Source organism: Aotus nancymaae, unplaced genomic scaffold, assembly GCF_030222135.1.
Source record: "Aotus nancymaae isolate 86718 unplaced genomic scaffold, 86718_ANA_hifiasm-v0.15.2.pri h1tg000006l, whole genome shotgun sequence".
Lineage (NCBI taxonomy): Eukaryota > Metazoa > Chordata > Mammalia > Primates > Aotidae > Aotus > Aotus nancymaae.
This window is the reverse complement of record NW_026988417.1, coordinates 70,058,008-70,202,186: the sequence shown is the minus strand read 5'-3', so window position 1 is coordinate 70,202,186 and position 144,179 is coordinate 70,058,008. Positions and strand designations below refer to the sequence as shown.

Genomic DNA, 144,179 nt, shown 5'->3' with positions numbered 1-144,179 from the left:
GTCACAAATAATCTAGCATATAGAGAAAGCACAGTGAGGGGAAGAGCACAGGAGCTTCCAAGGTAATGCCCCTAGTTAACTCTGGGCCTCAAGTGGGTTCATGAACAAGTTCATGTTCTGGTATTTTTGTCAACTGCCCCCAAGGGAAGTACCTGCTTCTGCAGGCCCGAAAGTCAGTGAGAATCTTCATCTACAAGTCATACAATAAAAATAAATAAAGCTTAACAAATAAGACAAACCCACTCCCCACATGCTTATCCCAGTGTTTTCTCAGTTGACTTCCTGGACACAAAGCTCAAATACCTGACAGTCCAGTTCAAAACTAGACACATAACAATCCTCATTGTAGAGAAGCCAGGAAACATTCCACAGTTAGTCATCATTCTTCAAGGCCAGTGGATGGGGCCCTGGACCGTGCCTGAGGCTGTGATCTTCAGGCTCCCACTGTTCCCCAACCTAAGTAGCTGGCAAACACAAAAGTGGAGGCCCAGCTTAGACTCCTAATTTGGCCATCCCATCTCTAATTTATGGCCCAAATATTAGAAGTTACCACCCTTTGGCTAGGCACAGTGGCCCATGCCTATAATCCCAGCACTTTGGGAGGTCCAGGTAGGTAGATCACTTGAAGTCAGGAGTTTGAGACCAGCTTGGCCAACATGGTGAAACCCCATCTCTATTAAAAATACAAAAATTAGTCAGGCATGATGGCACATACCTGTTAATGCCAGCTACTCGGGAAGATGAGGCAGGAGAATTGCTTGGACCCGGTAGGCGGAGGTTGCAGTGAGCCGAGATCAAGCCATTGCACTACAGCCTGGATAACAAGAGCGAAACTCCGTCTCAAAAAATAAAAATAAAAAGGAAGAAAAAAGAAGTTACCACTTTTTGCCTACTCCGAGCCAGGTACTCTACATACTTTGGCTTACTTAATTCCCCATTTACTTCTATGGGATAGCTATTAATTATCCCGTATTATGAATGAGAAAACTCACCTACAGGGGGATGAAGCAACTTTCCCCAAGATACGCAGCTGGCAAGAGGAATAGTCAGAGTCAAGATTTAAACCCAGGTTGTTTGGATTCCAAGGCTCTGCTCTTGAGCGACAAGTGCTATAGCTAGGAGGGTCCGAAAAGTGAGTTTAGAGGGATGTATTGGGCTGGTAGGATTCTCACGACAATCCTGTTATTGGCCTTCATGTTCCACGTGAGGAATCTGAGCCACAGGAGGATCAAAAATTAGGGCCACTCACTGTGGCCCTATTATCCTTTCTTTCCAGTGACACATCCCTGAAACCCACCAGAGAAGAAATATAAAATGCTCCTCCTGCCACATGAGCTCTCCTTAGGGGTGGAGGCACAGAGAGAAGAGATGTGGTGAAAACACTCCAATTTTTCTTTTCAACAGCTTTATTTCAATTACATCACTTCTGAGCCAAGACAAACTGCTTCTGAATCCGAATCCACCCATCCCTTTTCTTTTCCGTCTCTTGATTCCCCCCAACCACAACCTGAGTCTGTGGAGGTGGACACAGGAAGGGGTAATGAGGTTTGTGCAAAGCACAATTCTAGTTCCGGTTTCCTGAACTCATATTCTGAGCTGGATTAATTCCAGTAGGTTATTTGCCAAAACTATCAGCCACAATGGCTGCATTGTGAAGCCTGCCTGGATCCTTGGTCTCCCAGCACAGAAGAACAAAAGCATCCAGGGGAACAGGTGGTGAAAGGTGGCCACCGTCTGTGCCAGCACAGCAGGAAGAACCCTCTGTGTTGGTGCTCTGCCCTTGGAATGTGGGATTTGTTACTGTCTAACTCATTATTTGCATGGAGCTGGTGGTACTGCGTAGACAGGCATATAATAGTATTTATTCAATCTTTTACTACATTGATATTGAACTCCAAGATGTACAAGCCTAATTTAGAATATATACAGAGCTAGAACTTTCCAATTCCCTGCCACGGCTATATTTATATATGCCCAGTTTAAAATGAGAAAGCAGCTGCAAATACTGTGGGAAAAAGGCTACCCACGTAGACCTTCTCCCAGGTTCTCCCTCATCAGCATCCGCCCTGCAGCAACCCTAGCTTAAGCCCTCGTTTCTCGCCTACTGCCTTGCTCTGCCCTCCCAACTGTTTTCACTACCTGCAGAGCCCACTCTAGATCCTTCTGCACACTACATCCAGAGAGATGTTTCTAAAACACAAAAGCCTTCCCTGGCTCCCCATCATGTTCAGGGTAAAGACAAATTTCCTGCAAAAAGAGTAGAGAAAAAGGCCATGTACTGCCAGAGCCAGTCTTCTACCAGTCTTCAAATTCCATCCCTGCTCGGACCCCCAGTTGTTCCACCTCCTAGTATGTTTCCAGTGCTATTCCCGCTTTTAGTACACTCTCATCTCTGTCATCCTCCCCACCCTGGCTAATTCCCACTTTTCCACTTTGACTTCCAAAGGTCAAAGCAAAAGCAAAGTTTTTGTTGTTGTTTTTTTGGAGACAGGGTCTCACTCCATAGCCCAGATGGGAGTGCAGTGGCACAATCACAGCTCACTGCAGCCTTCACCTACTGGGCTCAAGTGAGCCTTCTGAATTAGCTACCAGAGTAGCTAGGACCACAGGCATTCACCACCACACCTGGCTAATTCAAAAAAAAATTTTTTTTCATACAAATGGGGTTTCATCACGTTGCCCAGGCTCGTTTGAAACTCCTGGCCTCAGGAAATCTTCCCACCTCAGCCTCCCAAAATGCTGGAATTACAGGTGTGAACCACTGCACCCAGCCAAGTTTTTTTCTTCTTCAGAAAGCATTTCTCTGCTAGATCCCTGTCTTAGTCCATTCTGACTGCTATAACAAAATAACATAGATAGGATAGCTTATAAATGATACTGTCTTATAAATTTCTGTCTCACAGTTCTGGAAGCTGAGAAGTCCAAGATCATTGTGACAATTCAGTATCTGGAGAGGGCCCACTTTCTGGTTCATAGACGACACCTTCCTGCTGTGTGCTCACATGGTAAAAGGAGCGGGTGAGGTCTCTGGCCCTTAATCACATTCAGGAGGGCTTCCCGCAGTGACCTAATCACCCCCGAAAGACACACCTCCTAATACCATCACCTTGGGGGTAACGACTTCAACATGTGAATTTGGGGGCTGGGTCGGGGCACAAACATTCAGACCATAGCTAGCCCTTAAAGAGAATTAAGGACCTCCCTCATGTCCTTTCACAGCAAAAATGCTAACACCGCTCTTATTACAGCTCCATTGTCACCATCTGTTCATTCGTCTGTGTCCTTCGCCAGCATTGAGCTCATGGAAAATAGAATGTATTATCCAGCTTTGTATCCCCAGTACCCACAATAGTTTCTGGCTAGAAATGGTAACTCAATCATGGTTTTTAAAGGAATGAAGAGTTAAATAAATGGCTAAGTTGCTGTAACTAGAAATAGACAGTACACTTAAATGGTGTAATTGAGGAGAGTTTAATAAAGGGACTATTTATGAAGGTGCAGACAAGTAAGGAAAACACGTAAGAAGTAATGTAGCATCCCTGGGGCCAGCTACGGCAGGAGCTATGACCACCTCTAGGCCCGAAAGTACAAGGAGAAAGAGTCACTCTTAGAACGAGAGAGGGTAACTTCAGGGGAGGACCCACTGACAGGAGATGTGGCCTTAGGTAGAGGATGTGTCCAACCTGCAGGGACCTGGCAAGATGGGATCTGAGGTGATAAATATCCTGAACTCACTCTCCCATCCTCCAGTCTCCTGCTACTGACACTTACCAGCCAAACCAACCAGAAACCAAAAGGCAAGGAGCCAATGATGCAGTTAGCATGGGTCATCCTCCCTGGGTACGCAGCAGGGTGAGGATGAGAGTGGGGTGAGAGGAGGGGGTCAGATCTGGAAGAGCAAATGGAAAATATCCAACACAGTTTCTCTCCAAGAAAAGAAGAATTGCATTCTAAAGATTAAAGAGTTTAAGAATGTGATCAGAAAAAACAAAAAAAAAATCTTCTTAGCAGCTGATCAGAGACAGGAGAAATACTTTGATCAGCTAGTTGTGATTAAAAAAAAAAAAAAAAGGCCAGGCGCGGTGGCTCACGCCTGTAATCCCAACACTTTGGGAGGCTGAGGTGGGTGGATCACAAGGTCAAGAGATTGAGAGCATCCTGGCCAACATGGTGAAATCCCGTCTCTTCTAAAAATACAAAAAATTAGCTGGGCGTGGTGGTGCACATCTGTAGTTCTAGCTACTCAGGAGGCTGAGGCAGGAGAATTGCTTGAACCAGGGAGGCGGAGGTTGCAGTGAATCAAAATCCCGTCACTGCACTCCAGCCTGGTGACAGAACGAGACTGCCTCAAAAACAAACAAACAAAAAAACAGACCAATAGGCTGGCACCCAGTTTTCTTATGGTAGAAGCACACTTCTCAGGATAATAAAGGAAGGACACGGAAGGAAATTGGGATTGGATGCATTCTTGGGGTAAGTTTAAGAGTAGGAGGAAGACGGTGGCTGAGGGCCAGGAAGAAAGACTTAAAAGAGATAAATCTAGTAGAGAATTTTCAAGTAAACATGTGGGCACTCTGTGTGATGCGATATCTCCCTATGATCATATGAACCCACAGTAAGGATTTAAAAAAGCCTTGATATGCTCAATGTGAACAGATTTCTTATGGAAGTTAATGAAGGAATTGAGTTTCTATCAAGATTTTAATGGTACAGGGCTGCTGAAGGCAAGGGTCCAAGAAGAAAGACGTATTACTTAAATAAACAGAGGAGGAACTGGGGTTTGGAGAGGTAAAGTAGCCGACCAAAGGGCACAATGCCAGGAGAGAGAGCAAGCTCAAAATCGGGTTGGTCTGACTGTAACTTCTGGGCATTTTCACTGTCAGCCTGCCTCCTTCCGTTGTATCTCTAACACAGAAGCAGAGAGGTAGGCACGTACAAATATTTATGCCTTTCTGAATATAGAAACTATAGCTCTATAATTTTAATAGCTCATAGATACATACTAATATAAAGGCTAGAATTTATGGAGTGCATACTGTGTGCCAAGGGCTTTAAATGGGTTATCCTGTCTAATTAAAGAAACTCAAGAAAGCTTCTATTACCATCCCATTTTACAGATGAAGAAACATTCCAAAAGATAAAGCAACATTCCTAAGGTTGCATAGTTAGTAAGTTTGAATTCATAATTCAAATTTAGGCAATCTGTATTTCTAGATAATCTCAGCAGCTGTCCTGAATACATTTATTCCATTTAAACACTTAAAAAGAGAGAGTTTATACCTTTTTGAATGAAGACCTGCAAATTAAGCTGTTTTTTGAAGCTGGGTTGCTTCCAGCTCCAAAGTACTGTGGATCTATTATCACAAGTCTCTTGATTTTTAGTCCCAATTCCTGCCGTCTTGCATACCACAATAGCTGCTGCCACTGGATTTTCACATTTTGCTCTTTGAAATGAGACTACCAGTGGCAGCGTTGGGAGCCCACAGCACTTCCTCGGGACCTCATATTTTAGAAGAGGTCCCCTACGATGATGTCAGCAGCAGCTCGTCTCTGCACTTAATTCTCTCTGCAGGTCTGCTTCAGGTCCAGGAGCTTAGAAATGGAGGAAATCTTTTAATAAAGGAAAAGAAGAGAAAGCATTGTTATTCTCTGTAGCTCAGTTCCTAACAGGAATTTCTCCAGGCACTTAGACTTTGGCAGCATTTAATCTCATGTTACATCCAACAGGAGTGGTGTTCTGCCTTTATCTGGAATGTCCTTGATGAGGACTGTGGTCCAAAATGCTGGTTTGACATCTTAGACTTTTCCTTAAAACATTGTATCCATGGATATCAAAGCGTTTCTTAACATTGTTATTATATTTCACATTATCTGTGAGTTTTGAGAAGGTATTATTCCATTTTATAGACAGTAACAAAATGTCACAGAGAAAATAAGTGACTTACCTAAGTTATAAGTCAGTGACAAAACTGGGACCAATAGCTGTGTTCCTGATTCCAGGTAAAATAAATTCATCTCCTAGAAATACTGTTTTTTCTTCTCCATATGTACAAAGCCATCCTTTCCTACAGGATAAACTACCAGGCTTTTAGTGCTACATGTTAAGGCAAGAAGCCAGCACCAGCCTTCCATTATAACTTTATAACCCAGTACACAAAAGCATTTGCTTTGGAGTTCAAAGAAGCCAAGTGTGAATACTAGCTCCATCACCTACTGGCTGTGAATTCTTGGGTCAGTTCCTTCACATATATGAGTCTTAGTTTTCTGTAAGAGAGGAAACACTGCTAATTGCCTGCCCAATATCTACTTCCATTTCTGTCTTCTACCAGAAACCCAATTTGGTTCAGGGCATCACTGCACCCAGGTAGAAACGTCTATTTCTCCAGTCTCGCTCTCAGCTCAGGGTGCCCAACTACCATGTGACCCAGTTCTGGGCAGTGAATCATAAGCTGAGGTTTCTGGAGAGCTTTGCTTCCCTCACTCAATAAGTGCCTACTCCACCTCCTCTGCTGCTTCCTGCTTGGTCCGCTTTCCTTCCCCCACACCTCCCAACACTTAAATACTCATTTCCCAATATATTTCCATTACATTATTTCTTGGATGAAATAACTAGTTAACTGGTTGAAATGAGAACTCTTCTTCCTTCAATACCAGCCAAAGGTACATTTTCAAACACCCTCCTCAGCACCTCCTGGGAGAGCTCACTATATCCAAATCTTACTTGAAAGCCTGCAGTTATGATTTATTATGTTTTCACAATCTCTCAAATTCGTAGGAACAAATATCATCATCTGCAGATGTTTCAGGCTTAGTTTCCTTCTCTCTCTTTCTGGTTTTAGTCCTAGAGCTGTCCAGCACCATCTCTGCAAAAGGATAAACAAGGGATTGGACAGTGTCTTCTCTTTGTCCTTCAGACCCACTCTATGCTCTTCTCCATTGTGCTTTCCACCAGGGAAACTGAGTTCATGAGCGACACCAGCAGGCTCTTGTGCTCGCTGCCTTCTAGTTGAGCCAATGGGGAGCCCTGGCAGAGATTGGAGGGAGGGAGGAGTATGGGTCAGTATATTTAGTCCCCTGGCTTTCAGGCAAGCTGTGTCCTCTCAACGAAGGTCATAGATCTTCTCAGGTCATCTTTTCTATGCAACTCTTCCTTTTGGGTTCCAGCAGCCATCTATCCTCCTTTTATCACTTTGGGCCTAATTTGGTTATAGCTTTTCTGTTTCAAGACCTGACTTCACTATCCTCGTGGTTTCCCTCCACCCCTCTTTCACCTTTGAAATTTTTCCTTTTATTAAACACTCTTTGAATTATCCTAATTTCAGCACGTCATCTGTTTCCTTGACAACACTGACTGATACAGATGAGAACATCAAAATGGACCATTTTTGCATCTGAATAGTGCTCCTCAGATTTCCCAGTGTCTGGGGTCCTCACACTAAAGAAACAGGTGCCCATAATTCCCACTAGTACAGCCCAGCAACTTGGTATTCCCCACTCTGCCACTATTGTCCTCACCCCATGCTTTCTTCAACCATGTTTAAAACTGACCTATTCTGTGTCCTTTTTCATGATTCTGCCTTCCAACATGACAATGATTGAATTTGCTTATGGGTGCTAGTACATCAATGGAAGAAAGTCAGCACAGTGTGTATTGGTCTTCAATAAACAAATTGCATCTTTCTAGACAATGCCCATTGGTCCTCATAGTCTATATATGCCATTGCTGTCCCTTGGCCTATAATTAATCAAACAGGGCAGAGTCACCTAAAAAGTACAGGCACTGCTTCATTACTTCACTGCAGAATTTAAAAAAAAAAACGGTGACAAGTTTCAGGCTTTTGATATTTAAAAATTATTGCCAACTGGGATGTATAGCCATAGTCTGTCCTGGGGCTTGAATAAATGCAAATCCTCTTGCTAAGATTAGAAAGTGCTGGCTCAGGAAGGACGCTGAGTGAATGCACAGTGTCACCCTTTTCCAGCCTCCGCCTTTCTCTGGCTTTTCAGGTCTTAAAACTTTTCGGAGAATGCTCTTTGAATATTGATTTCACAAGGACCGGCTCACTCTAACCAAAGTATTAGGAAATTCATATGTAAAGCAGAATGACAACTTATTCACTTATAATGAGACCTATTACATGGGAATTTGCTTGTGGGCAAATTATATATATTCTTTAAGTACATAAATACTTTAAGTTACTTCAATCAGGCAATAAATGTATTATCAGTTAGCTGCAGGTAACAAAAACCAAAACAATAGATTAAACCATAAGAACATTTGTTAATAACGTATTATTTATTTACCAAGAAGACAGCAGTCTCATCAATGTCATCAAGGAACTATATCCTTTAGCACATTTGCTTATGGCCTCTTGGCTGCAAGGTGTCTACCCCTCCAGGTATCAAGACTACACTCAAAATTAGAAAACAAGTAGCTGGTGTGTGTACGTGTGTGTGTGCTTTCTTTGCATAAGGCTTTGTCTTTTTATCCAGTTAGCTTCTCAGAAGCCCCACTAGCCAGAACTGTGTCACGGTCATTCCAATTGTCAGGGAGGCTAAGAAAGCAGGTATCAAACTCTCCAGCCACTATTCTATAGTGAGAGCCAGCATGGAATAAGAGATTTGGATGGCGTGGCAGCTGAGGAGGTGTGTGAAAATCTCTCTTTCAGAAAGAACTCACTGTTGAGCGGCAAGGAGCATAGTTGGCCAACAGCCTCCAGCTACAGCATCTTCAAGATATGCCATGTGTTTGAGCTGAGGCCCATCTCTTCCTGGGTAGTCCCCAGCCAATACCATACAAGCTGGGAGTGCTCAGGTGTGGCCCTGTTTGCCCAGCATGGAACTCCTCTAATGGGTAGTCTTTGTTCCAGAGTCCCTATTGCATTGGCAGAGACTTATGCAAATCCAAATCATAGTCTGACACTCCCCCTGCCCAATTCTGCTCCTCTCCCTTTCCTTTCAGAGGTGTCTATCTGCATAGAGGTGTGAAGGCTTTCATTGCCCAATCCTGTTTCCTCTCCCTTCTTCTGTCATGGCCATTAGCCCCCAATAAATTTCTTGTACTCTTAATTCCATCTCAGCATCTGCTTCCTAGAGGAGCTGAACTGACAGTAAAAGGAAACATCAACATGTTAGTTACCTATAACACAGAAATCAAACAATGCCCGTGCTAAGAGATATAGGATCAGACAGTCAGGTGCAGGCCTTCTGATCCTATATTCTCTTAGCAAGAGCATTGTTTAATTACAAGCTCATGCTTGTAATCCCAGCACAAACTGGGATTTAGGAGGCAGAGGTGGGGGGATCACTTGAATCCAGGAGTGTGAGACCATCCTGGACAAAATAATGAGATCCTATATCTACAAAATGTCACTAAGAAAGGGCTGAGTGTGGTGGCTCACACCTGTAATCACAGCACTTTGGGAGGCCCAGGCAGGAGGATCACAAGGTTAAGCGATCGAGACCATCCTGGCCAACATGGTGAAACCCTGTCTCTACTTAAAATACAAAAAATTAGCTGGGTGTGGTGGCATGCACCTACAGTCCCAGCTACTTGGGAGGCTGAGGCAGGAGAATCTCTTGAACCTGGGAGGCGGAGGTTGCAGTGAGCCGAGATGGTGCCACTGTACTCCAGCCTGGCGACCAAGCAAGACTCTGTCTCAAAAAAAAAAAAAAGCTAAAAAAGAAAAATTAGCCAGTCATGGTAGCACCCCAAGCCTGTAGTCCCAGCTACTTGGGAGGCTGAGGCAGGAGGGTCACTTTAGCCCAGGAGGTGGAGGCTGCAGCAGTGAACTGTGATTGCGCCACTGCACTCCTGCCTGGGCAACAGAGCAAGATCCTGTCTCTCACACACACACACACACACACACACACACACACACATACACACACACACACGAATATAGAATCAAAACAAGTGAGAATAAGTAATCCGGTCTTACCATAAGGGTGTCCTAATTTGGTCTCTCTTCTCTCTTACTTCAGAAAAGACGTGCATGCCCCCAGCCTCACACTTGTGCACACTGGCAAAGTTGGTCTTGGATTCTCTGACTCATTTTTCTGTTTCTGGTCAAATCATCCCAGTTCTGTCGGCCTGTGCCTTCTTAGCCATGTTCATTCCACAGAGTACACTACAATCAAACCCTGTTTTTCCCACCTTGGGCCCAGAAGACATTCTGTTTCCTTTTTTGGTCAGTTGTTTGCTTGTTTTGTTTTGCTTTAAGGAGAATACTCCAAATATCTGCTTTCTTCCATTGTGTGTTGACTTTATAATTTCAATTCTCAGAATTCTAATGGAGCATCACTGCCACCCCTTTCCATTCTAGACTGTCCTTTAAAATAGCATCTGTTCTAGAGCATAACTTCCTCTGGGGAACCCTTGGGTAGCTTCATGTGTTTGTTATTTCAAACTTTATTTATTGAGCATCTATCTGTGACAAGCTCTTTACTAGGAGCTGGCCATAACAACAATGAACGAGACATAGGCACTCTCCTAAGAACCTCACAGCTGTTTTTAAGTTAAACAAAACTATCATGAAAAGGCAGAAGAGGCCGGGCACGGTGGCTCATGCCTATAATCCCAGCACTTTGGGAGGCCGAGATGAGCGGATCGCTTGAGGTCAGGAGTTTGAGACCAGCTTGGCCAACATGATGAACCCTGGTTTAAAAATACAAATTAGCTGGGCCTGGTGGTGCGTGCCTATAATCCCATAATCCCAGCTACCCAGAGGCTGAGGCAGAACTGCTTGAACCCGGGAGGCGGAGGTTGCAGTGAGCCAAGATATTGCCATTGCACTCATGGCTGGGCAACAAGAGTGAAACTCCGTCTCAAAAAAAAAAAAAAAAGGCAGAAGAGGTGAGATTCAAGCCAAAGAAGTGTATCACTCATCACCAAAAGAGAAGTGCATCACTCATCAGACCCTTTCTCTAACCTAAATATTTTAAGCTTTCCATCCTCCAAGAGACAAAACTGCAGAGATGTCAGAACAGCGTAGACTCTCTACAGGCATGCACTGGACATTAAATATGGGTGTGGCTTACTGTCTGCCAATTTATGCTGCTTGTCACTGTCTGGTGCCACCCTCAGATCCCTACTGCTGATTGCTGCCTGCCTAAGATGGCCTCTCTCTCACCAGGCTTGAAAAATGGTAGAGTTGCCCAAATGGTGGTTCTTTCTCCACTCGCTATACTTGCCACACATTCCCAGGTACATTCGCCTTGAGGTCTTTATCTTTGTCTTGGTTTCAGAATGTATTTATGCTGAATGTGCTCATTCCCATTAATTAATGCCCATTATTTCATTTTGCCACCATAATTATTTATACAATCATTCATCAGTTCTCTCCTTCTAAAGTAAAAATTAACACAGCTGAAGACAGACTTGACTGGATCACAGCCTGGATGAAATCTAAAACATTGAACCTAGAAATAATGACAGCCCTCTAGTCTGGGAATTCAGTCTAGTCCGGTCTTTCCTAAAAGACAACAGTCTTGGGTGCTTCGGCAAAGCTACAGTGCACCTCAGAAAGTCACCTAACCCAAACCCCTCATTTCATAAAGAACAAAACTGGGGCCGAGCGTGGTGGCTTACCCTGTAATCCCAGCACTTTGGAAGGCCAAGGTGGGCAAATCACCTGAGATCAGGAATTCAAGACCAGCCTGACCAACATGGTGAAACTCCATCTCTACTAAAAATACAAAAATTAGCTGGGCTTGGTGGTGCGTGCCTGTAATCCCAACTGCTCTGGAGGCTGAGGCACGAGAATCACTTGAACCTGGAGGGTGGAAGTTGCAGTGAGCTGAGATGGGGCCACTGTGCTCCAGCCTGGGCAACAGAGCCAGAGTCAATTAAAAAGAAAAGAAAAAAAGAGCAGAATTAACCCCAGATCAGTTAAGTTACTTGCCTAGGTCAGATAGCTATGGACAAATCTGGGACTAAAACCCAAGAGCCTTCCTCCTGCCCAGGCTCTTTCCAACAGCTGTCCTACATAGAACTCGCCTGGACTCTGGACTCACCGGCTCCCACAGCTAATTCTCCTTCCATGTTTTCATCCCCATTGTGTTCTCTTTCTTTCTTCTCATGTCACCCGCAGCTTCCTTTCTTTCCTTCTTCCTTCTCCTGCCGCAGGATTTTTTACATTCCTGTCAGTCCTGTGTTGCTCCCTCTATGTAGAGTCTGTGTTTTCTCTCTGTGCTACTAGTTACTAGTAGCAAAACTAAAAGAAGAAAACCAGTATGCATGTCTATCTTTGTATCTTCTACATTCAGTGCTTAAAAAAAAAAAAAACCTTGATATCTATGAAAATTCTGAACTATCTTTAAAGTTATAATTCTACACATACACTATAAAGTCTGCTGGAAAAATACTACTACCCAATTCCCAATACTAAATACTTAATACTAAAGCACTTCTGGTATAGCAGAGTCATTTTTTGAATGATTGCATTAGGAGCTCTCAGGATCAAGAAAAGATATAAAGTTTTTATACAGGAATTATAGTCTCATATAATGTAATCAAGTCAGAATTTAAAGAATGATATTAACTCTCTGTAGAAGCAATAGAAAGGAATGACTGAGAGAGTGAAAAATAAGCAACAAAAACACCACCACTTCATGACCTTAACTAGGAAAGCTGTTTGGGGACAATAATGCACTGTATTTTATCAGGTCTGGAAGGGACAATGCTCAGAGTCAAACCCACTGTTCTGTGGCCATGCTGCCCCCCAAGCACGGACCTTCTGATTACCATTCAATTTCCCACGTATTCTGCCAACAGAAAGAGCATGTTTTTGATGGCAGGCATTAATATTCTAGATCCAAGGAAGGAAAATCCTCAGTATAAATTAACTACTTGGTATCCCCATTCTCTTTCACTAACAGGCTGTTCCACTCCATGTGATAGACTCTAGCTCTGGGTTGGCAAAGCTGAGGTTCTGACTTTGAATTCTGGTGACCCCACAAAGGTGCTGTTACCATGAGCTCTGCCTCATGTCCAGCCAGCCTCCCTCTTGAGCATTTTAGGTCCCTCTCTAGCTTCTTCAAGTTGATAAAATGATGCATATCTATTGAGCACAATTGCAGGCCTTGAATACAGTAGGTTACTTGCTCTCTAAGAGTAGACAATCTTGTTGGCTTCAATAAACCAGGAGTATGGGTATTAAAGATTTTAATACGTGAATAACTAGGTCTGCCTCTCTGTGCCATTGTTTTTCTAACAGCATCAAGAAAGGGAAGAAAAGCAGTGTTGAGAGCCTGCTGGGGCTGGCCCTGGGTGAGCAAACGCAGTTCTCTCTGTGTGCCTCAGACAAAGGAGAAGCGCCTCTTGTAGGCTCATTTCATTCTTGCTTGAGCAGCCCTGTGTGTGGTCTCAGAACTCAGGGTCCTGGAAACTGCTTAAAGGAGTCAAATCATTCAACCCCAAAGAGGGCTCTTGCCCTAAGTCCAGACAACAGCTGTGAAGCAGCTGCACCATTGTGCTCTAAAGTTGCTTAGTGTATGATGCAAAGGAAAAAAGAACTAGCCCTTGGAAGCTATGTGAAAATTACAACCCCCTGCAACAACAGCTGGCAGGTAACATATATCATGAAGACATTTGTGGCATTAGAATGGATACATAAAAGATGAGAATTCGAACAGTATTTTAAGGGTTTTTTTCCCCATGAAAGTTAATGCACTCAAATCTTTTCAATTTAAGAAAATTAATAAGAAAAAAATGGAAAGAGAAGAACTACAGCAGCTGATACAACACAAACATGAAGGCAGGTACAATATGACTCTGTGCCATCTTCACCTTTTTTCCATGCTCCAATGCCCCACCCAAAAATAGCATGAAATGTTTCCCTGGAGCAACCAAAGATGAATGCCTGCTCCCCGAGCCAGGCTCCAAGTTCAGGCACAGCACCACTTCTTAGAGCTGGCACCTTTACTAGCCTTTGATCATTCCTTTGTGGGACACATCAACCTTGCTCCCTTTCATGTGCAAGACAAGGCAAGAGCTGAGGCCAGGCAGGTATAGCTGCAGGCAGGGCTTTCTCCAATGCTGTGCAGAAAGGCTTTTGCCTGCCCAGGCCTGAGGGGAGCCATTGCAGTCGCTTACCTCCCACATCCTATGGAAAGGAGTCCCCATGTTCTGGTGGCTTTGGATGTGCGTTGCCCAGTGGTGGGCGAGCTAGAACCTGGGACCAAAAGGAAGTCAGGCACTGGCTACTTTCTGAGCCCAGCTTCCGGGGTGTGTACTTTTTCCTCCCATCCCTTTTAGTGACACCTTCCTCTAAACTCTTTAGAAACCAAATTGACCCTATTTGCTTTTCTGACCCTCCTCCCCTTTCCCCATCAAAATTATCTGTCATGGAAGTAAGGAAACTATCACTGACACACATTATTGATGGGAATATAAATCCATATCCCCTTTCAGGGGCGCAGGTCAACATGGTATAAATTTTAAATGTGTATTCTCTTGGACCCAAGATTTTCACTTCTAGAAATGCACCCTAAAGAAATTATTACCCAGGTAGGCAAAAATGTATGTGCAAGAATGTTTACTGCTGCTTTGACTTAAAATACTGAACAACTGTCAATAACATAGGCTCCATCAGAAAAGGATCAGTTAAATAAATTATCACAGAAGCATCCATTGAAACACTCTTCAGTCTTTAAAAATAAGGAAGTAGGTTTATATCTATTGACACTGATGTATGTCCCTAATACATTGTTAAATGAGGAAAGTGGGTTATACAAGCGTACTTAGAGTAGGATCCCTCTTACATATTTTTTTTAAGTTTCTGTGCTTATACTTGCGTAAAAAGAATGAAATTATAAATGTCATTCTGATGACAATAGCATCTCTGAGGAATAGCATTAGAGACATTATCTACTTGCTCTATATTGCTTACATTTTTACAAAGGAGATATATTAACAGAAAAATATTTTGATGTATCTTTTTAAAACCTTCTCTAAGAACAATATATGCAAAGCCTTCACATTGATAACTACTTGCATTTGCAAAGAGATTTGCAGTTTTATTTTCCTCATTAACTTATTCAGTCTTCACAGCCCTGTGAGGTAAGGAAGATAGATCTTAGTATTTATTGTCAACGATAAACAAACATCCGTTAACGCAGTGAAAACAGATTTTATTCAGTAACTGCTGAGAGTAAGAGAAGGACTAGAGCTTGATTCTGATTTTTGCAGAGCTGACTGGGCATTTTAAAGGGGAAGATGGAGGAGGAGGGAAGAGGAGCCAGTGGGACTCCGGTGAAGCCTTATAAAGGGTTGGTGGGGGTCACCATGATTAGACCAGCTGCATCTGCTACCTGGCAATTAACACCTGCTAGGAGCCAGGGCCCTATCCTTCCTGATAATTACATCTCAAAGGAATGGCTTTCAGGTCCTTGAGAGAGACTCTCTTGACTTGCCAGAGATACACATACATCTCAAAGAGACGGAGAAAGGATTCACAATTGTAAGCTCTGTTTGGTAAATGCTCTAGGTAAGGAGGCTGGAACAAACAGCAAATTCTTTTCACAGCCCTGAGCTTTTCCAGACAAGAACTTACAACGAGGCTGGGTTGTCCCAGGGACACAACCTTAGGCTGCTAGAAGCCATGTTAAGGTTTGGTCAAGTCTGTTAGTGCAGAGGTTTGAAAGAAGTGTTTGTGCTGAAAGTTTTTGGCGTTCTCAGTATCCTTTTTTCAGGCTAAAAAACTAGTTCTCAGCCGGGCACGGTGGCTCATGCCTGTAATGCCAGCACTTTGAGAGGCCAAGGCAGGTGGATCACCTGAGGTCAGAAGTTCGAGACCAGCCTGGCCAACATGGTGAAACCCCATCTCTACCAAAAATACAAAAATTAGCCAGGCATGGTGGTGTGCATCTGTGGTCCCAGCTATTCAGGAGGCTGAGGCAGGAGAATTGCTTGAACCCAGGAGACGGAGGTTGCAGTAAGCTGAGATCACACCATTGTACTCCACTCTGGGCAACAGAGCAAGACTCCATCTCAAAAACAAACAAACAAAAAGACAAACAAAAAACTAGCTCCCAGAGAATTTACATGGTGTGTCAGCAGATCTCCCTTCCAGAAACATCTTACCATTCCACTGCCAGGAGGGCAGCAGCTCCCAGCCTCCAGTTGAAGCATCATCAAACCCCACCTCAGCATTTGAGCCAAAGCCAAGCTCTTCCTGGGTAGTCCTCAGCCTACAATCCCTAGTGCCGAGTGCTAGGAAGTATGCAGTCAGGCCATTTCTGCCCAGCATGGGGCTCTTCTAGTGGGCAACTTCTGCTCCAAAGTCCTTAGGTTAGTTGTGTCTTTGTCAGATCTGCAATACAGTTTCAGGATCTCCTTGTCCAACTGTTATATGTAAATTTTCGGTGCCGCAAAAGAAGTAGGACTTAAATATAAATTTCATCAGCAAGGCAATTTACTTCTATAAAAGGATGCAGCTCACAGATGGAAAAATGGCAAGCGTACACCTGGACAAGTTGGGGGAAGGGGTTCTTATTCCTGATGCAGGTATCCTATACTGCTGTGTCGTTCCCCATTGGCTAGGGTTAGATCACACAGTCTAGACTAATTCCGATTGGCTATTTTAAAGGGAGCAGGGGTACAACCCAGAGTGGCGGGGTAGGTAGTTTGGCGGGAAGGAAGGTTATGGGACAGGACAGAGCAGGTAGCCAGGGGTGACCTAGGTCAAAGCAGGTGACTGGAGCAGTTGACTGGGGCAGGTGACTGAGATGAGTCAGGACAGAGCAGGGGACCACAGGAACAGATGTGAACTACTGATTAGAACTGGTAGAAAGGTTTTTTACTGAAACTACAAGGAAGTTAAACTTTAAAATGGGGAATTAAAGAATAAGAGAGCTGAACATACTGACATACTGATTCTTTGAAGAGAAACTTGGAGTTCACTATATCTAACACAACCCTCTTGCCTCCTTCCTTCCCTTTTACAAGCATCCCCCCAAGAAACCTCCTGATACTCCTGGCTTCATCTCAGTATCTGCTTCATGGGGTACCTGAGCTAAAACATGTGGCTTGCCCAAAACTACATTCATAGCTAGCAGATGCTCAAACCAGTTTCTGAATCCCATTAAAATGTAAGCCCTGTTAGAGATACTTGCATTTTAACCACACTCAAAGTGTTTAGCTAAAATTCTAAAAGCGGGAATGGCAGAATGAGCTGAAGGGTAACAAGGATGTGAGGGGAACTGGGGAGAAGCCAGAGCCCTCAGGGCCTCCTTTCTGGAATGACTGGAATCACACTACATGGCCTTTTACCTTCATTCAGAAGATTAGGAATACAAGCAAAGGCAAGGCCAGAATGCTAACACAGCACTGTAGACAAATTTCTATTCCTGCGTTTCTTACATTACATGGTAATTGATATGTCTGCCTCTCTCACCAGATTATGAGTTCCTTGAGGGTAAGAGCTGTGCTTTAATTCCTTTTGCCATTCTCGGTGCCTAGGACATGAGTCTGTCCATCATACTAGTTCAGTAATAGTTGAATAAACAATTGAGTCTTAGCAGAAAGAGAGTAGAGACAAAAATGGGATGATAATTGTTATAGCCAGTATTTACTGAGAGCATATCAGCCACTGTTCCAAATGCTTTATCGTATATCATCATATTTAAATACACAGTAACCCCATGAGGCAGTGCAGCAGGTGGTGGTGTCCAGAAGCAGACTCTGAAACTAAGTTTAGGATACACGGTGTTTTTGTGTTTATTAGGGAATACACTTAGGATCAATACCCACAAAAAGAGAGAGTAAAGAAGTGAGGTTGGTCCAAGTGCGGTGGCTCATGCATCTAATCCCAGCACATTGGGTGGCTGTGGCCAGAGGATCACTTGAGCACAGGAGTTCAAGACCAGCCTAGGCAAGATAGAGAGACCTCATTCCTACAAAAAATTAAAAAATTCGCAGGCATAGTGGCACATGCCTATGGTCCCAGCACTCAGAAGACTGAGGTGGGAGGATCATTTGAGCCTGTGAGGTCAAGGATACAGCGAGCCGTGATCATACCACTGCACTCTGTCACCAGGTGACAGAGTGAGACCCTGTCTCAAAAAAAAAAAAAAAAAAAAAAAAGAAGTGAGATTGGACAGATTCATCTAGGTTGTCCTGTGTGGGCACCAAAGTGACCAGGACTTTATACCTCCTCCCACTCAGTCATTAGATGTGAGCCCTCCTCAGGCGAGTCAGTGCTCTACCAGTGAGGCAGTCCCCCGAGGGGCTGTCCACAGAAGGCTGCCTGCCAAGGGCACTCCCAGCAGCTGGGGCATCCACAGCATACTTCTGTGTTCCTCACAAGTAGCCGTTATTAGCTCCTTTATGCAGATGAAGAAACTGAGGCACAAACACTTTAGTTAACACCTCGCCAAGTCAAACAGTGAGTGGCCAAACCAGGACTCAAACCCTGGTTGTCTGATGCAGAGCCCATGCCCATCACTACATCTTACTCTCGATAGGTACAGGTAATTTTAGCAATGGGCTATGGCCTCCCACAAGCCCTGTTAAAGATCTGAAATCCTAACTTTGGAGAGCATAAATTTGTCCTCACATGTGTGTTTACCTTTACAAACTATGACTCACTGCAACCAAGAATGGAAAAAAACATTGTCAGGTGTGATCCATGTAGAAAAATGTTGGCACACATTTTTACCCAGCATTATGCTGGGCATCGAAGGATATAAAGGAAGGAGAATGTATGGTCTTGTCTCACGAGAAGCTCAGCGCTTAGACAAGGGGATAAGCCACAGACATGAGAAATATTTATTGGACGAATCTCAGAGCAGCAAATGAGTAAGTGTGAGATGATTGCTACGTTGAATAATAGTAGAACAGCAAAGGACAAGCAAGCCTTTAACAAAACGGTTGTCTGGGGTTGCAAGTTCCACCCCCATTAACAGTGAATGACTGTGAGTATTGGAACCTAGAATAATGATCAAGCACAAACTGTCACCACAGTGTAAAAAGAACTAGACATACAGGGGCTGGGAAGACCCACAGGCTTGAGTACCCAGAGGTCCAGGGCAAATTAAAATTTCCAGCCCTTGAGGAATACCTATCTTCTCTGCCACTATACTGCCTTAGATTTTTACATGTCTGTTCTATTTTGGCTTCTGAGAAAAGATATTTTAACTCTAAAGCTTAGCCACTTTTCCTTTCTATGGGTGAGAGCACTTAAGCATTGAACAAAAGAATATTGTGATTTATTTTACTGGTATTATGTGACTTTTCTTCATAAGAATTATTATTTAATTCATTCAACAACTGTTTGGTAGTATCATCATCTTTTGGGTAATAACTTAGCATTGTGGTTAGCAGGATAGTGTTTGGCAGAGATTTGGTTTTAATTAGGGCCCTGCTACTTGTTAGAGACCTGTGTCAAGGTACTTATCTTCTCTAATCCTTAGTTTCTTCATATGTGAAATGGGACTAACGATAGTTCCTGTCTAATACCAGTGTGGTGAGGATTAAATCATTCATGTAAGGTGCCCGAAACATATTAAGTGGCCAGCAAAGTTTCTTGTTACCAGTAATAGCAGCAGCAGCATGAGGAATATGGGCCAGATAATGTGTTGGGTGCTAGGCATTCAACAAAGAACAAAAGAGACAAAAGGCCCAGTCCCAGAGTGAACAGGTAAGGTTAGAGGATAAGTAGAACAGACAAGCAAGATATTAACTTCTAGGATAAGAAAAAATGTAGGATTTTATCGAAACGTAATACTGACAAGGAGAGGAAAGTCAGGGAGTTCCCAAAAGATTTCTTGGAAGAAGAAATTATCACAACCTTTAAATAGTTTACTTATTTATTTATTTGGTGGTGGGGTTTTCTGAGATGGAGTTGCACTCTGTCACCCAGGCTGGAGTGCAGTGGTGCCACCTTGGCTCACTCCAACTTCCTCCTCCTGGGTTGAAGTGATTTTCCCGCCTCAGCCTCCTGAGTAGCTGGGATTACAGGCATGTGCCACCACACCCAGCTAATTTTTGTATTTTTCGTAGAGACAGGGTTTCGACATGTTGGCCAGGCTGGTCTCAAACTCCTGATCTCAGGTGATCCACCCACCTTTGCCTCCTAAAGTGCTAAGATTACAGGTGTGAGCCACCACGCCCAGCCTGAACATTTTATTATTTGCCATGAATTTTTAGGTTCTGCTACTAGACCATAAGTTCTTTGAGAGCAGGGATAGGGTTTGCTGTGTTTGGCATTCCATAGCAACATAGTGTGGTGCCTGACACACAAGGCATTCAAATAACTGATGGGTGAATGAGTAAGTCAATGAAAGGATTCCTAGGTTAATACATAGGTTTGCCAGATGAGGGTGACAAGGTGTTCTTGCCAGAGGAAACTGCACCAAGACACTGAAGTGAGCAAAAGCATGGTGAGTGGGGGTGTTGTCAAACCGAACTGGGGTCCACCCACCCGGCCCAGTAAGACCAGATAGGCACATCAAGGTTCGCAGCAGCAGAAAGGAAAGCATTTCTTTGCAGGGCACCAAGAAAGAAGATCAGCCAGCTAACACTTAAATCGCAATTTCCCAGATGGCTTACACGTAAGGGTTTTTAAAGGCAGAAAGCCAAAGGTTACAGGCAAACTCAGAAATCAATACATAGACACCATACACTGGTTTGACCTAAAAAGGCAAGGCATCTCGAAGTGGGGGAGGATTTAAAGATTTTCAAATGTGAGATTGGGTGAGTTTTGTCTAAAAATTTGGTATCTACAGAAAAAAAAAATGTTATCTCAGCCAAGCATGGTGGCTAACACCTGTAATCCCAGCACTTTGGGAGGGTAAGGCTGGTGGATCACAAGGTCGGGAGTTCAAGATCAGCCTGACCAACATGGTGAAACCCCGTATCTACTAAAAATACAAAAATTAGCTGGGTGTGATGGCACATGCTTGTCGTCCCAGCTACTCAGGAGGCTGAGACAGGAGAATCACTTGAACCCAGGAGGTGGAGGTTGCAGTGAACCAAGATTGTGCCACTGCACTCCAGCCTGGGTGACAGAGTGAGATTCTGTCTCAAAAAAAAAAAAAAAAGTAATCTCTGGCTCATGGGCATGACCTCCTCCAGGATCCTCAGGAAGAAATTTAGAACAAAGAACGGTGATCAGAGTTCAATCCTCAGCTCCCCCTTGCTTAAGGTCTATGTACCAGTGCATCCATTTGCTAGGGGTTCAGATTTCTGGAAAACAACTCAAGGATATATATTAAGATGTTATCTATAGTTTCTATAGGGAAACCAAACATCTCATGATTCTAACTTCCTTGGCTACTGTTTTAAGCCGCTATCTCTTGCTTGTCATATTTCTCTTTTACTTCTCAGGGCTAGCCAGATGCCTGGAATTTCTCTTGGAAGAACTCAAGATTTTATTTCCATGTTTGGGGGTAGGGGACAGGTCCTTAAGAGGGGTCTCTGTCTCATCTCTCATCTCAGGAGAGATGTGGATATGGATGCCATGAGACAAGGCTGAAAAGGGGGCTGGGAACAAATCAAGTTGGGTCTCATAAGCCACAGTACGAAGTTTGAATTTTATGCAAAGAGGTGGTGAGAGCCATCAAGGATTTTAATTGGAGGAAGCATGTAACCAGTGTGTGTTTTAAAGTTCACTCTTTATTCTGTTAATACACTAACAATTCAAATCAATTTTAAGAAAAATATAAACTACAGATAGGCATAACTTTTGAAAAAATCAGCTGTAATCTTACTAGAGATAATCACCATCTGTCTCACTTATCTATTACTTTTAACAACCCTCCCCCAAAACCTAGTGGCTTAAAACAATAATTTGTTATTTCTCATGAGTCTGTGGGTTGAATGGGATAAACTGAATGGTACCTCTATTTTCTGTGGTGTAGCTGAGGATACACCCACATTCAGCTGGGAGCTTAACTAAGGCTGGAACATCCAAGATAATCTCTCATCCTCAAGAGTCTCTCTCCCCATGGCCTCCCATCTTCCAATAATCCTGCTGAACTTCTTTGCAGCATGGTGGCTGGCTTTCAAGAAGGATAAAAGGAAAGCTGGCAGTCTCTTAAAGCCTAGGCTTGGACGTATACTGAACATCTCCTGCTGTACTTCAGTAGGCAAAGCCATTCACAAGGCCAGCCAAAACTCAAGAGAAATAGACTCCACTTGTTGATGGGAAGAGCAGCATGTAGGCACAGGGATGGGAAGACTGACTGGCCACCATACTGGGAAATTACCACACAATTTGATTTGCTAAACACAAATAAGTTGTTGACCATTTCTGGTAATAAATAATGAGGAAAACTGAATTCCAGTAACAAATGCAAAGTACCTTGTCCTTGTCCATATATGAATCTAAGTGGGTTGTTTAAATAAGCCGACAATTTGCATTTGTGATGAGGGAGGTGGGAGGTAGCGGGAACACCATATTGGAACCTAGTGTTGAAATGAAAGAAATTGTAAAAAAGAAAAAGGCAGACTCTAGACAAAGAAAATGTTTAAAATGTTCATGAGGAGTGTTCTGCAGCCAATGCCTCTATAGTTAACCTGAGTACATATTAATTATGAGTGTGACAGGTAATTAAAACACACCATTTGTCTCATCACACTTCCTGGGAGGAGGAAACAGCAGACCCAGGACCTAGGCACAATACTTCAGCAGGCACAACAGCAAAGTGCGAACACCACATCCTAGGAAATGACAGGATGAAAACCTGAAATGTCAAATCTGTTGCCAAGTCAAAGGGGGTAAGGATGAGGCCAAAATGGTAGCTTTCTCCTCACCCTCTGCTCTGAAAAGGACAGGGGCTTGAGTCTCAATTTTATTCATCAGTCAGGGGAAAGCTACCTGGTTGAATGGGGCACAGGAAGGCATAACCAGGCTCCTGGACTTGTCTGTGAGCCTCCTAATAACGCCCAAAGAGAAAGGATAGTGCTTCTCAATTTTCACCTCTCTTCCTCATCCACACTTCACTGCCTTAGTTCAGTCCTGACTGGTCTCCATGTTACTCCTCTATATTGCTCCAGTTCATCTTCTGTATGGCTATCAAAGTTCTCTTTTTTAATACACATTTTTTTAAGGTCTAGGAAATGGCAAGAAAAAAAGGCCAGAGACAGGTGCAGTGTTCAGATTAGACAGAGACATGTATGCCATGATACAGATTTTTTTCCTGTTGTTAGTGACCTACTGAACAATTTTTCAGGAGAGAGTGTTAACATTTTATTTTAAAAGGATATGCAGGCAGCAAGCAGAGACCAGGAGTAAGCCTGAAGCTGAGAGATCACAAATATATTACAGTACCTCTGCTGATAAAAGAGTACAGGGCTAAACCATGACGCAGAGAGAGAGTGGAAAGAGTAGAGATACAAACAGTGTAAATGAAATCATACAAATGATAGAGGCTGGTGACTTCCATAAACAGGAAAAGGAGATGAGCATATCACCTAAGTTTCTATAGATGGAATTATTTGCTGAGAAAGACATAAAGAAACAGCAGGTTTGGAAGTAATCAGAAACCGCCAAGTGGCATGGCCTGCTGTGAATAAACAGGCTGGAAGCTTGGTAGAGAGGTCTAGACTAAATACACTGAAAACTGGAGGGGGAAGAGATGAAGTCACGAAGGTACCTACCCAGAAAGAACATCCAGTAAGAAAAGCAATACAACCCTGCAGGAACTGAAGAGTGTCTTGAGATTTGGTAAGCCACAAATAAAAATCTCAATAAATCAAAATCTGAAAGCAGAATATATTGCCCACTATTTACTATTATTTAGTAAAAGAGGAAAGGTCACCCTCAAGTAGAGATTCTCCATCAGGAGGGTAGGAAAACATACCCCCATCTCCAGAGAAGTGTTACATGAAAACCATATTCAGCATATCTGATTTTCTAACCAACCAGAGAGAACAAAGGTCTAAAAATCAAACTAGATGGATGGCGAACCTATTGAGGGGGAGAAAAAAAAGGACCACCATTTCCAAAACAACCTGATACTTTGAGGTCCACAAGAGCCAGAAGCTGGAGGGGCCCTATCACAGCGAATACCTCATACTTATTAACCAAACAACTTTCTGATTAAAACTTGGTTTGTCTCCTGAAAGATCGTTCTAATCTGCCAAACTGAGCATTCTGGTTTACTTAATACCTGTTGCCTCTCACTGTAAATTAATAAGCATTCTGGTAATATACCAGACTCTAAGAACATACTTAATGAGTCCATCCCAGAAAGAGGTCAATTCTCAAATAACAGATTCTCTTTCAGTATCTCCAAGGCAAAGGGCCAAACCTAGAGAACTTCTGCTAGCCAGTTAGAAGGCTCACTCTGGAATCACTGCAGCCTCACCTAAAGTCTTCTCATTAAAATACATCAAGCACTTTTACCAACAGATTAAAAATTAAGATGTGATCCCAAACAAGGAGAATTCATTAATAATTTTATTTTGAATTATAATCTACTATCACTTCAAAAAGAGCCACTTCAGAAAACATCCAAGGGATGCTGACTTACCAGTAAAATTGTAAGTCATCAATGTATGATTTATACTACAGAATACATAATAAATTATGTTTACATGCAATGACTAGACTATCACACACAAGGTAAAAAAATACGGTATTTTATGTACATTTTTAAAGATTTACATGTTCATATACAATTTATAAAGTTAAAAATTCTCTGTACAAAATCTTACATGTACAGAGTTTATATAAGCCCCATTCTTATGGCTGTATCACCACACAGATTTGCTTCAAACTGTAATACTACAAACACTCAGGTTCTTTTTACTTCATATTCAATCTTGGCACCCATATAGCAATACATTATTTTGAAATGTAAATCACAAACGAAATAAAATGTAATCATGCAGACATTTTTTTAATACAAGAAAATCAGATAAAAGGTACTACCAGATCAACATTTATCAATTCCATAGATACTGAGTTTTCAATCTACTGCACTGTTTTCATACAAGTACATGCAAAACTAGCAGATTATGGATTTTTAAAGTAATGTTAAAATAATACTATAGCTTGACAATACTTGGGCAATAGGAATGCAACTAACAGCTCTAGCCTGATTATTTCTGCCTTAGCAGAAATCTCAATTAAGACATTACATAATATTAAAAAAATCACAGAAATAGCAATATTATAATTCCCAAATTTATAAGATCTGCATCACATCAAATACACACTGATCATTTAAAAAACAACACAACAACAAAAATGTGTTTGACATTTAAGAGCATATTCACTCTTCTGAGAAGGGGGGAGGGGAAAAATCTATGGAAAACCATTATAGGATTATCCACCGTCCCTGCTAGGAAGCACTTGCATACTTCCACTCTGCATAAATAAAGACATCTAAAGGCTTTATAAAATGTTCAGGATAAGCTACACTAGTTATCTTTAAAAATCTTGAAAAGTAACAAATTGAAGGTATCAGCACCTTTCCTCCTCCCCAAAGTAGCTAAAGATCAATGAGAAAAATAAAGTGCCAATGTCTAAAGTACTGCTAATGGTTTAAGAGGCACTACCCCAATTGATGGCTTAGGATAAATATGAAAATAGGTCAGATCTGATCTGAGTAACAAAGAGAAGGTAGGTATTCCAGTATATGTAATTCCTGATTAGATGGGGGCTAAACCAAAAAACTACCTATTCCCCCATTTATTGCTTTGAAACCTGTTCATATAAACTGACACAGAACAATCAGATTTCTAAGATGGAAAGCACAGTGTCTGTGCCACTTTGAAGCTGAAAAAGAAGGTGCACTCTTGATCACTGGGAGGAGAGCTGCTGAGACTCTCCTCTCCACAACTCATATCTTCACAAGAGTCCTCACTAAAGAGAAAAAGAGACAAAAACGAGGACACCATTACTTAAAACATACTGAAATGTTTCATAAGCAAAATAAAGCTGCTCTATGAGTATCTCTAGTGAGGATTTTTATACTCAAAATTTATGCTTTACAGAGAAAATTTATAAGGACTTCCTAAATGAAGTCTATAGTAATCTCATTAGAAAATATTGATTTTTTTTTGGCTGGGTGCAGTGGCTCATCCCTGTAATCCCAGCACTTTGGGAGGCCAAAGTGTGCAGATCGCTTAATCCCAGAGTTCGAGACCAGCCTGGGCAACATGGCAAAATCCCATCTCTACAAAAAATATTAATACAAAAATTAGCCGGGCATGGCGGCACATACCAAAAAGAAAAGAAAATATAGATTTTTTAAAGAAGTTTAAACAACTTAGTATTTGCCAAACTATTATTCTTATACCAATTAATAACTCTATCAGCAACTAACTGTAGAATTCTAAGTATTTTAAATCCAATAATGAAGACTAAAGACAACATATCTCCTAGCACATGGTCTATTTAGATGTCTTTCTTGCATCAGTGATTTCTTACATCACTGACAGTCTCCAATATCAAAGTAAACTAACAAGCTAAGAAAATAAAACTTCTGACCCTTTATTTCTACAGCATAAAACAAATTTAGTAAAATTATTCACTTTACAAACAAAATAATCAAATTCTGAGTAAGATGACACCATCTGACAAACCTTTGAGAGCATCTATAGAAGTCTTCCCCATTAGTGGTAGATTCCCTTTATTTTCCAGGCATCTTCCCCTCAATCTCTTCCCCACAGCATGATATTAGGAATTCATGCTAACATTAAAAAACCCAGAATTCTTTTTCAGTTTTGGTTTGGGTTTTTTTTTTTAGCTGTGTTTCAAGAGCAAGGGAGATAAGAGAAAGATGGAAAACCACCAGTTTAAAAAGGGAAAAGAGGCGAAATACAGTGGTTCACACTTGTAATTTCAGCCCTTTGGGAGGCTGAGGCAGGAGGATCACTTGAGCCTAGGAGTGTGTAAGACCAGCCCTGGGCAATATTGGAAGATCCCATCTCTACTCAAAAAAATATAAAAAAGAAAAAACTAAAAAAATAAAAAGGGAGAGGACCTTATAAATCATTACATATTTTAACAAAACTCCTTCTGGTTAATTTGCTTACCCGAAGAGTGGGGGCTTTAATTCTTAGCTCTTAGCGTAGGGGCTTTCTCTGATGTCTTATACTATTCCACAGTTCTGAGTATAAACTCACTAATATTTAGTCTAGGGAAGTTTAATTATTCAAGGAACCCGCCTACCTTTCACTTTCATCAAAACAACCCCCCTCAGGTATTGTTGGCAGCTCAGGAACACTATAGTAGCTGTTGTGGAGGTTCTGGGCTGTGCGCCTTGAAACAATCCAAACCAACTTCTTAAGATCAGGTTTGCAACATTCAGGAGAAGAATATTCGACTAGGCATTTAGAAACTAACTCCCTCCAGTAAAAGAACTCGGTGTCATTAATCTGAAAAAGAAAAAATATATTTTAATGAAGAGGTTATGGCAGTGTCTCCCAAACCTTGCTGCACCTTGGAATCACTAGATGAGCTATGAAAATATGGGTAGGTGGGTGGGTGGGTAAATGGATGGATGGATGGATGCCTGGGTGGCTGGCTGGCTGGATACCTGGCTCCCGCCACTCTCCTCCGCCCCTGGTATTCTGATTTAATTGACAAGGGGTGCAACATGGGCATCAAGAGTTTTCTAGGTTCTCCAGGGATTATAATGTGCAGCCAATCTTTCAAAATTTGGGAACCACTGGTTTAGCGGAGGAGCATCCTAAATATAAAATTATATAGGATTCAATACACAGAAAGCTTTGCCTATTCTAAGAAAACACAGGGGCTGGGAGCGGTGGCTCACGCCTGTAATCCCAGCACTTTGGGAGGCCAAGGCGGGCAGATCACGAGGTCAAGAGATCAAGACCATCCTGGCAAACGTAATGAAACCTATCTCTACTAAAATATAAAAAATTAGCTGGGCGTGGTGGCACACATCTGTAGTCCCAGCTACTCGGAAGGCTGAGGCAAGAGAACTGCTTGAACCCGGGAGGCGGAGGTTGCAGTGAGCTGAGATCGTGCCACTGCACTCCAGCCTGGCGACAGTGAGACTGCCTAAAAAAAAAAAAAACAACAGACCTAAAAACACTCTATGTTTGACAATAAATCAACTATCAAGTATAATCCTTAACAGTCACAATATAAAGGAATTTAACATTCCTTTTGTTACAGAAACCAATTTAGATTTCTGTAACAAGGCACTGTTTGGATTGCTGACAATACACACTTATAACACCAGATACAAAACTAAAGAAGTTAGCAATATGAGAAAAGAGGAATTTCCAAAAAATGACATAGTTCCTCCACCACTGGGGAGTGCTCCAGTTTATTTCTTTTTTGTTTTTCTTTTCATTTATTTTTCCTTCCTCCTTTAGAATGCCTTCAGTTTATTTCAATGAATCAATTTTCAATGAAGATGTTTCCAGCTATCACTATCAATAAGAAGTTTGGATAAAAACTAATAAAATCATGATTAAAACACAATCAAAAAGTTATGTTACAAACAAAATGCTTCATATTGCATGTACTTTCACCAGAAAACAGAAGATAAATATTTTTTCTTGGCCTCCCGTTTTCACCTAATCTAGCTACATCTTAACCCACTTGTAACCTGGTTTCTACTACTTCCTTCTCACTGCTCTACTGACGTCCTCCAACACATCCGATGACCTTCAACTTTCATTATAGTGGATCTCATAAAAAGTCAATGCTCTTGACCACCTCCTTCTTAAAAACCTCTTTCCAGTCCGACAGTGCTCTTACTTGTGGTGATGATGTACCTTTCTTAGCTTGGCTCCTAATGTTGGAGGAAAAAGACAATGCTGAAAACCCCAGAGCTTCAACTGACCCCTATAAAAAGGATTCCACAAGCTTCTTATGGTCTCAACTATTGCTTCTTCATGAGAAAATTCCAAATTTCAATCTCCAACTACAGTTTTCTTATTCCAAAATGCCAAACACATATTAGATGCCTACCTACCTGTGTACACAAGTATCTAAAATCATACTTCTCTCATCACAAATTAACTTATCCCAAATTTCCTGCCAATGATACTAATATTGTCTCCACCATTAGGTACAAATCTTCATCATTCATGACTCCTTGCCTCATTTCCATGCCTGGCTTCCAAAACCACTGTTTGAGTTAGATAGCCTTACTCCTGCTTGTGACTATCACCTAGACACTGTACCTGCAAGTCTACCCTAAAATGACTTTTAAGTCTGTCTAGTCCACCAAGTTTCTTGGCCATAAGCCTTTGCTGTCCAAACTTTCACTGTCAAAGATTCTTTTGCTCCAAACAGGCTCCCAGTTACAGTGCTTCTCCTGGTCTGCCCTATTTCTTTGCTTAAAAAAACCCAAGTAGGCTAGGCACGGTGGCTCATGCCTATAATCCCAGCAATTTGGGAAGCTGAGGCAGGTGGGATCACTTGAGGTCAGGAGGTCGAGACCGGCCTGTCTAACATGGCAAAACCCCATCTCTACCAAAAATTAAAAAATTAGCCAGGTACAGTGGTGTGCGCCTGTAGTTCCAGCTACTCAGGAGGCTGACACAGGAGAATCACTTGAACCTGGGAGGCTGAGGTTGCAGTGAGCTGAGATCATGCCACAGCACTCCAGCTTGTGCAACAAAGCAAGACTCTGTCTCAAAAACAAAACAAAACAAAACACCAAAGTACTCTCTATATTCACTATTACCTGGCACCAAGGCACAATAACAAATGACAGAACACACCATTTCATGTTGTTCCTTATTTCCCCAACTAGACTAAAAGGATTGGGCTTTTGTTTTACACCTCTTTGTGACTGTAAGACTTACTGAGCTGGCCTAAAGGATTTGAAAAGACATTGGGGTTTAAAACAACAATGCTGATGTTATCTGATGCTGCTGCTAATGAGATGAAAGTTCAGCCCTAAAGTTGTGAAGAGATCCCATGCTATCCCATTAGTGTTTGTTCTGAGTCTACTTCATAGTATGCATTTTAGAACAATGCATATGTGGCAATGTAACAACTATGCTACCATATGGCATGATTACTACAGAAGGGGCACCTGTATGCAGAAAGAAGCTGGGCTAAGTGACCAAGTTCCCTTCTGGATTAATATTTTCTGGGTCAAAGTTGCATTTTGAGAACTTTAACATTAGAGATACAAGAAAAAATGAGCGCAAAAGTTAAGAGTCCCATAAAGTATTATTTAATGTTTAAGTCACCATAGAAAAAATGAAACATTAGGAAAGAAATTTGCTTTAAAAAATAAAGACTATAATTACCTTGGTATGTTTTTTAACTAGCAAGAGAATTTCCAGTAATTCAACAGATTTCAAGGTTTCTACTTCCAAATTGAGAAGGCACAAAGCTAATACAGATGGCTGTAAGAAAAAAATATATATATATTTTAAAAATTCAAAATAGAAACTGTGAGATAGACATGTATGCAGGGAATTGACTTACTTTTGCTTTTGAAAAGACAAGTCTGCAGTTGCAAGCTTTCAGCTGAGCTTCTAGTTTATCAAGGCTCAGTATTTCTTTCCTATATAATGCAAAGAACAAAGATTTATTAACTTCCAAAGATTTAAATGATTTTAAAGATTTGCCATGGCTGGGCGCAGGGGCTCATGCCTGTAATCCCAACACTTTGGGAGGCTCAGTTAGGCAGATCACCTGAGGTCAGGAGTTCAAGACCAGACTGACCAACATAGAGAAACCCTGTCTCTACTAAAAATACAAAATGAGCCAAGCGTGGTGGCACATGTTAATCCCAGCTATTCGAGAGGCTGAGGCAGTGGAATTGCTTGAACCCGGGAGGCAGAGGTTGCAGTGAGCCAAGATCGTGCCATTGCACTCCAGCCTGAGCAGTAAGAGTGAAATTCCATCTCAAAACAAACAAACAAAAAAGATTTGCCACTAAAAGTCCAAGTTGAAAGTCTGAAGAAGGTAAAAATACAAATTTAATTGGCATTCCAATTATTTACTGTTAGCTATAGCAATGCTCAGAAGTACAAAATTTATCTTTAATCCCACTGACCTTTCTGAAGTATGACAAAGTATAATAGTATGGTATAAGTGCAAAAAGTTTAAGGCAGTAGTAGCTTCCAATTCATAGTGCAATTTTTCTGAAATTATTTTTTCCATCCGTTTTATGTCAGAAGCAGTACATTTACATTGACTAATCCGGATCACATCATGAGTGGATGGAATATTGCAGTCTTCTTCAACTATTCTAGCAGCCAGCAAAAAAGAACAGACTCCAATGCAAGACAAATGTTTAGGTTTCACCTGAGAAAGAACAAGAGGCTTCTTTCAACAATTGTCACTTTGACTTAGCAAAGCAGATACTTAGAATATTGTAATGATGCTCCTATTCATAAGACAGAACACAATCAAGCAGCTTCTCTTATATGTACTGGCCCTTTACTCACAATTATATACATTTTCACATTTTAGACCTTCTCAACCTCCCCCCCGCAAAAAAAGCAGCCAGGAATGGTGACTCATGCCTGTAATCCCAGCAGTTTAGGAGGCTGAGGTGAGAGGACTGCTTGAGGCCAAGAGTTTGAGAACACACTGACCAACAAAGCAAGGCTCCATTTCTAATTAAAAAAAAAAAAAGGCTTTTTGAACCTTTAAATTATGTAAATTCAAATGCAGGTACAAAAACGTCCATGCAGGTTCAAAAGCCAGAGTTCTAGCACTGAAGTACAATTTGTATTTCAGACTTAACGAAATTCATAATAGAATCTCCCACAAAATAAAGCTTTTTAACCCCAAAAAAAATGTACTGGGATACTTAAGTATTTTATACACATCTTTTTACATAAAAATCTTTAAGAATCATTCCATACTTCAATGTAATTTTGCCCAAGAGAAATATCATGTCAGTTGTGCAGAGTGGGACATATGTAAAAGCTGCCATGGACAGATGGCTGCCCTTTTCTTTTCAATGCCCTGAAAACTGACCCGGCAGCTGACAGCAATCCTATTGGCAGAAGATTCACCATATTTTTCTAGCCATTGCTGGTGACTCTTAATAAAACTGTGGCTCCCTGCTTTGAAGAGACTTACAGAGAAGGCAGCCAGTCATATTTAATAAACTGTTATACTTCATTTGTCATGTTTCAGTATTTTAAAAATCTAGGCTTCAAGAGAAGCATGATAACAGACAAAAATCTTATTTTGAGGACTGTATAAATATATGGCAAATACCTAAAAAACAGTAGTCTCCCTTTTGTCACATCTTCAAAGAGAAAGTACTTAAGAGGTACAGAAAAAGCTAAGATACAACAATTAAACTGGCAGTCTTATTCTGGCACTAACAATAATTATTATAAATTTTTAAAAAATTTTTTTTTTATAGAGACGGGGTTTCACCATGTTGGCGAGGCTGGTCTTGAACTCCTGACCTCAAGCAATCTACCCACTTCGGCCTCCCAAAGTGCTGGGATTACAGGCATGAGCCGCCGCGCCCGGCCTATTATAAATTTTTATGTACAGTGGACATTACACCCATTCAACAAATATTTCTTGAACCCTGTGTGCTAGGCATAGAAAAAGAAAGACATATTTATAAAAACGATGAAATACCTTCATAAGGGCCAAGAATCTGTCCAAAATATTGACAGCCAGGACAAAAGTTTCAGTGCAAGATCCAAAAAAGTTGGCTAAACTCCTTAAATCTTCAACTTTGGCATTTCTCAATCCTGGACACAAAGTGTTATCATTCTGCAATAAAAACCAAGAACCAAGGTTTACGATTTTCTTAGAACCAGATGAAAAACACATATAAGCCAAAGAATAAGGTTAATTTTTTTCCCAAGAATAAGGTAAATTTTTTTCCCTCAATCTTCAAGAATATGGGTGGAAAGAGTGGTATCACTTAACTAAAGCCTATGCACTTTATCATCTATAAGATGTAAATCACTCCTTCTTAAAAATACACATCATAAAAGAGCTTCAGCAGTTCAATATAAGGTGAACTGTTGAAAGATTTCAGAAGGTTATAGCAAATACAATTCAATTCCCTTGGAATGCAGAGAAAGCGTTCTTTTGTTTGCTTTTGTTTTTCTAAAGTCATTTAAGATCCTACTATAAATACGTATTTCACAGGCAAAAGGTGTTTCCACAAATTAACTGCTCAATTCACTGGAGTCTTCCATCCTGAAGCTGCAGGCTGGAGAGGAGGGAGTGGGGGAAGGCGGGGAGGGTGCCACATTTAAAAAAAAAAAAAAAAAAAAAAACACTTCTCTAAAGTATCACTTTCATTCTTGCTAAGAAAAAGCATGACCCTATAATAAGGTTTATCTTGGTACTCCAGAAAGAACTTTGATCTTAAGAAATTTTGCAGGCTTTAGTCATGATTCAACGGGGAAGGGGGGTTGTTATCTCCTCCACCCCCATCAGCTGCTTGAGCAAGTTATCTTTTCTGCCAACTTACCTCCGGGGTAGCCTCAATCAAACTCAGTCCTTTTTCTCGAGGTTGGAATCTCTGTTCTTGTTCCAGGTAGAGGTTCAACAATCCGAGGAGCTGGACCCCTTCACGACCTGCCAAGTGCTCTGCCCCCAAATCCTTCATCTGCAGCAAAGACACCACATAGATAATGTAACCTAGGGGTAAGAGGGGTGGAGAAGCGGGATAGAAAGGGCTGAGGCCAGTACCTCCAGCAAGAGTAGCCCCAGTACACCCCGACGAGGAGCAGGTGAGGGGACTGGTCACGTCCGCCAGAGCCCCAGGGCAATCCCCACCACCACCGGGGAGGTGTGGCAGGAGGAGGAGCCGTGGTGAGGTCCGCCGGCCAGCGCTGGGTCAGACCGGCCAGCCCTGGCCTCTCGGCGATTCATAAACAGGAAACCGTCCGAGGGCGGCGGCGTCCCCACGGTCTGCCCCACCTGAAGTCGCGCCAGGGAGGGCCTTCTACCCAGGGGACTGCAGCGTGGCCAGCGACTGCAGCGGGTCCCGGGGATGGGGCGTTGCACAATAGGGGGGAGGGGAGGGAAAGTCTCGCGACTGAACAAAGAAGCGGAAGGAGGAGACTCCCGAGCCCCGCCCGCCCGGGGCGTCCAGCTGCAGAAGCCCCTCTAGTAGAGACCAGCCCCCGGCTTTTCCCATCCGCTGCGGCAGAACTGATTTCGGACGTACCAGCGGCGGACACCTCTGTCCCAGAGAGCCGTGGGGTGGCGCGGCACACCCGGCTGCAGTCCGAGGGCAGAAGTCCAGCCCGCCCGGCGCCCCGACAACGCCCGTCCACCCACTGATGCCGGGGCCCCGCAACTCTGCGGGGCTCCGGAGCTGTCAATCCGAGAAGCACCACCCCAGCGAGCCCCCGTGACTACACGAGTGGGGGCGGGGGCACCGAGGCGGAGACTGCCCTTAGCCTTATCGCCCCCTCCGTTCACCCCACCAGCATCTATCTGTCCATCGTGGACGCCCGTTCCCCACAGGGCTAGGGCTGAGGGCAGCACCCTGGTCGCTCCAGCGGATGAGGGGCAGGCAGCACCGAGGCGCTCTGATACCATCCTCCCCGCAGCCGGCAGTCCCCACCACGAACAAAGAAACTCACGGCGCCCCCGGGCGGGCCCACTCACCGTGCCGGAGACGCGCCTCCACCCGCCCGCGGCCTCGCAGTCCGCAGGGACAGGGCGCGACGGGGGCGTCCGAGCCTGTCTTGTAGGTCGGGGACCCACCTCCTCAGCGGCGCCCCCGACCCGGCATCCGACCCTTCCTCCCAGCCACCGCCGACACTGCCTTACAGCTCCGGCTCCATCCTGCCCCCGCGCGCCCACCCTCCGCCGGGCGCAGCGCCGGCCGCCGGAGACCAGCCCTACACCACACCGCCGCCGCTTCAGCGGAGGCCCCCGCGAGCCCCTTGTTTTTGTTATGAGTGTTCGACGCCCCCAAGGGGGCGGGGCACGTGATTCCCCGCGGAGGGATCCTGCACTTCCGCCCCAGACTTTGAAAAAGAGTCCCGCCCCTAAGCCTTCTCTAGCCTCTCTCGCGGCCTCCCTAGCTCTCCTAGCCTTTGCCGAGCCAGTCCTCCCGCCCGGCGCCAGGGCGGTGGGTGGAATCTGGGCGTCGGGCTTGTCCCGCGATTGATCCAGGTTGGGAGACGGGGGAATGACTGAGGAGCGGAAGGAGACTGTTTCTGGTCTCGTTACGCCTTTTAAAGGTCCCCGATTTGTTTTGTTTTCTCTGTTTTGAAAAGTCCGCCCAAAGTAGCCGGCCCTCTGATTGGATGCAGGAGGGGCGAACGGAAAGCTGAGGTCTTGATCCATCCTCGAATCTGGATTAGCTAACTCAATAGTCTTGGAGCCCTCTGATTGGCTTTCTCCGTATCCTGAGCCTCTCTCTGCCTTGGGGCCTTAGCAACTCCGGGGTCTGGATTGCGCACGCCTGGGTGGGCAGAGGGGAGGGCATTCCGTTACCTGCCCTACGGAGCCTTGCCTTCGCTCCCGGTTACCTCCGCCCGTCCCGAGGAAATTCCATGCTCGCGGAGTATCTCCAAAGAGCTAACCTTTGTGACAACCCCTTCAGCCATGGGAGAGTTTTCTCAATTCCTTCTTTGTCTTGCGGTTCCGTTTTGCAGTAACCCATCACATTATTATAACATTGTCGGGGCGTTTACTAAAATATTCAATAAATGCTACATGTTTGGGTATTTGTTTTATAAATCTCCAAGCCAAGAGAAAAAAAGGAGGAGAGAGATGAAACAAGATAGGCAAAAAAGTTGAGGGTCGAAGCTGAATGATGGGTACATGAGGCTTCATTACACTATTCTTTCTACTTGTGTGTCTTGGAATTTTTCCATAATTAAAAACAATTCAGGAGGGATTTCTTAATAAAAACTTGGCACGCTGATGAGGGTACATAAACATCTAATAATTATAGCGTACCTCCAGAGGTTGTAGTTGCGCTGTTGTTTTAATGAAGACTCCCAGAGCTGCGTGGTCCTTAGTAACCCATAAATTATCATTTATTGTTCATTATAATTAGCGTGGTTGTTATTATAAGCGACACCTCTCCCGGGACGGGACAAAAAGCAAACCAACCAGGTGCCTTAGGCCAGAGAAACTTTCACACAGAGTATCACTGGGAGATGTGGTTTACTCCCCTGGAACTTGTATAGTTTGTTTACTTTCTCACTCCTAAATTAGTAAATACCACATTCGTGAGTTCTAATCTACATAATCAGCCCCTGGAAACAGATTTCTCTTTTCTGCTCTTCTGTATGTTTTCTGTGAATTATTTTGTTACTTGTGAAATATAGGAAGGCATACAATATAGCTTTGGCAGCGTTCTTCTTTGCAAAGCAGCTAAGGAATTTTAGAAATAGGTTCTTTTGCATATGAGCTCGGACCAAACACAGGCATCTGTTTGGAGCACAGAGCGACTGGGGGAAGGGAGCCCAAAAAGCTAGCACTTATTTCACAGTGGTGTGACCTTGGTGAGAGTTTTGGAAAATAAGATAAAATTAGCATATTACTTTTAAATTATTTACAGGCTATATAATTTTACCCAATGCTGATTTGATCTTTTAAACGTTATTTAAGTGATAACTTTTATTTGACATAATCATCTTGCTGGAAATCTATGCTGATAAACATAATAGGAACATGAAACTCACTTGGAGAATAGAACTAAGATTAAAATTACAGAGATTAACAGCTCATTGTACAGTGTCGAAAGGCTGAGTGGACAGAGCCCACGGACAGAAAGCAGCTTGACCAACTCTCCACCACCAGAGAAATGAGAGTTTGTGACCAAAGCATGAAGGAGACTGGGGATATTTTTTTCAAGTAAGAAGGCAAAGGTAAAAAATGAACATATGTTATTTTATAAGTGATGTGAAAGAGGAAATGCAAATTTATGTGGTAGAAGACTTTAAAAATAACAGACTATGAAACAAAAAGGAAAAGATTTAGAAATTGTCCTTTGCTTAGGCTACATAATTTTATCCCATGCCATAAATAAGTGATAACTATTACTTGACATGTATTTTATATGTCTTTTTTGCAGACAGCCTCTTGAATGATGTGAACAGAGTGATGGCTTTCTCTGAGATTAAGACAAGAAAGCTTTGTAAATGGTGTTGAATTTCCTGCTCTTGGCAGGCCCTGCTCAGCACAGAAGAAAAGACTGATCAGGTTGTCCAAGATGGAGTCCTTTATCCACTTTAGTCCACTTATCTCTTTAAAATTAAAGGAAAGCAGTCATTAAAAATATTGGTCCAGTAGTTATTAATATAGCATCCTCTTTTTTAAACACCTCATTTTAAGGATGAAGATATTCTTGGGAAATGGGCTGGGGAATTATGCAGGTTTTCTCTGTTTACTTTGCAGAATTTTTTGTTTGTTAATATATCTTTTAAAAAAAAAACTCCTCATTCTATTTGTCCTTATCATCTTGGCTTACCTTGCTGGAGCTGAAAGTGTATTTATGAAAAAAGACATTATTTCCCTTAGGCTAATCAGGCTTTACCCATTAGTCTTTCCTGAGCTTTCTAGAGGGCAGATTTTCTGTATCATGCATGCACATGTACAAAATAAGGAAATCAGAAACCTGGCACCCACCCCAAGAACTTTCAGACAATTTAAGATACTTGATCTTCCACAGTACATGACAGGGGTGCAGTGGGGTTGGGAGATACTGTCACCAATAACCCCATAAAGGCCTCATGTGCAGCCCATTGTCCTCAGTGACATGTGAGACTGAAACTAGAAGGTGCTCACAGAATGCATAATAAGCAGGGAGTGCCAACACAGAAACAATGCCTACATTCAGTGAATCCCTGACTCCTGACAAGTGTCCTGCAAACCTACTCACACTTAAGCTTCTACCTTGAATATAGGGCACTCCCATGGGACAGCTGCAGTGCTTCCCTAAATGACTTAGACTTCATAAGGCATCAAAATTGCTACAACTTTCCAAACATCATCTTTAGCCTCACAGATGTGGTTTTTTTTTTTTTTTTTTTTTTTGAGACGGAGTTTCGCTCTTGTTACCCAGGCTGGAGTGCAATGGCGTGATCTCGGCTCACCGCAACCTCTGCCTCCTGGGTTCAGGCAATTCTCCTGCCTCAGCCTCCTGAGTAGCTGGGATTACAGGCACGCGCCACCATGCCCAGCTAATTTTTTTGTATTAGTAGAGACGGGGTTTCACCATGTTGACCAGGATGGTCTCGATCTCTTGACCTCGTGATCCACCCGCCTCGGCCTCCCAAAGTGCTGGGATTACAGGCTTGAGCCACCGCGACAGATGTGGTTTTTGACAACAAATCCTAGCTTTTTATTCAATCGAAATTTAATGACTAAGCATTGAGTGCCAGGCATGCTACTCAGCACCAGGGATACAAAAATACACAAATAAAACAAGTCCCCAGAATATACCCTGGTATGTCTGAGGTGTAGGGCAAAAGCACTGGCCATGGATCAAAATGGCTTTGTGTCCCAGCTTTCCTACTCATTAGAGATGGTGCCTTGAATACCTTGAATAATTCCCATTGTCTTGAGCCTCAGCTTTTTTTTTTTTTAGAGACAGGGTTTTACCATCTTGGCCAGGCTGAGTCTTGAACTGCTAACCTCGTGATCCACCCGCTCAGCCTCCCAAAGTGCTAGAATTACAGGCATGAGCCACCTCGCCCGGCCAAGCCTCAGCTTTCTAACCCAGGAAAACAAAACACCAGAGGTAGTTGTGTCTGCTTCATATGTGATAAATGAATACAAACATCTGTGAAAGCAATTAGCTATTTATTTCTAGACTGTTGGAATTTTTCACCAGGTTGTAACTTCATGAACGGAAAGGAAGGGATCATCCTAACTTCATCCAAGAAGTCTGGTGGAAAGCAGCCCCAACAGGAAAGAACCTGAGGATAAGGATATGTAAAGCTGACATGAGGCCATACTCCTCCTCCCTATCTAGTCACTATTGCTGGCTCCCTGCCTGGGCTGTTTTCTGTCATTAAGCTGAGCACGGTGGTTCACATCTGGAATCCCAGCACTTTGGGAGACTGAGGTGGGAGGATCACTTGAGCCCAGGAGTTCAAGACCAGCCTGGGCAACATAGCCAGACTTGAGCCCAGGTCAAGTTTGCAGTGAGCCATGTTCATGCCACTGCACTCTAGCCTGGGTGACAGAGAAAGACTCTGTCTCAAAAAAAAATAAAGAAAGAAGAGGTGGAAGATGCAAGATGGCCAGTTAGGAGCAGCTCAGGATTGCAGCTCCCAGTGAAAGTGCAGAGGGACTGCAGGGAAGTTCACATGGCAGCTGGGCAGAGCCCACAGCAGCTCAGCGAAGCCTCTGCAGGCAGAGAGTGACTAGGCTGCCTCCTTGTCAGGCAGGGCGGCCCTGAAGAAAAAAAAGGCAGCAGCACAGCAGAAACTCATAAATAAAGCCCTAACTCCCTGGGACAGAACACCCGGGGAAAAAAGGGGTTTATGAGTTCTGCTGCAGCAGACTTAAACTTACCTGCCCAGCAGCTCTGAATGAACAACAGAGCTCACAGCTCAGCACTTGAGCTACTATAAAGGACAGACTGTTTCCTCAAGCAGCTCCCTGACCCCCTTATATCCAAAGAGTCACCTCATAGAGGTGAGCTCAGACTGACATTTGGCAGGTATCCTTCTGGGACAAAGCAGAAGAAGAAACTGGTAGCAACCCTTACTGTTCGGCAGCTGCTGCAGGTGATCCCCAGGCAGCAGGGCCTGGAGTGGACCTCAGCAGTCCTACAGCAGAGGGGCCAGACAGTTAAAAGGAAAACTAAGAAACAAACAGAAATAACTTCATCATCAACAAACAGGATGTCCACTCAGAGACCCAATCAGAAAGTCAGCAACTACAAAGTTGACAGGTGGATAAATCCACAAAGATGGGAAGAAACCAGCACAAAAAGGATGAAAACACCCAAAACCAGAACACCTCTCCTCCTACAAGGGATCACAACTTCTCACCAGTAAGGGAACAAGACTGGATGGAGAATGAGTGTGATGAAACGACAGAATCAGGTTTCAGAAGGTGGGTAATAAGAAACTTCCGTGAGCTAAAAGAACATGTTCTAACCCAATGCAAAGAAACTAAGAACCTTGAAAAAAGATTTGAGGAAATGCCAACGAGAATGGACAACGTAGAGAGGAATATAAGTGAATTGATGGAGCTGAAAAACACAACACGAGAACTTCGTGAAGCATGCACAAGTTTCAACAGCTGAATTGACCAAGCAGAAGAAAGGATATCAGAGGTCGAAGATCAACTCAATGAAATAAAAACGAGAAGGCAAGATTAGAGAAAACAGGGTAAAAAGGAATGAACAAAGTCAACAAGAAATATGGGACTATGTGAAAAGACCTAATCAATGTTGGCTAGGTGTACCTGAATGTGACGAAGAGAGTGAATCCAAGCTGGAAAATACTCTTCAGGATATTATCCAGGAAAACTTCCCCAACCCAGCAAGGCAGGCCAATATTCAAGTCCAGGAAATACAGAGAACACCACAAAGATATTCCACTAGAAGAGCAACCCCAAGGCACATAATCATCAGATTCACCAGGGTTGAAATGAAGGAGAAAATGCTAAGGGCACCCAGAGAGAAAGGTCGGGTTACCCGCAAAGGGAAGCCCATCAGACTCACAGAAGATGTCTCAGCAGAAACCCTACAAGCCAGAAGACAGTGGGGGCCAATATTCAACATCCTTAAAGAAAATAATTTTCAACCCAGAATTTCATATCCAGCCAAACTAAGCTTCATAAGTGAAGGAAAAATAAAATCCTTTGTGAATAAGCAAGTACTCAGAGATTTCATCACCACCAGACCGGCTTTACAAGAGCTCCTGAAAGAGGCACTACACATAGAAAAGAACAACCAGTACCAGCCACTCCAAAAACATACCAAATGGCAAAGAGCATCAACACAATGAAGAATCTGCGTCAACTAACAGGCAAAACAGCCAGCTAGCATCAAAATGGCAGTATCAAATTCACACATAACAATATTAACCCTAAATGTAAATGGACTAAATGCCCCAATCAAAAGACACAGATTGGCAAATTGGATAAAAAGCCAAAACCCATCGGTGTGCTGTATCCAGGAAACCCATCTCACATGCAAGGATACACAAAGGCTCAAAATAAAGGGATGGAGGAAGATTTACCAAGCAAATGGAGAGCAAAAAAAAAGCAGGAGTTGCAGTTCTCATCTCTGATAAAATAGACTTTAAAGCAACAAAGATCAAAAGAGACAAAGAAGGACATTACATAATGGTAAGAGGATCAATGCAACAAGAAGAGCTAACAATCCTAAATATATACGCACCTAATACAGGAGCACCCAGATACATAAGGCAAGTTCTTAATGACTTACAAAGAGACTTAGACTCCCACACAATAATAGTGGGAGACTTTAACACCCCATTGTCAATATTAGACAGATCAACAAGACAGAAAATTAACAAGGATATCCAGGACTTCAACTCAGACCTGGAACAAGCAAACCTAATAAACATTTACAGAACTCTCCACCCCAAATCCACAGAATATACATTCTTCTCAGCACCACATCACACCTACTCTAAAATTGACCACATAATTGGAAGTAAATCACTCCTCAGCAAATGCAAAAGAACGGAAACCATAACAAACAGTCTCTCAGACCACTGTGCAATCAAGTTAGAACTCAGAATTCAGAAACCAACCCAGAACCGCACATCTTCATGGAAACTGAACAACTTTCTCTTGAATATTGACTGGATAAACAATGAAATGAAGGCAGAAATAAAGATGTTCTTTGAAACCAACGAGAACGAAGACACCACACACCAGAATCTCTGGGACACATTTAAAGCAGTCTCTAGAGGAAAATATATAGCAATAAGTGCCAACATGAGAAGCAAGGAAAGATCTAAAATTGACACCCTATCGTCAAAATTGAAAGAGCTAGAGGAGCAAGATCAAAAAAACTCAAAACCTAGCAGAAGACAAGAAATAACTAAGATAAGAGCAGAACTGAAGGAGATAGAGACACAAAAAACCCTTCAAATAATCAATAAATCCAGGAGCTGGTTTTTTGAAAAGATCAACAAAATAGACAGACTACTAGCTAGATTAATAAAAAAGAAAAGAGAGAATAACCAAATAGATGCAATAAAAAATGATAAAGGGGATATCACCACAGATTCCACAGAAATTCAAACCATCATCAGAGATTATTACAAACAACTCTATGCACATAAACTAGAAAACCTGGAAGAAATGGATAAATTCCTGGACAGTTGCCTCCTCCCAAGCCTAAACCAAGAAGAAGTCGAAACCCAGAATAGACCAATTACAAGGTCTGAAGTCGAGGCAGCAATCAAGAGCCTACCACCCAAAAAAAGCCCAGGTCCAGATGGGTTCACAGCCGAATTCCAGCAGACATACAAAGAGGATCTGGTACCATTCCTTCTGAAACTATTCCAAATAATCCAAAAAGAGGGAATCCTTCCCAAATCTTTTTATGAGACCAACATTATCCTGATACCAAAATCCGGCAGAGAATCAACAAGAAAAGAAAACTACAGGCCAATATCCATGATGAACATAGACACAAAAATCTTCAATAAAATACTGGCAAGCCGATTGTAACAGCACATTAAAAAGCTTATCCACCATGATCAAGTAGGATTCATCCCGGGGATGCAAGGCTGGTTCAACATACGCAAGTCTATAAATGTAATTCACCACATAAACAGAACCAAAGACAAAAACCACATGATTATCTCAATTGATGCAGAGAAGGCCTTCGACAAAATTCAACAGCCCTTTATGCTAAAAACCCTCAATAAACAGGTATTGATGGAACGTATCTCAAAATAATAAAAGCTATTTATGACAAACCAACAGCCAATATCATACTGAATGGGCAAAAACTGGAAGCATTCCCTTTGAAATCTGGCACTAGACAAGGATGCCCTCTCTCACCACTCCTATTTAATATAGTACTGGAAGTTCTAGCCAGAGCAATCAGGCAAGAAAAAGAAATAAAGGGTATTCAGTTAGGAAAGGAGGCAGTCAAGTTGTCTCTATTTGCAGATGACATGATTGTATATCTAGAAGACCCCATCGTCTCAGCCCAAAATCTCCTGAAACTGATAAGCAACTTCAGTAAAGTCTCAGGATACAAAATCAATATGCAAAAATCACAAGCATTCCTATACACCAATAACAGACTTAAAGAGAGCCAAATCAAGAACTAACTGCCATTCACAATTGCTACAAAGAGAATAAAATACCTAGGAATACAACTAACAAGGAATGTAAAGGACCTCTTCAAGGAGAACTACAAACCACTGCTCAACAAAATAAGAGAGGACACAAACAGATGGAGAAATATTCCATGTTCATGGTTAGGAAGAATCGATATCGTGAAAATGGCCATACTGCCCAAAGTAATTTACAGATTCAACGCTATCCCCATCAAGCTACCAATGACCTTCTTCACAGAGCTGGAAAAAACCACCTTAAACTTCATATGGAACCAAAAGAGAGCCCGCATAGCCAAGTCAATTCTAAGCAAAAAGAACAAAGCAGGAGGCATCACATTACCGGACATCAAACTATACTACAAGGCTACAGTAATCAAAACAGCATGGTACTGGTACCAAAACAGAGATATAGACCAATGGAACAGAACAGAGGCCTCGGAGGCAACACAACATATCTACAACCATCCGATCTTTGACAAACCTGACAAAAACAAGCAATGGGGAAAGGAATCCCTGTTTAATAAATGGTGTTGGGAAAACTGGCTAGCCATATGCAGAAAGCAGAAACTGGACACCTTCCTGACACCTTACACTAAAATTAACTCCAGATGGATTAAAGACTTAAACATAAGACCTAACACCATAAAAACCCTAGAAGAAAATCTAGGCAAAACTATTCAGGACATAGGCATAGGCAAGGACTTCATGACCAAAACACCAAAAGCATTGGCAACAAAAGCCAAAATAGACAAATGGGACCTAATCAAACTCCACAGCTTCTGCACAGCAAAAGAAACAGTCATTAGAGTGAATCAGCAACCAACAGAATGAGAAAAAAATTTTGCAGCTTACCCATCTGACAAAGGGCTGATATCCAGAATTTACAACAAACTAAAACAGATTTACAAGAAAAAAACAAACAAGCCCATTCAAAAGTGGGCGAAGGATATGAACAGACACTTTACAAAAGAAGACATACAAGAGGCCAACAAACATATGAAAAAATGCTCATCATCATTGGTCATTAGAGAAATGCAAATCAAAACTACATTGAGATACCATCTCACTCCAGTTAGAATGGCGATCATTAAAAAATCTGGAGACAACAGATGCTGGAGAGGATGTGGAGAAATAGGAACACTTTTACACTGTTGGTGGGAGTGTAAATTAGTTCAACCATTGTGGAAGACAGTGTGGCAATTCCTCAAGGACCTAGAAATAGAAATTCCATTTGACCCAGCAATCCCATTACTGGGTATATATCCAAAGGATTATAAATCTTTTTATTATAAGGACACATGCACACGAATGTTCATTGCAGCACAGTTTACAATAGCAAAGACCTGGAACCAACCCAAATGCCCATCAATCATAGACTGGACAGGGAAAATGTGGCACATATACACCATGGAATATTATGCAGCCATCAAAAATGATGAGTTCGCATCCTTTGTAGGGACATGGATGAACCTGGAAACCATCATACTCAGCAAACTGACACTAGAACACAAAATCAAACACCGCATGTTCTCACTCATAGGCGGGTGTTTATCAATGAGAACACATGGACACAGGGAGGGGAGCACTATACACTGGGGTCTGTTGCGGGGAAATAGGGGAGGGACAGCAGCGGATGGGGAGTTGGGGAGAGATAGCATGGGAAGAAACGCCACATATAGGTGAAGGGGAGGAAGGCAGCAAATCACACTGCCACATATGCACCTATGCAACAATCTTGCATGTTCTTCACATGTACCCCAAAACCTAAAATGCAATTAAAAAGAAAAAAAGAAAGAAGAAGAAGAAGACAAACAGTCAGCAGATTTGCAACCTTAATTCCGTCTTGCTATATTACATAACATATTCACAGGTGGTGAGGAATAAGATGTGGACTTTTTTTTTTTTTTCTTGAGACAGTCTTACTCTGTCACCCAGGCTGGAGTGCAGGGGCACCAACTTGGCTCACTGCAACCTCCGCCCCCTGGGTTCAACTGATTCTCCTGCCTCAGCTTCCTGAGTAGCTGGGATTACAGGCTCACACTATCACGCCTGGCTAATCTTTGTATTTTTAGTAGAGATGGAGTTTCACTCCTGGCCTCAAGTGATCCACCCACCTCAGCCTCCCAAAGTGCTGGGACTACAGGCATGAGCCACTCCACCCAGCCGGTTGTGGACATTTTTGAGGGACCTTTATTCTGTCAACTACAACATCCTTTCAGCCACAGTCACATCTGCTCAGGTTTAAAGAGAGGGAACATAGATTCCACCTCTCAATGAGAGATGTGTCAATCACCTTGTAACAAGAGCATGTGGGATAGGAGATGCTGTGATGACCATTTCTGGAAAATAAAAAGTATTCTATATTCACAAACATGAAAAATCTGGAAAATGTCATAATTTTTTTTATTAATAAACTGCCTGACATATATGGCTATATAACTTTTTGCCAATAATTTTGGCTGTATACTCTCTGATCACCTCTTCATATGATAATAATATAGTATAATTTTCTAGGGAGAACTTTTTTTAAATTTAGGTTTTTTTCTAACATGGCTAATTAAATTTCGTTTTTAAAAAATTGTTGCTGTTTTAAAATGTTTATTTCAGTTTTTTAATTCACTATTAATACCATAGTATATTTTATGATTGATATTGGATTTGGGAAAATCTTTACCAAGCTTTTTCTGTGTATCAGCTATAAAAATTTCAGGATACCAGTGAAAACTGACAGACTCATTATTTAGTTTGTCATCTGTTTCCTTATTGTAGAAGCATATTTTGAGTTTTATGTCATCTTTGTCAACATCAGTATTTGTATCAAATCAGCAAGAAATTTCCATATTTTTATATGATTTTATGATTCCTTCCTCTTATTAGAGTATCAAACAATCCAAGATTTTATCCATTACTTCTACTAAAAATTTCTCTTTTCCCCCTAAGGATGTACTGGTTTTGGAATGATCTGGAAAAAAGTGTTACACATAGTTTGCTTCTTGGTATCTGAACAAGAAGCAAATATTGATTTCATCATGCATTTTTATAACTTTTATTTCATATCCCATTAACTTTTTATGTAAATTTTCTTAGTTCTTTAATAAAAGCACTTATAGATAACCAAACAGAGCACCTTTCTTTTATATTCAAAATAGGTTTTTATAATTTCTCAGTTGTTCTATTGGAACAATCCAAAATGTGTTTTTAAATTTTATTTAAATGATATGTTCTCAACTCAACTTCCCCTTAGTCAGATCCCCAAAATGCTGGTAGACACTCAAGCACCTCTAAATTAAAGGGAAAATGATACAGTGAAATTTGACGTAGAGAGAGATAGCAGCCTTAACTGATTGTAATTAAAATCACTTACTTCACAAAACTCAAAAAAATATATATGTGAACTATATCAGTCAGTGTTCCCCAGAGAAACAAAACCAATAGGATATATATAGATAGAGCAATGAACAGCAAAATGATGTTTCAATCAATAACACACCATATCTACAACAGTGTTTCCATGATATTATAATATTGTATTTTACTGTAACTTTTATCTGTTTAGATATGTTTAAATACACAAATATTTACCATCGTGTTAGAGTTATCTACAGCATTTGGTACAGTACATGCTGCACAGATTTGTAGCCTAGGAACAATAGGTTATACCATATAGCTTAGATGTGTAGTAAGCAATACTACCAAAATTTGTGTAAGTATACTCTATGATGTTTACACAATGATAAAATTGCCTAATGATGCATTTCTAAAGACTTAGCTTCATCATTAAGCAACGATAGTATATAGAAGGAGATTTATAATGAGAGATTGGCTTATGCAATTATGGAGGCTGAGAAATCCCACAATCTGCTGTCTGCAGGCTGGAGGCCCATGAAAACAGGTGGTGTCATTCTAGTCCAAGTCCAAAGGCCTGAGAATCAGGAGCACTGATATCCAAGGCAGGAGAAGATGAATGTCCCAGCTCAAGCAGCAAGGGCAAATTCACCCTTCTCTTCTGCCATTTTGTTCTATTCAAGCCTTCAGCATAGTGGATAATGCCCTCCCACATTGGTGAAGTGGTCTTCTTTACTAGTCTACTGATCCAAATGCCCTTCTCTTCTGGAAATGCTTTCACCGACACACCCCCAAATAATGGTCTTCTTTACTAGTCTACTGATCCAAATACCCTTCTATTCTGGATTGGGTATTTTATTATAAAGTTTAATCACTGATCACCTGCATGTGTGTGTGTGTGTGTGTGTGTGTGTGTGTGTGTTTCCTTTTAATTTTTTAACAGACACACCCCAAATAATGTGTTTTACCAGCTACCTCGGCATCACTTAGTTCAGTCAAGTTGACATAAAATTAACCATCACATGAACACTCTGCTAGGGCCCCTCCTGAGAACTTGGAGAGGGTGTGTGCAAGTGAGGGCTCCTGAAGCTACATTTCATTAGCTTTATAATAATCTACATGTAGTAACCAATAATGAAGTGTCAAGCACCGTATTCAGTGATTTATATGTCCTGACATAATTCTAATGCCTGTAACACACACAAGTGGTAAGTACCATCACACAAACACAGAAATAGAGCCCCAGAGAGTTTACATAACTTGATCCCACAGCTAGACAGTGGTGGAATCAGTGTTCAAACCTAGATTCCAATCTGACTCTAGCATCCACACTCTTAACCACTGTTTTACATAGTGACATAGTGACTATGTTACATAGATCAAGCCTATATCCAAGTTGTTTTATTTTCCTTCTTCTCGAATACCAGGAAGAAGATCTGTTTGGCTGTGTTTCCTATTAAGTTCACTCAAAATAGCTGCATCAGTAGTTTAGGTTAGTTTAAGCACAGGCAATTTGGATTGGGTATTTTATTATAAAATTTAATCACTGATCACCTGTGTGTGTGTGTGTGTGTGTGTGTGTGTGTGTGTGTGTGTGTTTCCTTTTTCTTTTTTTTCTTTGATAGAAAGCAAATATACTTTTGAGAAATCTTATCTCTGCCAAACTAATCTGAAACGAAATTGTAAGGACAGATCAGTCCTACCAAAATTGACTACCCGGACCCTAGAGTTTTGGATTACCATGTTTCTTAAAAAAAAGTCAGCCAATTGTTTCAACACAGTCCCACCACTCAAATCTCAGGAAAGCCAGCAGGGGAAGAAAAATGAGGCTCTCTTTTCTGCCTGGGGGAGATGTCTAAAGATTTGAGACATCATGTGACTGTGTCGTATCAGTAGTTTGCAAATGTATCAAGGCCAGAAAGAAATTGTGCTGTGTTCCTATTTTTCCTGATAGGGACTATTTTGCAGACATGTGGGCTCTTTTCCACCTTATGACAAGGAAGTGTTTTTAAAGTCTTTATAACAGAAGATGGCAATCAGCAAATACTCTGACAACTCTACCATGATTAGCCCTGCTGCTATAGTCTCAGAAGCTGCATACCACCATTCTAACAGGAAGTCAAGGTCCTCTGATAACTCACTGTTAAAAATAGCAGGTTTGAGGTTTACAGCCTGTACTGGATTATAGGAGGTAGAGATGGTAAGGGGTGGACAAAAAGAGTACATAGAAAAGAAACTTCTTTTGAAATGTGCCAGAAGTTACCAATTTATTATGCTTATTGTGTTGTGCAATGTTTGTTAAGTTTTTATGATGGACATAAATAATATACTATCTCAAGATCTTATATTTAAACAGGACAGAAACATTGACTCATTCTGCATCAAGTTTAGCTTCCAAGAATATTCAGGTTTCTGTAGCCATGTGTCTTACAAATGAAGCATTTAAAAATCCTTGTTGCTTCTTCAGTTCAGTTTAATAAAAGTTGTCTGGGCAGCTAGTCTATTCCAGGCACAGTGGAGGAAACAGGTGATACAAAAAGACTATGGCTTTAGATCCTACCCTCAGAGAGCTCAAAGTCTAATGGGAGAAAACAGAGTTGACAAATCACAATACAGTTATGCAATTTGTGCAACAATAGCAGTGTGTAGAAAGGACAGCAGCAAAGCCGGGAGAGAATAGTTATCTCAGGAGGGAGAGAGAGATTAGGCAAATCGTTACCGTGGAGGAGATTGCTTCCACTGTGTGACTGTCTTCTTTCAACTCGGAATGTTACATACATTTTTAAGAATGAGCAGCTCTGCACAAGAACAGAGTAACAACATCTGGGCAATTCAAGAGTACATGTGGGTAGAACTTCCACCTTAGGATGTCCTTTTGACACTGGTGCTTCCGGTGTGAAACCCATTATCTGAACTAAAACTACTTCAAGTTATACTTTTGACTTATTTAGGCTGAGTGAGAATATTGCCATTTTCCTATAAGGACCACTTAGTTTGCTTTATTTATTTATTTAGAGAAAGATCTTTGCTCGTCGCCCAGGCTGGAGTGCAATGGCGCGATCTCAGCTCACTGCAACCTCTGTCTCCTAGGTTCAGGTGATTCTCTATCTTCAGCCTTCTGAGTGGCTGGGATTACAGGTGCCCACCACCATGTCCAGCTAGTTTTTGTATTTTTAGTAGAGACAGGGTTTCACCTTGTTGGCCAGGCTGATCTCGAATGTTTGACCTCAAGTGATCTGCCCGCCTCGCCTCCCAAAGTGCTGGGATTACCAGGTGTGAGCTACTATGCCTGGCCAGGGTACTTATTTTAATCATAAAAGTAATAAAAGCACATTACAGAAAATGTGGAAAAAGAAAAACAAAATCATGTGTAACCAAACAATCTAATACAACTAATGTTAATGTGGTAATGTAAATTCTTCTGGTCTCTTTTCTGATATATATATTTTTTAAATTGTATTATAAAATACACAAACAAGAGAGTATACATATGTTCAAGGTGAAGACCATCAGTAAAGGCTGGGCATGGTGGCTCATGCCTGTAATCCCAGTACTTTGGGAGGCCGAGGAGGGAGGATTACTTGAGGCCAGGAGTTCAAGACCAGCCTGAGCAACATATAGAGCCTTCACCTCTACAAAGTTTTTTAAAATTTGCCAGGCATGGTGGTGCATGCCTGTAATCCTAGCTACTCAGGAGGCTGAGGCAGGAGTTGAAAGCTGTAGTAAGCTATGTTCAAGCCACTGCACTCTGGCCTGGGCAACAAAGCAGGACCCTCTCTCTAAAAATATAAATAAATACCATTGATAAAACAAGTAATTGTGTACACACTACCCAAGTTAATAAACAGACTATAATCTGAAACCTCTAGATGCTCTTCTTGGATCATATCCCCTACTCTTTCTCTCTGAAAGTAACCCTAGTACCAAATATTCAGTTAATCATTTCCTTCCTTTTAAAAATAGATTATATGTATCCCTAAATAGTATATTGTTTAGTTTTTAAACTTTATATAAGTGAAATCACACTTAGTATATTTTCCTGTGACTTTTTTTTTCCAACTTTGTTTTTGAGCTTCATCCATGTTTGCCTATAGCCATAGCAAATTTTATTGCCATATAATTCCATTGTATAAAAATACTATGGTCTTGTCAGTTGCAATGACTCATGGCCGTAATTCCAGCCCTTTGGAAGTCTGAGGCAGGAGGATCGCTTGGGGCCAGGAGTTCAAGACCAGCCTAGGCAAAATAGTGAGACCCCCATCTCTAAAAAACTTGTTTTTAACATTCTATATGCTTCACTGGCAACATTTTATTCATATTCTGAATGTCTTTTTTAAAAAATAGCTCACATTTATTTTAATGTTTAATATTAGAAGCGCTTGAGATCTTTATTTAGAAGTTTGGTGATGTTTTTATGACAAGAAATATGCCATAGAAACTTAACTCTTGTTTATATCAATTCGCCTATGGTAAAACTCATTTTATTTTACATCATTTCCCTTAAAGTTGAAGTTTCCGAGAATCTATCAATGACATTAAATAAGAACTTATCATATAGATAAAATATAAACATTAAAACAGAAAAAAGAAAATGCATTCCATGTAATTTTAATCAGTTAACTATACAAGATCTACAGCAGGTAAAAATATGAAGTTATTTTTCATTTCTTGTGTCTTTTTAACATTTGTATAAATATATGAGATACAAGTGTAATTTTGTTACATGCATAGATTGTGTAATGATGAAATCAGGGCTTTTGGGGTATCCATCACCTGAGTAGTATACATTGTGCCCATTAAATAATTTCTCATTATTCACCCCCTCCCACCCACTCCCCCTCTCCAGTTATGTTGTTAATTTCATTAAACAAAACGGAAGTGGCTGCACCCTATAAAGCCTAAAGCCTGAATAATCTGGATAATTATGAAATCTACAGTTCATTTTGTACTACAGACTTTAACTTCACAATAAATACACATATCCCAGACCTCAGCTGTCTAATAGTTAAAAGAGCTTGAAACCTGGAATCAGCACACTTGGCTTTTTGTAGTGTCCCTGACATCTGCTAGCTGAGTGACTTCTGAAAGCCCCCCTCCCACATTTGTAAAAATAAGATTATAACTACTGACTATCTCACAAAACTGTCTGGGAAGATTAAGTAAAAGAATGTATGTAAACACAATTAGTAACCCATAAAATGCTAAGCAAATATCAATTATCCTGGGTTCAAATTTCAGCTTTACTCTTTCATATCTATATGGCAAGCTACTTAATTTTTCAAAGCCCATTTCCTTACCTGAAAATGACAGTTTCATAAGGATTAAATGAGACAATATAGAGAGAGAGCTTAAGTGCAATATAGGTTGTGATAAGGGTTTGGTAAGGGTAACTAGTACTTCTTATTGTCACTTGTTTGCTTACCTGTATTAAGAGAAAACATTGCTTTGAGTTGTTCTTCCAATAATTGTAATAGCTTATTCCAAACTATTCACATAATCAATAACCCGTGCTTGGAAGATACCCGAATTGGATAGCATGCAAGTTACAGCAAAGGAGCAGAGCTTTTCTCTGTACAGAGCCAACTGGCCAATATGAAAACTGAACCTTGTCCTTATTAGGTAACTGGATGAACCAACCTGGACCAAAACTATATAAACAAATTTCACATGCCAAGAATGTTGTTGCCAAGCCCAAGGATCAGCATCAATAAAATCTGATGAATAGTACATTCATACAATGTTTGGATAAGAATTAATATTGCCTGTTTATTTCTTACAAGGGTGTTTCAGTAATGACCTATTTCTTTCTCTTTGCTTTTTTTTTTTTTTTTAGTTTTGTTTTGTTTTGATTTTTGGTTTTGGTTTTTTTTTGAGATGGAGTCTCGTTCTGCCTCCAGGCTGGAGTGCAGTGGCGTGATCTCGGCTCACTGCAACCTCCACCTCCTGGGTTCAAGCTGTTCTTGTGCTTCAGTCTCCCAAGTAGCTGGGATTACAGGCATGTGCCCCTACACCCAGCTCATTTTTATATTTTTAGTGGAACAGGATTTCACCATGTTGGCCAAGATGGTCTCGATCTCCAGGACCTTGTTACCCCCCCACCTCAGCCTGCCAAAGCGCTAGGATTACAGGTGTGAGCCACTGCGCCTGGCCTGCTTTTGTTTTTATGTCACCCTGTCCTTGCAAATCTGTACTCTGTGCCCATTTCTACAACCAGATGGCTTTGGCCATTGCCACCCAGCTGTCTTTTCCCTTTTTGTCCTGAGAGGTGAACAAAGTGGGTCACCATGAAGGAAAGCTATGTGCTACCTCTCACAGGCTTAATTCCAGTTCCCCTACAGCCTTTGAGGTCAGAAATCTCCAAGCTGTTTATGACCCAAATTCAAATCTGAAAACCTGACAGCTGTGTGGGGCAATTCTGGCTCCAAATTATTCTAACCTTCCTGTGATTCCATTTAAAACAAAGTGAAACAAAACAAAAACCTCCAGTGATACTCAACTGAAAAGTATGAAAAATTTTTGGTGAATTGTGTGTAGCATATTGAGGAATAATAATGTAAACCAAGCAGTTATTGTTTTATTTCCTTATACGTGTATAGTGCTGTATGTTCTCAGAAGCCACTGAATCATGGTAACTTCTGATCTTATCCCAACCAGTTGCACGAGTACTGGGTATCAAACACCTGTTTATTTGTTAATGCAACTGAAGGAACTTGATCATTAGGTTTTAATGACTCTAAAATATACACACATATTCTATTTCAGACCAAATAATCAATTTCCCATTTAAAAGAAACAGTATGATTCATATACTTTGCTTACTGGGTTTTTTTGTGTTTGTGTGTGTGTGTGTGTGTGTGTGTGTGTGTGTGTGTGTGTGTGTTTGAGACAGGGTTTCACTTTGTCACCTAGGCTGGAGCGCCGTGGCATGGTCTCAGTTCACTGCAACCTCCACCTCCTGGGTTCAAGCAATTCTCCTGCCTCAGCCTCCTGCATAGCTGGGACTACAGGTGCCTGCCACTACGCCCAGCTAATTTTTTGTATATTTAGGAGAGATGGGGTTTCGCCTTGTTGGCCAGGCTGGTGTCAAGCTCCTGACCTCAGGTGATCCACCTGCATCACCCTCCCAAAGTGCTGATTACAGGCATGAGCTACTGTGCCCGGCCTACTTTGCCTTACTGTTGATAATTCATTGTTTTTATTCTCAGGAAACAATGTAAACTCTGTATGAATACTATCAGTCAATTTTTGAGTTTTAGGAATTCCATATGGTGTCAATAAATGACTCAGCATTCTTTTGGGGTGCAAGACAATCAATTAAATGCATGTACATTGCATCATATCCTAAGCTAGGACATATAATATTAGCATACACAGTATACATTAATTATAGACTCCAACCACTCCAACTTTCCCTGGGGAGAGTATTTTCCCCACTGCCCAAAGGTACCTGGATTTGCTGTGCACAGGGCCAGTGTCCAAATGCAGCTCATGCTCTCTTGGTTATATATCAGCTGCTACTATATCATTTCTGGAAGAGTTTCTAAAACAGCACAAGAATATTGGTGAGGAGAAAAACATTCACTTCACTTAATGAGCAACTATTGTGTGCCAGGTCCCAGAATGGGCACTTCAAAAAAAAAAAGATACTGCCCCTTTCCATTCTGGTCAAAAGGCAAGCACATAAATAGGTCATTCAAGAAAAGCACAGTAAATGCTATGACAGAGCTAAGCACAGAGCCATGGAAATATAGAGGAAGAGCTAGAACCCTCTTTCCTCAATTTCAGACTCACTAATCCAACAGCCTACTAGATGTCATTAACTTCTCAACATGTTAAAAGTAGAACTCAGAAACAGCCCCATCCAAATAACTGTACCAGATGCTGCAGGTACCCTGCTCAGTTTCTCTCTGGCTTCCAGAGTATATTCCTCCTGTATGTGAGGACAGCCCTCAGCTAGTAACTGAGTGGGTGGATACATAACGCAGCTCTCTCCTTACTCATGTGGGATAACTCAGAGGTAGAAGAATTCTGTTATATGTTCTGCAATGGTCCCATTGAATCTTTACCCATTAAGGACCATTATGGTAAAAATGGGCCAAGTGGAAGCCCCTGCAAATTCCTGCCCTTATCAAGATTGGAAACCAAAAGTCATACCCGTCCCTGATGGAACTTCAGAGATTAGCTTCACCATTAAAGATGTGACAAAAAGCAAGGGTAGTGATACCTATCACACCCCCATTCAATTTGCCTGTTCGGCCTGTACAGAGGTTGGAGAATAATCACATTATCATAAACTTAATTAGGTGACTCCATTGCAGTTGATATTTAGACATCAACTCATTTCTGGAACAAATCAAGACCCCCTGGCACTTAGTATGCTGTTATTGACTTAAAAATATTTCTATTTCCATACTAATCTGCAAGGACCACCAGAAACAGTTTGTTTTTACTTGAAGTACCCTAAGAACTACGCCAACTCTCCTGTGTTCTGCCATAATATAATCTGCAGAGATTGTGATAATCTTGACAGTCCATATAAAATCACACTAGTCCACTGCATTGATGCCATTATGTTAATTGGATCTGATTAGGACCTGAACAGGAAGTGGCAAATATTTTAGATGATTTAATAAGACCCTTGTGAACTAGAGAATAAGAAATAAAGCCCCATGAAAATTCAGAAGCCCATTACCTAGGTGAAATTCCTGGGGGTCACATGGTATGGAACATCTCAAGATATTGCCACCAAAGTGAAAGATAAGTTGCTGCACCTTACACAGTCCCCCACTAAAGAAAAAACACTAGGTAGACCCATTTGGATTTTAGAGGTAATATATCCTACATTCGAGTGAGCTACTTCGATTCCCATTAAGAAGTAACCTTATTAAATCAATAAAGCCACCAGTTCTCAGGGGGACCAGAGCAAATATAGACTGAAGTGTAAACTGCTCTTCTTTATAACCTAGTAGACACAATGATACTTAGCATGTCTGTGGCAAATAGGATGCTGCATGAAGTCTCTGCCAAACAACAATTGGAGAATCATAATTCAGAACTCAGGGTTTTGAAGCCAATCTATGCCTCTTCTGAGGATAACCATTCTCCCTTTGAGAAACAGCTCTGGCTCAATACTGGTACGAAATGCCTTACATGTAGCTTGAGTTTTCCATTATGAACTGCATGCCCTTCCTAGCCATAAAGTTGAGTGTGCACAGAAGCAATCTACCACCAAGTGGAAATAGTATAAAAGAGAGCTCACACACATCCAGAAGACCCAACTATGTTACCTAAGTACATGGGCTTTACTCCTTCAACATCAACTCCTGGCCCTTCTCCTTCAATCCATACCTATGGCCTCATTAGGAAGTGTCTTATTACCAGTTGAATGAGGACGAAGTTCAGGCTGTATTTACAGATGGTAAGACAGTATTCTGGGGCAAACTGGAGTGGACAGTGCAGTAGCACCGTTCCACTCAGGAGCGTCTCTGGATGGTGGTAATGTAAAATACACCTAAGCCCAGAACTTCAAATAATACACTTGGTTACCCACTTTGTCTGAACTCAGAAATAGCTGTAAGTATGGATTTACTCTGATTCATGAGCAGTTTCTTAGAGTTCTGCTGGATGTTCAGGGACTTGATAAGAATAGGATTTGAATACTGGTAAGAAGAGGTCTGGGAAAGAAGTGTGTGGATACATCTCTCATGATGGGCACTGTGTGAAGACACTTATATTTCATGTGAATGCCCTCCCAAAAGCATCTGCTGCAGAGGAAGCTCTCAATAATAAGGTAGAAAGAAGTGTCATATTCTTATATATCAACTCCAGCTTCTTTCACCAGCCATCATACAGCTTGCTTAAAGGGTCCGTGTAAAGTGGTCACAGTGTCAAGAATGGAGCTCATTCACAGGCTTAACAACACAGGCTGACCTGGCTACTGTTACTGATGAGTGCTTAAAGGGCCAACAGCAGAGAATAACAACACTGAGCCCCCAGTATAGCACTATGCCCTAGAAGAACAGCCAGCTACCATGCACAGACTGATGACAGTGGATCCCTGTATTATAGAGGAGGCAGAGATTTGTCCCTACTAGAATAGGCCTGTGTTTTGGATATAAATTTGCTTACCTTGTTTGTGGTGCTTTTGCAAATACAACCATTTGCAGACTTTCACAATGCTTTATTTACCATCATGGCATTCCAGCATTGCTCCCAATCAAATAATTCATTTCACAGCCAAAGAAGTGCAGCAAATAGGCTCATTCCCATGGAATATATTGATCTTATTGTAGACCCCCACCACCCAGAAGCAGTTAGCTTAATTGAATGGTGGAATTTCCTCTTGAACTCTCTTGCAATGCCAGTTGAGGAATGGAGTTCTATTAGATTGAAATATGCTTTGAATCAGCAACCAATAGATGATGCTGTCTCTTCTATAACCAAAATACAATGGTTCAAGAATCAAGGGGGTATAGATATCTTCAAATATTCCACCTCGTGACCACTCACAGAAGTTTTGCCTCACATACTTACAACTTTCATTTCTGCTGGTTTTTTGGAGGTCTTGGTTCCCAATGGCAGAATATTTTTGCCAGGAAACACAACAATGTCTGCACTGAATTGAAAGTTGAGACTGATACCCTTTTAAGCATTTTTTTTTTTTTTTTTTTTTTTTTTTTTTTTTGTGGAAACAGAGTCTTGCTCTGTTGCCAGGCACCAGGCTGGAGTGCAGTGGTGCGATCTCAGCTCACTGCAACCTCCACCTCCCAGTTCAAGCAATTCTCCTGCCTCAGCCTCCCGGTAACTGGGACTACAGGCATGCGCCACCATGCCCAGCTAATTTTTGTATTTTTTAGTAGAGATGGGGTTTCACCATGTTGACCAGGATGGTCTCAATCTCTTGACCTTGTGATCCACCCACCTCAGCCTCCCAAAGTGCTGGGATTACAGGCGTGAGCCACTGCGCCTGGCCTTAAGCTTTTTTTACCATTAGCTAGGCTGATTGCCTCCAAATTACTGAGGAAGAATTGAGTTGCTGCTACACAATGAGGGTACAGAGGACTATGCCTGGGACCAGGGAGAAACTATGTCTGGGATTTTCTGAGGAACCTCTTAGTATTTCCATGTACAATAATGAAATTTAATGTAAAACTACAGCAATTTAAAAATGTTAGGGACACTGAATATTCATATGCTCCAGTATTGCAAGTTTGGATCACACTACTAAGCAAAGAATTCTAATAAGCTGAGGTGCTACCTGAGGACAAATGAATCACAGAAATTATAAATATCAACTACAGTCTTGCGGTCAATTATTAAAAAAAACTTTGTACATTTTCATCCTTGCTTACTATGTATGTATTTGTGTGTGTGTGTGTGTGTGTGTGTGTGTATCTAGAAAGAGAAAGAAAGAGAAACTATTTCCCTCTCTCTCCTTCTTTCCCTTATTATTTTATACAAGTTTGTCTAAAGGTTAACTGTTCAAATTAGTCTTTAGTAGAAGAACATTCAGGTGAGACCGTGACTGAATTTGAGGAGTAACTGACACGCTACAGAGATGGGTGGTATGACTGTATCCCAGAAATTGATTCAATGAATATTAGCACTTTGTGTCTTTTCATTTGGGGAGAAGGTAAAAATGTCTTCATTCATATATAGGATAGTTGAATCTTGGGTGGAAATGTGGAGTTCTGATTGTTGGTGGTTAGAAGATTGAATATATACAGTTGGGTAAATATGGATGCTGAGTAGCCAAGAGGTAGACTGTGTCAGTTACCAAGCCATTATCTTTCAGCTGCAAATGTACCCTTCTGAACTCTGCTTAATATGCTGGTTCAGGAACCCTTCAAACCACATTTCTGCTTTGCCAGCTGGCTTCCTGTTAAACTCTGCTATTAGAGTGTTCTAGAAGAATACTGAAGCTAGGGAGGAGGTTGAAAAGACTAGCAAGTTTTTTTCTCTCTCTGCTTTTTATGCCTGTGAGCCTTTCCCTAGCATTATTTCTCCACACTAGTAGACACATGATTTTCTCTCATAGCAGCAGCTTAACTCAGTTTGCAGTTTTTCCTGTACTTGTAGAACCATCCTCATTTTGTCCCACCTCAGAGACAACAGTGCCAGTTGAGCAGTGTCTCATCTTCTGATACCTGAATTTCAGCTCCATGGGACTGTACTCAAGCTTCTGAGTTTCAGTATTCCAACATCTTTATTCCATCAGCCTCAGAGTGGCAGTTGCTTCCTGCAGTTGCTACTTCCAATAATAACTTAGAGTGTTATCCTTTTGTAATTTTGGTTACCTAGTTAACAACTTTATACCTGGTTAACAATTTCTTCTTTTAAATTCTCTTAGTGTGATTTCTGCCTCCTGATTGGATGCTAACTGATACAGACACCCTCCTAGGATTCCCTCATCGGTCCCCATGCCCTGGTCTAGGCTGGAAATTTCTCTCCTGTTATACTACCATTGACAACTTCTAGCACAACGATTATCACACATCCCTGCTAAACAAAGAACTCTATAATGACAAATACATTCCTAAATTATTCATCTTGTCATCTCCATTTCCCAGCATAATGCCTAGAAAATAGAGACATTCAATGAATATTTATTGAAAAAATAAAAGAATGATTCAAGAAGATTCCCATGGGTAGGGGACAGAGGAGAGAAATAGAGGTAGGCAATAGACCACTGTTTCACCAACATTTTGGTTTCAGGATTCTTTTGCAGAATGACATACTGGTCTATGTTTAATAAACCATGTTTTAAAAAGCTCTGAGTCATAGCATTTGCTATTTTCTGTTTTGTCAATACATCCCTGTGGCCAATTTCAAGGCACCAATATGACGTCATTGAATGCAGAGTTGGAAAGAGATGCACATGACTGGCTCTTGTGAGCGGGGCCAGCCAGCTCCAGCACACCACTGCCTCCCCTCTTAAATACCATTGAGGACCTCAAAGAACTTATAGATTATATAAATTATATACTTACAGTGTTTAAAATCAGAGCTGAGAAATTCTTAAAAATTTTAAAATTAGTTTTATTAAAATAATAATAACCCCACTACTTGTTAACATAAATAACTTTTTTTATAAAACATAACTGTATTTTCCAAGACAAAAAAAATTAGATGAAAAACATTGTTTTACGCTTTGGTAAATCGCTTTAATATCTGGATTAACATAACGCAACTGGGCTAGGCGGGTGTCTCGTCCAGTGCTTTGGGAGGCCAAGGTGGGAGGACTTGAGGCCAGGAGCTCAAGATCAGCCTGGGCAACACAGTGATATCCCTATGTCTACAAAAAATTTATTTTTAATTAGCCAGGCATGGTGGCGTGCACCTGTAGTCCCAACTACTCAGGAGGCTGATGTAGCCCAGGAGGATAAGGCTTGAGCCCAGGAGGATAGCTTGATAGCTTGAGCCCAGGAGGTTAAGGCTGCAGTGAGCCATGTTCACACCACTGCCCTCCAGCCCAGGTGACAGAGTGAGGCCTTGTCTCAAAAAATGAAAAAATATAACTGGATTCTCATATCCACTTCTGCATTTATACTGTTGTGATATGTGTTTTTATTTCAATATATGAAGAAAATCTGGCCCCATACAGATAATGTTAGAAAATGGTGGAGTGGCCCTTTTCACAAGATGTTGCTGAAGGTGAAAAAGGAAGCTCCTGCCCCTCCTAAAGCCAAAGCCAAAGCAAAGGTTTTGAAGGCCAAGACAGCAGTTCTGGGAGGCGTCCACAACCACAAAAAAGAAGATGCGCACATCACCCTCCTTCTGACAGCCCAAGTCACCGCAGCTTCAGAGGCAGCCCGAATATCCTTGGCAGGGCACCCTCAGGAGAAACAAGCTTGACCACTCTGCCATCATCAAGCTCCCACTGACCACTGAGTCCGCCCTGAGGAAGCTAGGGGACAACAACACACTTGTGTTCATTGTGAAAGCCCACAAGCACCACCTCAAATAGGCTGCGAAGAAGCTCTATGACACTGAGGTGGCCAAAGTCAATACCCTGATCATGCCTGATGTCAGGAAGAAGGCATGTATTCAGCTGGCTCCTGACTGCAGTGCAATCGGATAATTTAGTGGATAATTGTGGAAATTTTTCTTTCACAAATTAAAACTCAAAAAGTGGTAGTTACTTAAAGGTGAGTTATAATGTGGAATCTGAAATGATACATTGAACTTTTATAACCCTGTTACAATGCGATCTACTGGTCTATCTTGCATTGCATTTTGAGTGGACCTTTTACTCATGCATTGTTTTACAACATGACTTTACAAAGTCATCTTCCATATGTTGGTTCACTGAGCTGTACAGATCTTCCAAATGTTGGCATACTTCATTAGATAATATCAAAAATTATATCCACTAGTATCACCACTGATCTCAACAATGTTAAAAGTGTTGACAAACTATCAAGCTCATAGTGGTGGGTACAAGTTTTCCAAAATTCTAATTTTCACTCAAATGTTAACATTGGCAATAAATACCGTATTATTTCAGGTTTTTCTCCTTGAAGTGACAGGCTCACTTCATGTACTTTTGAGATGATGTCTGCCAAATACTCAAGTCTCAACAGCCAGTTTTTCTGTCAGCCATTCTCCCAAATAAAAATAATATTCCATGAAAGCAGCAGCTAGTTCAGTTTGTGTCTCAAACAATTGCAAAAGCGCTTTTCCTTGAGACAACTATTGCATGACTGTATGCAGCAGAGGTGCGTTTTGTAGACTTCCCTTTTTTTTTTTTGAGACTGAGTTTTGCTCTTGTTGCCCAGGCTGGAGTCTAGTGATGTGATCTCAGCTCACTGCAACCTCCCTCCACCTCCTGGGTTCAAGCAATTTTCCTGCCTCAGCCTCCTGAGTAGCTGGGATTACAGATGCATGCCACCATGCCCAACTAGTTTTTTGTATTTTTAGTAGAGATTGGGCTTCATCATACTGGCCAGGTTGGTCTCGAACTCCTGACCTCAGGTAATCCATCCACCTCAGCCTCCCCAGACTTCCCATTTTTTTTACATCGAATATTTTTAAATGTGTAACGAAGGTCAAGATTTATCAAAGCAATAATTTTATGACTCAATCATGGATATTGTCTTTTTTTTCTTTCTACTTAAAAAATCATTTTTTGCCTTAGGTGAGCAGATTGCCTGAGGTCAGGAGTTTGAGACCAGCCTGGACAACATGTTGAAATCCTGTCTCTACCAAAACTACAAAAATTAGCCCGGCATGGTAGTGCATGCCTGTAATCCTAGCTACTCGGGAGGCTGAGGCAGGAGAATCACTTGAACCTGGGAGGCGGAGGTTGCAATGAGTTGAGATCACACTGTACTCCAGCCTGGGTGACAGAGCCAGACTCTGTCTAAAAAAAAAAAAGGTTTTCTTTGGCTTACATTTTTTATTTTTTTATTTGCTCTTCTTATAGGACCTTTCTTCTGCTTAGAAATCAAGGATGTTCAGCCAGGCCTGGTGGCTCACACCTGTAATCCTAGCACTTTGGGAGGCCAAGGCAAGCAGATCACAAGGTCAGGAGATGGGGACCATCCTGGCCAACATAGTGAAACCCCGTCTCTACTAAAAATACAAAAATTAGCTGGGCATGGTGGTGCATGCCTGTAATTTCAGCTACTCGGGAGGCTGAGGCAGGAGAATTGCTTGAACCAGGGAGTAGGAGGTTGCAGTGAGCCGAGATTGTGCCACTGCACTCCAGCCTGGTGACAGAGGGAGACTCCATCTCAAAAAAACAAAGAAATCAAGGACATTCTTCTTATGTGTGTGAAACGGAGTCCTACTCAGTTATCTAGGTTGGAGTGCAGTGGTGCGATCTCAGCTGACTGCGACCTCCGCCTCCTGTTCAAGCAATTCTCATGCCTCAGCCTCCTAAGTAGCTGGGATTACAGGTGCAAGCCACCACACTCAGCTAATTTTTGTTTTTTAGTAGAGACAGGGTTTCACCACGTCAGTCAGGCTGGTCTCAAACTCTTTACCCCAGGTGATCTGCCTACCTCAGCCTCCCAAAGTGCTGGAATTACAGACGTGAGTCACTGCGCCTTGCCAAGGACATTTTAAAACTTTGTTTTTACTGCTACTGCACTAGTGACAAAACACAGTGGCTTTTAGTATGGTCTGGTACCACTTCCTTGAGTTGTACTCAGATGCCAGCAATTTTTTCTTTCTTTTTAAGAGACAGGGTTGGTCTCACTGTCTTGAACAGGCTGATCCCAAACTACTGGCCTCCAGTAATCCTCCCACCTTGGCCTCCCAAAGTGCTGGGATTACAGGTGTGTGTCACGATGCCTGGCCAATGCCAGCAATTTTAACCACCATTTCTTTACACCATTAGTACAAATGTCAATGAAGTCAAACAGTGAAAGATCATACCATCTTAGTATTATAGTAAAAATAATTTTGACCTCACAGACTCCAGAAGCGATCTCCCCAGACTCTCATAGACCACTCAAAACTGCTGCACATGACAAATGAAAAAATACCAGGCCACAGTGGTCTTCTGAAAAGTTTGCATGTGAGTCAGGACCACGTAAATGTGAAAGATTGGACCTTTCTCTCCTCTTCTAGAAAGAGATTTCCCCAGATCACTATGCTGGATACAAAAAGGGAAATAAGAAAGGAAGGGAAGGAAGAAAGGAGGATTAGTTGAACATTATATTAAACAAGACAGTCATGTCGATGGTCCCTGTTGGGGAGGCAGCACCCAGCTGCCACGGTCTACCATGAGACCACATGGACCCTCCATAACACCCACCATCCTCATCATCACCTAGCCATGACTTTGGACTGAAGACATCCAATATAATGGCTCATAGAAACCAGGATATTATGATGACATTAATGCAAGAGCTCTTCTAAAACAGACATTATCTAGAGAAATCAGACTCTTTCTCTTCAAAATTTAAAGAGCAAATATTAAAAAGAACCAGCTAGATGCAGATGACACACAAGCTGAGAGGGGAGAAAAACACTTAGAGAGAGAAAATGAGGGTAGTCAGAGCTATGACGGGTCGTGAGCACACAAAAGTTATAATAAGATGAAACTATAAGAAGGAGACATGGCTGGGCACAGTAGTTCATGTCTGTAATCCCTGGCAATTTGGAAGACTGAGATAATGGCCTGAGCCCAGAAGTCTTCAAGACCAGTCTGGGCAACATGGCAAAACCTTGTCTCACTAAAAACAACAACAACAACAACAACAACAAAACAGAAAGAGAGAGACACACAGTGATTAAGAAAGGAAAAACAATGAGGTAGAGAAAAGAGACTGAACAGAGGGTGGACAGATGGGCAGAAGCAATAGAGGTGGAGACAAAGAGGAACCAACATACTGTAATTGTGGAGGGTCAGCAAATTTTGCTACTGAATGGCTGACTAAAAAATTCAGGGCTTACAGGCTGGGTGCCATGGCTCACATCTGTAATCCCAGTGCTTTGGGAGGCCAAGGCAGGAGGATGGCTTTAAGTTGAAATCAGGAGTTTGAGACCAGCTTTTATATATATATATATATATATATATATATATATATATACACACACACACACACACACATGCATATACATATATACATATACATATACATTGAGCTGGGCATAGTGGCATGCACCTGTAGTCCCAGCTACTGAAGAAGCTGAGGTAGGAGGATTGCTTGAGCCCAGGATTGGAGGCTGCATTGAGCTATGATTGGGCCACCGCACTCCAGCCTGGGTGACCTTTTCTCAAACAAACAAACAAACAAAAAATTAGGGCTTAGAAGTGCAATGCCGGGCCTTAGCTTGTAAGGCTATGGTACATAACACATTTTGCTTGAGTGAAAGGAAAGGAACATTTCCTTTCACATTTTGTCTATGTATATCTTCCTAAAAACCCACTATTAAGAAAACAAACAACAACACAACAAAAAACTTGAGTGAGCCTCTGTTCCTGTATCCAATGGCAGCTAAATCATATTTAGTGGGAAAGGCAACCTGCCAGATGTTTTCACATCACTATCTCAGTTTGAAACTGTTATTTTTCAATTTAGGCATATGTACCGATAATGGCTGCAAACATCAGGCTCGATGGGAGATAACAAAGTTGACATGGTTTTTATGTTCCACAATCCATACGGAGGCCACAAGCCCAAGGGAACTGTGTAGCTGGAGAATTTGTCGATTTTTCCTCCTCTTTCAAAAAGAGAAAAGCAATCGAACTGCGTAGCATTAGGGTGATAAAAGGGAGAAAAGGGCATACCTAGTTTGTGACTACATGGTAAAGAACATCAATGCAAATTTTCTTACTGGTGGTTCCTCCTCCTGGCCATTCTCTTCACTCTCGCAGGCTGGTCTCTTTCCATGCTATCATATTTTCCCCTTTAACTCTCTGTTTTAGCTAAGGCATAAATATTCAATTTCATCTTAAATGTATCAGATTAAATGATTAGAGACAAAATCAAAATATTAGAGCCATCTCCTAAATATGCCTTTCCTCTCAAACTGCAAGAGAGATGATTGCTTATTTAAAGTTGAAGACAGGGCAGTAATTAAGAATTAATGGAGGTTACAAGTTAGCAGAATAATAACTAACCCTTAGTATGGTCAGCTGCTATTTTAAGAGCTTTGCCATATTGTTTAATGTTCACAGTAACCATATGAATAACGAATATTATCAACCTCCTGTTACAGATGAGGAAACTGAGGCACAAAGTGCTTAAGCACCTTTTCCAAAGTCTCCCAACTATTGACTGAAGGATTTAAACCTAGGAAGTCTGGTTACAGAGTCCATAGCCTAACCACTAAGACATACTACCTTTTTGTGTGGGAAATAAGACTCAAAACTTAAGATCTTCTGAGTATAAATTTTATAGCTGACAGAGTGAGCTGGAGGGTCTGACAAAATGATTTGTAATCTCATCTTAGTTACTGTACTATAATTACAGACAGAATTTTAGATTAAGTAGGTCAGTTTCTAGGATTATTTGCAACCTCTTCAATGAAAAGGGAGTTGAAAGTATGGGTAATACATAGTAAAGCACATGTAAATACCAATGTTTCCTTTTAAAAAAGCAGTTCTTACTGGGTGTTTGTACATTTGCCTCTTAAGAGAACACAAACAGCAAATTTTAGAAAACTCTCATCTTTGAAAGTTCCCAGAGAGCTTGTTAAAAATTGAATTTGTTCATTGCCTAGAGTATTGGAAGGTGTTGCAAAAATGCAGACTCTTCATTGATGTTCTTTACCATATAGTCACAAACTCATTTGTTGAGATGTATGAATAAGGAACACAATAACTGAATCACACAACATATTTTTAGAGCTTTACTAAGTACGATTGCCTATACTATAAGGCTACCAGTTTCCTTCTATATAGTTTTTTTTTTTCTTTTCCTTTTTCTCTTTTTTTTTTTGAGAGGGTATCTCGCTCTGTTGCCCAGGCTGTAGTCCAATGGCACAATCTTGGCTCACTGCAAGCTTTGCCTCCAGGGTTCAGGTGATTCTCCTGCCTCAGCCTCCTGAGTAGCTGGGATTATAGGAGCCCACCACCAAACCCAACTAATTTTTGTATTTTTAGTAGAGAACAAGTTTCACCAGGTTGGCCAGGCTGGTCTAGAACTCCTGACCTCAAGTGACCCACCCGCCTTGGCCTCCCAAAGTGCTGGGATTCCACCTGTATATAGTTTTTATTCTATAAATTTGTAGGGACCATGGGGAGATGTTTTTTTGACTAAAACGGCTTTCAATGACCACACAATTGTGGGAAAGTGTAATCACACAATCATTCATGTAATTACATATATATTTACCATCTGTTCTGTATCCATTCCTCTAAGAAATATTAACTAAAAGGTCACACTGCAAAACTAGATTGTTCAAGTACTGGAAGTCCTAGCTAAAGCAACCAGTCAAGAAAAAGAAATAAACGGTATCCAAATTGAAAAGGAAGAAATCAAATTACCTTTGTTTGCAGAGGATTGATCTTACATTAGGAAAAACCTAGAGACTCCACCAAAAAATTATTAGAACTGATAAGTTCAGTAAAGATGCAGGATACAAAATCAACATATAAAAAGCAATAGCATTTTTATATGCCAACAATGAACAATCTGAAAAAGAAATGAAAAAAGTAATCCAATTTATAATAGCCACACATAAAATTCAATACTTAGGAGTTAAGCAAACCAAATAAGTGAAAGGTCTCTATAATGAAAACTATAAAATGCTGATGAAATAAATGGAAGAGGACACCACAAAAATGGAAAGATATTCCATTTTCATGGATTAAGAGAATCAATGGTGTTAAAATGTTCATAGTAGCCAAAGGAATATATAGAGTGAATGTAGTCCCCATCAAAATTCCAATGACATTCTTCATAGAAAAAGGAAAAATAATCCTACGGTTTATATGGAATCACAAAAATCCCAAAATAGCCAAAGCTATCCTGAGCAAAAAGAGTAAAACTGGAGGAATCACATTACCTGACTTCAAATTATACCACAGAGCAATAGTAACCAAAATGCATGGTACTGGCATAAAAACAGACGCATAGACCAATGGAACAGAATAGAGAACCCAGAAACAAATCCATACACCTACAGTGTACTCATTTTCCACAAAGGTACAAAGAACATAGATTAGGGAAAGGAGAGTCTCTTCAATAAATGGCGCTGGGGAAACTGGATACCTATATGCAGAAGAATGAAACAAGACCCCTATCTCTTGCCATATACAAAATCCAAATCAAAATAGATTAAAGACTTAAATCTAGGACCTTAAACCATAAAACTACTAAGAGAAAACATCGTGGAAACTCCAATACATTGGTCTGGGCAAATAGTTCTTGAATAGTATCCCATAAGCATAGGCAACCGAAGCAAAAATGGAAAAATTGTATCACATCAAGTTAAAAAGCTTCTGCACAGAAGTGGAAACAATCAACAAAGTGAAGAGAAAACGAGCAGAATGGAAGAAAATATCTGCAAATGACCCATCTGACAAAAGATTAATAACCAGAATATATAAGGAGCTCAAACAACTCTATAGGAAAAAAACAACCTAATAATGTTATTTGAAAATGAGCAAAGGATCTGAACAGACATCTCTTGAAAGAAGACATACAAATGGCAAACAGGTATGTGAAAAGGTGCTCAACATCACTGATCATCAGATAAAAGGGCTTATATACAAAAGACAGACAATAACAAATGCTAGAGAAGACGTGGAGAAAAGGGAACAAACCCTTGTACACTCTTGGTGGGAATGTTAATTAGTACAGTCACTATGCAGTGTGGAGGTTTCTCAAAAAACTAAAAATAGAGCTACCCTATTATCCAGTAATCTCACTGCTAGGTATATACCCAAAAGAAAGGAAGTCAGGATATCGAAGAGATATCTGTACTTTCATGTTTAGTGCAGCACTGTTCACCATAGCCAAGATTTGGAAGCAACCTAAGTGTCCATCAACAGACAAATGAATAAAGAAAATGTGGTACATATACACAATGGAGTACTATTCAGCCATGAAAAATAATGAGATCCTGTCATTTGTAGCAACATGGACGGAACTGGAGGTCATTATATTAAGTGAAATAAGCCAGGCACAGAAAGACAAATTTTGCATATTCTCACTTATTTGTGAGAGCTAAAAATTATAACAATTGAACTCATGGAGCTAGACAGTAGAACAGTTTCCAGAGGTGGCGAAGGCTTAGTGGGGGGTGGTGGTGGGGAAGTGGGGATGGTTAATGAGTACAAAAAAATAGTTAGAAAGAATGACTAAGACCTAGTATTTGATAGCAGAACACAGTGACTATAGTCAATAATAATTTAATTGTACAGTTTAAAATAACTAAAAGTATAACTGGATTGTTTGCAATACAAAGTATAAGCGCTTGAGGGTATGGATACCCCATTTACCATGATGCGATTATGCTGCATTGCATGCCTGTATCAAAGTATCTCATGTACCCCATAAATATATAAACCTACTCTATACACACAAAAAAGTAAAAAAAAGTTTTAAAAACTAGATTGCTCAGTCTTTAGAAGATAAGATAGAGAAGATGTGAGATAGTTCAATCATGTTAAATGTCCTTTAGGTAGTAGTGATACAGAACGGCTGAGCTCCTGGCTAAACCCCACCCTCAAGCCTGGAACCTCTACCCTAAGTGAAAACAGCTGACCCTGACACAGAAGGACTGGGCTCCCAGCTAAACTCCACCCTCAAGCCTGGAACCTCTGCCCTAAGTGAAAACAGCTGATCCCATTTCTCCACCCAAATGATCGCCTTTTCAGCCCACCCCATCCCCTACCCTGTGCCCATAATACTAGACCAGCTGGCAGGAATAAAAGAAGAAAAGAGCAACACAAGTGGCTGACCAGCAGGGATACAAGCTGCTGCCAGGTGAGCAGAGAAGCAGCAACTGAGTGTTGGAGACTGTAGATAAATGCAACTAGCTTCAGATGGTGTGATTTCAGAGGAGAACCCAGCCAGAGACAGCTGGGCTTCAGCAAAAGATAACCTTCTTCCCGCACCATCCCCATTCCAGCTCCTCTTCCACTGAGAGCCACTTCCACTGCTTGGTGAAGTCTTCTGCATTCATTATCCTTCAAACAGTTCATGTGGCCTGATTCTTCCTGGACACCGAACAAGAGCTCAGGTGTCAAAAAAGACAGGTGCAGGAGGCTGTCACCCTGACCCTTCACTGAGCTGTTAACACTTGGATGTTCATCGACTGCAAGCTGAATGAAACAAGCCACTCCAGTTCCTGCCCACAAAGGGGGTCAAGGAGATCAAGGAAATATCCTGTCTCAATAGGAAATGTTAGGGTATATTAAAACTTTTACAGACCTGTTACAGATCCTTCCCTAGGCAATATGTCTAGGAGACTTCTCTGTGACTTACAGCAACACTTCTTGGGTTTTGTAGAAGCAGAGCCTGAGGAAGGGGTTCTAGTGTTTGTACTTTGAGCAAACACTCTTTAGAAGAAAATCTGTAAGGAAAGGGAAGAGCAAGATAAAAAAGAGCTGAGCAAGAATATGGTTCCAGGAAAAGTCTAGGGTGGGAGGGAAGAGTGTGGGAGAGTAAAAACAAGTTGGTCCTTGGTCACCCTTGGAGAGGAGAGGGGTGTAATGTCTAGGAGTCTCCAGCGAGGTGGGTCCATTCAGCCAAAGTCAAGCCTCTGGAGAGTCACAACCATAAGCTGTTAGCTCAGGCACTTGAGCAGCTGAAGGACGAATGGCTCAGGCTATAAAGAGTATCTGGGTTGGGCAACAATAACGTCTACCACACTGTTGTTCATTCTTCTTCTTCTTCTTCTTCTTTTTGTTTTTTTAAGACAGGGTTTCACCATGTTGGTCTGGCTGGTCTTGAACTCCCGACCTCAGGTGATCCACCCACCTTGGCCTCCAAAGCACTTAGATTACAGGCGTGAGCCACCAAGCCTGGCCTCATTGTTCTTCTTTTTAATACATGATAGTAGGAACTTCATTTTGCACATTCTTTGTATTCCCAGTACTTATCACAGTGCCTAACATATGGTAGTTTGTAATAAATTGTTTCATTTAAATTACACATTGAGAGGTACCTATCAAATCTACAAAACAATTTCTTAAGAGTCATGTAAATTCAGATTGTATTTTGTACACTTGCTAAATAATATTGTGATGTTTTCCATCATCCCCTGTGTTACCACCCCAGCTGCTTCTATAATACATTCTTTTCTGCATACCAGTTGTAAAAGAGGAAGAAAGTGTGATCTTGTGGTCAAAAGAGTAGCTTGAGAACCCCGAGATCCTAGCCTTACACCTCTCTTATTGGATGCCCAAGTGAAGTCACTGGACCTCTTAAAGGTCCTACAGTGTTGGGAAAGGGGAATAATAAATCCTTACGTGATCTGTTTTACTTCAGAGTAACTACATCTTTTATACTTTTTATGTTAAATGTTTTTGGCTGGACCAGGTGGCTCACGCCTGTAATCCCAGCATTTTGGGAGGTCAAGGTGGGTAGATCACCTGAGGTCATGAGTTCTAGACCAGCCTGGCCAACATGGTGAAACCCCATCTCTACTAAAAACACCAAAGTAGCCAGCCATGGTGGTGAACACCTGTAGTCCCAGCTATTTGGGAGGCTGAGGCAGGAGAATTGCTTGAACCCTGGAAGTAGAGGTTGCAGTGAGCTGAGATTACACCACCGCACTCCAGCCTGGGTGACAGAGTAAGACTCTGTCTCAAAAAAAAAAAAAAGAAAGAAAGAAAGAAAGAAAATAAAAGAAAAAACTTCATTAAAGCCTTTACTCTCCTGGGCTGAAGAAATCCTCCTGCCTCAGCTTCCTGAGTAGCTAGGAATACAGGCATATGCCACAACACCCAGCTAATTAAAAAAAAAAATTTTTTTTTTTTTTGGCTGGGCACTATGGCTCATGACTGTAATCCCAGCACTTTAGGAGGCCAAGGCCAGTGGATCACCTGAGGTCAGGAGTTCAGGACCAGTCTGACAAACATGGTGAAACCCCATCTCTACTAAAAATACCAAAATTAGCCAGGTGTGGTGGCACATGCCTGTAATCCCAGCTACTTGGCAGGCTGAGGCAGGAGAATTGCTTGAACCCAGGAGGCGGAGAACATTCCTGTTGGAGATAGAAGTCTGGAAGTTCTGATGTTTATAGAACACATTTCTGAATCTTAGAATACTAAGTTGTTGGGCTTGGCACACTCTGCTGTGGATAGGGAAGAGGAGCTAAGAGGAGCTCATTCTTGCATATCCGCCTTAATGCACACGAACAAATTGGCCTCATCCTGTATAGATATACACAGAGGAAAGACAGAAGGGAACTGAGGTTGGAGTCTCATAAGATTATTACCAAAGTAACCATATTTGCTTCAGTGAGAAAGCACGAAGCCCTCTGAATGGCTAAAAACTGTGGGTTTCATCAAACTTTCTCCTAGACCTAGAGAAACTATGTGGAACCACTTTCTCTCTGTCTATGATCATCAGGGAATCATGCATGTCCACAGAGTGGGGAGCTGTATTATGTCCAAGGAGCCCTATTTTTTGGAGGGAGAGGAATAGGTTGCTCAAAATATTATGGTATACTCAAGGTATGAAATCAGAAAATTGGGGAATAGAGACCAATGAGAAAAGCACAAAGGTCTTTTCGCATAGGATATATAAACCCAAACACTCTTAATGAAATTAATAGCCTAACTAAAACATTTGCTCATCAATTACATACAAATTCAGCTTTGAATTAATGCTTTCATAACCTGGAATTATACCAGGTGTTTACCTCATGAATAATCATCTGGCTCCATCAGAACTGAAGAAGTCTGGATTTGATGGAAGAAGTAAAACAATTTAGAAAGTGAGTTTCTGAAGTTGACTCCGCATGTGTGTTTGTATTTGCACTCTGAATGTAAATAACTACATATGTGATGTGGGAGAAAAAACTGGGGTGGGGGAGGTGGAGATAAATAGGTATGAGATACTCTAGAAGCAAGAAAACAGAATATTCATAGATCTCTAAAGATAAATCTTCCCTGTTTCCAAAAATTTCCTACATTGTTGTTTATTCTCTCAGGGACTAGCTAGAAATCAAATTCCCCTCTTTAGCTATTAAGGCTCAAAAGATAACATTTATTGGCAAGGATGTGGAGAAAAGGGAACCCTTGAACACTGTTGGCAGGAATGTAAATCAGTACAGCTATTATAGACTCTGGAGGTTCCTCAAGAAACTGAAATGTGACTACCATATGACTGAGCAGTTCTACTTCTGGGTATATATGCCAAAAAAATGAAATCACTATCTTGAAGAGATACCAGCAATCCCATGTTCACTGAAGCATTATTCATAATAGCCAAAACATGGAGTCAACCTAAGCGTCCATCAACAGATGAATGAATATATATATTTATATATGAATGCAAATGAATACATATTGGAATACACACTAGTAGAGTATTTTCCAGCCTTAGAAGAGAAGGGAATCCTGCCATTTGCAGCAGCATTAATGAACCTAGAGGACATTCTGCTGAGTGAAGCAAGCAAGTCACAAAAAGATAAATGTCGCATGATATCACTGTGAACCCAAAAGTATCTAAGACCCGCTCAATCACATTTTGCCAAGGTTCAGGACACACCTGTGACACAGCCTCAGGAGGTCCTGGGAACAGAAGTCCAAAGTGGTCTGGGTACAGCTTTTTATACATTTTAGGGAGACATGAGACATCAATCAATATGTGTAAGATGTATATTGGTTCAGTCGGGAAAGGTGGGGCAACTTGAAGGTGGGAGGGGTTCTAAGTCATAGGTTGATAAGAAACAAACTGTTGCGTTCTTTTGGGGTTTTGATCAGCCTTTCAGTGAATACACAATTTATATATGAGAGGGGGTAGAGGAATTGTTACTGAAGTCTTGGTCTGGCTCAGTGAATCTGCATTTTTACATAAACAGAGGAGGCAAATCAGATATGCATTTATCTCAGGTGAGCAGAGGGATGCCTTTGAGTTCTGTCCTTTCTCTTGCACCTTGTAAATTGAAGATAAGCTATCAATTTACATTGCCAAGGTGAAATTCAACAGAACTGCTTTAGGGTAAAGATCTTGTGGCCCACAGATAATTTCCTTGTGGGCAAATAGTGAGGGAAGTATTTTGCTTTTTATCTTTGAAGCTATCTTACTTAGTAATAAAATGGGAAGTAGGTTTGTTTGATACACTTCCCAGCTTGACTTTTCCCTCTGGCTTAGTGATAAGTCTGAGATTTATTTTCCTTTCACATCACTTACACGTGGAAGCTAAAAAGTTGAATTTATTGAAATAGAGAGTAGATGAGTGGTTACCAGGGGCTGAGGGGTTGGGGAAACAGGTAAGTGTTGGTCAAAGGGTACAAAGTTTCAGTTGTGCAGGATGAGTAAGTTCTAGAGACCTAATGTACAGCATGATGACTATAGTTAATAGTAATACCTTATATACTTGAATTTGCTGAGAATCAATCTTGCATCCTCAGCCCTAAAATAAAAAAGTAATTATGTAAGCTTATGGATATGTCAATTACTTTGTGGTAACTATTTCACAACATGTATGCATATCAAATTATTACACTGTATGTCTTAAATATCTATACAATTTTGTCAGTTATACCTCAGCAAAGTTTGGGGGGAATAAAAGAAATTGATGCTCATGATCGAGAACTGCTCCACCATCCTTATTACACAGTGGCAGGGCCAGTTGGGGCGCTCTACTACCCACTGTAAGTGTCCACTGCCCACTGCCTAGACAGAGCCAATATATCAAGACAGGGGAATTGCAATGGTAAAAAAGTAATTCACGCAGAGCCGGCTGTGCGGGAGACTGGAGTTTTATTATTACTCGAATCAGTCTCCCTGAGCATTTGGGGATCAGAGTTTTTAAAGATAATTTGAGGCCGGGCGCGGTGGCTCAAGCCTGTAATCCCAGAACTTTGGGAGGCCGAGGCGGGTGGATCACGAGGTCAAGAGATCAAGACCATCCTAGTCAACATGGTGAAACCCCGTCTCTATTAAAAATACAAAAAATTAGCTGGGCATAGTGGCGCTCGCCTGTAATCCCAGCTACTCAGGAGGCTGAGGCAGGAGAATTGCCTGAACCCAGGAGGGGGAGGTTGCGGTGAGCCGAGATGGCACCATTGCACTCCAGCCTGGGTAACAAGAGCGAAACTCCATCTCAAAAAAAAAAAAAAAGATAATTTGGCAGATAGGGGCTTGAGAAGTGGGGAGTGCTGATTGGTCAAGTTGGAGATGAAATCATAGTGGGTTGAAGTTAGGTTTTCTTTTTCTTTATTTTTATTTTTTTCAGACAGAGTCTTGCTCTGTCACCCAGGCTGGAGTACAGTGGCATGATCTCGGCTCACTGCAACCTCCACCTCCCAGATTCAAGCAATTCTCCTGCCTCAGCTTCCCAAGTAGCTGGGATTATAGGCATGTGACACCACACCTGGCTAATTTTTGTATTTTTGGTAGAGGCAAGTTTCACTATGTTGGCTAGGCTGGTCTCAAACTCCAGATCTCAGGTAATTCGCCCGCCTCAGCCTCCCAAAGTGCTGAGATTATTACAGGTGTGAGCCACTACACCCAGCTGAAGTTAGGTTTTCTTAATGTCTTTTGTTCCTGGGTGTGTTGGCAAAACTGGTTGGGCCAGATTACCGTCTGGGTGGTGTCAGATGATCCATCAAATGCAGGGTCTGCAAAATATCTCAAGCACTGATCTTAGGTTTTACAATAGGGGTATTATCCCCAGGAGCAATTTTCAGAGGTTCAGACTCAGAGCCAGAGGCTGCATTATCCCTAAACTGTAATTTCTAATGTTGTAGTTAATTTGTTAGTCCTGCAAAGCCAGACCGGTCCCCGGACAAGAAGGGGGTCTTTTCAGGAAAAGGCTGTTATCAATTTTGTTTTGGAGTCAAACTATGAACTAACTGAATTCCTTCCCAAAGTTAGTTCAACCTACCAATGAACAAGGACAGCTTAAGGGTTAGAAGCAAGATAGAGTTGGTTAGGTCTGATTTCTGTCACTGTCATAATTTCCTTAGTTATAATTTTGCAAAGATGGTTTCACCATCTATCACACTACGGCAGGCCAGATGGTAAATAGATCTGGGAAAAGGAAAGTTGGTTTCTGCTGGCTTCTTCCTTCTCTAGCATGGGATTCTTACCAACTGAAAGACTTAGATCCCTTCCGTGTGTCATCCTCACTTTCCAAACCCTCTCCTTTCTTAGCCTCTAACTTGTCTCAGAGAACTTACTGATACAGAAAGGCTGGGCTCCCAACTAAACCCCACCCTTAAGCCTGGAACACAGCAGCCCTAAGTGAAAACAGCTGACCCCATTTTTCCACCCAAATGTTGCCTTTTTGGCCTCCCACACCCCTATCCTGTGCCCATAAGAAGACATCCGCTGGCAGAACAACACAAGCTGCTCAGAGTCCAGGGTACAAGCGGCTGTGCAGTGAGCACAGAAACAGCAACTGAGCATGGAGATTAGGGATAGATGAGGCTAACTTCAGACAGTGCAGCTTCTGGGAAAGATCATCTTTTTCCCACACCATCCCCTTCCCAATTCCCCAACCTGCTAAGAGCCAATTTTATCACCCAATAAAATCCTTCACATACATTACCCTTCAATCTGTTCCTTTGACCTGATTCTTCCTGGATGCTGGACAAGAACCCGGGTGCCGAGGGGGTAGGGGCTTGGATGCTGCTGCGGGTCCGCACAGAGTCTGCTCCTGCCAGAGGAGCGACCAGCCAGTTCCAGCCTTTGTTCCCTCTGGTTCCTGCACTTGCTTGCACACTCCCTCTTGTGAGGAGTGGCCAGCAGCTGGCTGAGTGAAACTAGCCACTCCAGTTCCATGAAGGAAGTCAAGGTCAAGGGAATTATCCTGTCTCATTACTGCTGGGGTTAGTCCTCAGGAATGGGTACAGAGATATTCACAAACAAGCTGAAGACCTTGAGGTCATCACTGCATGGGTGCATGGGTGCAGGAACATGAGGAGGAGTGGGATGATGGTAGAAGCTTACTAGCACTCATCATAAGAGGTTTTCCTTTTTTCTCTGGGCACAAAGGAAGATGCCCTAGTACCTCCCTTGAAGTTAAGCTACTCATCCTCCTGAGTAACTGGGATTACAGGCACATGCCACCATGCCCAGCTGATTTTGTATTTTTAGTAGAGATGGGGTTTCTCCATGTTGGTCAGGCTGGTCTCGAACTCCCGACTTCAGATGATCCGCCTCACTCAACTGGCTGGGTGTGGTGGCTCACACCTGCAATCCCAGCACTTTGGGAGGCTGAGGCAAAGGAGGAAGTGCCACACCCTTGAACTGTCAGATCTCCTGAGAACTCACTATCAGTTCAAGGGTGTGGCACTTCCTCCTTCGTTCTCTCTCCTGCCACCTCGTGACAAAGGTGCTGCTTGCTTCCTCTTCACCTTCCATGATTGTGGGTTTCCTGAGGCCTCCCAGTCATGCCTCCTGTTAAGCCTGCAGAACTGTGAGTCAATTAAACCTCTTTTCTTCAAAATTACCCAGTCTCAGGTAGTTCTTTAATAGCAGGTGAGAACAGACTAATACTGTGGCCCACTGTAGGGAATCATAGCCCAAGCAGGGTAGAAAAGGAATTTTCAGAGTGAGAGGCTGGTGGCAATTAGGGGAACTGGTTACATACAAGAGGATTGATCAGTTAAGTACAATCACATGCCACATGATGTTTCTGTTAATGACAGACCAGGTACAGGATGGTGGTCCCATAAGATTATGATGCCATATATTTACTGTACATTTTATATGTTTAGATACACAGATACTTACCATTGTGTGACAATTGCCTACAGTATTCAGTACAGTAACATGATACACAGGTTTGCAGCCTAGAAGCAACAGGCTATATACAATATAGCCTAGGTGTGCAGTAGGCTATACCATCAAGATTTGTGTAAGTGCACTCTTTGATGTTCACACAACAATAAAATCATGTAATGATGCATTTCTCAGGATGTATCCCCATCATAAAGTGAAGCATGACTGCTGGTTTCTAAACGAACAACTGGGCACTAGTGGGCCCTTCGCTATTGTTGTGACATTCCTCCCAGGGTTTCTCGCTTTCTATAATTGTGACTTGTTTCTCTGTCATGAGAAACCTGGCTCACTTATCCTCAATATATGCAATTACTGGAGTGAAGCATCACTGCAATATCACCTTCCAATATTATCACTTATCAGAGTGTATTATTTTAGTTTCCATCTTTGCTTTCCCCTTGAATTAAACTCTTTAAGTTCAGAGACTGAATTGTACCCATATTTGTATTCTCAGCCCTTACATAGGGTCTGACAAATAAAAATGTTCAATATTTTCTTCTGGGATAAACACATAGCAATTTTACATAATATAGTTAAATAAAAATTCTTTTTTTAACCCTTCATGAATGCCAAAATAAAAATTCAAAGCACTTCATGAGTGAAAGTGAAAATGAATGGGGCAGACAGTAAGCAGTCTTACAGGCTCTGAGAAAAAAAAAAAAACTATAGCATTTTAGGAAGGCTTTATTCTATTCAGGAGCCATTCCTTAACTCAAGAAGAGACTTTGATCAGATGACAGGAGAAAAAAGTTGCAAGTGCAAAAGGAAAGGGAAAGAACTGAAATGAGTATGGTGTGTTTATAGTTCATCAGGAAACTCTCCCTCTGTGTAATGTAGAGAAAAACATAAGCTGAGATTGGATTATATGGGGAGGGGAGCAGTTTGTGGAGCACTTCGGAAGTCAAGTAGAGGAATTTATATAGCATAGGAAAAAGATTAAGAGCATGACTTTTCATTTCAAGCTCAGTTTGCATCCCAGTACTACCAGTAACTAGGTGATTCTGGGAGTTTTCTAAATGTTCTAAAATTCTTCCAAATGTGTGTATAATTGTATATTTATAGAATTCTTATGATTAAAATAATCCATATAAAAAATTGTATAGCAGCCAACATATGGCAAGTATTCTATGAAAATTAGTTGTTGACATCGTAATTATAATTCATTGGAGCCACATTCTACAGCTGCACGATATTAGCAATATTCTTGAAAAATTAATTCTCATATAGGACTAGAGGGAGTCTGGAATCTGAAGACAAACTAAGTGACTATTAAAATAATCTTGGCCTATGGTTAAAAAAAAAAAAGACATTGATGAGAACAGTGAGAAAGAAAATAAAGAACTCCAATAAATGAGTTTAAGAAAAAAATTATGGAATTCAATAAGCAATTGGAGTGGAGAAGCACTGAGCCAAAGAGAATATAGGTACCATTGGAAAAAATACATAATGAGAGACATCTAATTGGGGGGAAGATGAGAGGAAGGATGAAGTGATATTGGATTTGAAGAGACAGCTGGAAATCCATGTAAAATATGTAGCATCTGGTGGAAGAGATAAAGGACTGGAGTTTAATTAAATGATTAGGACAGCAAGTACACATTTGAAAAATTATCTGAATAAAAGTAATAGAGCAGTAAAAACTGATAAACCTTCACTTAAAAAAAAATTTGTCATGAGGGCAAACCAAGGTTTGAGACTTTAGCAGCATCCAGAGTGAAGGTATGCAAGAGGGAAGAAGAGCTAATGAGGGAAAGATGTCCTGAGAGGTCAGAGGAAATCAGGGTAGTGCCTGCCATGAACAAGCTGCATCCTGTGCTCTGAGAGATCAAGGAGAGCAGGCCATTATGTAGACTACCTTTTTTTTTTTTTGAGGCAGAGTCTCGCTCTGTCACCCAGACTGGAGTGCAGTGGTGCAATCTCGACTCACTGCAACCTCTGCCTCCCAGGCTCGAGTGATTCTCCTGCCTCAGCCTCCCCAGTAGCTGGGATTACAGGCACCCACCATCATGCCTGGATAATGTTTTTAGTAGAGACAGGAGTTCCCCATGTTGGTCAGGCTGGTCTCAAACTCCTGACCTCAAGTGATTTGCCTGCCTTGGCCTCCCAAAGTGCTGGGATTACAGGTGTGAGCCACTGCACCTGGCCCTACGTAGACTACTTTTAGTGAAGTGATGTTGTACAGCCATTTGAGGAAGGCCTCAAACTTCTATGTAAAAATAAAGAATGAGACAAGGTCATTTGCTGACAGTGAATGGATGAAGATGGAGTTAAATGCTGTCTTGATGGTAAACCTGACAGAAAAGATATGGAACACTTGAATTTGAACAGATTTTGTATAGAACCATAAGCAAGGATTAGGAAGAATATAATAGATGGTGAATCACCCCAGAACAAGTTATAGTAGCTAACTGGTACCATCCCCAAGCCCAAAGAAGCAAGAGGAGGGAACTGTCACTGGGACTCAGGGAAAGCTTTGAAGACGATGGGATCTGTGGCCTTTAGGTAAAGGGACATAGCCAATTTGCAGGAAGCTGACAGGGAGGAAGCTACAGGAATAAATAATCTGACCTCACTCTCCTCTTGCCCTAAAGCCAATAGCTGAACCCATCTGGAAGCTAGAGGGCAAGGGAGCCAGGTTGTAGCAATCTGTATGATCAGAAACCTAGAGCACAGAGCAGACAGGGACGGGGAATGAATCCAGCGCAAATGCTTAAGAAGAGTAGAAAAGGTTTGGCAATGCCACTGTGGAAAAGGGAGCCAAGAGATTAAAAAGAATGCTGAGCTTCATTAGGTCTGGTTGGTGCTAATCAGTACTTTAAAAATAAAGATACTCTGGCCAGGCGTGTTGACTCACACCTGTAATCCCAGCATTCTGAGGAGGCCAAGGCAGGAGGCTTGCTTGAGCCCAGGAGTTTGAGACCAGCCTTGGCAACATAGTTAGACCTACAAAAAATTTAAAAATTAAATTTTACAAAATTAATTTTTTAATTACAAAAAATTTTTAAAACAAAATTTTCAATTTAAATTTGAGACATTTACCAAAAAAATAAAAATTAGCTGGGCATAGTGGTACATGCCTGTAGTTCCAGCTACACAGGAGGCAGAGGTGGGAGGATCACTTAAGTCTGGGAGGTCGAGGCATCCATGAGCTGGGATCACCCAACTCCACTACAGCATGTAACAGAGTTAGCCTATCTCAAATACATACATACATACATACATACATACATACATAAAAATAAAGGTACTTTGTTTTTTTCCAAGACGGAGTCTTGCTCTGTCGCCCAGGCTGGAGTGCAGTGGCATGATCTTGAATCACTGCAACCTCCACCTCCCGAGTTCAAGCAATTCTCCTGCCTCGGCCTCCTGAGTAGCTGGGATTACAGGCACCTGCCACCGAGTCCAGCTAATTTTTGTATTTTTAGTAGAGACGGGGTTTCACCATGTTGGCCAGGCTGGTCTTGAACTCCTGACCTCATGATCTGCCCGCCTTGGCCTCCCAAAGTGCTGGGATTACAGGCATGAGCCACCACACCCAGCCTAAAGGTATTTATTTCTATCTGATTACAAGAATGATATATGGTTAATGTAGAAAATTCCAGAAGTATTATAACCAAAGAAAATTTATTTACTTTTTGAAAGCAGCTTTATTCAAATTAATACACAAACAAAAAACCAAATACTGCATGTTCTCACTTAGAAATGGGAGCTAGGCCAGGTGTGGTGACTCACACCTGAAATCCCAGCACTTTGGGAGGCCAAGGTGGGTGGATCATGAGGTCAAGAGATTGAGACCATCCTGGCCAACATGATGAAATACCATCTCTACTTTTAAAAAATTACAAAAATTAGCTGGGCGTGTTGGCATGTGCCTATAGTCCCAGCTACTAGGGAGGCTGAGACAGGAGAATTGCTTGAACCCAGGAGGTAGAGGTTGTAGTAAGCCAAGATCACGCCACTGCACTCCAGCCTGGCGACAGAGCAAGACTCCATTTAAAAAAAAAAAAAGAAGTGGGAGCTAAGCATTGAGCACACATGGACATACATGTGGAACCAACAGGCACTGTGGACTACTGGAGGGTGGAGGAAGCAGGAATGAGTTTAAAACTACCTATTGGAAGCCAGGTGCGGTGGCTCACGTCTGTAATCTCAGCACTTTGGGAGGCTGAGGTGGGTGGATCGCTTGAACCCAAGAGTTCGAGACCAGCCTAGCCAACATAGTGAAACCCCATATCTACTAAAAATAAAAAAACTAGCCGGGCATAGAGGTGTGCACCTGTAAACCCAGCTACTTGGAAGGCTGAGGCACAAGAATCCCTTGAACCTGGGAGGCAGAGGTTGCAGTGAGCCGAGATCATACCACTGCATTCCAGCCTGGGCGATAGAGCAAGACTCTGTCTCAAAAAAAAAAAAAAAATTAAAAAACACAGAACTACCCATTGGATACTATGCTCACTGCCAGGGTGACTGGAGTCACACTCCAAACCTCAACATCATGCAATGTTTCCATGTAACAAATCTGCACATGATCTCCCTGTATCAAAATAAAAGTTGAAAAAATAAATTAAAAAACAGATAATTGTATCTCATCTTTATTGAGATACAATTCACATATCATACAATTCACCCATTTAAAGTGTATAATCCAATGGTTTTTAATATTTCACTGAGTTGGACAACCATCACCACAATCCATTTTAGAGCATTTTCATCACCCAAGAAAGAAACTCCATAACCACTAGCAGTTATTTTCAATTTCTCTCCTTCCCAGCTCTTGGTCCAGACAATCACCTATCTACTATTTGTCACTATATATTTGACTATTCACTATATATTTGATTATTCTATTTGCATATTCTAGACTTTTTTTTTTTTTTTTTTTGACAGGATCTCGCTCTGTTGACCAGGCTGGAGTGCACTGGTGCAATCTCCACTCACTGCAACCTCCACCTCTCAGGATCAAGTGCTCCTCCCACCTCAGCCTCCCGAGTAGCTGGGACTGCAGGCATGCGCCACCACACCTGACTAATTTTTATATTTTTTGTAAAGATGGGGTTCTGCCATGTTGGCCAGGCTGGTCTCAAATTCCTGGACTCAAGCAATCAGCATGCCTCTCACGGTGCTGGGATTACAGGTGTGAGCCACCATGCTTGGTCTCAACTTTCTAACTGTAATTGTACAACATCTCCCCATCCCCTCCCTCCTCTTAACCACTCAAGCCTCTGGTAACCATCATTTGACTCTGTTCTTCTATAAAATCAGCTCTTTTAGGCCGGGCGCAGTGGCTCACGCCTGTAATCCCAGCACTTTGGGAGTCTGAGGTGGGCAGATCACAAGGTCAGGAGTTCAAGACCAACCTGACTAACATGGTGAAACCTCGTCTCTACTAAAAACACAAAAATTAGCTGGGTGTGGTGGTGCACACCTGTAGTCCCAGCTACTCTGGAGGCTGAGGCAGGAGAATTGCTTGAACCCAGGAGGCAGAGGTTGCAGTGAGCCAAGATTGTGTCACTGCATTCCAGCCTGGGTGACAGAGTAAGACTCCGTCTCAAAAGAAAAAAAAAAATTAGCTCTTTTAGATTGCACATATGAGTGAGATGATGCAGTATTTATCTTCCTGTGGCTGCCTTATTTCACTTAACATGTTTTCCAGGCTCATCCATGCTGTCACAAATGACAGGACTTTTCTGTATAACTAAATAATATTCCATTGTGTACATATACCATATTTTCCTTATCCATTCATCCATTGATGGACAACTAGGTTGATTCCATGCCTTGGCTATTGTGAATAATGCTGAAATAAACATGGGAATGCAGATGTCTCTTCTATATAATTATTTCCTCTCCTTTGTAGATTCCCAGTGGTGGGGTTCCTAGATCACAGCATAGTTCTACTTGTACTGTTTTGAAGAACCTCCATACTGTACTCCACAGCAGTTGTCTCCTGGTTTACATTCCCACCAACACTGCGTAAGTATTCTTTTCTCTATATTCTGGCCAACATTTCTTTTTAAATTCAGGGGTACATGTGCAGACACGTGCAGGTTTGTTACATGGGTACATTACATGTTGCTGAGGTTTGGGTGCCTAATAATACGTTGCCCAAGTAGTGAACATAATACCTGACAGGTAGTTTTTCAGCCCGTCTTCCCTTCCTCCCCACTTTTGGAATCCCCAGTGTTTACTGTTTCCATCTTTGTGTCTGTGTGGACTTAACGTTTAGCTCCCACTTATAAGTGAGAACACGCAGTAGTTGGTTTTCTGTTCCCGCATTAATGCACTTCGGATAATAGCCTCCAGCTGCATCCATGTTGCTGCAAACAACATGATTTCATTCTTTTGTATGGTTTTGCCAACATTTTCTTTTGTCTTTTTGATAATAGCCATGCTAACTAGTGTCAGGTGATACCCCATTGTGGTTTTGATTTGCATTTCCCTGATGATTACTGATGCTGAGCATTTTTCATATACTTACTGGCAACTTGTATGTCTTCTATGTCTTTTGCCCATTTTTTAATAGGATTGCTTGCTTTTTTTTTGCTATTGAGTTCCTTGTATATTTTGGATATTAACCCTTTATCAGATATATAGTTTACAAATATTTTCTTCCATTCTGTAAGTTATCTCTTCACTCTGTTGTTTCATTTGTTGTACAGAAACTTTTTGTTCCATGTAATTCTATCCATCTATTTTTGCTGTTGTTGCCTTTGTTTTGTGGTAACATCCAAAACGTTCTTGCACAGACCAAAGTCATGGAGTTTCCTCTCACGTTTTCTTCTAGTAGTTTCACTGTTTCAGATCTTATGAGTAAGTTATTAATACATGTTGAGTTGACTTTTGTATATAATAGGAGATAAGGGTCTAATTCCATTCTTCTGCGTGTGGATATCCAGTTTTCCTAACACAATTTTTTTAAGAGACTGTCCTTTCCATTGTGTACTCTTGGTGGCTTTGTTGAAAATCAGTTGGCTATAACTGCATGGATTTATTTCTGGGGTCTATTTTGTTCCATTGGTCTGTATGTCTGTTTTTAGGCTGTAACTTTGCAGCTTATTTTGAAATCATGAGGTCTGGTGCCTACAGCTTTACTCTTCTTGCTCAAGACTGCTTTGGTTATTTGGTGTCTTTTGTAGTTCTATACAAATTTTAGGATTGTATTTTCTATTTCTGCAAAGAATGTCATTGATATTTTGATAGGAATTGCATTGAATCTATAGTTGGTTTTGGGTAGTAAGGACATTTTAATAATTTAATTTTTGCAATCTATGAACACAGGTTATTGTTCCATTTATTTGTGTATTCAGTTTCTTTGATCGATGCTGTATAGTTTTTGGTGTGGAGATCTTTCACCTTCTTGGTTAAATTTATTTATTCCTAAGTGTTACATTTTTTTTGCAGCTATTTTGTATGGGATTACTTTCTTGTTTTACAGACAGTTTGCTATTGGTGTATAGAAGTGCTACCGGCCGGGCACTTTGGGAGGCCGAGGCGGGTGGATCACGAGGTCGAGATCGAGACCATCCTGGTCGACATGGTGAAACCCCGTCTCTACTAATACAAAAAATTAGCTGGGCACGGTAGCGTGTGCCTGTAATCCCAGCTACTCAGGAGGCTGAGGCAGGAGAATTGCCTGAACCCAGGAGGCGGAGGTTGCGGTGAGCCGAGATCGCGCCATTGCACTCCAGCCTGGATAACGAGCGAAACTCCGTCTCAAAAAAAAAAAAAAGAAGTGCTACCAACGTTTCTATGTTGATTTTGTATCATGCAATTTTACTGAATTTGTTTATTTAACAGTTTTTTGTTGGAGTCTTCAGGTTTTTTTCAATATAAAATCACTTCATCTGCAAAGAGAAACAATTTAACTTCTCCTACAAAGATAATTCAAATCACCAGTAACACCACTCTCCAGTGATAATGACTTCTAATGTTTTTTTTTTTTAAATATACTTCCAGCCTTTTTTGTTTCCATTTGTTTGTTTGTTTGTTTTTTGAGACAGAGTGTCACTCTGTTGCCCAGGCTGGAGTGCAATGGCACCATCTTGGCTCACTGCAACCTCCGCCTTCCAGGTTCAAGCAATTCTCCTGCCTCAGCCTCCCAAGTAGCTGGAATTACAGGTGTGTGCCACCACATCTGGCTAATTTTTCATATTTTTAGTAAAGACGGGGTTTCACCATGTTGGTCAGCCTGGTCTCGAACTCCTGATCTCACGTAATCCACCTGCCTTGGCCTCCCAAAGTGCTGGAATTCCAGACTTTTTTACAAGCACAAATAATTTTTTGAAACAAAATGTATTGTTGCACATACTTGAATTATTTATGATTCTCTGAATACAAGCAACTTCAATCGGATTAACTTTTAAGTATTAATTCAATACTTATGAGTGCCTACAATGTACAAATAATTTCATAGCATTAAAAAAAAAAAAGAAAACAGATAAGCTGGCGGGCTTAGTGGCTCATGCTTGTATTTTCAGCACTTTGGGAGGCTGAGGTGGGAGGATCACTTCTTGAGCTCAGGAGTTTGAGACCTGTCTGAGAAACATGGTGAAACTCCATCTCTACTAAAAATGCAAAAAAAAAAAAAAAAAAAAAGCTACTGTTCTCAAGATATGGGGATATGAGGTCACTCCCAAGTCTGGGTCTGTTTAGTAAACATTATCAACTGTTCCCCTAACTGTAAACATCTAGAGGCTACGAATACCTAACTTTCTGGGTATGCAGCCCAGCAAGTCCCAGCCTCATTTTCCTAGCCCTTACTCAAGACAGGGTCGCTCTAGTTTGAACACCTGACAGTGGTGTGCACCTGCAGTCCCATCTACTCAGGAGGCTGAGGTGGGAGGATAGACTGAGCCTGGGAGGTTCAGGCTGCAGTGAGCTACTATTGTACCACTTCACTCCAGCCTGGGTGACACAGCAAGACATTGCCTTAAAAAAAAAAAAAAAAGAAAAAAAAAAAAAGGAACTCACATTTGGAAATTTTTGTTTGATAGCCTGGAATTTAACTTTACAGTAGTATGGTAAACTGCACAAATGAACACAACCCACAGTGTACACAGGTTTATTATGGTTTAAATAGACCATCTGTATGTGCTCAAGTTTGCAACTAAAATTAATAAGGTCATGTTACAGCTTTAAAATCCATGCAGGAACGTTTTCAGGAAGCAAAGTGCTATGGTATTGTCTAATGGCAGGTTCTGAGGCAGGCCTACAGCAGGGCTGCATTTACTTGGCATGATATGCTTTCTGTGTCCCAAGAATTCTCTTGGGACATACTGACTTACCTGGAGCAGGTGAACAAACTTACTGGAGAATGCAGCCTACACCCCAGACGTGCATTTACCTTTACACACAACAGCAGGACAGAGAAGCTGTGTTTGGCATAGGGCCAGGCAAGCCGTTGACAGCAGGTTAAGAAGGAGAACTCTGCAAATAGACCACAGAGTCTCAGGACTGGGTCTACTCACTAGCTTCCTAACCTTCTGGCAGACAGCAGCATTCTTTATAAGGTAAGAAAGAAATTTTCCTTGATTTGGATCTAGAAGTTTTATGCCTAAAATAAATATGATTCATGTCCTGGGAAAGCTTGGTTCTGATGAACTCTGTGTCCTTGGCTGACTTATACTTCCCTCGCCCCTTAAAATCTGACTTCTGATTCAGGGGTGAAAACTCTACCCTTTATTTTCAAGGTCCAGGAAAACCTGGACCCTCAGAAAGTCACTCAAGAGGAACCAGTCTTTGGGACAGAATTATGCAGCTTATGTCCCAAGTTTGTTTGAGCTCCAATGATCAGAAAAGCATGAGAATTCTATGGTTTTCCCCTTTTTACTCTACCACTGGAAGTCCCCTAAATTTACTTAACAGTATTTCCCTGAAGCTATAAAGCCAATCTATTTTGTTCCCCTTAAGTCAGGAATGTTTTAATATGTAAATACGAATTCCACAGAGATTTTGCTTGACTAGTATAGTTTAAGCTGTCAAATTATTCAGTGAGTTAAGTAAACTCCATTAACTGATTTCTTTTTTTTTAAGTAAAAAAATTGTTTATTTGAAACAAAAATTTCCCCAGGCATTGCGTATTTAATCTGGACCCCCTACTTTGACAATTTTACTTTAGAGCAAAACAGTGGGTAACAGCATGTCAATCAGAAGCCTCAGTTTTTTGTTATAAAATATTGAAAACTAGTAAGATGTTTGTTTATTGAAAGAACAGCAACACAAACTGAAATAAACCTATACAAAAACAATACACATCATGAAACAGAAAACAAAAGTTAGTGGGGAGAATCAATATTGACTCAGACTCCTGGCAGTTTCTATCTAGGGCACTCCCTCTGTGTGCCAGGCGCCCTTCATGTGCCATATGTGCCATAGGTCATCTAATAACATCAGTGAAAAATCATCATTCACATTCTCTTGGTGCAGAATACATAGACCTGATTATGGAATCCCTGGGAAGCGGTTTCTGGATGTGTTTTCTGGTGGCGCTTTAACGTTTCAGGCCGACCGAAGGCTCTTGGACACTTGGAACATTTATAGGGTTTCTCTCCAGAGTGGATACGCTTGTGCTGGTTCAGGTTCTTCCTGTAGGTGAAAACTTTATTGCAGTCTTTACATTCATAGGGCTTCTCACCTGTGTGGCTCCTCTTGTGACATTTCAAGGAGAACATCCTGGTGAACCGCTTGTAGCAGACGTCACACATGTAGGGCTTCTCACCAGTGTGGATTCGTTGATGAACTCGGAGGTCTGAGAGCTGCATGAAGTGCTTCCCACAGAGATTACATTGAAAGCGTCTCTCTCCTGTGTGTGATCTCTTGTGGATGACTAGCTTGCCGTAATACTTAAACCTTTTATTGCACACATCACATGCAAGGGGTGGCAGTGCCATGGCTTCTTGGCCAACAGGCTGGCTGACTGCACCTGCAGGGCCTGGGGAACGAACTGGATTTATCCCAGCTTGCCCCAGGCTGTCTGTGTTGCCCACAAGTGAGGTTCCTCCGTGAGGCCCTTTTTGAGAAATGGAGGAAGCATCTGGTTTGCTTCTTTTGGGACCTCTCAGACTCAGAGAGTCTCCTCTGCTCTCGCTGTGAGTTGAAGCTTCTCTCTCCACAATGCAGGCAGCAGGTATGTCAGCAACCACATTTTCCACAGAGGCTTTTTTTGGTTCCTTCCCCTCCTTTGCTCTCACCGCACCTGTGGGACCCTTTGGAAGCTGAGGCTCTGAAGATCTAAGTCCTGTGTTCTCTTCCCTGTCTACGTTCAGATCCTTCTCCAAGGTCGGCTTGGGTCTCAGAGCCTTTGGGTCATCTTTTATGACAATAGTCTCTGGCAGCAGGAAGTCCTCTTCCTGCCCCTTGGACAGTGCAGGGATCCTGGGAAAGGTCTGTAGCTCTTGGCTGGCCTGGCCTTCATCTGGAGGCATCTCATTCACAGAGGAGGCATGCTGGCTGGACACGTCTCTCAGATCATCCCTGACACTGGCGGGGGCTTCGGGCATCTCAACATCTGAGTCCTGCGTAAGATACTCCTTGCCAAGCAAGTTGACCACAGACCATTTCTTGGGTTTTCTGTTATTTTGTAGCAGGTCCTCCAGGTCTTTGCAGCTCTGCACACCGTTCATCATGACTAAGACCTGGAGTTCCTGGGGCATGGAGATCATGAACTGCTCCATCACCAGCATGTCCAGGATCTGCTCTTTGGTGTGGAGATCAGGCCTCAGCCACAGATGGCACAGCTCAGTGAGTCTCCTCAAAGCCTGGATGGGGTCCAACTCTTCCGGGCAGCTGAACATCCTGAAGTTCACGTGACACGTCTCAGGGTCTTGGTCATGATTTCCAAGTTGAGTTTCCTCAGATGCCACAGACCGTGGCAGCTCTGACCCAGGGCTGTTGCAGGGTTCTTGCTGACCCCATGAGGGTGTGCAATTTGCAGCCATATCTAGTGGAGAATATTTTAATCAGTCTCTGAGGAAGCTCTTCCAGTAGCTGGTGTCTAATTGGGACCTATCTACATAGGTCTCCTTTGGTTTTCCTCAGTAAGAGTCACTGTTCAGAAGTCTCCTTTCTGCTTTCTGCCTCCAACCTCCCTGCATCTGGGATGCGAGCTCCTGGTTTCTTTTTCTATTGCAAATTAATATGCGGGTCATTTCTTCAGATGCGTGTGTTTTAGGCTGGGCGCGGTAGCTCACACCTGTAACCCCAGCACTTTGGGAGGCCGAGGCAAGTGGATCATCTGAGGTCAGGAGTTCAAGACCAGCCTGGTTAAAAGAGTGAAACCCTGTCTCTACTAAAAAACACAAAATTTAGTCATGCGTGGTGGCAAGCACCTGTAATCCCAGCTATTTGGGAGGCTGACGCAGGAGAATCTCTTGAACCTGAGAGGCAGAGGTTGCAGTGAGACGAGATCATGCCACTGCACTCCAGGCTGGGCAACAGAGCAAGGCTGTCTCAAGAAAAAAAAAAAAAAGATACGTGTGTTTTAAACTTTATGCACAGTATCAATCAGTTATGTGATAAAACCATTAAATTGCTCAAAAAAAGCATTCTTAACTCATAAGATTAACCAAGTTTCTTTAAACAAGGCCAGTTTTTTTTTAATAGATCTGTCAAAATCTAATGAGAACACAGGGACACAGGGAGGGGAGCACTACACACTGGTGTCTGTTGGGGGAAATAGGGGAGGGACAGTGGGGGGTGGGGAGTTGGGGAGAGATAGCATGGGGAGAAATGCCAGATATAGGTCATGGGGAGGAAGGCAGCAAATCACACTGCCATGTGTGTACCCATGCAACAATCTTGCATGTTCTTCACATGTACCCCAAAACCTAAAATGCAATAAAAACAAAGAGTAAAAAAAAATTAAAAATCACTAAAAATAAACAACAGGAGATTCAATTCACAGCAACCAATCAGAAGAGGCCCAGTTTACCTGAGCCAGCACAAGGAAGTCCCCTCTGTTTTAACCCTGTAAGGAAAGTAACTTTGTAACAAACAATTCGCTTTTTGTTCCTTGTTTCTGCTTTCTTTAGCCTTCTTCTACCTATAAAGCCTACCTCCTGTGCTCAGCTAATCAGAGCACCTTTCTAATTTTAGAAGGGATGCTGCTCCATTCACCAATCGCTAAATAAAAGCTAATTAGATTTAAATGAATGTCAAAAAATTTTGACATATGTATATATGCATGATACAAGTATCACAAGCACTTCATAAAACAGATACAGTATATGTAATAGAATATAGTAATTGTGGCCAGGTGCTATATCTCACGCCTGTAATCCCAGCACTTTGGGAAGCTGAGGCAGGTGGATCACCCAGGGTCAGGAGTTCAAGACCAGCCTGGCCAACATGGCGAAACACTGTCTCTACTAAAAATACAAAAATTAGCTGGGCATGGTGGTGGGCGCCTGTAATCCCAGCTATTTGGGAGGCTGAGGCAAGAGAATTGCTTGAACCTGGAAGGCAAAGGTTGTAGTGAGCCAAGATCACACCATTGCACTACAGCGTGGGCAACATGAGCGAAACTCCATCTCAACAACAAAAAATATATGTATATATAGAAATTGAAGTATTTGGAGTAATTTTCTGAACAGTAATCTCATTATCCTTTTTTCTTAAGCTGTATTTAGTATTCATCTGTTTATTTCTTAAGATATGGAAAAATGACATCCATAGGGCACTTTTTTTCTTCCAAATAATGAAAATATCCTGTGAAATATTAGGAAATTCATAACTATCTTTTGAGCTTTCTGATTTTCTTTCTGCTTAGTGGCTTATTTCTAGCTATAAAACAGCTAAATAAAAATATAACTCTACGACAAATTCCACTATTAACATAAACACTTATAAACTCTGTATACACAATTTATATTTCTTCTTTCATACAGTGATAATTGGAATTCCAAGCAAATATACCCCCACAAAAAAGAGAATATATTGTTAAAATCTTATTCACTACAGTGATTACTTAGTTTATTTCAATATGTGGTATTCAGACTTCCTGGGGCTGTGTGCTAACATGTAGATTCCAGGACTTCACCTCACAAATTCTGTTTTCAGTATGTCTGGGGTGGAACCAGGAATCTGTATTTTAATAACATTGTCATGTTATTTTTATGCCCAATGAAATTAAAAAGCCATGTATTTAAGAGACATTGGTTGTATTTTTCTCAGGAATCAATTTTGTACCTAATTTTTGCCTCGATAATTTAAAATTTTTTCTTTAAAAAAATCTCCCAAGCTGTATAAGTTTCAAGTACCACAAAAACCTCAATCTACTCTTGCTACAGGTGAGCTTGTAATTCATATTTTTATATTTCTAAGTGATACCCACAGATCATGTAATTCAAAGAAACATGATGGAAACCTTGGAAAATTTCAAAAGGGGGATGTGAAGAGGCTACATCTAAAATAATGAGGTCTAAATGCAGCATGTTTCCAGAAGTTGCTAGCAGTGCAGAAGGGTCCACAGCCACCAATTCTCAAGCAAGAGTGCATGGAAGAGGCGGCAAGTTATATGGTCATGGGAACAGCTGACCTGTAGTGCCCTTTGGAGAACCACTCCTAGTACAAATTAAGGTATTTGATTAGATGGTATTTTGTAACTGACTAGAAGTTTAACTCTCATACTATTCCAGGACTGACTGCACTCATCCCAAATTTGGACTGAGGCTAAAAAATTAGGAGAAAAAAAAAAAAAAAAAAAGCTGGGTACGGTGGCTCAGCCTGTGATCCCAGCACTTTGGGAGGCTGAGGCAGGTGGATCACTTGAATCAGGAGTTTGAGACCAGCCTGGGCAACATGACAAAAGCCGGCTCTACTAAAAATACAAAAATTAGCCAGGCACGGTTGTGCATACCTGTAGTCCCAGCTACTCAGGAGAACTGCTTGAACCTGGGAGGCGAAGGTTGAAGTAATTCAAGATCATGCCACTGCAGTCCAGCCTGGGCCACGGAGCAAGACTGTTAAAAAGGAAAAAAAAAAAAAAAAGAAAAGAAAAAAGAGGGCCAGGTGCGGTGGCTCACATCTGTAATCCCAGCACTTTGGGAGGCCAAGGCAGGTGGATTGCTTGAGCCCAGGAGTTCAATACCAGCCTGATCAACATGGTGAAAGCCTGTCTACTAAAACTACAAAAATTAGCTAGATATGGTGGTGTGTGCCTGTAGTCCCAGCTACTCAGGAGGCTGAGGCAGGAGAATCGCTGGAATCCAGGAGGCAGAGGTTGCAGTGAGCCGAGATGGCACCACTGCACATCAGCCTGGGTGACAGAGCAAGGCTCTGTCAGAAAGAAAGAAAGAGAGAAAGGAAAGAAAGAAAAAGAAAGAAAAAAAAAAGAAAAGAAAGAGAGAAATATTACATATGCATTAGATACATCAACCATCTTCTTCCCACCCATAACCTATTCAAAGAGAATCTGTCCTCTACCTGCAATCACAGTGGTCATACTTATCTCAGGTGAACCATAGACAACTGATTCAGGGTGAGTCAATTCTATGCTCTCCTTTGAGAAACTGTTCCTATTGTGCAGAGAAATTCTGATGTGTGGGTGCATTGAGACAAACATGACACCATGGCAAATCAAAGCCTTGGGTCAGAGTTATGGGAGAACAAACCTCGAGAACCTTGCAAAGATAACAAAGAATGAGACACATGACAGTTTTCACAAAAAGCATTTAAAAAAAAAAAAGAATGAAAAGCAGGTTGCAATTACAGTGCTTCATTATGAGGGTAAAATCATGAGATTGACATGGACAATTTTGGGAGGAAAAAAAAAAGAATGAGATAGAGAAGGAACAAATGGACATACCTAGGGAAGCAGAGATGAGAGATCATCTGATCCTAAAAAGGGTATCTGTTGGATGACTACTTCCTATGCAATAGGATTCTATATTCTGGAATCAGATTATCAGATATGCCTCTGAATAGCTTGAATAAATACCCTTCCTGGCTGGGCGCAGTGGCTCATGACTGTAATCCCAACACTTTGTGAGGCCGAGGTGGGTGGATCACCTGAGGTTGGGAGTTCAAGATCAGCCTGACCAACATGGAGAAACCCCGTCTCTACTAAAAATACAAAATTAGCTGGGTGTGGTAGCGCATGCTTGTAATCCCAGCTATTCAGGAGGCTGAGGTAGGAGAATCACTTGAACCCAGGAGGCAGAGGTTGCAGTGAGCTGAGATCACGCCACTGCACTCCAGCCTGGGCAATAAGAGAGAAACTCCATCTCAATAAATAAATAAATAAATAAATAAATAAATAAATGCCCTTCCTGTCTACACCCAAAGAGCTGTGCTGAGGAAGTTTTGGTTCTTATCAGCAGAGATCTCTAGTTAAGACAATGGTGCACTTATAAGCCACAGGTTTCAGAGTAGTTAAGGAAGGAAGTACACATCCTGTGTAATATGCTCAAGACTGTGAGGCTGCCTGTGGAATGCAAGCAGAGCACTGAAGCTCAGACTGGCAGCATCAAAGGAACAGGCTGCTGAGGACAAGGCATGCAGTTAGGGTAATGAGGTCCCTAAATAAGAAGTATTGAGATTTTTAGCTACCTAAGAAACGGGTACATTCAGATTCCTAGTCTTACTAGCATTAGTTATATTTTTAATATATTATAGTGTAAATGTACATTCAAGATAAGGTGATGAAAAAGTCAAAATCTGGCTATTTGTGACAGTCAAAGCACAGGTTGCATTTTGGCAGGGACAAATGGCATAGGGAACACAGCACTGAGAGAGATTAGATCAAAACTCTTATTTTTCTTACTGCCTCCATCTACCTGCTCTGAATACTAGTGGGAACTCTGCAAGAATTGAATACTCAAAGCACCAACTGCTAGTTATTGCCTTTTTTTTTTTTTTTTTTGAGACAGAGTTTCGCTCTTGTTGCCCAGGCTGGAGTGCAATGGTGCAATCTAGGCTCAATGCAACCCCTGACTCCTGGGTTCAAGTGATTCTCCTGCCTCAGCTTCCCGAGTAGCTGGCATTACAGGCATGTGCCACCATGCCTGGCTAATTTTGTATTTTTAGTAGAGACGGGGTTTCTCCATGTTGACCAGGATGGTCTCAAACTCCCAACCTCAGGAGATCCACCCACCTCAGCCTTCCAAAGTGCTGGGATTACAGGTGTGAGCCAGTGCACCCAGCCAGTTATTGCCTTTTAAAAATTATTATTATTGTTTTTGAGACAAGGTCTCATTTTGTCACTCAGGCTGGAGTGCAGTGGGTGCAATCTTGGCTCACGTAGCCTCAACCTCCTAGGTTCTAGCAATCCTCCCACCTCAGCCTCCCCAGTAGCTTGCTTAGACTAAGACGTGTGCCACCACACTTGGCTAATTTTTGTATTTTCTATGGAGATGGGGTTTCACCATGTTGCGCAGGCTGGTCTCAAAATCCTGGGCTCAAGTGATCCGCCTGTCTTGGCCTCCCAAAGTGCTCATATTACTGGCATGAGCCCGGTAATATTTGGATGCTCAGCCTCTAAAAAATTGTTTTTAAGGGATCTAGATGACATTACAGCATGTGGGCCTGGTGCAGTGGCTCACACCGGTAATCCCAGCATTTGGGAGGCTGAGGTGGGTGATCACTTGAGGCCAGGAGCTCGAGAGCAGCCTGGCCAGTATGGCAAAACCTTGTCTCTACTAAAAATACAAAAATTATCTGGGTGTGGTGACACATGCCTGGAATCTCAGCCACTCAGAAGTCTGAGGCAGGAGAATCCCTTGAACCCAGGAGGCAGAGGTTTCAGTAAGCCGAGATCGTGCCATTATACTCCAGCCTGGGTGACAGAGTAAGACTCTGTAAGTAAGAGAAGAGCACAGAAGATATTCAGAGAGATAATATGAATATCACTGCAGAGTAAACCTAGCTCAAGGGAAATAAACAGAGTCCTGGGAGGTGAGATAGATCCACTAGATCTGAATAGGATCTTAGAATAAAGACGAGAGCTAACAATACTTAGGAAAAGTCACAGGGCATGGTGGCTCACAGCTATAATCCTAGTACTTTGGGAGGCTGAGGCCAGAGGATTACTTGAGGTCAGGAGTTTGAAATCAGCCTGGGTAACATAGTGAGATCCATCTCTAAAAAAAAAGAAAAAATTAGCCAGGCATGGTAGTACACACCTGTAGTCCCAGCTACCTTGGAGGCTGTGGCAGGAGGATCACTTGAGCCCAGGAGGTCTAGGCTGCCGTGAGCTAAGATCACAGCACTGCAATCCACCCTGGGCGACAGAGCGAGACCTTGTCTCAAAAACAAAACAAAATAAAAACCAAAGTGGGAACCTGCTGTAAGATGAGGTACAATTATAAGCAGGGTAAATATAAGGGGAAGTAGGGAAGATAAATGCAGAAAATAATTGACAAGAGCCAGAGTATATTGGTGATAATAGTGTTTTGAATTTTCCCTTGAGGAAGAAATCATTTGGGGGTCTCCAAAAACATTAAACATCGTAAAACCGAAAGGCTAAGATCCTAGTTTGTCTTAGTCAGTTTGGGCTGCTGTAACAAAATTACCACATAATGGGTAGCTTAAGCAACATTTATTTCTCACAGTTCTGGAGACTGAGAAGTCCAAGATCAAAGCACAAGCAGATATCTGGTGAGGGTCTTTTCCTGGCTTGTAAACAGGTGCCTTTTGCTGTATGTTCACATGGCTGACAGATCATCTCTCTCACATCTCTTCTAAGTGCACTAATCCCATTCACAAGGGCTCCATCCTCTTGACCTAAGTACCTCCTAAAGTTCCCACCTCCAAATACCATACCATGACACTGGGGAGTAGGCTTCAACATATGAATTTTGGGGGACACAAATATCCAGTCAATAGCAGAGCTGTCAGAAAAACAGTAGGAGGCATTCGACTCTACTACGTCAGAATAATTTCACACCAAAGTATTGGAAAATGGTAGACCTGGCTATGAGATTTGGGCATTTACTTCCTTTGCATCTGGTCTAGTTAAATCCTGAAGAATTGTAAGGCACAAACCTAACCCAACATTGGAATAGATCAAAAATGTCCTCAGAATTACACCCTTAAGACTTCATGGGTAATTTTAATCCAGACATATTTTAATTTTTTTTTTTTTTTTTTTTTTTTTTGAGATGGAGTCTCAGTCTGTCTCCCAGGCTGAAGTGCAGTAGTGCAATCTTGGCTCACTGCAACCTCTGCCTCTTGGGTTCAAGCGATTCTCCTGCCTCAGCCTCCTGAGTAGCTGGGATTACAGGCACACGCCACCACACCCGGCTAATTTTTGTATTTTTAGTAGAGATGGGGTTTCACCATGTTGGCCAGGCTGGTCTTTTAACTCCTGATCTCAGGTGATTCGCCCGCCTTGGCCTCCCAAAGTGTTGGGATTATAGGCATGAGCCACCATGCCCTGTCAGAAATTTTTAATTGTTACACAAAATATTTTCATAACTGTTCCAGATTTTCCCTTAAAATTGTGATCACTACACAATAGGAATACTGTGTTTGTACCATTATCTCCTGGTTTTGTGGTCAGCTTACTATTTTAATTCAGTCCAAGGCCCTATATTGAGAGTTGGTGCTCAATAAATATTTGTATACTTGTTTATTGAATAAGATAGGGTTACATAACTCCAGCTTTTACTAGTAAATGGGGCTTGCAAAATCATCTGATACTAGCATTCGTCTGAACCATACACTGTATTATGTTGTGTTTATTGAAGAATAATTTATTGTACTCTGGATCTTAAAATAAAGTACCTGTATTTCACTTTGAAAAATGTCTAAAAGAAAAATAAATGGAGACTCTACTGAAAAGGCCTAATGTCATCGACTTAATGGCAAATACAACATGGAATGATGCTCTGGGTAGGATGCTTCATCCTTAGCAAGGAGGATACAATTCCTCCCTGCTACTTCTCTGTGGGTCCTACCCAGAAAAGAGGCTTGAGAAAAAGGCAATTGAATATTTGTAAGTAGCAGTTCATAAAAACTCAGTTAATGCTGAAGAAATAAGTTGGTGGATCTAACTAAATAAAAAATTGTTTCTGATAAGAAAAATGAAACTTAGAAAATCAAATAATGAAGACCAATTTCAAATGTTGTCTTCAGGCACAATGCTTTTCCCTTATCTCTTTCTTAACCATCTTAAAAGAAGACTCTCTATTTATTTAATAGAATTTTATATTTCTACTTCTCTTTTGACAGAAAATGAATTTCTCTCTTAAAAAGTAAAAGTTACATTTAACATACAAGCTTTGCTGCAGTCTAGAAAGTAGAGCAAATTGGAATAGGATGAGAGAGAGAAAAAGGAGAGAAAGAGAAAGAGAATGCCTTGGAATTCACAGTAGTGAGTAGTGTGTTTGTAACATTATCTCCTGGTTTCGAGGTCAGCTTGATTTCTTTGGAATGACCTAAACTGGGCAGGGAACTCACTCTGAATAGTTTTGAGTTAAAGTGTCCAGCCCGTTCCAGGGGTTGTTGAAGTCATGTCACATTAAATGTTACCTGACCCAGTACCACGGAAGTTGATGGGAGCATAAGAGCTAAGAACTGCAAGAAAATGTGTTGACATAAAATTTAGCACTGCTCTTTTGTTTAAAATGTATATCAAACTTATAAAATTCAACATGTACTATTTGACATTCTCATTATTATAAATGCAATTTTAATTCAGTGACTAATGAGAACTTGGCGAATAACTACCTGGGTTTTTTTAACAATTTGAAGAGCCAAAATAGTAATATATTTAAAGGCAAAGGCAAATAACAATATGCTATACATAAATATTGGCCAGGCACCGTGGCTCACGCCTGTAATCCCAGCACTTTGGGAGGCTGAGGCAGGTGGATCACCTGAGGTCAGGAGTTCGAGACCAGCTTGACCAACAAGGTAAAATCCTGTCTCTACTAAAAATACAAAAATTAGCCGGGTGTGGTGGCAGGCGCCTGTAGTCCCAGCTACTTGGGAAGCTGAGACAAGAAAATTGCTTTAACCTGGGAGGCAGAGGATATATATATATAAAGCAAGGTGACCCTCTTTAGAAACCTATTAAAGGATTGTAACACCAGCAGAGACAGGATTCCACTTCACTTCACTCCCCCATTACCTAGAATGACAGAGATACTGACCTCAAGGGACTCAAACTAGCATCAGTAATGGGGGACTGTGATGATTTGTAAGTATATTCCATGAGGCAGTGACCCCCTAGTGGCATGCCAAGGTCAGCGCGTATCTGAGGAGTGTCAGTAAGACAGGTATACCAAAGTGATCAGGCACAGAACAAAGAGATGGAGTTCTCTTAATGGCTGTCAAAAAAATCAAACTGACTTTTCTGAGACCTGCCAAGGGAAGGAGGAACTTTGAGTGCTGGGAGGACTGGAGAACTGGGGTGCCAGTATTTACACAGGTGGGGCTCAGAGCTAGAAATTCCTCTTGCCGTAATACTAACATCTGAAGGTGCTATGGAATATGAGGATATACTATGTATTGATTACAGTAAACTTTACTGAATTGTTTAATGTAAATTGACTGGCTCAATATAAAAAAGGTCCTCAAAAAAATCTTTTGAAAAGACTTCCTAATGTTAGCCTTTAACTTCTAACATTAGAGATAATATTATCATTATGATAAAGTATCCTGGCTTTATTGATTTAGGTAATTACATTTTATTTTGGCTCTTTTGTTTAAAATATATATCAAATTTATAAAATTCAACATGTACTACTTGAGATTCCCAGTATTATAAATGCAATCTTAATTCAGCGACAATGAGAACTTGGTGAATAACTATCTGGCTTTTTGAACAATTTTAAAAGCCAAAATAGTAATATCTTTAAAGGCAAAGGCAAATAACAATATAGTACACAGAAATATAAAAGCAATACTATCACTAACATAGTCTTGTTTTTTCATATGGACAAGATCCAGTTTCTATAACCTTAACTGCAGCTTTCTACAGTAAGGAATATGGTGTGTGTATAATAGTGCATGTGGGAGTGCTGTCAAATGAAGTCTGGTCTACGTTCTACTCAGCAGTTCTCTGGATGAAAAAAAAAATGACTTGGCATTCATATCACCTTTTTAATATTTATTGCCAATTTATATGTTTATTATACTTTTTTTTTTTTTTTTTTTTTTTGAGACAGAGTCTTGCTCTGTCTCCCAGGCTGGATTGCAGTGGTGCAATCTTGGCTCACTGCAACCTCTGCCTCTTGGGGTCAAGTGATTCTCCTGTCTCAGCCTCCCAAGTAGCTTAGATTACAGATGCACCCCACCCCACCCAGCTATTGTTTGTATTTTTAGTAGAGACAGGGTTTCACCATGTTGGCCTCAAACTCCTGACCCCAGGTGATCCATCTACCTTGGTCTCCCAAAGTGCTGCAATTACAGGCGTGAGCCACTGCACCCGGCCTGTATATTGTAAATTCTTGATAGTGGTCAAGAGGCCAAGTTTCAATGAACCTATAAAAATTTATCAGTAGCCCCCTCTAAAAGCCATGATGAAGAATGTTTAATATTTGGGGAGGAGGGAAAGATCTCACAGAATATTGCAGTTTCTGCCCCATAAAGATTGGTTCCTCTCACCGTATTTCTCCACCATTATTTTTTTCTCTTTATCTTACCTTAACCTCAAGTGTTCAGAAGACACTTTAGATTCTGGAATAGAATAGGCTGAGCATGGTGGCTCACGCCTGTAATCATCCTAGCACTTTGGGAGGCCGAGGCAGGAAGATCACTTGAGGCTAGGAGTTTGAGGCCAGCCTGAGCAACATGAAGAAAACCCCATCTCTATTAAAAATATTTTTAAAATTAGCCAGGTGTGGTGGCTCATGTCTGTAGTCTCAGCTGCTCGGGAGGCTAAGGCATGAAAATCACTTAAACCCAGGAGGCAGAGGTTGCAGTGAGCTGAGACCACGCCATTGCACTCCAGCCTGGTTGACAGAGCGAAACTCTGTCTCAAAAACGAAAACAAAAAGATTCTGGAATAGAACTTCTCTCATGCTTTAGAGTAGTGGATTTGGGAATATGATTAATTTATTTCTTCAAAATGCAAGTCATCATTAGTATGAGCAAGATTTAAGTCAAAATTAGCTGATCATTTTTTACGTGGGTTAATCCAAAGAGTTATTTAGTGTTGTTAGATACTTGAGTCTTAACTTTCTGCTGTCATACAGTTCAAATAAGTAACCTATTAATAATAGCTTCCGGAACACAATTAAAAGAAGAAAATTCCTTTGGAATGTATTACTTAGAGAATTTACAGAATACCACCCCCACCCCCTGGCAATCTTTCAAGGTAAAATAGGAAAAACTATTTTTCCAAGCTGGCTTAATTATATTAAAGACACAAAGATGAATAAACTTTCAAAAACTTCTCTGAGAAAACTCCCCAAGTGACTGAAAAGACCCCCTTTTGGCCAAGACGACTACAGAGAAACCTTAAAACTACGTTCCCAGGGCCATGACACAATGGGAGGTCCCACTTTTTATACTCTGTCGCTTGCTAACCACCATCAGGCTTCCTTCCCTACATCAAAAACAGAAATCAGCCCTTTCAAAACAATGTCTGCACCGCTGATTTTAACTAACCACCTGATGCTCATCTTCCCTTTTGCAGTTTCCACAAAACAACTGACCAGCATTTCTTCCTGATAAGAGACCACCAACCATGGCATGGTTCTGGCCAGTCAATAGAGAATGTGCAGTGAAGGTTTTTGTGTCTTTTGCTTCAGTTTCTGACGTCAGAGGGCCAGAAATGCCACCCTCGGATCATGCTAACACAGCCATTTTTTGAACATGGGACCCATGGGGAGACTTGAAGCTCAACTTTACATGTGTATGTTTCTCCTTTCATAAATATGCATGACTCCTCCTATAGCTTAATTAATATGCATATTCGGCCTCCCCATTTAGCATAAATCTCTCTTATTCTTCCAACTCTCCAAGTGCCTGTTTCTGGCTTCTGGCTAGAGGCTACGTTTTTCATCCTGACAGAATGACTGCCTGCAAGCTGCAACCCATTATGAGAAATAAAGCTCTCCTTTCCAAGTTTATGAACCTTGTCATTCTTCAGCTGACACCTCTGTATACCAGGCGCAGTGGTTCATGCCTGTAATTTTAGTTACTCAGGAGGCTGAAGCAGGAGAATCAATTTAGCCCAGGAATTAGAGGCTGCAGTGAGCTATGACTGCACGCCAGCCTGGGCAACAGAGACGAACCCTGTCTCCTAAAAACAAAACAAAACAAAACAAAAAAACCCAAATCTTCTCCATGTCAGTGATATATTTGTGTTGCTATATTAGAAAATAAATGAGTTTTTGTAAAACTTTTGTCCCTTGATAAAAAATATATGTATACATTTTGAGAGAGTCTCACTCTGTCCCCAGGCTGGAGTGCAGTAGCACAACTTGGCTCACTGCAAGCCTCACCTCCCAGGTTCAAGCAATTCTCATACCTCAGTCTCCTGAGTAGCTAGAACTACAGGCGTGTGCCATCACACTTGGCTAATTTTTGTATTTGTAATAGAGGTGGGGTTGCCAGGCTGGTCTCGAACTCCTGACCTCAAGTGATCCTCCTGACCTCAAGTGATCCTCCTGTCTCAGCCTCCCAAAGTGCTGGGATTACAGGCGTGAGCCATTGCACTTGGCTGAGAAAATAATTTTTATCTGAGGAATACAAATCCTTTTAATTATCAGGCCCAGATAGACATTAAAATGAAACTGCAGTCATGCCTGATTCTTGCCTTTGAGCTGTGTGTTCATCTCTTAAAACTGCTTCCTATTGACACAAGTAGCTATAAATTAACCTATTAATGCTACACCAGATACTATAACCTACATCCTTTAGCTTAACAACATCCAGCCAATTACTAATCAATGTTATTTCTGTGAACCAATGCAAATTCCTGGCAAACAACTTTGTATTAGTCTACTCCCTGCCTTGCTTTTTGCCTTTAAAAATCCACCTGTAACTGCTGTTATTCAGAGTTGGGTATTTAGGGCAACTTGAATCTATGCTCTCAGGCTGCAATCCTCAACCTTTGCCCAAATAAACTCTCTATTTACATTAATTTTGCCTCAGCTTCTTCCGTGTAGGTTGACACCCTTTGTGCTATTTATGAAGCCTTTTTTCAATCACACTAAAGACGGAAATCACAGTCTTGTAGGATTATCAGTATGGCATGGGGGTTGGAGGTGGGGAGGATACAGAATAGCACTGATGAACTAAAATTTACTTTTTTAGGAAATTAGCATCTCCCTTGAATGATTCTGATGTCTTTACTCACACACAAAATCTACTAATCCAACAGAACCCAGGAAATCACCTAGTGGTTTAATACTCACAAATCATATCATGTTGTTCTTAAGAGAGAATGTTAAGGATAGGATATGTCCATAAAACTAGCTCCCAATCCTCCTATTCTGTTTTATGCTCTATTATGAGGTCTCAGTTCCCATTTACTCTGCAAGTCCAGTTCTGCTTTTTCTTCTAGCTTATTGGACCTTTTGCTCTACTGGTTTTCTAGATTCTGCTTCCTGTTCTCCTAATAGGGTGTATGCGTAGGTTTATAATGCAGATCACTTTTGGGTGGCCTCATAGCACTCTCCAGCCCACTCCCAATTACGTGTTTTCTCCTGATGTTTCAAGTGATCCAAAACAGCCGTCTGGGACCAATGTGACTTTAAACTCTGAGGCTCCGAGAAAAATATTAAGGTTTCCTGTTCTATGTTAGCTACAGAGAGAAATCTCCCCAGCGTCAAGGTTGAAATAGCTTTTCTTTTATGCACTCCCTGCAAAGAAATGAAGCTTGAACAATATTTATACCTTTTGAATCTCCTAGTCCAGATGGTCTAAAAACTGGGTCCTTTAGTTCTCACCTACATTTCTTTCGTCTTTACTAAATTCACATTGCACTTTGGTAGGAGGGATATCTAAAAGTAAGCCCTGAAATAAGGCCTCAAAGAGAAAGAAAAAGTTAAAGTTAAGAAAGAGACGAAATAGGAGAGAATATACAATAAAGAAAAAATATATATATACACATATATATTTTTGAGGCAGAGTCTTGCTTTGTTGCCCAGGTTGGAGTGCAGTGGCGCAATCTCGGCTTACTGCATCCTCCACCTCCCGGGTTCAAGCAATTCTCCTGCCTCAGCCTCCCAAGTAGCTGGGATTACAGGCGCCTACTACCATGCCCGGCTAATTTTGCATTTTTAGTAGAGACCTGGTTTTGCCATGTCGACCACGCTGGTTTCAAACTCCTGACCTCAGGCAATCCACCTGCCTTCGCCTCCCAAAGTTTTGGGATTACAGGCATGAGTCACCGCACCTGGCCAAAGAAAAACATTTTTGAAATCTAAGGCATCATATTGAGATACGTGAAATGGCTGGGTGAGGTGGCTCATACCTGTTATCCCAATATTTTGGGGGCCCAAAGCAGGAGGATCAGTTGAGGTCAAGAGTTCAAGACCAGCCTGCGCAGCATGGCAAGACCCCATCTCTACAAAAATTAGCAGGGCATGGTGCCTTGTGCCTGTAGTCCCAGCTACTTGGGATGCTGAGGTGGAAGGATCACTTGAGACCAGGAGGTCAGGCTGCAGTGAGCCAAGATTGTGCCACTGCTCCTGCCTGGGCGACAGAGAGAGACCCTGTTCCCCAACAAAAAAGAAAAAGAAAATATATGAAATGTATAAAAACAAAGATTCATTACGAAAAATATATAGACCAAAAGAAAAAGTATTGAAAGGAAAAAAATCCAATTTGTCATTTGTCAAAAAAAGGTTGAAAATCAAGCATGATAGGCAAATATTCCAACATACATTCCCTAAATAAATCAAACTGTTCTTTAGGACACCCACCCCACCTCATTCCTGCTACCAGTATCAGATGATCAAGGTCAAGTCTCTCAGAAAGTCACTGGTTAATTTTCATAAATCCAACAAAACGGCATTCAAAGCCCTTTGCAGTCTGAACTGTAAATTGTCATTGTTGTAGAAGGTAGTAAGACGGTTAATTTTATGTGTGAACTTGTCTGAGCCACAGTGCTCAGATATTTGGTAAAATACCATTCTGGAGTTTCTTAGTAGATGTTATTTTATTTTATTTTTTTTTTTGAGACTGAGTTTCGCTCTTGTTACCCAGGCTGGAGTGCAATGGCGCGATCTCGGCTCACTGCAACCTCCGCCTCCTGGGTTCAGGCAATTCTCCTGCCTCAGCCTCCTGAGTAGCTGGGATTACAGGCACGCGCCACCATGCCCAGCTAATTTTTTGTATTTTTAGTAGAGATGGGGTTTCACCATGTTGACTAGGATGGTCTTGATCTCTTGACCTCGTGATCCACCCGCCTCGGCCTCCCAAAGTGCTGGGATTACAGGCATGAGCCACCACGCCCGGCCCCAGTAGATGTTATTTTTTAATGGATCAGATTAACATTTAAGTATAATCTGAATAAAGCATGTCACCCTCCATAAGAGTAGGTGTCATCCAATCAGTTGAAGATCTTAATAGAACAAACACTGATTTCCCCTAAGCAAGAAGGAATTCAGCTAGAAGACTGATTATGGCCTTGAAACTGCCACCCTTTCCTGGGTCTCCAGCCCAGCCTGCAGATCTTGAATTTACCAAGCCTCCATAATTGTGTGAGCCAATTCCTTAAAATAAATCTCTCTCTCGCTCTCTACACACACAAACGCACATGTGCGCGCACACACATGTACCCTGTTGACTATGTTTCTCAGGAGAACCCCAATATAGAGATAAAATCAAAGATTCTATAATAAGAAATATGAATTCAGGCCCTGGATCTGCCATCTACTAACTGTATATATTGGAAAAGTTACTTTACTTTGTGAGGCCAAGGTGGGTGTCGCCTGAGGTCCGGATTTCAAGACTGGCCTGGCCAACATGGTGAAACCCTGTCTCTACTAAAAATACAAAATTAGCTGGGAATGGTGGTGCATGCCTGTAATCTCAGCTACTCGGGAGGCTGAGGCAGGAGAATAGCTTGAACCAGAGAGATGGAGGTTACAGTGAGCCGAGATCATGCCATGGCACTCCAGCCTGGGCAACAAAAGCAAGACTCCAAATCAAAAAACAAACCAACAAATAAATAACATGGGAATAAATGAGGCTGAGTGTGGTTGTGCATACTTGTAGTCCCAGCACTTTGGGAGGCTGAGGTGGGAGGACTGCCTGAGGCCAGGAGTTTGAGACTAGCCAGGGCAACATAGTAAGACTCTGTCTCTACAAAAGAAATTAGCTGGGCTCCTGCTTGAGCCCAGGAGTTGAGGCTGCAGTGAGCTGTGATCACACTCAGGCCCAGGCAACAGAGCAAGACTCTGTCTCCAAACAATAATGATAATAGTAATAAAATAAAATGGGAAGAAGTAATCCTTTAGCTCTTTAGCCAGGTTAGATTGTATTCCATGTAATTCTCTTATTATCTCTATTCCTCTGTTCCTGCTACACCCTTTGCCTGTCGTAGCTGTTCTTGTCTACTTAGATAACTGTTACTTTTCTTCCCGTACCTGTGGCAATTTTAAAATCAGCTCCATGAATTCTTTGATACTCTTCAAGTTTAATTCCTCTCCCATTCAGTATAGCCGGGACTTAGTGAGTTGCTTCTAATGAACAGAATATGGCAGCAGTTGCAGCTTCCATCTTGTCTCTCTCTGCCCTCTCCACCATCACTTGTTATATGTGAAGCCAGCTGCTTGATCTTGGACAGCCCTATGGAGAGGCCTAGTGGCAAGGAACTGAAGCTTCTGCCCACAGCCACTGACCTGGGAGGCAGATTCTCCAGCCCCTCCATGACTTCAGCCCCAGTCAACAAGTTCACTGAAATGTTACAGTAGATAGCTTGTCAGACATGGGCAGAGCAGAAGAGGGGCCCCCACACAAGGAATGTCAGGCAACCATAAGGTGATTATTTCTTTTTTTTTCTTGTGTCCTTCCCCCCAGCTATTTATTTATTTTTTTGAGACAGAGTCTTGCTCTGTTGCCCAGGCTGGAGTGCAGTGACACGATCTTGGTTCACTCCAACCTCTGCCTCCCGGGTTCAAGCAGTTCTCTGCCTCAGCCTCCTGAGTAGCTGGAATTACAGACGCCACCACACGTGGCTCATTTTTGTATTTTTAGTAGAGACAGGGTTTCACCACGTTAGTCAGGCTGCTCTCAAACTCCTGACCTCGTGATTCACCCTCCTCGGCCTCCCAAAGTGCTAGGATTACAGGCGTGAGCCACCGCACCTGGCCCAGGTGATTATTCCAATGGTCTCTCTAAAATAATAATTGGTTGCAGCCAGCGCCAGGCAAAGAGTTTCCCAATAAACAAAAACACCAGAAAATGGTGATCATCAGTTTCCCAATAAGATCTCAGGAATTGGGCGAGTGGGCTAAAGCATGCACATTAAGAGGCAAAATGGCAGTTTAACTGATACATGACCTTCTAGAAACGTTTGACTGGTAAGGGAAGAACACCTCAAGCGAGCATGCATACAACACCAGTAAATACACTGCGCATGCTCCCCTCCCTAGCTCTAGTAGGCCACTGTGCATGCAGACAGCCCAGTCCCAGAGAAGAATCAGGGGAGAAGGGATGCAAGACCCTGGAAGCATGCCATCATACAAAGCCCTAAGTCAAAAAGTCAAACCGCACACTTCATCTCTGAAGTCACCCACTTGGGCCTCTTCCAAGTATATTTCCTTTCATTCCTGTTCTAAAAGATTTTTAATAAACTTTCACTCCTGCTCTAAAACTGTCCTCAGTCTCTCCTTTTGCCTTATGCCTGTCAGTCGAATTCTTTCTTCCAAAGAGGCAAGAATTGAGGTTGCTGCACACCTGTATATCTTTGCCACCACTAACAGTAACCTCATGAAAGATGCTGAGCCAGAACCGCCTAGCTAAAGCTCCTGAGCCTCAGAAACTGTATATATATTTTTATTTATTTTGGCCAGGTGCAGTTGACTCATGCCTGTAATCTCAAAACTCGGGGAGGCGAAGGCAGGTGGATTGCCTGAGGTCAGGAGTTCGAAACCAGTGTGGCCAACACGGCAAAACCACGTCTCTACTAAAAATGCAAAATCAGCCAGGCGTGGTGGTAGGCGCCTGTAATCCCAGCTACTTGGGAGGCTGAGGCAGGAGAATTGCTTGAACCCGGGAGGTGGAGGATGCAGTAAGCCGAGATCGTGCCACTGCACTCCAACCTGGGCAACAAAGCAAGACTCTGCCTCAAAAATATATATGTGTATATATATATTTTTTCTTTATTGTATATTCTCTCCTATTTCGTCTCTTTCTTAACTTTAACTTTTTCTTTCTCTTTGAGGCCTTATTTCAGGGCTTACTTTTAGATATCCCTCCTACCAAAGTGCAATGTGAATTTAGTAAAGACGAAAGAAATGTAGGTGAGAACTAAAGGACCCAGTTTTTAGACCATCTGGACTAGGAGATTCAAAAGGTATAAATATTGTTCAAGCTTCATTTCTTTGCAGGGAGTGCATAAAAGAAAAGCTATTTCAACCTTGACGCTGGGGAGATTTCTCTCTGTAGCTAACATAGAACAGGAAACCTTAATATTTTTCTCGGAGCCTCAGAGTTTAAAGTCACATTGGTCCCAGACGGCTGTTTTGGATCACTTGAAACATCAGGAGAAAACACGTAATTGGGAGTGGGCTGGAGAGTGCTATGAGGCCACCCAAAAGTGATCTGCATTATAAACCTACGCATACACCCTATTAGGAGAACAGGAAGCAGAATCTAGAAAACCAGTAGAGCAAAAGGTCCAATAAGCTAGAAGAAAAAGCAGAACTGGACTTGCAGAGTAAATGGGAACTGAGACCTCATAATAGAGCATAAAACAGAATAGGAGGATTGGGAGCTAGTTTTATGGACATATCCTATCCTTAACAAGAAATATATATTCTTCCTAATCCAGGAGAAAATCAATGGAAATCTGATGAGAAACAATTGTAGTCTGTTCTCTCCGAAGCCTGCTGCTTGGAGGCTTCGTCTGCATAATGGGAAACTTGGTGTCCACAACCTCTTATCTCAAACCAGACGTTCATTCGACTGATGCTCTTTAGACAAGAATTTAACTCTTTCAAGTAACTGCCAATTAGAAAATCCTTGAATCAGCTCTGTAGTGGTTCAAGCTTGTAATCCCAGCACTTTGGGAGGCTGGAGCAACCATGCCCAAGAGTTTGAGACCCACCTGGCCAACATGGTGAAACCCTGTGGCTACTAAAAAAAATATGAAAATTAGCTGGGCATGGTGGTGTATGCCTGTAATCCCAGCTACTCAGGAGGCTGAGGCAGGAAAATTGAAAAGCACTTGAGCCTGGGAGGTGGAGGTTGCAGTGAGGCTGTCATTGTGCCACTGAACTCCAGCCTGGGCGACAGATGAGATTCTGTCTCAGAAAAAAAAAAAAAGGAAGAGAAAGAGAGAGAGATAAAGAAAAGAAAATCCTTGAATCCATTTATTACCTGGAAACCCTCCACCCCCCACCCTCCCTGTTTCCAGTTGTCCCACCTTTCTGGACAGACCAATATACATCACACATGATAAACTATCTTGTGGAAACATTATCTACAAATTTCATTTAGGATAAAGGAGACTAGAAGCTTCTGTCATTAAATAGAAATAGACTTGCTTTCTTTACTTTTAAAAATGTAAGCAGTATTTCTAGAAATACTTAATGATAGGAAACCACTTTCTGGTCATCAATTTGATTCCCTTCCATTGTCCTAGACATCTGAAAAGATCTCATTTTACACTATTTTGCATTACAGAACACAGTATGCTTTTTTTTTTTTTTTTTGGAGACAGGGTCTTACTCTGTAGCCAAGGCTGGAGTGCAGTGGCGTGATCTCAGCTCATAGCAACCTCTACCTCCAGGTCAAGCAATTCTCCTGCCTCAGCCTCCAGAGTAGCTGGGATTACAGGCACATACCACCATGCCTGGCTCACTTTTTGCATTTTTAGTAGAGACAGGGTTTCGCCATGTTGGCTAGGCTGGTCTCAAACTCCTGGCCTCAAGAGATCCACCCGCCTCAGCCTCCCAAAGTGCTGGGATTACAGGCATGAGCCACCACGCCCAGCCACTGTCTGATAGCTGTTTCTCATCTGCTTCCTTACTCTGCTCCTCTGTGATACGAAGTCAGGTATGGTTTAATTTCAAGATTCAATATTCTAGTCACGAAATAAAACAAGTCTGAAATCCTTTTCCAGTAAAAATCTACTCTTTAGACACACAAATAACAACTGTACACTACACTTCAAAAAATATTTGTTTTAAGACTAAATGCAAGCCAAAAATCACCATAAGGTGACTATTTTTGTCCTAAAATTTAGTGCAAGCCAGAAACCTCCAAGGGAGAGACAGTAAAGAATAGTGATTGAAAGCATTCTATGATTTGGAGACAGTTAAGCTGGGTTTGAATCCTGGCTGTGCCCCTCTAAGCTATGTGGCCAATATTGGGAATTACTTTACCTCTTTATCTTTGGTAAAACAGGACAACATAAATACCTACTATAGAGGAGTGCTGTGGGGACAGACACAAAAGAATGCGATAAAAATGCTTAGTACAAAGTTTGGTACATAGTGAGTGATAAACATGTATTAGTTATTATTACTCTCTCTTTTTTTAATTTAAGAGACAGGGTCTTTCTGTGTTGCCCAGGCTGGCTTGAACTCCTGGGCTTAATGATACTCCTACCTTGGCCTCCCAAAGCAGTGGGATTACAGGCATGAACTACCACATCTAGAAAAGCCATGTAGAATGGTAATCTAACTTTACTATTTAGAATTCCTAAATAGAAATTATTGACCTATACACGGATAATAATGTTTTCTTTATATATCTCATTTATTTTCTTGGGGAATTTTATAAACTTTTGATTTTTTACAACTGCAATTCATTGTAAAAACGATATTGGTTATTAAGAAAAAAAAAATGGCCAGGCGAGGTGGCTCAAGCCTGTAATCCCAGCACCTTGGGAAACCAAGGCGGGTGGATCACCTGAGGTTAGGAATTTGAGACCGGCCTGGCCAAAAAGGGAAAACCCTGTCTCTACTAAAAATACAAAAATTAGCTGGGCATGGTGGCACATGCCTGTAATCCCAGCTACTCAGGAGGCTGAGGCAGAAGAATCACTTGAAGCTGGGAGGCCGAGGTTGCAGTGAGCTGAGATTATGTCATTGCACTACAGCCTGGGCAAAAAGAGCGGGACCCTGTCTCAAAAAAAATTTTTTTTGAATTAAAGTAAGGTCTGACAAATGAATACTGAAAAGCAAGAATGTCCATATTGGCTATGCACAGTGCCTCATTCCTGTCATCCAGCACTTTGGGAGGCTGAGGCAGGTGGATTGCTTGAGCTCTAGCATTTCAGATCAGCCTGGACAACATGATGAAACCCTGTCTCTACAAAAAATACAAAAATTAGCTGGGCATAGTGGTGCACACCTGTAGTCCCAGCTACTCAGAAGGGTGAGGTGGGAGGATTGCTTGAAACCAGGAGGTGGAGGCTGCAATGAGCTGAGATCACACCACACTGCACTCCAGCCTGAGTGACAGGGTGAGATCTTGTTTCAAAAGAAAAAAAAAAAAAAAGAATATCCATACTTTTTATTCAGACAACTGCAACTAGTTACATACCCACCTATTAATTACTTGCAATTATATTTATAGTATTGTAGATTAAATTGTCACTGGCAATCTCATAGGCAGTAAGATAGTCTTAATAAAGATAAGTATATAATTAAATGGGAGCTCTTAAAGACTCCTGGTAACATTTTAATTGGCTTAACCTTCTGCCTAGGAGCTGGCAATTGGTATTCAGTAAAAGCTATAAAAACGTAATATTGTTGGACCTAGAAATAGCCCCAAAGAGGTTATGAATGATGTTAATTGAATTCTTTTTGTTTTTCATTTTTTGGGTAGCAGCTTTATTATTATATAACTCAAACACTATAGAAGTAATCCATTTAAAGTATACAATTCAATGGTTTTTAGTACAGGTTGCATGTCCCTAATACAAAAATATGAAATGCTTCAAAATCCAAAACTTTTTGAGTGCCAACATGACACTCAAAGGAAGTGCTCATTTTGGATTTTCAGACTAGGGATGATCAATTAGTAAGTATATAATGTAATGAAAACATTTCCAAATCTGAAAAAAATCTAAAATTCAAAATATTTGTAGTCTCAAATATTTTAGATAACACTCAACCTGAATATTTAGTGTTGTGCAACCATCAACAGAATCAATCTCAGAACATTTTTCTCATCTCAAAAAGAAGCCTTCAAAAAATTAGTTGGGCATAGTGGTATGCTCCTGTGGTTCCAGCTATGCAAGAGGCTGAGGCAGGAGGATTGCTTGATCCTGGAGGTCAAGGCTACAGTGAGCCATCTTCATGCCACTGCACTCCAGCCTGCAGCCTGGGTGACAGAGTAAGACCCTCTCTCCAGGAAAAAAAAAAAAAAAAAAGGAAAAGAAAAGAAAAAAAGAAACTCCAACATCATTTAACTATCATCCCCTAATCCCATGCCTGCCCCTAGCCCTAAGCAACCACTTAATTACTTTCTGTCTCTATATATTCGCCTATTCTGGACATTCATATAAATGGAATCATAAAATATGTGGTATTTTGTGACTGGCTTCTTTCATTTAGCATAATGCTTTCAAAGGTTATGTATGTTATAGCACATTAGTACTTCCTTTTCATGGCCCAATAAGATTCCATTGTATAGGTTGGGCGTGGTGGCTCATGCCTGTAATCCCAGCACTTTGGAGAGGCTAAGGAGGGAGGACTGCTAGAGACCAGGAGTTTGAGACCAGTCTGGACAACATAGTAAGTCTCACAGCACTCCAAATTGGGCCACGGAGCCAGACCCCATCTCTAAAAGAAAAAAAAAAATTCCATTGTATATAGATTTATCACATTTGATTCATGCATTCACCAGCTGATGAACATTTAGGTTATTTCATCTTTGGCTACTATGAATAATACTAGCATTTGTAAATAAGTTTTTACATGGACAAATATTTTCATTTCTCTTGGGTATACATCTAGGAGTGGAATTTGCATTATTCTTATTGGAGTGAAAATAACAAGCAATTTCATAGTCTAACAATGAAATTATGCTACACTCTCAGTAGTGTTATGCAGAAATGCTACACTCTCAAGAGTAACATGCAGAAAAATGGTGACTTTGTTGAATGAAGACCATATAATAGGCTGCATGAAGTGAAAAAAAGAAAAAAAAAGGATATAACCCACTTGAAATCCTCCTGGGGCTTCCAATGGGACTTTCCATTCCCTCTTCTGTTCTATGGCATCTGTCCTCTGCTTTCACATCCTGCTTCAGTTGTCTGAGGGCCAGCCACACTAGCTTTCAGAGATTTTTAGAATGTCTCAGCTTCGGAGCCTTTTCACATTGCTTCCTCTGCCTGTATCATTCTTTGCCCAGTGGTTTCAAGTCTCATCTTAAATGTCACTTCTTCAGAAAAACCTTCTCTGATACCAGGCAAAAGGCATGTGTTTCCAAAGCAGCCGGCGATTTTTCCATCTTAATGGTTTTGATACTAGAATTGTTTACTTGGTCAAATATTGAGAGCCTTTTATATGCAGGGATACGGGGTGAAACAAAACATGCAAGATCCCTGCCATCTGCAAACCTATATTCTAGGGAGGGGGATACAGGTACAAATGAATAATAAATGTACTTGGTAATTTTAGATAGTGATAATTAGCTCAATGGTTATCCTCTGTTTGGACTGCAAACTCCATGAAGACAGGAGCTATGTCTGCCTTGGCTACTTCCAGTTTGCTAAAAGTCTGGCCACTAAATAAGCTCAATACATATTTTTTCACTGACAGTTAAAACAGGTATATAAGAGAAATGGGGGGAAAAATGGGACTTCTATAAATGGTTGAGATCTAGCCCTTCTCTTCTTTTAAATTTTAATTATTAAAAAATATGTAATGCCACATATTTTTAGATAATTAACAATTAAAATAGCAAAAAGTTACCATTTATACTAACAGAACCCCAAATAAAACCCATTTACGTCACCACACACTCATTAAGCACCTGTTAATAAAACCTATTATGAAATACTCTGACGTGTTGGTTAAGTGGATAAAATCCCCCTGGCAAGGCTAGGTGCACAGTGGCTCATGACTGCAATCCCAGCACTTGGGGAGGCCGAGGTGGGTGGATCACGAGGTCAGGAATTCAAGAGCAGCCTGGCCAAGATGGTTGAACCTCGTCTATACTAAAAATACAAAAATTAGCCGGGAGTGAGGGCAGACGCCTGTAATCCCAGCTACTTGGGAGGCTGAGGCAGACAACTGCTTGAACCTGGGAGTGGAAGGTTGCAGGGATCCGCGATCGCGCCACCGCACTTCAGCCTGGGCGACAGTATCAAGGAAAAAAAGAAATCCCTTTGGCGCATTACCAAGTAGGTTCATCGCCGTCAGCAGCATAATTCATGGTTTTCGCCGAGGCTTTAAGTATCCGTGATATGATTCTCCCTAATTTTCCGATTTCTAAAACCCTTCAGAATCTCCCTCCACCCACACAATGTGGCAGCGAGAAAAACCGCATTCTATTTACACGTCAATGGTAAGAAGAGAACACATATTTTGCTAGGTCAACAAATCATGCAAGATCTCCACCCGAGAGATCAGTAGCCCCTTCCCAGTGAATCCTTCTAAGAGCCTGGAGATGAGTAGGGCTGGATAGAACCAAGCTACGCTAGGCTGGACCAGAGCAGCGCTCGGCCGCTTCTTTCTTCCCCGGGCGCCTGCGCAGCGCACTCTCCGGCCACCGCACGCCTTCTCAGCAGAGCCTGGAGACGCTGACGTCACCGCGTAGACTGCAAGCAACTCTTCGCTCCTTCAAGGAAAATGAGTCCACGCACCTTCGGCTTTTCTTAGCCCCCAGAAAATGTCCTCCCTCCTTCCATCCCAGTGCCAACAACTTCCCCAGCCCGTCTCCTTTTGGCGGGACTTCTCCGTACTCTCGTTGGACCCCGAAGGCAGCGGAGAGGAAGAGAAAGGGTGAAAGACCAATTCGCGTTGTTTACAAGAAGTAGGCGAGTCTAGGAATCGATCCGCGAGGGCGGAGCCGAGGAAGCCGGCACTTTTTCTTCCCTTCCCCTCCCTCCCCAGCCTTCCCCGCGAGCGGACGCGGCAGCGGCTCTGCCTCGCTTTTTCTTATTTTTTTTCCCCCCTTTCCCCTTTCTTTTTTTTTTTTCCCCTCCCCCTCTTTCACCATTTCCCCTTGGAGGCGCTTTCCCCGGGCAGGGGCAGAGCCGGTCTCACCCCCCGCCTCTCCCCGTCTCCCGCCGCCCTATGGCGAGAGGGAGCCCCCTCCCCACCCGGCCTCGAGCAGCTGCGGCCTCAGGCCGGGGGACATCATGGAACTAATTCGCTGACGAACCCAGAGGCCGCAGCCGTGCGTCCCGCTCGAGCGCTAGTGCCCGCGTCCCTCGGCCCGCTTCCGCCTCTTCTCCCTCCTCAGTCGGCCCCGTCGTCCCGCGCGCACCGTCGCCGCGCGTCGAGGAGAATGAGGTGGTAACGGGCCCCCGGATGACCCCTCGTCACCATTGTGAGGCCTACAGCTCTGCCGGGGAGGAGGAGGAGGAGGAAGAGGAGGAGAAGGTGAGGGGCGGGGGCGGGGGGCTTGACGCGTCTTCGCGGCCGGCGCCGACGCGCTGGGGCCCCGCCGCTCCCCCCGCGCCGCCCGAGTGGCAGCACCCGTGGCTACGCTCTGCTTGCCGGTGACCCGCCCTCCCGCATCCCCCGCGCCCGGGGAACCTCGGGGCCGCCCTCTTCGTCCTCCCGCCCCAAACCTACCCGGCACCTGCCCAGTTGAAAACGGCCCTACTGTGTTCCATTTAAGGCCAGTTTTTGTGTTAGCGAGTAACTTTTTTTTTGTGGCAGCAGCAAATTACCTACTCTATAGTGCGTGTTGGAGGCTCTGCGAGCCTGTGTTTATACACAAAGAAGGGGACACACCCCCACCTTCAGGTTGAACGGTCCTGCGGGGACTCCGGGAAGATGCTTAACTTTGCAAAGCGGAGTCAATGCCAAGTGAATGGGGTGAACTTCCGGTGCTGGGAAATTCGGGGGAGGGCAACATTACCCAGGGCTTGGGGCAGGTGGGTGGGGTAATCCGGAGGAGGTGAGATTTGAGTTGTACCCAAAAAGCCAGATTAAATATCGGAATTTGAAGGAGGGCAAATGGGCCTCTGATGGAGCTGGGGGTTCCGTTGCAGATCGTTTTAGCAGAAGTTGAGAATTGGGTAGCACAACAGTGGGAGGTGTTTCGGGAGGTAGAATGGATTCAGACTCTGAACTAAAATATTTAGGTTTTATTCTGTCATTGGGGAGCCACTCTGTTTTGAGCAGCAGAGCATTACAATAATGATTGTTAAATAACAACACTTGAGGCTTATCTGCCAGGCATTCTCCTAAGTGGCTTGCAATTCATTTAATCCTCCCAAGGCTGGTAGTAGGAGCCTCATCTTACAGATGAGGAAAACTGAGACACTACAAGATTAACTTTCTCCTTAGGCAACACGGCTAAAACCCGGTAGCCAGAATTAAGTCTGATTCTACACTGTGTGGTCTCTGACCTGAAAATGGATTTGTTGAAATAACTGCTTCTAGCTTTTCCAGGTCGTTTGTGGCAGATGAAATAGAAAGGATTGGTCAAATAGATTAAGAAATAATGGACAGAATAGATTTAGATTGGTTAATTTGGGACCAGAGAATCTCAGAGAGATTCTGAGCCTCTGGACTGGAAATTTCTTAATACTGATGAAGTGTCAAGAAATACACAATCAGCATGTGTTAGGGAAGTTCAGTAAAGTTGATCTGCAGTTACAGATAGTGAGTTTATGTGGTAATGTGACATCCTAGTAGGTTAGAATGGGTCTTACAATGTATCTTGCTCAAGATTGGAAGCTGAGAGTCTGTTTTATTTTGATTGTGTAATACATTAAAAATGAATATTCATCTTACTGTGTATGTTTCTTCGTCTTTAAAATGGGCTTTACAGCTGAAATGGGGGTAGTGAATAAGAAACTAGAAAAAAAAAATGGACTTACTAATACCAATTTCATGAAGTTGTGGGAAGATTACATGAGTTAATATAGCATATAGCACTTTGAACAATAGGTGGCCAAGTAGTAAGCATTCCGTGCTTTACTTGTTAAGCTTTTTACAAGTGAAGCTGTTATTTATTAGGCATAATGCTAAATTCTGGAGATGGACATCAAATAATTTATTATAATAGGAAAGGCAAGTCTTCCAATAATCACAAAGCAATTAAATGTAAAAGTAGAATTATGTCCAAGTACAGATGAAGGAATGCAGGGCACAACTGCACAAATTTAGAGTCTTACAAACTGATGGCAACTTTAGGAAGGGAGGTATGAGCTAGAGGACATTTAAAGTTGAAAGAACAGTTTTTGTACATCCTTGGAGATCAGGAAAGAGCATACACTTGGAATTGCAAGTACCTTTATTGTTTCTAACGCATAAAGTCAAGGAGGGAGTGGTAGAACTTCAGGTGTCTTGTATGGTCACATTAATCCCTCCTTTCAGAAGGGAAACTAAGATTCAGAACTCAGCACCAGTACAGGATTATTAATGGAATTGGTATGATGATGATAGTAAATACAATAATACATATTAGTGAAGTTGTTTATATTGTATACCCAGCACTGTGCAGCACTTTTCCTCAGAGCAGCAGGGGGCCGGGTATATATATCCGAAGTAGTTATGCTGTACAATAAGCATTACCTGTTACCTCAGACATTTGATAAGCGTGGAGAAAGGAGAAGCAGCAGCAATTGAGCAAATGGGAGGAGAAATGTGAAACTGGTTTAAACTTTTATGTGTGTAAAAAAGTGCTAACCAAAATATAGTCTTCTGTTATTTCCTGCTTTTCTAAAAAGCATGCAAAATTGGATGTGACCAATAATTAGGCTTACAGTAACAAGATAGAACTATATAGTTGTTTTTTAAAACAGTAAAATTGTATTCTTAGCAGAATTTATTAATCTAACTCAAAATGTGTTTTACACATTAGAAAATAGGCTTTTGTTTTGTCAGTAAAAGAAAACCGAAGCCCATGATTTCTGTATCATAGTATCTTACTAGTCTTGTCTTTTGTTCTCTTTATGTAGAACATACATATGACCCTTTACTGCTAAATATTTCACAAGAATAGTAATAATCTCTTATAGAATCATAGCAAATTTTTCATTTTTGGTAAATTTAGCATTCGATACATTGACTTGTGTAATCTGTCACAATTACATCATTTGACCCACTAATAACCTTTATACCATTTGTCTCCTTCCAATACAGCATCCAGTTGAGGATCAGGTATTGCAGCTTCTTTTCTATATTTGTATTTATTTTCTTGAGACAGTCTCCCTCTGTCGTCCAGGCTATAACTCAGTGGCATGATCTTGGCTCTCTGCAACCTCCACCTACTGGGTTCAAGCAGTTCTCCTGCCTCAGCCTACTGAGTGGCTGAGACCACAGACATGCACTGTTATGCCTGGCTCATTTTTGTATTTTTATTGGAGACAGGGTCTTACCATGTTGGCCAGGCTGGTCTCGAACTCCTGGCCTCAAGTAATCCGCCTACCTTGGCCTCCCAAAGTGCTGGCATTACAGGCATGAGCCACCCCGTGCAGCCAATTTTTCTATGGCCTCACTGAATCTGCAGCATCCCCAAAGGTATCCCCTGTTGTTTTTGTCTTGCAATTATTTGTATCCCGTTTTAGTTTTAGTTTTTTCTTTTTCTTTCTTAAGAGATTGAATCTCACTTTGTTGCCCAGGCTGGAGTGAGGTGGTGTAATCATAGCTGACTGCAGCCTCAAGCTCCTCAGCTTACGTAGGAACCTCCTGAGCAGCTGAGTCAACAAGCAGGCGTGCAACATCATGCTTGGCTAATTAAAAAAAATTTTTTGGTGGAGACAGGGGTCTCGCTCTATTGTCCAGGCTGGTTTCAGACTCCTGTCCTTGAGTGCTCCTCTCACTTCTGCCTCATGAAGTTCTGGGATCACAGGCAAGCGCTCACCATGCCCCACCTTTTGTCCCATTTTTTAAAGTTTAAGGAAATTTTAACTCTTTCCTTTTTTTTTTGTTAGCTTTCTCTAGAGTGAGCAGTGATTCCTTTTTTTTTTTTTTCCCTATTGATAATGTTGTATTGCATTGATTTCTGAATCTTGAAACAAGCTTGCATACCTGGAACAAATCCCAGTTGGTTGTGGTATATAATCCTTTGTTTATATTGCTGGATTCAGTTTGCTAGTATTTTGTTGAGAAATTTTGCATTTCAGAAGAAACACTATAGTTTTCTAGTGATGTCTGTCTGGTCTTGGTAGCAGGGTAATAACTGACTTCAAAGAATAAATTGGGAAGCATTTGTAAAGAATTGCTGTCAGTTTTTCTGAAAATGGTTGGTAGAATTAACCAGTGAAGCCATCTGGGCATGGATTTTTCTTTGACAGTGCTTTAAAAAATTACTATTTAAATCTTTTGTTACACAACTACTCAGCTTTTTTATTTCTTTTCTTTTTTTCTTTTGGAATCATCTCACCAGTGCAGCTTTTTACTTCTTACGTTTTGGGATTTTTTATTTCTGGAAACTGGACTAATTCATCTAAATTTTCCTATTTAGTTACATATAGTTGTACATAAAAGTTTTTTTATAATTTTTATTTGTTTTTTCTTTTTTTGTTTTTTTATATAATTTTTATTTCTGTAAGCTAGGTAATAATGTCCTGTTTTTATTCCTGATTTTAGTAATTTGTCCTCTGTATTTTCTTGGTCAGTCTAGCTGGCTAAAGGTGTGTCTATTTTGATCTTTTCAAAGAATCGGCTGCTGGTTTCATTGACTTTTTCACTGCAGTTTTTGTACTCTCTACTTCATTAGTTTCCATTCTAATATTTAGTATTTCCTTGCTTCTGTCTTGCTTTTGGAACAATTTACTCTTCTGTTTTCATTATCTTAAAGGTGAAAGATTAGGCTGTTCATTTGAGATACCCTTTTTTAGTAGAGGCATTTTCAGGAATTATTTCTAAGCACTGCTTCAATTGTATCTGATAAGTTTTGGTATGTTGTCTTCATTTTCTCTCATCTCAAAGTATTTTCTGATTTCCCTTGTGACTCTTCTTTGACCAGATACCTTTGTTTTAAAAAAATTTGTTACAATTTAAATATTTGAAAGTCATACTTGAGGGCTTTAATTGTAGGCGATTGGAGAACACAAATCCTTTGAACCTAATTTACTCCTTTTCACGTGTGTGTGTGTGTGTGTGTGTGTGTGTCTCTCTCTCCCCGCCGCCCCCCCATCTAAACCTCGTAAAAATAATCTTGAAAGGAAGCCTAGTGAAGGAACTTGAGTCACTAGTGATGGTCAGTTATTGGGATATCTTGTAAAGGCTGGTGGATCCATTTGGTTGTAGCTAATGGCATGAAAGAGTTTCTAAAGTTTTAAGGTTTTAAATAGGAGTTTGGAAGAAACCTTAGAACCTGTGAAGTCTAATCTTGACCCAAATAGCTGTTTCTTCTAAATATCTCTTGACAGATGGTCATCTAGTCCATTTCTTTTATACAGAGACAGGGTTTCACTATGTTGCCCAGGCTGATCTTGAACTACTGGGCTCCAGTGATCCTCTACCTTGGCCTCCCAAACTGTTGGGATTACAGGCATGAGCCACTGCACCTAGCCTACATTCCATTTATAATGTTAATATTTATGTCTGCATTAGAAGAAATTATTGTGAGCTTGCTCATCAAATTGTGGAAGATCTGAGAAAAATATCAAGGCAACAAAATTGGAATCTCAGAACATCTCAGCAGTGTGCAACAGGGATAGAATATAACAAGATGACCTTTTTTGTTTGTTTGTTTAAGAAGTATGTTTAAGTTTCTAAACAAGGATGTGTCAAAAAGAGAGAAAGTACGCAAACCCTGCATACAATGGGTTGGGGCAGGTAGGGATAGAGCTGGCTTAACAAGGAACCTGAGATAGTCTCTTAAATAAGAGTATTTGATGACCATAAATTGTATCTTAATTGATAGTGAGGTGTGGTCTTAAAAAAAAAAAAAAAAAGGTAATGAAGGCCAGAGTGGTGGCTCATGCCTGTAATTCCAGCACTTTGGGAGGCCAAGGTGGGCAGATTACTTGAGGTCAGGAGTTCAAGACCAACCTGGCCAACATGGTGAAACCCCATCTCTACTAAAAATACAAAAATTAGCCATGTGTGGTGGCGCGTGCCTGCAATCTCAGTGATTCAGGAGACTGAGAAAGGAGAATCACTTGAGCCTAGGAGGTGGAAGTTGCAGTGAGCCGAGATCGTGCCACTGCACTCCAGCCTGGGCAACAGAGTGAGACTGTTGTCTCAAAAAAAAGGCAAAAAAAAAAAAGATTTTAGAGTGCATTTATGGTAAAACTAAAGCTAATTTAGAAGAGGCAAAATATTGTGAGGAGCTATCAAAGTTTTCAGCTATGAAGAAGATGAATTGGTGAGCATGATAGCACCCTTCAAAGAGTGGAAAGATTGGTGTGAAAGAGATTAGATTTTGGTGGGTTAAGGTTCTGAACAACGATGTATCAAAAAAAAGAAGGTACCAAAACTCCACACACAGTGGATTGGGGCAGGTGTGGGTAGAGTTTTGTTTTTGGTTGTATGTTTTTGTTTTGGGCCTCAGTAGTTGAAACTAGAACAATTGGTTGGGTCTCTGTTTTGTCAGAGTACTGTGGTGTGGATGCAGCGAGTAACAAAAAGATGATATTGGCAGATGTGACTGCAAAGGAATTTATTTAGAGACAAGGTCTCATTCTGTTGCTGGGGCTGGAGTGCAGTGGCATGATTTTGGCTCACTGCATCCTCAACCTCCCAGGCTCAAGCCATCCTTCCACCTCAGCCTCCCAAGTAGCTTGGACCACAGGCACACACCACCATGCCTGCCTAATTTTTGTATGTTTTATAGAGATGGAGTTTTACCACGTTGCCGAGGCTGGCGTTGGAACTCCTGGATCCACCTCAGCCTTCCAAAGTGCTAGGATTACAGGCATGAGCCACTGCGCCTGGCCAAGAATTTGTAATCTAGTTGGGGAATTAGTGGAAAGCTGCTTTATGACATGATTAAAGAATCAAGAGTTTTTTGTTTTTTTTTAGGAGAACCAAATCAAACAGATTTTATTCAACTTTTTAGATAAAGAAAACAAATGATACAAAATAAGTCATAAGAAATGCTTTCTTATACCACTGTCTCAAACCATTTTCAGTGTTTTACAAAATGCTCACACAGCAAATACGAAAGGCTTCCACACACTCTTCCTTTATAACTTGCTGCAATAAATGCAGTATTAACATACGAATTTCTTCCATATTTTAAAAGTTGAGTTACTAATTTTTATGTTACTCGGCCATATTTTTATTCATACACTTTTAATGACGTCATTGCCAATACATACATTATTTTCTTTAATTTTATTTTTACATTAAGCCAACATCTGTCATGCAGCCATCAAAAATCTTACAGTAAATTACACAGGTTTGTAATCCAATTTAGACTCTAGCTTCTTAGAATCAGCCACTTTTCTGACTGCTTTCATGAAATCTTCCTGTACTACAAAATCGTGATCAGCACGAATTGCAAACATACCTGCTTCAGTACAAACATTTCTCAGGTCTGCCCCATTAAAGCCATCTGAAACTTCAATTGTTTCATAATCTATTTCACCATGCTTTGTAATGGGACCTGCATGGATTTTCAGTATGTCTAATCTTGCTTGTTCATTTGGCAAATCAATATGTATTTTTCTATCTAATCTTCCTGGACGCAGTAAAGCAGGATCCAGTGTATCCGGTCTGTTTGTAGCCATGATCATTTTTACTCTATGCAGAGTATCAAATCCATCCATTTGATTCAATAATTCCATTAAAGTCCTTTGAATCTCTCTGTCAGCTGAAGTACCCTCAGAAAACCAACGACCACCAATAGTGTCTATTTCATCCATAAAAATGATGCATGGTTGATGGTCCCTGGCATAATTAAACATTTCTCTGATCAAACGAGCACTTTCACCAATGTACTTGTCTACAATAGAACTAGATACAACCTTTAAGAAATTGCAGTCCAGCTGGCTAGCAACGGCTCGTGCCAAGAGTGTTTTTCTCGTACCTGGTGGTCCATATGACAAACGGCCTTTTGGAGGTATTATTCCTACACGCTGAAATAACTCTGGGTTTGTAAGAGGTAATTCTATCACCTCTCTTAATTCCCGGATCTGTTCTGATAGCCCTCCAATCTCAGAATAAGAAACATTCCCAGGGTCCTCATGAGACATATTATAAACCAGTGGATTCACCTCTCTTGGCAAATATCTCATGATAGTGTAGTCATATCCAAAGCAACTCTTGTTCCTGGCTTCAGCTTACTTTTGTCAAGCTGTCAGCGACAACCCACAACATATCTTGGTCCATTTGTAGCTTTAACGATGAATTTTTCTTCGGTTAACTGTTTAAGCACTTCACCCACAATCTGCCCAACACTTCGTAGGGCTTTCAGATCATTTTCAGACTTTTCATACTACTTGGTAAGTTCTTGTTTAATTGTTCCCTTAACTCCTTAAGACGGCCGTCGATCTCCTTGTGCTCAAGCAGCTTCTTGGCGGTAGTCCTGAAGCGCCTTAACTCTAGGGTCCGCCATGATGAGAAGCTGTCTCTCCGAATCAAGAGATTTTAAAAGTAATTACCTTTGAGATAGGTCTTTTTGGATTAGTATTCTTTTTCCTCTCTTAGTTATTTACACTTTGTTGTCTTAGTATGAAAATATTTCATGCTAATTTAAGATTTGCAAAAATGCAGGAGTTTAAAGACGCAAAAATTAACAAAATCATAATTGAGATAACCAGAGTTAATCTCTAGCAAGTTGAGAAACAAATAGGTAGCTTATGTGAAGTGGTACATAGGAAAGAGGATAGTAGCTGGAGGTGGGATAGAATGGAAATTAAAGAACTGGTTTGCTATTTTTTGCTTTTTCAAATTTTTAAATTTAAAAAAAATTGGAACTTTTCACATGTTAATTCTGGATATTTAAAAAAATTCTTAGAGGCCAGGAATCTGAAGTATGTAATACAGGTATGTAGTTGAGAAAGTCAAATCATTAGTGAAATTTATAATGAAAAACAGCATTCTCCTACTCTAGGCCTTTCTCACCCTTTTCTTACTGAGCAGAGATTAGCCACTCCCAACCCTGTCCTGCTTCTCTTGTTATTTAGGATCACATTTTCAAATAACTTGCCCTACTGCTGTTTTTTGACATTTCAGTTTGAGATACACGGATTTTCTACTATGAAATGTAAAAATGTGGCTTTTATTTTACCCTTTTCCAATATCCATAGTTATGTCTCCACATCCTCCCAATGTAGTTATATTGAGATCCCTATTCAGTGTTTTCATTAGTATCGTTGTATAAACATTGTGATATATTATTTACTTTCTTAAAATCTTTTTTTGAAGTTAATTACCTTTTTGCTTAGTTTTCAACAAATATAGCTAAGCATTTTCACATTCTTTAGCAATTTCTTTTTTCTTTTTTTTTTTTGAGACGAGGTTTCACCGTGTTGGCCAGGATGGTCTCGATCTCTTGACCTCGTGATCCACCCGCTTCGGCCTCCCAAAGTGCTGGGATTACAGGCGTGAGCCACCACGTCCGGCTCTTTAGCAATTTCTTAATCCAATTTTCTACACACATTCAAACCTCAAGTCTGTAGTTTGCTTTTTTTTTTTTAAACCTAGAAACTGGCATGGTGGCTTACGCCTGTCACCCCAGTGCTTTGGGAGGCCACGGCAGGATTGCTTGAGGCTAGGAGTTCAAGACTAACCTGGACAACATAGCAAAACTGCATCTCTACCAAAAAAAAAGCTTAAAAAAAAAATTACCTGGACTTGGTGGTGCGCATCTGTAGTCCCAGCTATTTGGGAAGCTGAGGCAGGAGGATCACTTGAACCCAGGAGTTTGAGGCTGCAGTGAGCCACTTCACTGCACTCTAACCTTGGCAACAGAGTGAGTCTGTGTCTCCAAGTACATACGTACATATGTACATGAAACCTAGAGACATTTCTCTTGGACTCTGTTGTTCTGCACTGCTAAACTTACTATTTAGACATGCTCATTTTAGAGTACTAGTCACTGTACTGTGGAGCTTTCTAGGCTAGAACTGTACAGTATAACTTTCTGCATTAATAGGAATGTTCCTTTTCTGCACTGTCCGATACAGTATCCACTAGCCACATGTTGTTATTGAAGTAGGGCTATTATGACTGAAGAAATAATTTTTAAATTTTATTTGGCTCATATTTAAATACCCACATGTGTAGCTAGTGGATACTGAATAGGATTTTAAGATGATTTCATGCTGGAGGGGATTGTTTCATACTGAAGAAGTGGGAATGGGTAGGATTTAATGTAATTGATATAGTCTCTTTTTAATGAAGAAAAAAAGTTAGTGGCACTTATCTGATCAGGTTTTTAAGAGGAATGTTTGGAGTAACTACTTCTTTTTTATTTTTTTTTTTTATTGAGACAGAGTCTTGCTCTGTTGCCAGGCTGGAGTGCAGTGGCGCAATCTCGGCTCACTGCAACCTCCGCCTCCTGGGTTCAAGCGATTCTTCCACCTCAGCCTCTGGAGTAGCTGGGACCACAGGCATGTGCCACCACACCCGGCTAATTTTTTTGTAATTTTAGTAGAGACGGGGTTTCACCATGTTGGCCAGGATGGTCTTGATCTCTTGACCTCGTGATCCACCCGCCTCGGCCTCCCAAAGTGCTGGGATTACAGGCGTGAGCCACCGCACCTGGCCCTGGAGTAACGACTTCTAAGAATTTCTGGTAAAAAAGCCAGTAACAAAGTTTTGACAGTTTGAAACAGTAATAACATGTTTTGATCAGAGTCCAAAGGTTCTATCGATTACATGGTCTTGTTTTTATTCTCTGTAACTGAATTTCAGATTTAAAGTGTGAATGTTTTCGATAACTGATTATTTTGGTATTTTAATATGATTTTTAAAGAGCTATAAAATCCTATACTGCCTCATAACATTCTTATTTTATGAGTTGCTTAATAAGTATTTTATATAATGCTACACTTACTTTATAACTAGTTTAAAAACATTTGTATTTGATTTTGTAGGTAGCTACATCAAGCTGGGTAACAGGCAGATCCAAAGGATATCATGAAGTTTCCAGGGCCTTTGGAAAACCAGAGATTGTCTTTCCTGTTGGAAAAGGCAATCTCTAGGGAAGCACAGATGTGGAAGGTGAATGTGCGGAAAATGCCTTCAAATCAGGTAATGATTTTTCTCTTAAGAGAGATGAATTTTATTAGAAATAAGCATACTACTGCCATATATAATAATACCTTCACACTGCATTGGAGGTATGTGTACCATTTAAAAAATGTGCTGTATTTGAGAGACATCTCCCTGTTCCTTTTTTTTTTTTTTTTTTTTTTAATGCTACAAGGTCTCACTCTATCATCCAGGTTGGAGTGCAGTGGCATGATCTCAGATCACGGCAGCCCCCACCTGCCTCCTGGGCTTAAGTGATCCTCTCACCTCAGCCTCCCGAGTAGCTGGGAATGCAGGCACATGCTACCACGCTTGGCTAATTTTTTGTATTTTTGGTAGATATGGGGTTTCACCGTGTTGCCCAGCCTGGTCTGGAAGTCCTGAGCTCAAGCAATCCACCAGCCTTGGCCTCCCAAAGTACTGGGATTATAGACATGAACCATCATTTCCAGCCTCTTCTTTTTTAAAAAATTCTGCTTCTACTGTAGCCTTTTGTTTCTGAAACAAGAGTTAACTGTTTTTGTTTTTGTTAACCTGTTTTGTTATCTGAGTTACAGCTTTAGGAAGATCAGTTTGTTCTATTTCCTCATAATATATACTAACAGTGGTGAGCCTTCTTTAGGTATATAGTTTATAGTTAGCCACAGAGGCTGAACACCTTCATACCGTTGTCTTTAGTCAACAAAAAACCTACTCTTTGGTCAATAGCGGTAGCGAGTTCAAGTGAACTATTAAGGTAATACCAATGTTGGAAGCTTTTTAGAAGATAGCCAGCTGGCTTCTTAACTACTGTTGGCTATGTAGTTTTTCTTTTAGAAATTTTATGTCATATATAGTTATTTTTCACTGTGAAGTTTATTCACTCTGAGAAAACTTTCAGTTTTTTCAGATATAAGATATCTTACACATCTTTTTATTTTTAGTATCTAACATGGTGCTTGGAAAATAATGGTCAGATGTTCTTTAATATGCATGAGTGAATGAATGGCAAATATGTAAGTTCCTCCTGTGTCGTTTTAGGTTATCCTTTGCTCATTGGTTTTTAAAGTGTATATGTCTTTTTAAATTTAATTCTGATTTTTCCTACTTATTCTTTCCCACAAGCTAAAGAAATACATTCTTCATTTATTGTTACTTGTCATTACGCAAACTGATTAGTTAACCTGAATGAGGAGTGTTTATATATATGATATCTCATTTAATATCTCATGTAGTCCTTTGAAAAAGTAGGCAGTAGTCCCAGTTTGCTCAAGACTTTAGCTAATAAGTAATAGAATTACAATTTGGGCTGGGCATGGTGGCTTACGCCTGTAATCCCAGCACTTTGGAAGGCTGAGGTAGGCAGATCACCTAGGTCAGGCATTCAAGACCAGCCATGATCAACATGGCAAAACCCCGTCTCTTCTAAAAATATAACAATTAACTGGTGTGGTGGCTCATGCCTGTGATCCCAGCTACTTGGAAGGCTGAGGTGTGAGAATTGCTTTAACCCAGGAGACGGAGGTTATAATTTGAACTTTTTCATAAGGCAGTCCTCTTTTTTTTTGTTGTCTCATATTTTTGTGTGCATGTGTGATTTTTAGATTAGTTGGGAATTCAAATCATTTAGCAAATGTCCGTTGAGTATCTGCTATATTCTAGGCACTATTATAAGCATTGGAGATACAACAGGAGAAAATAAATTCCTGCCCTTATGTTGTCACATTCTACTGAGCCTCAAAACTTTTTTTTTTTTTTTTTTTTTGAGACGGAGTTTCGCTCTTGTTATCCAGGCTGGAGTGCAATGGTGCGATCTCAGCTCACTGCAACCTCCGCCTCCTGGGTTCAGGCAATTCTCCTGCCTCAGCCTCCTGAGTAGCTGGGATTACAGGCACGCGCCACCATGCCCAGCTAATTTTTTGTATTTTTAGTAGAGACGGGGTTTCACCATGTTGACCAGGATGGTCTCGATCTCTTGACCTCGTGATCCACCTGCCTCGGCCTCCCAAAGTGCTGGGATTACATCAAAGCTTTTTTATAGCTGCTTGTAGGACCATTCTTTTCCTCCTCCTGCTGTCTCTTTGAGTCAGCGTGTAACCAACAATAATATATTTTTACAACGTGGTCTTTGAAGGTGATAGTCTACCTAGATTGCAGTATATTGCTATATTACCACATAATCTGACCTATTTCTTTCTTTCTTTCTTTTTTTTTTTTTTTAGAAGGAGTTTTTCTCCTGTTGCCCAGGCTGGAGTGCAATGGCACAATCTTGGCTCACTATAATTTGGGGTGACCTAGGTCTGGTGGGGATAGGAGATAAGATAGGAATGGGGTAAGGGCTATAGGGGCTTGAGTTTTGGGGTAAATACAGAATGAGGTAAAGGGCTATAGAGGCTTGAGTTGTTTGCCAGAGTAACCCCCAGGGACATTTCTCTATTCTAGTTCTAATTCTTTTATTTTCTTCTAGGGACTGGCATTTTTTTTTTTAACCTCCCTTTCTACTGTTGCTGTAACTTTTCTAATTTTGTTTTGAAATAGTGGTGAAAATGGAAAAATTAAATATTTTTAAGCTTTCTCTTATGCCTTTTCCTCCAGTTTTCTTCTGACTTCCCCTGCCTCAACTAAACTGTATTTTGAAGTCAGTCTTTCATAATTCTTCTTTAATTTGCATCCCCTATCTCCCAATTTAGGACAGCATGGTCATGAAAGAATATTATACACCTGTCACTCACCATCTGTATGTTTCTGCCACACTCTGCTTCCCTTATGGTAGCACAAAGTATTATAATTTTCTGATGATTTGACTGTGCGTTTCCTTGAGGGGTATGGTTGTGTCATTTTTGTTTACTTGCATATAATAGACTCACAGTAAGCATTTAAGTGAATGGTGATTGTCATTCCTTTATGATTCATTCAAGTACCTTACTGTGTTCTTGGCACTTGCAGAAAATTTCTAGTACTTTCAAGTTCGTGATAATTTTGTTACATGAATTTGGGAAAAAAAATGGAAACTGGTCAAAGTGGCACATACTTTCAGGTGTTCTCAATTTATTTTGCCAAAGTGCTTTTGATTTACAAAGATGAAATGCTGCCACAAATTGTTTATATACAGATGATTTTCAATAGAATTTTAGAACTCTAAGGAATCTTAAAAACAGCTTTTCTAGTCCTTCTCAACTGGAGTTTAGGTTTGCTGCTTCCTACTTTATTAAAGCCAAAAACAGAAATTTAATTTTTTTTTTTTCTGAAACAGGGTCTTGCTCTGTCACCCAGGCTGGAGTGCAGTGACTCAGTCACAGTTCACTGCAGCCTCTCTTTCCCAGGCTCAAGTGATTGTCCCACCTCAGCCTCCCAAGTAGCTGAGATCACAGGCATGCACCACCACGCCTGGCTCATTTTTTTATTTGTGGAGATGAAGTCTCACTGTGTTACCTAGGCTGGTTTCAAACTCCTGGGCTCAAGCAATTTTCCCACCTTGGCCTCCTAAAGTACTGGGAGTGCAGGTGTGAGCCATGTCCAGAAATTTAATTTTTAAAAAAATGTTGAACATAACAGTAACAGGTGCAATGAGATGCTGTGGGAGTTTAGGAAGGTACTTGGACCAACTTGAATTATCAGGAAAAGTATCTGGTAGAGAGTAACGTCAAAATAGCTTTCAAGATCTTGATACATAATAAGGCAGGTGAGATAGAGAAGGGAGTGTGTTCACCCCGTCAGAAAGAACAGTATGAACAAAAGAGCAGTGATGTAAAATAGCATAGCAGGGGCAAAGAAGAATCATAAACAGAAGTTACTATTCTTACAGCATGAAGTTTAAGACAGAAAGTGATGGAAGATATCTGAGGTTAGAGAGGCAAGTCATAGATTTGTATGCCATGTTGAGGAATTTTATTTAACCTTTAGGTAATGATGAACCTTTTAGAGTTTAAAGGTGAGGATGGTGTGTATTATAAGGAAGAGACTAGCAGCATATGGAATATAATATATATGCAGAATATATGTTAATAGCAGTCTATATTTTACCATGTTGAATCAATTCATTATAAATTCTCTTTAGGATTATTTGTTCAACTACTGAATCCTTCTAATCCTATTTAAGCTGTCCATATGAGAAAAAAAGACAGTTCATCTAATGAAATCAGAAAATACTATTTTGGGCTTTCTCTCTTTCTCTCTCTCTCTCTCAATCTTTATTTTAGAAGAATAGGAATGAAATGAATTACTTAGGCACAGAACTTTTTGTAATGCTGTCATGATAATATTACTATTTAGTACATGTTTGAATTGATTTGAAAAAGTGACGTTAGACTCAGTATTACTTCAGTTAAATTGAGTCTTCTTAAACTATCTTTTGGGTTTAAAAAAAAATTGTTACTAGTTTTGGCTAATGATAACGTTGGCCGTATACAGGAATGCTTTTCTTGGCCCTATTGTTAAATTTTAGTATATGGTATATGGGCCAAACACAGTGGCTCACACCTGTAATCCCAACACTTTGGGATGCCAAGGCAGGAGGATTGCTTGAACCTGAGAGTTCAAGACTAACCTGGGTAACATAGTGAGACCTCGTCTCTACAAAAAGTAAAATTAGGCCAGGCACATGGCTCACAACTGTAATCCCAGCACTTTCGGAGGCTGAGGCAGGTGGATCACTTGAGGTCAGGAGTTTGGACCTGCCTAGCCAACATGGTAAAACACCCTCTCTACTAAAAATAAAAAATTAACCAGGCGTGGCACAATCCTGTAATTCCAGCTACTTGGGAGGCTGAGGCAGAGAGAATGCTTGAACCCAGGAGGTGGAGGTTGCAGTGAGCTGAGATGGAGCCACTGCACTCCAGCCTGGGTGACAGAGCAAGATCCTGTCTCAAAAAGTGTGTGTGTGTGTGTGTGTGTGTGTGTGTGTGTGTGTGTATATTAAAGTTCACAGATACTGTAATGATCTCTTTCATGACTAATGGTTACAGTGTTTAAAATAATTATTCATACATAACATTTTGCAGATTTGTTTTTCTGACAGAGAATTGGGTAGTTTAGAGGTGGGAAAGGAGAACTAATATTTGAGTGCCATTTGCATTCTATATATGTGCTTTACATAAGTTACATCATTTAGTTATAACTATATGATTATCTCCATATAACTGTATTCTCTTTTTTTTTGTATGTTTTGTGATTCTTCTTACAATTATATGTTTCTGTTATTGTTTAATGCCAAACACCAAATAATGACATTATTTAATGTAAATCCGTCATTCAGGGATTTTTTTTCTCCCTTACCCCACATTTTATCTCTGCCTGAAGGTTGGAGTTAATGGTGTTCTTATTTTCATAGCTACTATAAACCATTGTTCCTTTTATCTCCCTAAAAGCCTCACCAGTTTCATCAGATTATAACATCAACGACCTCTCCTGGGAATTTATTTCCTTGTTGTTGATGTGTTTGGCTGGCTTACTTAATAATACTTTTCCTTATTTGTTGTGGCGTTTTAGCTAAAAGCTCATCTTGATAGGAATTTAATTTCTCTTGAATGCTTAACTGTTCATCCAGAAGTCTTATGACTGCCTTTACTTGGTTCTTAGGGATTTTTATGGGCCCCTAGTCCAGAAGTAGATCTTAAAGTAGCCTACATACAAAATTACAGCTAGATCCGGGGAATAACTTCTAGTGTTCCGTACCATTGTAGGCTTACTATGATTAACTTAGGAAATATAAATGGACTGTGATTACAGAATGATAGCCCATTTAAATAACTGAAATCAATAGTAATAAGTGAAATATACCAGGGACAACAGATGAATTATACATTTAGAGATGATGAAAAAATATTGAACAGGAAATTAGCCTCAAGTCGATTACTATTTCGAAAGATTTCCATAAACACAAAACATTATTGTTGTTTTAATTTTCTTATGTATTATTTGAATATTCTCCTTATACTATTTCAAACTGTAGTTTCAAACAGTTTGAAATAGCTATAAGGAGAATACTGAATGTTCCCAACATAAGCAGCCGGTTTTGTATCTTTAAAGTTGACTCCAAAATTCAAGAGTATAAGTTTTCTAATCACTATTGCTTTAGAGTGTGTCCTGCTAAAAATTAAGCCTCTACTCAATAGGCTTACAGCAACAATACAACAGTAACATTTTGTGTTTGTGGAAATCTTTTGAAATAGTAATTTACTTCAGGTTAATTTCCTTTTCAATATTTTTCATCATCTCTAAATGTATAATTCATCTGTAATCCCTGGTATCTTTCATTTATTATTACTGATTTTAGTTTTTTAAATGGGCTGTCATTCTTTTATAGTTCATTTATATTTCCTAAGATAAGTTAATGGCTATTTGCTGTGAGAGAAATGCACCATATTTTCTTAATCTCAAGAGTTCGGAAAAAATTCCAGAATTACTATCAGTTAATAATAATGTTACTTAAACTTTATTGAACACCTAAATTTAATTAAACTATGGATATTTGGTGAGATGACATAGTGAAAATTTTAATAAAGAGTAGGAGAATATTGGATATGGATATTAAATGTGGAAACTTTACATAAAGTTTCATATTCATCTATCTTAAGTCTGATAGCTTTTGAACACCTTAACATTTTAAAACGTATTTTGTATTATTTCCTAACCTTTTATGAGAGAATTCTAAACATACTCTTGATGATAGCTCAAACATTGTCTTCTGTGTTTAAAATTGTTCCCTTCTAGAATGTTTCTCCATCCCAGAGAGATGAAGTAGTTCAGTGGCTGGCCAAACTCAAGTACCAATTCAACCTTTACCCAGAAACATTTGCTCTGGCTAGCAGTCTTTTGGACAGGTTTTTAGCTACTGTAAAGGTAAGTGTTTTAAGATAGACATACACATAACCTCATTTGAGTGTATGTATGCTAAACCAGAGGCTATTAGTAAACATTCTGTAAGGTGGAAAGAATTGGAAAACTTTTCTGGAGAATGATGTATGTACCCATAAGATGACATGGTGGTGTCCTCTGCTATTGTTTATTTTATTTTTTATTTTTTGAGACAGTTTCCTCTGTTGCCCAGGCTGGAGTGTAGTAGTACAATCTTGGCTCACTGCAACCTCTGCCTCCCAGGTTCAAGTGATTTTTGTGCCTCAGCCTCCCAAGTAGTTGGGACTGCAGGCATGTGCCACCATGCCCAGCTAATTTTTGTATGTTTAGTAGTGACGAGGTTTTGCCACGTTGGCCAGGCTGGTCTCGAACTCTTGACCTCAAGTGATCAGCCCGCCTTGGCCTCCCAAAGTGTTGGGATTACAGGCGTGAGCCACTGCACCTAGCCTTCTGCTATTGTTTAAATAGCAGAAGTGTTTTTGGAAGTGTTTCTAATTGTATTCTGTAATTTTCTTTTTGTTACAAGTATTCATCACTTTTTTAGCCTATGAAAGTTTTTACTTGATTTTAGTACCAACCTTATAGCATCAGCAGAATATTTAATCATTTTCTAACATATTGGTGTACTAGAGGTGGACAAGAAATCAGACTGGAAAAGTATAAGCCTATTATTGCACGTTTTTCTCTGTCACTACTTATTGAATATCCATGCTGTTTGGCTTTCTGAAAAACATTAAGTGCTTTCTATGGGCATACTTTGAAATATAACATGTCATAAAACAACTTCAGTATATTTTTGTTGAATGGCAGCATACAAATAATTAGGTTTTATATTGTCCCCATTGCTATGTCATTGGTTGTGTCAAGTTAGTCATAGTAGGCCCTCAACATATTTAAAGCAGAAAATTAGCATTTATTTAATGGCAAGGCATGAAAGAGTAGCAAAGTATTTAAACTGTAGGCATTAGTATGCATAAGAATATGTAAACTGGGGGAACTGTCAGTTAAATGCTTTATTAGGTATACAAAATAGAAGCCAAAGAATTATGGAGTGTAAGACTGAATAGCCGCTCAGTTTCAAACTTATACGCTTAAGAGACTTACCAAACATGACAGGACCCAATAAATAAGAAATATGAAAAAAAGTGAGATATTTGGCAAAATTCTCTAATTGTTCCAGAGATTTCTCCAACTTTGTTTAAAATGTTTAATAAACAGTAAGAATCTCATGATAGAAACTACAACAATGTATGTTCACTAATAATTTTTGAAAAATATACTGTCCAAGGAAGGACACTAACCTTAAACTCATCTTTCTGTGGAATTATCTGTGAAAGGTAGGTTAGATGTGGTAGAGAGGGAGGGATAAGTGATGTGGACTTGTTGCTGAGATAAAAGGAGGCATTTTTCAGATATTCCAGATTGCAGACAATTAGCTTAAAAAAATGTTTACATACACACAAAATATATTTTTTAATTTTGGGAATATTTATTTAAAAACTTGCAAATCAAGCTTTTTCTGCTGGATAGAAATGACCTTTGGTTAATTGGCTTTGATTGAACTTTGAGCAATGGAATTGATATTATTTTTGTAGAATATCATACGACTAGGACTGTAATGTTAAAAGTTACCTCTGGATGGACTTGATCTTAGTGTACTTTCCTTTCTTTCATTTTACTTCTCTAAAGATTTTTAATAAACTTTCTTTCCTGCTCTTAAAAATAGTTAGCTCTGATCTAAAAAGCAATGAGTGGCAGTCACATTAATTGAATTCCATAGCATTGTGTGTATACCTGTCTCATCTGCATATCTAGGTTTTTAAAACAGTTATAAAGAGGTAATAAACCATTTTTGAAAAATCACTAAAGTTGCTTTTTCCCTCTTCAAAATTTTAGGCTCATCCAAAATACTTGAGTTGTATTGCCATCAGCTGTTTTTTCCTAGCTGCCAAGACTGTTGAGGAAGATGAGGTAATAATTCCTTTCAAGATATGTGTCTTTGGTGAAAATTTCTCTCCATTTGTTAACTTGCTTCTTGTTTGCCAAAACAAAAATTGAAAATGAGTTTCTTTCTGTCCTTTTCTCCCTGTCCCTGTTCCCCTTTGCTTTGGATAGAGAATTCCAGTACTGAAAGTATTGGCAAGAGACAGTTTCTGTGGATGTTCCTCATCTGAAATTTTGAGAATGGAGAGAATTATTCTGGATAAGTTGAATTGGGATCTTCACACAGCCACACCATTGGATTTTCTTCATATTGTAAATATACCTGAAGTCTTTTAGTTTCTTATTTGAGTATGTAGTCTTCAGTAACTTAAAAAGTAGATTGCTACTCATTTATTTAGTACTGATTTTTAGGAAAAAAAACTATTGATATCCAAGGAAATACTACAAATTAGTATATATGTCATATCACTGAAGCTTAAATTGAAAACTTAGAAATAGGTTAGGGTGGGCACGGTGGCTTACACCTGTAATCCCAGCACTTTGAGAGGCCAGGGCGGGCAGATCACTTGAGGTCAGGAGTTTGAGACCAGCCTGGCTCACATGGTGAAACCCTGTCTCTACTAAAAATATAAAAATTAGCTGGGCATGGTGGCAGGTGCCTGTAATCCCAGCTACTCAGGAGGCTGAGGCAGGAGAAATCGCTTGAATCTGGGAGATCATGCTGCTGCACTCCAGCCTGGGTGACAGTGAGACTCTGTCTCAAAAAAACAAAAACAAATTGAATAGTTTGCATCAATTTTTATATGTTAATTTCCTAGATATTTAAATAAAGTTAAAATGATGTTCTTGTGATTTTCAGTTCCATGCCATTGCAGTGTCAACTAGGCCTCAGTTACTTTTCAGTTTGCCCAAATTGAGCCCATCTCAACATTTGACAGTCCTTACCAAGCAACTACTTCACTGTATGGCCTGCAACCAACTTCTGCAATTCAGAGGATCCATGCTTGCTCTGGCCATGGTTAGTCTGGAAATGGAGAAACTCATTCCTGATTGGCTTTCTCTTACAATTGAACTACTTCAGAAAGCACAGGTAGGTGTGTTAGTCTAATTAAGTTGTGTTTTTTTAAAGTTTTTCTATTATTGGAATACATAGATTTACCAAACTAAAAGACATTTCTAATGTTGTAATGCCAAACCATTCTTAAGAGTAGACAAGATGTAAAGTATACATTTTCAATTTATAGGCTAGTTGTTCTCTGTTTTCCTTATAGAATTTAGATAGTATTTTTAAGATTCCTTTTCACCATTTCTCTTATTTATCTTTAAGAATTCTAAAATGTTAGTAAGATTGTCAATACCATATTGTCCTTTAGTTTTGTGTAAAGAAACTGCCTAGCTACATCTGTAGGTTTTACTATAGTACTTCTTCACTTGACTTATTTTATAACAAATATCAAAAACAAAAATTGGAATAAGTTGCTACAAGCAAATAATTTATTGTTGGCTAGTAAGCGAAATATTTATACCAGACTGGCAGGTAGAAGCTACTTTTCTGAAAGAGGTTTTGCCCTGGCAGTTCTGTTACTACCTAAGATTAGTTTGTAACTTGTATCTACAGATTGTTATAAAATGTATAGGTTGATCAATTATCAACCACTTAAGTAAAATGTAAAGGTTCAGTGGAGAAAATTCTCATTCAAATGGAAAGTTGGTGATAGTGCTGTATGTTAGCAACTACTTTGAGAGAAGGCTTACTGGTTCTATTCATGTCACCAAATAGAACTTACCAAGTTTAGATCTGTTGCAAACCATTTTCCTGCCAGCTGAGTCCATAAAAGACTTATGAACCTACTTTCCCTTTATATGGCTATTTATTCTTATTTAACAGTAGTTATTCTGATTTGTTTTATTGGACTTTACTTAGAAGATTGTTAAATTCTAAGCCTAACATTTTGCAATAAACTAATTGTAGCAAAGAACTACAGTTATTGAGCTAAAAATTCAGAATATTATAAAAGAAAAACATAATAGTTGAATTTTTTTTAAAAGAAAGTTGTAATTGATCTTACAGCAAATATTTTAAGATGTATGTCTGAAGAAAATGAAGCAGGCAAAAAAAAATTATTTTTTAAAAGATGTCAGTGCTTCCAAGAATTTTAGCCTCTAGTTTGTGAGCAGAGGAGGGCTCCGTCTTTTCATAAAAATGGTTGATGATCAGAGCAGTATGTTAACTAAAGATTTGTCTATGTAGTATAACACAGGTTGCTTTACATTTTCAAGGGATATCTTTTAATTTTCTTAGATTGAAATAATTAAATGCTATAATGAGAATAAATCCTAGGAGGTAGTTGCTATTTAGTGAGAATTTTTAGAAATTATGATAAACCCCATTTAAATGAATGACACAGAAAATTTACTTTGCCCACCATGGAGTGTTAGAAAGAAAAGTTGAATATTAATCATTCACATTAGACTGTGAAGTAGAGGAATAGGGTTAATAGAAAACCTCCTACATTACATTATTTTTATTGGAACAAATACATCTCTCTTAATGCCTTCTGACTTGGTCTCTGTGCTTATTCTCAAGATAGTACAGAAAAGATTGCTATAGAAAGTGTTAGTGTCAGAGGACAGATTTTGAAGCATAAATAATAATGTTGTAAATAGCATGTGTATTCTGTAGCTTTCAGATCATGTTCTCCTAGTGAAAAACACTGGAAAACCTCCTGATTCTCTTTAGTAAGTTTTCTGGTGCTAGAGGAAGAATATAGGCACTGAAACTTTTTTTTTCTCCTTAGCTGAAGGAGAATTACAGACCTGGGATTTGACAGAATCTTTGGAGAAATTATTTCATTCAACTCCTTTATTTTATAGCTCCAGCATAGGAAACTTGAGACTTTCTTAGAGACTGCGTAGAGCTACTTAGTAGTGATTTAAAAGAACCAGCGCTTTTTTTTCATACTACACAAATCTTAAAAATTCTAGTTCAGTGGTTTTCATAATTGGTTTTAAAAGTGGAACCCTTTCCCAGTCCTCCTTCCTCCAAGAAAATCTTGTACACACACAAATCCCAGAATATAGAATGGAAAAGTGGAACTATACTTGTGTTTAAGGGCAGAGTGCCACTTGACATGGTCTTTTCCCTTCCATAGCTGGAGATCTACCTATGTAGTGTAGGTTTAGATTATATTATTTAGGTAGTGTTTGGACGTAATTTGAAAACCACTATTCCAATCCTCTCATCTACGTATATTAATAGTTATATTCCAAAAACATTTATTGAGAAATCTTTGTCTACACACTGGAAATAGTGAATTTTTTTTTTAAAAGAGATTTGCCCCATGTACTATTCAAGTTGCAGTGGGGAAGACAGTGAACAAAGGAAAGTCATAAATCTTGGTAGAGACTTTGGGACTTGTTCTAGCAGTTCTGTTCTAACACCAACCAATGTGGTCCAAACATGGATGGCTCCTAGTTCTTTAGGACTCATTTCTGTTTTTGCTAAGTTTCCTGTGTTCGGGTAAGAATACCAGGTCTTAGGTCTTTGTGATTAGACCGTGACAAGCCCATAATATCAGATACTCTTCCTAGTTTTCTGGTTTTAGTGTAGGAAACTCTTGGCATCAGATTGATGAGATCATGCCAAATTATTTGTGACATGATTCCCAGTGTCTTGGTTTGAGGAGAGTCTATCACAGACATACCGTGCTGTGTGGAGGCCACTATCGCTAGTTCTGCCTGAGCCTCCTCTTTGAGACAAAGTATGGTGAGTGTTCCCAGGTTTGAAAGGCAAACTTCTTTTGTCCCTCTTAACCTCCCACAGCTACACTCCCTTAAGCTCTTGCACCACCTGTTGATCACCATTCTGGGATGGCTAAATGTCTTTCTCTCCTTACCCTTCTTCTACCCTTGTTCTGTTGTGTGGTTGCGCTCACGTCCTCCTCTTTCTGACTGATGTGGCCCACCCTGATAGATTCAGGCTGTTAACTTTGCCTAGATTAGTGTGGTGGTCTTTGTAGTTCCTAGCTGGGCAGTAGTCAAAGAACATGCTCTAGTTTAAAACTAGATAGGTACAGCTTAAAACAGAACAAAATCATGTCCTTTGCAGCAACATGGATGCAGCTGGAGGCCATTATCCTCAGTGAATTAACACAGAAAGAGAAAACCAAATATCACACATTCTCCCTTATAAGTGGGAGCTAAATATTAGGTACACACAGACATAAAGATGGCAATAAGATAATGAGATATTTGTGTTATTATAACACAAATAGAAAAGACCTTAAGATAATAACATAAAGATGGCAGTAGAAACTGGGGACCACTTGAGGGAGAAGGAGGGAGGGGAGCAAGGGTTGAAAAACTATTGGGTACTGTGCTCACTGCCTGGTTGACAGGATCACTTATACTCCAGACCTCAGCATTATACAATATATGCACCTAGGTAATAAACCTGCACATGTACCCCCTGAATTTAAAAGTAGAAAAAAAAAAAGCAAGTTAAAAACTGGCCAGTCGCGGTGGCTCACGCCTGTAATCCCAGCACTTTGGGAGGCTGAGGAAGGCAGATCGCCTGAGGTTGGGAGTTTGAGACTAGCCTGACCTACATGGAGAAGCCCGTCTTTACTAAAAATACAAAGTTAGCCAGGCATGGTGGCATATGCTTGTAATCCCAGCTACTCAGGAGGCTGAGGCAGGAGAATCATTTGAACCTGGGAGGTGGAGGTTGCACTGAGCCGAGTTAGTGCCCTTGCACTTCAGCCTGGGCAATGAGCAAAACTGTCTCAAAAGAAAAAACTAGAGTAGGGAGTTAAAGAAGCAGATCCCATGAGTCTCCTGGTTTTTTTGAAGGTGGCTATGATCAGACTACTCCAGCTGGTTGTTCTCAGTGCTTTGTGCTGTTCACCAAACCTGGATCCATCTGGACCTACCATTTATGTCATTTATTGTTAATTAATAAATATTCTCTTGACACTTCATAGTTAGAAAGAGTTCATTTTAAGTCCTTTGTACCAACTCTGTTAGAGGACTTGTCTGTTGTCGAGAGTTTTGGTAGTTCCAGTATATGTGTTCGTTTTGTTTCTTCCACTGGATCTCAAGAAGGAACAAATTATTTTGGCTTTTTATAGAACAAATTCAGATTGTACTAGATTAGTAGGAATTTATTTTTATGTTATTTTGGACAAAAGACTTACTTGGGACTTGGGTGGAAGTGGAGTTAATATAGATGGTTTTGTTTTGAATAATATCTAAGGTCTTTTCTAGCTCTATCATTTCTTGTCAGTCTTCCACTGCTAAAATATAACTATTTTCTTAGTTTTTTCATGCAGAAAGATTATAGTGACATAGTCTTCCTCTTACTTAAATAGATCTTTTTTTAGGATTCTACCATGGTATTGATTCTGCCATGGCATTTATTAGGCCCAGTGACCAAGGCATTAGAGTATTTGTGGTATTTTTACTTTTCTGTCCAATAAATATCATTCATTTGCTAAAGAACATTTCATTAAATGAGGTACAGTTAGCTGTTTGTATCCGTGGGTTCGGCATCTGAATTTAACCAACCGTGAATTGAAAATAGGAAGAAATTTCACAGTTCCAAAAAACAAACCTTGAATTTGTCACATGAGTATTACATTGAATCCACACAGATGAAGTGATATGAAGGCATTCTATTAGGTATTACAAATAATCTAGGGATTATTTAAAATATACAGGACCATATGAGTAGGTTATATGCAAATAGTACACTCTTTTACATAAGAGACTTTAGCATGTTTGGGTTTTGTTACCTGTTGGGGGATCCTAGAACTAATCCCCCATTAGTTACTGTGGGATAACTGTACTTATTTTTTAGAAATAATTTCTATACTATAGTCCCTTTTTCATTTCCCAGTTTCTTTCATTTCTTTTTTTAGGCTTTTAAAAATATTGGCAGAAGCTCCATCCTTTCTCTATGCTTTGTTCCAATGTTTTTAGCACGTTTCAGCTTGTTCTGCATCCCTGGGATACATGATAAGACCTAGCCTAAATATAAGCTTGATAGTTCAGGGACTACCTTAAGTGTTATGTTATTCTTTTTCTTTTAAGGGAGGAAAAAAAATTCTAATACTAGTGTGTCTTACCCATAGTGTGTTATCTAGTGGCTTTCAAACTAAGGAAAAAAATCAGTGAACAAAGTGGTAGCTGCTAAAATCTGCCATTTTCTTGTGTATTTCTGACAGTTTCAGTTATTTTGCATTTGTATTATACAGTGACTAACATCAGCCTTTTACCATTCTTTCCTCTGGTATTTTTCAGTAACAATGAATGTATTTAGAGATGAAAATAATTTTGTAACCAAGTGTGTTCTTATAGAGTGCTTTATTTTCCTCTGTTTTCTCTGTGGTGGTGCAAACAGTCATGGTGTGTGCTGCAGATTCTATGAGGATGAGTAAGACTTGGTCCAGAAACGTCCAAAATACCCAAAACTGGAAAAGAGTGATCCCTGATAGTTAAATGGTTAAGATAGGCTTCCTGAAGGTCATGGTGTTTAGCCAGGCCTGGAAGGAATGGGCAGTACAATTTGAACACGTAGAAATAAGATGATTAAGGGTAAAGTAAGAAAGGGGAAGATTTGTGCATCATAAAGAGCAGGACTGTTTTGCTTTAGACCGCAAGTTGAGGGTATGCTAGGAAATAAGGCTAGAAAAGAAGATCGGGGTCTGATTATGGAGAATCTTACTAAACTAAGGAGTTTAGCTTATTTTTGATAGGCATTGGGGTGCAGCTGAAGAGAGTTGGGGAGGAATATATGATGCTAACTAAGGTTATTTTGACAGTGCTATAATTATAGGGAACATGAGGCAGACACTTTACTACAGGTAATAATTTGAAGGCCTTCAATGTACAGTCATTGTGCAAGAAACTTAGGGATAAAAAGATGAATATAATACAATGCCTGCATCTTCAGTCTGGTAGTCTATAATGGAAAGGCTAAATGGTTAAATAGATTATTATAATGAAATGTGGGAAATATGTTAAAAGAGTTTAATGTCTATGTTTTGAGATAGAGTCTTGCTCTGTCTGTTGGCCTGGCTGGAGTGCAGTGGCTTGATCTCAACAATTTTTTTTTACAATTTTTTTTTCTTTCTGTCTTCTTAAATTCATAATGAATGTGTTTATCAGTACTTTGGACTCTACTGAAAAAAAATTAGAAGAGGCCAAGAGGGTAGGATGAAGGGTCTTCTAGAGAGGGGGAATAGACTGAAAAATAAATAAATAAAGCAGACATTGGATATATAGCAGTGAACAAGAAAGTAGTTTCTGCTCTCATGTAAATGTTGAGCATACTGTTGCAAATACAGAACTCAAGTTCCAACGATATTTATAGTAGAAATACAGATTTGGACCAAATTTCTAAGATCATGATAATGGATGGGTAGGCCAAATAAATAGATGAGTATGAGGTAGAAGATGTGGGGAGAGAAAAGACTCAGCAAGGACAAAAAGCACAGGGAGGAAAAATGGCCAGCAGAGATAACAGAGCAGCTATGTTAATTAATGATCAGCTGTGGTGTTTTTTTTTTCCCCCCCTGGCCCAGATGGATAGCTCCCAGTTGATCCATTGTCGGGAGCTTGTGGCACGTCACCTTTCTACTCTGCAGTCTTCCCTGCCTCTAAATTCCGTTTATGTCTACCGTCCCCTCAAGCACACCCTGGTAACCTGTGACAAAGGAGTGTTCAGATTACATCCCTCCTCTGTCCCAGGCCCAGACTTCTCCAAGGACAACAGCAAGCCAGAAGTGCCAGTCAGAGGTACAGCAGCCTTTTACCATCATCTCCCAGCTGCCAATGGGTGCAAGCAGATCTCTGCTAAACGTAAAGTAGAGGAAATGGAAGTGGATGACTTCTATGATGGAATCAAACGGCTCTATAATGAAGATAATGTTTCAGAAAATGTGGGTTCTGTGTGTGGCACTGATATATCAAGACAGGAGGGACATGCTTCTCCTTGTCCACCTTTGCAGCCTGTTTCTGTCATGTAGTTTCAACAAGAGTTACCTTTGAGTGTAAACTAAGGTAGACTACTCTGGGAATGAGAACATGGAAAATGAGGAAAGGCTGTAGAAGGAAATATTACCTTAACAGGCTGATTTGGAGTAAGCCAGGGAAAAAAAAAAAACTCTCATTATTTGTGTGGCTAATTATAATTCAACATTATTTAAGCACATAAAGACCAAAAAAAAAAAAAAAATCCAAAAGATCCAAACTTTTTTTTAAACTTAAAAAATCACTTTGTAGTATGTCAGTTGCACTTTTTTTCTGCCATAATGTAACATAGCTTGCCCCGTCAAAAATTCAGGTAAAATTCATAGCCAGCAAACCTGTTCCCCACTCAGCATCCTGATTTAATTTTCCCATTGCTTTTGCTTGCTTCTCCATTTAATAGTTAGTGAACTTTATGCACGTTGATCTGTATTCTGATTTTCACTGAATGGGAAACCCCAAAATTATTTTTTTAGCAATTGAATGAACAAATTATTTTGGTGTGACAGCCATGGTTCAATTTCCAATTAGTTTGAAAAGGGTACTTTGGAATTGTCCCATATTAATGAGAGAGCGCAACAGAAAAAGTTCCCATATTACCAAATTGATTTTGTGTCTCATTTCAAATTTTAATTTAAAATTATGATTTTCATTTTTGTTTACCTTAAATTGATGCTTAAAAGTCGCATGTAATTAGGACACTTAGATTTGTTGAAAGCATTTTTGATATTTGTATAAAAGAATTTGCGATAAAGTTAATATATCCTGGTGCTCACCAAAGAAACATGTAACAACTGAAATTAGATTTTTGTAACTCATTAGTTTTCACTCATTTATAATCAGTAGGAGAGACTGTCTAGATATTCGGGCAGCTCTATGATTTGAGTCTGTAACATGTCATAACTGAATTAAGTACCCTAGTTTTATGTTAAGCTGTTAGAATTTACTCCCCTTACCTCCCCAGCCTACCTATATCTCTTAATGACTTCTGGATCCTGAGCTCCCTTTGCAGTCTGAAAAAGGTATTGCAGTCAGAACTGTGTACTGATGATAAAAGCCTCTGGTAGCAATAAAAAGTTGTCTTTAACTTTTGTTTCTGTGACTTTTTTCCTGGTTGTGAAGAGGTACAGGTTCTTGATTGGCTAGGCACTGCTATTTCAACTAGAGAAAACAATGGAAAGACTAAGAATATACTTACTGAAAATAAAACATGAAGAAAGGGGATCTGAATGTAATTGAGGAATATAGGTTTTTAGACATAAGAATTTTTCTTTTATGGTATTCACTGGTACTGTGAATCTTCCAAATAGTAAATTCTCATCTTAATGTGACTGCTTGTGAGGGTAGGCTCAGACCCATATCTTTAAAATATGTCATTTTTAGCCATTTTTAATGTTCAGATTTAGCAGAACGAGAGTATTTTCAGGTCAACATCTGATTTGTAAAAAATTTTTGTGGTAGGGTTGACTACCTGTTTTACGACCTTAAAATCCAATTAAATGGGAAGCATTTACTCACATCAGTACAAGGAGTGGGAGGGAAGATGGCAAAGGATTGCCTTCACAGACACACATTTAAAAAATTTCTCATTCTGATCTTCATCTGTTTAATTCATTTGAATTGTAGGAGCTCTAAGAAGTTTACAACTGCATATATTCATAGTATCTGTATAATGAATGGCACTTAATTCTTTCTCTTCCTCCTGTTTAACAGATGAGGACACAGTTGGGTTATGTAGAAAGCTAGGGATAAAGTTGAGTTTAGAGTCAATATTTTATTTGTAGTCCAGTAGCTCCAAATTGAGCAGAATGTTAGGGGACGATAGGATTTTCATTTTTTGGTCTTAAGGTTTTCAATATTTAAAAATTGCTGTTAAGTCAGTTTGTAACAGCATTCTTTTCATGGGACACCAAATCAAGTAGGATAGTGGGCTGCTAAGCTCTCATGCCTCAAAGCTGATTTAACCCATCGCTCTGTTCAGTGATAGTACTTTGGAGACCTGGCCCTCAAGAGCACTCTGGCACTCTTACACTTTCTTAACCACCGTTTCAGAGGCCTGAGCCTGCTTCCTCACGACCGACTTTGGGACCTTACAGAACTGTGGTGGCTTGTGACAGAAAGCATAGTATTCTTGAACAGTGTAGAACTTCTCATTAATGT

The 144,179-nt window shown here is 40.8% G+C and overlaps 3 protein-coding genes and 1 pseudogene across 7 annotated transcripts; 1 reads left to right on the top strand and 3 right to left on the bottom strand.

Moving 5' to 3' along the window:
• Positions 1-24,386: 24,386 nt before the first annotated feature.
• CCNG2 (cyclin G2) lies at positions 24,387-75,643 on the bottom strand. Of its 2 annotated transcripts, none has more exons than XM_064368222.1 (8): positions 75,626-75,643; positions 33,358-33,495; positions 32,508-32,645; positions 30,952-31,202; positions 30,378-30,456; positions 30,197-30,295; positions 27,126-27,331; positions 24,387-25,814 (listed from the first exon to the last, which is right to left on the bottom strand). In XM_064368222.1, the coding sequence occupies exons 2-8, from the start codon at positions 33,493-33,495 to the stop codon at positions 25,691-25,693; spliced, it is 1,035 nt and encodes a 344-aa protein (XP_064224292.1). In that variant the 5' UTR covers positions 75,626-75,643; the 3' UTR covers positions 24,387-25,690. The 2 variants fall into 2 exon arrangements, with proteins under 2 accessions (XP_064224292.1, XP_012302477.1); XM_012447054.3 differs by lacking the exon at positions 75,626-75,643 and adding an exon at positions 34,506-34,803.
• A 10,276-nt stretch (positions 75,644-85,919) lies between these two features.
• LOC105713277 (zinc finger and SCAN domain-containing protein 5C-like) lies at positions 85,920-113,989 on the bottom strand. Of its 2 annotated transcripts, XM_064368142.1 has the most exons (3): positions 112,098-113,989; positions 91,715-92,133; positions 85,920-89,302 (listed from the first exon to the last, which is right to left on the bottom strand). In XM_064368142.1, exon 3 carries the CDS (start codon positions 88,794-88,796, stop codon positions 87,267-87,269), a length of 1,530 nt encoding a protein of 509 aa, XP_064224212.1. In that variant the 5' UTR covers positions 88,797-89,302; positions 91,715-92,133; positions 112,098-113,989; the 3' UTR covers positions 85,920-87,266. The 2 variants fall into 2 exon arrangements, with proteins under 2 accessions (XP_064224212.1, XP_012302330.2); XM_012446907.3 differs by lacking the exon at positions 91,715-92,133 and having other exon boundaries at positions 112,098-113,988.
• Positions 113,990-114,369: 380 nt separating this feature from the next.
• CCNI (cyclin I) lies at positions 114,370-143,106 on the top strand. 3 transcript variants are annotated; one of them, XM_021669647.2, is made up of 7 exons: positions 114,380-114,485; positions 125,057-125,213; positions 131,904-132,032; positions 133,944-134,018; positions 134,163-134,303; positions 134,851-135,081; positions 141,575-143,106. In XM_021669647.2, exons 2-7 carry the CDS (start codon positions 125,100-125,102, stop codon positions 142,016-142,018), a joined length of 1,134 nt encoding a protein of 377 aa, XP_021525322.1. In that variant the 5' UTR covers positions 114,380-114,485; positions 125,057-125,099; the 3' UTR covers positions 142,019-143,106. The 3 variants fall into 3 exon arrangements, with proteins under 3 accessions (XP_021525323.1, XP_021525322.1, XP_021525320.1); XM_021669645.2 differs by having other exon boundaries at positions 141,542-143,106; XM_021669648.2 differs by lacking the exon at positions 125,057-125,213 and having other exon boundaries at positions 114,370-114,485.
• On the bottom strand, positions 120,672-126,155 carry LOC105713290 (26S proteasome regulatory subunit 10B-like; annotated as a pseudogene).
• Positions 143,107-144,179: the final 1,073 nt, after the last annotated feature.

Bases quoted from the DNA above. Each gene is read 5' to 3' on its own strand.
- CCNG2 (XM_064368222.1), bottom strand. From the start codon at position 33,495: ATGAAGGATTTGGGGGCAGAGCACTTGGCAGGTCGTGAAGGGGTCCAG. The intron at 30,296-30,377 runs GTAAGTCAATTC...TTTTTCTTACAG, and splicing joins TTGTCTTTTCAAAAGCAAAA to CCATCTGTATTAGCTTTGTG. The intron at 25,815-27,125 runs GTAGGCGGGTTC...TTTTCTCTTTAG, and splicing joins TGTTTTGATGAAAGTGAAAG to TGAGGACTCTTGTGAAGATA.
- LOC105713277 (XM_064368142.1), bottom strand. From the start codon at position 88,796: ATGGCTGCAAATTGCACACCCTCATGGGGTCAGCAAGAACCCTGCAAC.
- CCNI (XM_021669645.2), top strand. From the start codon at position 125,100: ATGAAGTTTCCAGGGCCTTTGGAAAACCAGAGATTGTCTTTCCTGTTG. The intron at 134,019-134,162 runs GTAATAATTCCT...TGCTTTGGATAG, and splicing joins AGACTGTTGAGGAAGATGAG to AGAATTCCAGTACTGAAAGT. The intron at 135,082-141,541 runs GTAGGTGTGTTA...ATTAATGATCAG, and splicing joins AACTACTTCAGAAAGCACAG to CTGTGGTGTTTTTTTTTTCC.